The sequence below is a fragment of the Gobius niger genome (genome assembly GCF_951799975.1).
Source record: "Gobius niger genome assembly, chromosome: 12".
Taxonomy (NCBI): Eukaryota; Metazoa; Chordata; class Actinopteri; order Gobiiformes; family Gobiidae; genus Gobius; species Gobius niger.
The window spans coordinates 12,818,914-12,959,615 of record NC_136863.1 but is presented as its reverse complement, the minus strand read 5'-3'; the positions used below and the strand labels follow the sequence as shown (position 1 = coordinate 12,959,615).

Genomic DNA, 140,702 nt, shown 5'->3' with positions numbered 1-140,702 from the left:
CTGCCCAACATTTCTTCATTAGTTTGCTGCTTCACTGAAATAAAATGATAGTTATTACTTACAACAGATGTTATCCATCTACAGTCTGGTCCATAAATATTGGCTCTATAAACCACAACAAAAGATTTGAAATGAAACAACCAAGGTGTGCTTAAACGACAGACTTTCAGCTTTAATTTGAGGGTATTTACATGCAAATCAGATGAATAGTGTAGGAATTACAACCGTTTGTTAGTGTGGCTATCGCCAGACAAAATATCACAAGTTATATTTAGTTATTTTGGTTTACGATTGTCCATAGCCGTTTATTGGGCGATACGAATGTCTATCATATGCGTCTGAACGTAGCCATAGCCAATCGTATCATCGTATCAGATGACATTTGACTGTAAACTTTTGAGCTAAACTATTAGGAACACGGTCTAAAGCTTGATCAAGGCAAGGCAAGTTTATTTGTAGAGCACAATTCATACACAAGGCAATTCAAAGTGCTTCACAGTTGAAAAAAAAATTACAAGAAAACAGATAAAATCAATAAAAACATCTGCATAAAATTAATCAATTGTAGTAAAAAGTAAGAGTGCAGATAAAATACTCTCAGTCATATGCATGGGCAAAAAGAACTGTTTTCAGCCTGGATTTGAACATTGTCAGAGTTGAGGCCTGTCTCATGTCCTCATGAAGACTGTTCCAGATTTTAGCTGCATGAAACTGAAACACAGCCTCACCGTGTTTATTATTGACTCTGGGAACCACCAGGAGACCCCTCCCTGAAGTTCTCAGGGCCTGAGATGGTTCATATGGCTCTTAACATGTCAGAGATGTACTTCTGCGCTAATCCATGAAAAGACTTATACATAAGCAGATGTTTTAAATTATATTCTCTGAGTGACAGGAAGCCAGTGCAGAGACCGGAGCACTGGACTAATATGGTTGTATTTCCTGGTTCTTGTCAGGACTCGAGCAGCAGCGTTCTAGATGTACTGCAGCTGTCTGACAGCTTGTTTAGAGAGGCCAGTGAGCAGCCGTTACAGTAGTCTAGCCTGCTGGATAAGTCTCTCTAAGTCTGGTTTTGACACTATTCCTCTGATTTTAGCAATGATTTTTTTGGTTTTAGAGAGAGAGACTCAAGGTGACTGATAACACTTGTGTCTGTGGGCTAAAAACAATTATCTCAGTTTTGTCTGAGTTTAGTTGATCAGTTCACAAACTGATCTGTTGGATGCAGTGACAGAGTGTATCTACACTACAGGCCCATGTTCACCAGCCGTCAGTGACACATAGATTTGACTGTCATCTGCATAGTTGTGGTACGACACATTGTTGCTGTTTATTAGCTGACCCAATGGAAGCATGTACAAGTTGAATAAGAGGGGCCCCAAGATTGACCCCTTGGGGACTCCACAGGTCATGGCAATTAAAAGATGGAGTCGCTGCTGTCACGTTGGATCTGTAAATAAACTTTTTTTTTTTTTTAATCCGTAAACAAACTGCATGCGTCATCGTCTTGCCGTCCCTATTTGTTCTGTGATTGGTTCCCAAATCCATGCAAAAATATCGGCCATGGTCCCCAGGCTGTTGTGCAGTTCGAAATTATTCGAGCGCACACAGCAGGATGGGTTTACCCAGGCTAACCGTTTATATGTGTGCCTCCCACTTTTGAAGGGGCCAAAGGTATTGGGACAAAGTACAATTTATAAATCCAACTTTTTTCTTTTTCATATTTGATTGCAAATCCTTTGCAGTCAATTACAGCCTGAAGTCTAGAAGGCATAGACGGCACCAGATGCTGGGTTTCATCCCTGGTGATGCTCTCCCAGGCCTCTACTGCAAATGCCTTCAGTTCCTGCTTGTTCTTGGAACAAGCAACTAGCAACTAATCAATGGAGCGTTCTACTTATGTTGTGAAGAGCCGTATAATAAACAGTTTTAATGCACACCAGTTAGCATTAGAATGTCCATAAAAATAGGAATTGAGTCCTATTTTTATGGACCTGACTGTATTTTCAAAAGCATTAAAACCTGTCATCTGCACCTTAAGTCCTGCTGAGTTACTAACATATGGTTTCTTTGTGTTTATTTGTAGGTCTCCTAACGGGGATGGCCTGGTGCACTGGCCACAGTATGGAAAAGAAGAGAACTACCTGTTTATTAACAAGGAGCAGGTGGTCCGTCAGCAGCTGAGGAAGGAGCGCTTTGTGTTCATGACAGAGACGCTCCCAAAGATGCTGCAAGAGACTGAGAAGAAAGAACACATAGAATTATAGGATAATTCAGGAGAATAATTATTAAAGTGTTCTTCGGACCTCACTTTCTTGTTTGTCTCACTCACTGTTGGTTGAATTGTCCTGTTTGATTTTTTTACAGCATAATCATGTATATCAGCGGTAAGCAACGTCAGGCCCGGGGGACAAAACCGGCCCCCCTTCATAGAACCTCTGGTCCTCAAGATGACTTTGAGGAATATTATTACACCACCAGAGATGAAGAAGAATGAATGTTTATTCGGTTACAAAAATATAAAACAAAAAGTACAGTATGTACTGCAAATTCGTCACAGACAAGGCGGGTAACCGAAAAGGTGTAGGCTGAAGCCGTGGCTTATTTTTCCTACCCTGTTTACAAAACAACAAAACAACATCTACCCATCAAAGACGTTACAAAAAAAAACACATGTATACAATATATTATATATATATACATTCACACATATACAGTACACATTTTTTTTCTTTACTAAAATAATAATATGGTAAATTGTAAATACAAATGCTTGTTTGTTTCTCTATTCCAATTTATGCACAACAGTAATGCATGAGCTTAACTTAACCACATTTTCTTAGGCATTTTTTATATATTTCTCAAAAATTAAGGTTTTAAACTGTTTTTTGAAATAATGAATGGAATTGCTTTTGTTTGTGCGTGTTGTTTTTTGCGAGAACAACCTTATTACATTTGCCTAATAAGGTCAGAGGAGAGAGAGTGAGAGTCTCCCTCCGTGTCTTTAACACGGCTCATCAAAAACTCCTTCAGTATCTTCTGTCTATGCAGCAGAGAGAAGGAGTGATGCAGAGGGTGGGGGCGTCTTCAGTGATGAGGGTGTGATATCGATAGGCTATTGAAACTGAAAAAGCTGAGTCAGCACATCTTCTCCCTTTAGGAGAGAATATTGGAGTAGTTTAATAGTTTATTTTAGTGTCACCCGCCACTACACTGTACTTGCACTTCAATAGCATGCAGAGGCGTATACAGTTACATTTACTCAAGTACTTCATTAACTTTTTGAAGTCATTGTATTTCGTAGAGTAGTTTTATCATATTCTTTTCACCTCTACTGGACTAATATGATAATGAAGTATCTGAACTATTCAATCTTTAAGTGTCAAAAGCTTCATGTGATACATAAAATAGATGTAGTTTGCATCTTTTTGTATATTTTTTGGCATCTCCTTTGGAATATTTGTTTTTTTACATCATTGCATACCTTCTTTCCTCAAATTTTGTAAATCAGACTTTTATGCTCAGTTTCTCAGTACTCACAATAAAGTAGCATTTTCAAAGGTACTTTACTTTACTCTTCTTTGGTCAATACTTTTAAAGTAAAGTTACTCTTACTTGAGTAAATGTTTTAGCTACTCCATCACTTCTGATTACATTTATTGTGTCTTTTCAGCTCCTGTTGTTCAAACAACACTGGGCAGCTTGAAAGGCACCTATGTCCCTGTGAAGGGCAAAGAAACTGGTGCACACGCCTTTTTGGGCGTTCCATTCGCCAAGCCGCCTGTAGCCGCTCTGCGCCTCGCTCCACCTCAGCCTGTTGAAAGATGGGATGGAGAGAAGAATGCCACTCAGCAGCCGCCAATGTAATCCATCTTTTATCTGCAAGTTGATTAATCACGTTTCTACAGTAAATCATTCTTATTCCAGGTGCATTCAAAATAAAGCAATTTCAGAAGAATTTTACTCTAAACTTGGACTGGAAGTAGAAATCCCAGATGTTTCCGAGGACTGCCTTTACCTCAATATTTACACTCCTGCAAACAGAGCTCCTGATGCCAAGCTCCCAGTAAGAACCAGCTCCATAGTCTGATGTAAATACATGCATTAGACAAAGTGCATTGAATAAAACATTGTGTTGTTCTTCACAGGTTATGGTTTGGATCCATGGAGGGGGGCTTGTTTATGGCTCTGCTTCTACCTATGACGGCTCTGCAATGGCTGCTTATGAGGATGTAGTTGTGGTGTTGATACAGTATCGCTTAGGGCTTCTGGGATTTTTCAGGTGAAAATAAACTAGGTCTCTTTGTTTCCTTTTTGGAATCAACATCCTGTATAACAAAAGAATATAACAGACATTTGGAAATCATATACAACCTTTTTCCAACTGAACTCTACATGTCAAACTAATGTGCATGTTTTGAATAATGAAAGTCCTGTAATTATAAATTAATTTCAGCACCGGTGAGCCGGACATGGCTGGAAACTTTGGCTTTTTGGATCAGGTTGAGGCTTTGAAGTGGGTGCAGCAGCACATCCATAATTTTGGTGGGAACCCAGATCTAGTCACTATATTCGGGGAATCAGCAGGAGGATGGAGTGTGTCCTACCTGGTAGGTAACACAAAGCAGTTGATACCTTTAACTCGACATACTACAGTACTTCCAAATCTCTGTTTAATGTTACAGCATCTTTCGCCTTTGTCCAACGGTCTGTTCCATCGTGGCATTGCACAGAGTGGTACAGCTGCAACTGAATTTATACAAAAGGACCCTCTTCCAGTTGCACATGTAAGTGTCTGAAATACAAACTGCATCCATGTGATACAGTATTTGTATCAGGGATGCACCGATTCTGATCGATACAAGAAAAATATTACTGGTATGTATTTCTTTTTTTTTTTTCAATCCTCAATCGATATCTGTTTTTGGTTCCATTGTTTGCAAAACAACTACTTTAGTGATTTAATCTTGGTGCATAGGACATATGCACATGGGTGGGTCTAACTACAAATATACAGTGATTATGAAACTTTAAAAAGGGTAAGAACATAAATAATATAACTAAAACGAAACATAAAATAAAGGAAAAGAAAAAGAAAAGAGAAACCTTGGGGAGGAAATTTAGTTTAGTTTGGAAGAGTCCTCTTGTCTTTGTAGAATGTTTTCACTCTCTGCAAACCAAATTCCTATGTGAGAAACAAATTGTATGCTACTTTTAAGGAAGTTCTTCTGGAATAGGCTTGAACATCGACAGAGACCTCTCAAATCGGTATCAAAACAATAAAATCTGGACCGGTGCATCTTCAATTAGTCCAGTTCCTCACACTTATGAATTGTTCCATAGGTAGTTGCTAACATGTCTGGCTGCAGCACTGAAAGCACTGACATGATTCGAGACTGTGTGAAAAACCTTGATCTTCAAAAAATAGTGGAACTCGCTCAGGTCTGTTTATTTATTTGTTTATTTATTTATTATCGTGTTTGCTGTCTCATCCTCATACTTTTTCTCACTATCCCAATACAGATAAAAGAACTGATGTATCCAGTACCTGTCGATGGACTTTTCTTGACCAAATCTGTGGATGAATTGTACCGTAATCATGAGATTATAAAGGTTCCTTTCATGACGGGTGTAACAAGTGACGAAGGCGGCTGGTTACTGGCCGGAGTAAGTAATAAGTATTTAGACCCACTTCACACACACATATTTGATTTTTCTGCTACTCGCTCAGCTTTTTTCACCACCAAACTGGACCGAGGGAATGACTCGGGAGGAGGTTAAGAGCAGCTTGTCCCTGTTATACCCTGATGTAAGATTTGCATTCTGGGTACAGCTTCATTCTATTTTATATTGGTCTAACTAAAAGTGTGTTTTTGTTTTAAGCCTCTAGATGTAGCATTAAATTTAATAATAGATGAATACACCGGAAAAAGTGAAGACCCCCAAAAGCTTCGGAAGGCCTTTACTGATTTGATCGGAGATTTTATATTCAACTTCCCTGCACAGAAAACCATCAATGCCCATACAGGTTTGACATAGCACTACAATTGGCAAAACATTCAGAAAATCTGAAAGGTATAACAAAGAGAGCAGTATACTGAACTGGTCATTTGTATTCGCTCTAGATTCTGGGGCTCCTGTGTATTTTTACGAGTACAACTTTGTCCCTCAAATGCTAAAGAGAACGAGGCCCGATTTTGTGGGAGCGGACCATACAGATGATATCTTCACTGTGTTTGGATTCTGCTTCACAACTACACATGTTAAATTGAATGGTAGGTGCACATGTGTTACATTTTTATATAACCCTCTTTCGACTCACCCTAAATCTAGATATTTGACACACATTTATTTTCATTCTATTTTCAGAGGAATGCTCCAAAGAGGAGAAAGACCTCACCAAAACTGTTATGAAATACTGGGCAAACTTTGCTCGCACTGGGTACATACCATCAGTTAAGATATCATTGTACAAGTATTACTGCTTAGTTAGTGATGCATTGTTACTGCTTGTGCTAAAGGTCTCCTAACGGGGATGGACTGGTGCACTGGCCAGAGTATGGACAAGAAGAGAACTACCTGGTTATTGACACGGAGCAGGTGGTCCGTCAGCAGCTGAGGAAAGAGCGCTTTGAGTTCATGACTCAGACGCTCCCAAAGATGCTGCAAGAGATTGGGAAGAAAAACCACATGGAAAATTAGGACAATTCAGGAGGAAATTTCCCCCCAAAAAATTGCCACGCAAGGGGTATGGCATAAGGGGGTAAGCAATGTCAAAATCGGCCCTCCATCATAGAACTTCCGGCCCTCAAGTTGATTTTGAGGAATATTATTACACAATCACAGATCAAATGCCTGTTAAAGCACTCTAGAAATATAAAAAATACTTTCAATTCCTTTAAAGTTTCTTAGCACCCATTTAGGCGTACGGCATGATGTACGGCAGTGGCATTTGTAGAAAGTGATGTTTTACTTCGGCCTAAACCGGAGGGTCCGGACCTTGATCTGTTGACGTAGAGAACCGGCTCTCCACCAAGCAAACTCGCCAACCCTGATATATCATATATCATTGATCATGTATGTGTCATTTAGTGATGATTAACATTTTGTATTTTTTATCAAACAGTCCTTTTTCTTTACATAAAACATGTATACAGACAGAAAATGTTGCTGCATAATACAAATGTGGAGAAACAATAAATACATATATATACATCATGTACACATTTTTAAACTCTGTCTAGTCCCTTTAAATCACTGGCTTCTTTTGAAGCAATAACTGCTTTCTTGTAGTTGCAGATTAGACGCTCACAACGATCCGAATCTTGGATCATTTTTCTTTACAAAACTGTTGCAGTTCAGCAAGATTCCTGGCTTACTTTTTCCTCCCTGTCCTGTGAATGTTTACATTTTATGGCCAATAGAAATATGATCAAATGTAAATGTTTGGGTGGTATTAGTTTAAGCATTCTTCAGATCAGATCCGACCACATCTTATTTAAGCAGAAATGTGACAAAATTCCAAAGTGTTCACATACATTTTCCTCCCACTGTGCATTTTACCTCTTAATCCCTGCATTATCCATTTTCTCCACGTTTTGTCCAGTTGGGCTGTACCCAAATCTAAAAGCTTCTCGACTGGAGAACTATAGGCCAGAGAAACACCTCATTTGAAAGCTAAGACGATATAAATTGATCTTTTTCCTCACGTTGTTGCCATGTCATCGCTTTTTTGCCACTCTTCCATCACGCTCTTTTTGGTCGTTTTTTTCATTGCTTTCTTTGTCACTTTTTTGTTGCTCATTTTATAGTCTTTTTGTCATATTTTTGCCACTTTCTAGTTGCTTTTTTGGCCCTTTTCCGTCGCTTTTTGGTTACATTTTTGTCGCTGCTTTGTGGCTTTTTTGTTGTGTTTCTATCATATACAGTACATCATATCATCTATCATATAGAAATGTTCCTAACATGTCACTTTTTAGTGATGAGATATGTTTCACAACTTTCAGGGAGCAATACTCTCACGGTGATGTAACAAAACTAGCAGTCCATAAAAAGGCTGTGTACAAATGCATTGCTTTTACTGAAAGACAAAAGTAATTTATTCAACGACCCCACACACAAACACATGTATGGGGCCTTTAACTCTAGTCTATATTAAAGCCATAAGGTGTAGTAAAATCCAATAAGAGCATGCTGCATGTGCACTAAAAAAAAGAGGCAAGATAATAAGGCAATTACGCCTACAAACAAATTGCCCAGTCTTGATAACCATTCACACACTGAGTCTGAGCATTGGCCAAGAGTGGACAAGTGTCTGTGGGATAAAGGTCTAAACCAGGTCCAAACCACTCCCACATGTAAAAGAATAACCACTTTCAAAAGAGGTGGCGTTGGGTCCCCCGGGTGGATCTGCGGTTTTCCTGGTTCGGTTTGGGTCGCGGGATCGCGCTATGTCGTCGTTCCGCGCAAATCTCTTCATATCTCTAACTTTGGGTCTGTTTTTCTCTGTGCATGCAAACGGCGACCGCGCAGAACATTATGGTAAGTATGGTCACGCTCTTGCGCAATATCTGTGCACAGTGAGCTTGCATTCATACGAGTATTATTATTTAATTGTTTATCGACTACGTTGTTGATTTGAAGTAGCTGATGATAGGCTATTTTAAAAATCTGTTTGTTTTGTTTGTGCGTGTTGTTGTTGCTTTTTGCACGAATTATTTGGCCTACTTTTGCACCCGTATAAACCAAATAGAGAGAGAGAACAGCGGACAGGAGAGCCGAGCGCAAAAGTGACAGAGGGAGAACAAGTGTCCGTGAGAAACATTTGCCTAATATGGTCAGAAGAGAGAGAGAGAGAGAGAGAGAGAGAGAGAGAGATAGAGAGTGAATATAACTTTATTGTTTGTTCAAAAGAGCCGAAATTTGTGTTTCAACACGGCTCAATCAGTAAAAATACACACATGAAATAATCCATCCATCCATCCATTTTCTTCCGCTTCATCCGGGGCCGGGTCGCGGGGGCAGCAGTCTTAGCAGAGATGCCCAAACTTCCCGATCCACACACACCTCCTCCAGCTGTTCTGGGGGAACCCCGAGGCGACACCAGGCCAGCTCGGAGACATAGTCCCACCAGCGTGTCCTGGGTCTTCCACGAGGCCTTGTCCCACTAGGACATGCCTGGAACACCTCCCGCGGGAGGCGACCAGAAGGCATCCGAAACAGATGACCTAGCCACCTCAGCTGGCTCCTTTCGACGTGAAGGAGCAGCGACTCTACTCCGAGCTCCTCCCGGGTAACTGAGCTCCTCACCCGATCTCGAAGGGTGCGCCCAGCCACCCTGCGAAGGAAACTCATTTCGGCCGCTTGTATTCGCGATCTTGTCCTTTCGATCATTACCCAAATCTCATGACCATAGTTGAGGGTGGGAACGTAGATCGATCGGTAAATTGAGAGCTTTGCGGATGGAGCGTGAGATCCACATGAAATAATAACACAGGAAAAAATATCAACATAGAGTGCAGTGCTACCGGGCGCTATTTAGGACAGTGACTGCAGATGGAATGAATTGAATGAGATTTAAATGTTTGTTTTTTTTCTTGAAAGTTTGATAGTAAGTTTCCGTTTGTTTTAGCTATCAATTGGATACTGACCAGTAGACCTTCAGTTTTGAGTTTGGTGTGGCTACATCGAAACTGGAAAACCTGAGTCAGCGCATCTTCTGCCTTTAGGAAAGATGAATGTAGTAGTTTAATAGTTTGTTTGAGTAAAAAAAAAAGTATCTCAGTGATTCAATCTTTAAGTGGCAAAAGCTTCATGTGATACATAAAATAGATATAGTTTGTTTCTTTTAGCATATTTTTCTGGCATGTCCTTTGGGAATATTTGTATTATTACATAATTTTATCCTTTCTTTCCTCAAATTTTGTCACTACTGACTCGTAAATCAGACTTTTATGCTCAAACAGTTTCTCAGTACTAACAATAAAGTAGCATTTTCGCAGGTACTTCTTTACTACTTTTTGCCTGTTCCTGAGTAAAAGTTTTTAAAAGTAAAGTTACTCTTAGCCTACTATTTTAGCTACTCCATCACCTCTGATTACATGTTCATATCATGTCTTTGCAGCTCCTGTTGTTCAGACAACACTGGGCAGCTTGAAAGGCACCTATGTCCCTGTGAAGGACAAAGAAACTGGTGCACACGCCTTTTTGGGCGTTCCGTTCGCCAAGCCGCCTGTAGCCGCTCTGCGCCTCGCTCCACCTCAGGCTGTAGAAGGATGGAACGGAGAGAAGGATGCCACTCAGCAGCCGCCAATGTAATTCATCGTTTATCTACAAGTTGATTAATAACATTTCTACTGTTAAACATTCTTATTCCAGATGCATTCAGAATAAAGCAATTTCAGAAGAATTTTACTCTATACTTGGAATGGAAGTAGAAATCCCAGACATTTCCGAGGACTGCCTTTACCTCAATATTTACACTCCTGCAAACAGAGCTCCTGATGTCAAACTCCCAGTAAGAACCAGCTCCATAGTCTGATGTAAATATATGCTTTAGACAAAGTGCATTGAATAAAACATTGTTCTTTACAGGTTATGGTTTGGATCCATGGAGGGGGGCTTGTTTTAGGCTCTGCTTCTTTCTATGACGGCTCTGCAATGGCTGCTTATGAGGATGTAGTTGTGGTGTTGATACAGTATCGCTTAGGACTTCTGGGATTTTTCAGGTGAAAATAAACTAGGTCTCTTTGTTTACTTTTTGGAATCAACATGATGATTTGGAAATCATATACAACCTTTTTCCAACTGAACTCTACATGTCAAACTAATGTGCATATTTTGAATAATGAAAGTCCTGTATTTATTAATTTCAGCACCGGTGAGCCGGACATGGCTGGAAACTTTGGCTTTTTGGATCAGGTTGAGGCTCTGAAGTGGGTGCAGCAGCACATCCACAATTTTGGTGGGAACCCAGATCTTGTCACTATATTCGGGGAATCAGCGGGAGGATCGAGTGTGTCCTACCTGGTAGGTAACACAAAGCAGTTGATACTTTAACTCGACATACTACAGTACTTCTAAATGTTCTAATGTTACAGCATCTTTCGCCTTTGTCCAACGGTCTGTTCCATCGTGGCATTGCACAGAGTGGTACAGCTGCAGTTGAATTTACACAAACGGACCCTCTTCCAGTTGCACATGTAAGTGTCTGACTCATAAAGTATTCATATAAGATACACAAATGTGTTTTAGCATTAGGGATGCGCCAATTCTGATCGATCCAAGAAAAATATTACTAGTATCTATTTCAATTTTTTAAATATTGAATCGATATCTGATTTTGGTTCCACTGTTGAAAAAGATTACTTTAATGATTTAATCTTGGTGCATCGGACACAATGCGCATGGCAGGGTAGTCCAATTCAGGTCGACCGTAGACCTGTTTTTTAGACCTGTTTTAATGCGAAAGATAATGGAAAAATTAACTTCCCTTCCCTCAAAAAAGTGCAATCAAAGAAGAACAAGATAATGTGCAAACAAGACATAGTAGTAAAACTAAGGTGTCTTATGTACAATGAATAATGAAACTTTTAAAAGGGTAAAAATACAAATAATCTGGAGGTTTAAATAGTGCGGCTGCTGACACCGCACTATTTAAACCTCCTGTAAACCTCCTGTATCGGTCTGTCGTGGTGAAGAGGGAGCTCAGTCTGGGGGCAAAGCTCTCGATTTGCCGATCGATCTATGTTCCCACCCTCACCTATGGTCATGAGATTTGGGTCATGACCGAAAGGACAAGATCGTAGATACAAGCCGCCGAAATGAGTTTCCTTGGCAGGGTGGCTGGGCGCACCCTTCGAGATCGGGTGAGGAGCTCAGTTACCCGGGAGGAGCTCGGAGTAGAGTCGCTGCTCCTTCATGTCGAAAGGATCCACCACCTGTGGATAAACATCTTTATAGTTATCAGTCTTTGTAGTTCTACGTCCTAACGACCTAACTCACACCTGAATTTCAGTGTGAACGGCCCTACTCTCAGATGATAATAATATAATAATGCATCGGTTTTATATTGTGCTCTTCTGGACACTCAAAGATGCTTTACATTGATATTATTCATTCACTCCATACTTGGTGGTGGTAAGCTACTATTGCCACAGCTGCCCTGCGGTAGACTGACAGAAGCGAGGCAACCAGTCTGCGCCATCGGCCCTCCGTCCACCACTAACCACTCACTCACTCACCATTCCCTGCCTAGCTTCCAAGGTCTGACAGGATCTGGCATAGCAAAGGCAGCATGGCCACTGCTTACCTGCCTATTGATCTGTCCTGGGCTGAGTCTCAGCCTCCTTAACATGACAGATCTCTCCAGGCCTGGCACGAAGGAGATTGTTGTGCAATGGGGATGCCATTCCTGTTCATGGAGAGGATCTCTTTCTGTACAAAGATTACAGCCTCTTCTGTAACACTTTGAAGGAAATTCTTCAGGAATAGGCTTACGTTGGGTATCAGCAGATACTCAAGCCATGGAAATCTATATCAAAACGATCTAACCTGGATTGGTGCGTCTCCAATCACTCCGGTTCCTAACACTTATGAATTGTTCCATAGATGGTTGCAAACATGTCTGGCTGCAGCACTGAAAGCACTGACATTATTCGAGACTGTGTGAGAAACCTTGATCTTCAAAAAATAGTGGAACTCGCTCAGGTGTTGTTTATTTTGTATTATTTATTATCGTGTTTGCTGTCTCATCCTCTTACCTTTTCTCACTATTCCATAACAGACAAACAAAGTGATGTCTCCAGTACCTGTCGATGGACTTTTCTTGACCAAATCTGTGGATGAGGCGTTCCGTAATCATGAGATTATAAAGGTTCCTTTCATGACGGGTGTAACAAGTGACGAAGGCGGCTGGTTACTGGCCGGAGTAAGTAATAAGTATTTAGACACACTTCACACACACATATTTGATTTTTCTGCTTCTCGCTCAGTTTTTTTCACCACCAAACTGGACCGAGGGAATGACTCGGGAGGAGGTTAAGAGCAGCTTGTCCCTGTTATATTCTGATGTAAGATTTGCATTCTGGGTACAGCTTCATTCTATTTGAGATTTTATATTGGTCTAACTATAAGTGTGTTTTTGTTTTAAGCCTTTAGATGTAGCATTAAATTTAATAATAGATGAATACACCGGAAAAAGTGAAGACCCCCAAAAGCTTCGGAAGGCCTTTACTGATTTGGTCGGGGATTTCATATTCAACTTCCCTGCACAGAAAACCATCAATGCCCATACAGGTTTGACATAGCACTACAATTGGCAAAACATACAGAAGATCTGTAATGAAACATATACCACAGAGAGCAGTGTACTGAAGTCCTGATTATTTGTATTCGCTCTAGATTCTGGGGCTCCTGTGTATTTTTACGAGTACAACTTTGTCCCTCAAATGCTGAAGAAAACAAGGCCCGATTTCGTGGGAGCGGACCATGCAGATGATCTCTTCACTGTGTTTGGATTCTGCTTCACAACTACACATGTGAAATTGAATGGTAGGTGCATGGTTTAATTTTTATTTGACCCTCTTTAGACTTACCCTTACCCTAAATCTAGATATTCAACACTCATTTATTCAATCAATTCTCAAGAGGAGTGCTCCAAAGAGGAGAAAGACGTCTCCAAAACTGTTATGAAATACTGGGCAAACTTTGCTCGCACTGGGTAAGTACCACCATTTAAGATATGATTGTACAAGTATTACTACTTAGTTAGTGATGCATTGTTACTGCTTGTGCTAAAGGTCTCCTAATGGGGATGGACTGGTGCACTGGCCGGAGTATGGACAGGAAGAGAACTACCTGGTTATTGACACGGAGCAGGTGGTCCGTCAGCAGCTGAGGAAAGAGCGCTTTGAGTTCATGACTCAGACGCTCCCAAAGATCTCTGGTACAAAGTGTCTGTAGGCTCTCAGTCGTTGTCCATTTTCAGTGAAGGTTCTTGAGTCATCTTCTGTACTCTGTAGTTGAAGTGCCGAACGTTTCGCCTCTCATCCAAAAGGCTTCGTCAGCGCACTTAGGTTCAGCTCAGTCCGCAGCCCAGATATAGACCACAGGGAGGAGTTCAGCTTGACCAATGGGCGAGGAATGTGCTTCTCTATGGTCCTCATGGCGGGGAGCTGACATTGCTGTAACACCACCCCCTTCTGGCCAGCGGCAACTCCAAAAGACATTTGGTAGACAGGATTTTAATGGGACTTCAGACCTTCCTAGAACGGCTTAAAAGCCTGGCTCCAAAAGGTTTTTCTTTTTCTAAAATTTACTATGACCCATGACAACGCTGGGGTAGGTGAAATATTTTTAACCACTTGGGACCTTTACTATGAATGGGGCTGAATAGGTAATCATCTAGCTCTAATTATTATATCTATGAGCTTGGCTTAATTGGCTTAAAGCAAAGCTGAACTCCTCCCTTTTGGATGAGAAGCGAAACGTTCGACACATCAACTACTGAGTACAGAAGATGACTCAAGAACTTTCATTGTCTGGTACAAAGTGCATGAGCTATCAGTTCTCTTTCTGATGGACTGCACAAAATATTGTCTGATTCTGATTATGCTCTTTAGTATTTGATGGATTGCTAAATCACCAATTACATGTTCATATTGTGTCTTTACAGCTCCTGTTGTTGAAACAACTCTGGGCAGCCTTAAAGGCACCTATGTGACTGTGAAGGGCAAAGAGACTGGTACACACGTCTTTTTGGGCGTTCCGTTCGCCAAGCCGCCTGTTGCTGCTCTGCGATTAGCCCCACCTCAGGCTGTTGAAGGATGGGATGGAGAGAAAGATGCCACTCAGCAGCCGCCAATGTAAAGCACCTTATAGAAGCAAGTAGCATTAGTAGAAGTACAATATCCATAATCATTTTTCCCTCAGGTGCATTCAAAATAAACCATTTGTAGAACTGCTTTTCTCTGAACTTGGACTGAAGGCAGAAATCCCAGATATTTCAGAGGACTGCCTTTACCTCAATATTTACTCTCCTGCAAACAGAGCTCCTGATGCAAAGCTCCCAGTAAGAACCAGGTCCTAGCTCAGATGTGAATACACACAGTAGACAAAGTACTATTCAGTATTATTCAGTAATAAAACATTGTGATGTCCTTTATAGGTCATGGTTTGGATCCATGGAGGGGGGCTTTTTTTTGGTGCTGCTTCTTCCTATGATGGCTCTGCAATGGCTGCTTATGAGGATGTAGTTGTGGTGTTGATACAGTATCGCTTAGGACTTCTGGGATTTTTCAGGTAAAAATGAACTGGGTGTCATTGTTTCCAATTGGAATCAACATCCTGTATAACAAAAGAATATAACAAACCTTTGCAACAACTATTTTCAAACTAAACTCCACATGTCAAACTAATGTGCATATTTTGAATAATGAAAGTCCTCCAATTATGAATTAATTTCAGCACCGGTGAGCCGGACATGGCTGGAAACTTTGGATTTTTGGACCAGGTTGAGGCTCTGAAGTGGGTGCAGCAGCACATCCACAATTTTGGTGGGAACCCAGATCTCGTCACTATATACGGGGAGTCAGCGGGAGCAATCAGTGTGTCTTTCCTGGTAGGTAATACAAAGCAGTAGATACTTTAACTTGACATAATACAGTACTTCCAAATCTTTTTTTCATGTTACAGCATCTTTCGCCTTTGTCCAACGGTCTGTTTCATCGTGGCATTGCACAGAGTGGTACTGCTGCAATTGGAATTTTGCTAACAGACCCTCTTCCAGTTGCACAGGTTGGTGTCTGAAATACAAAACTGACCCATAAAGCATCCATCCAAGTGATACAATATTTGTATCAGGGATGCACCGATTCTGATGATCGGATCTGCCGATCCAAGACCAAAAATATGTTTATTTTTTTATATATTGAATCGATACTGGTTTTGGTTCCACTGCTTAAAATAAATACTATTTACTTGACTTAATCTTTGTGCATATGGACATATGCACATGGCTAGGTCTATTGATGTAATAAAAGCCCTTTAGCCACTGTAAAAGATCTCAACATTTGCATTTTAGTTAATGGAGTCACTGATATAACAATGCAATGCACAGTTTCAATAATAATAATAATAAAAACTGTCAGTGGTGATATAGGCTCTCGCCCCCGCACGCAACTACATCCTGCACGACCAGCCCTGCTTGCTCTCACTCTGGCCTCACTCCCACCCCGGCCTCAGTTGTCCCGGAATCACCCAATGCCTCTGACGCGCAGGCTCTCATCCGTCCCTAGCCTCACAAACCTCACTGGCCGCTGCGACAGTCATCCACAAGAAGTTCATTGCAGGAGATATAGGTACCAAAAGTAGTAACCCAAATAATACACAAGTAAAAGTAAAATACGAAAAATGCTGAGTAATTGTTTGAGCGTGAAATTCACATTCATGTTTCAGATAAACAAAACTTGTAATAATGTGAAAATCCCAGTATTAAAAAAAAAAAAAAGTACAGTTTCTTCAAAAAGTTACTCAAGTACTTGTACTTGAGTAAATGTAACTGAGTATTACCCTCCTCTCCGTAGAATCAGCAGCCCTGTACATGACGTAACATAGCGTTTTTGATTAGTGGGGTCTGAAGAATATTTGTGCCAAATATGGTGTAATTGCATAATTTGCAATAACAAATAACATTTTGATCTTATGTTTCCATTGTACTCAGCCATTGTTTTCCATTGTATTGTTGTATTGTATTGTTTGTAACAGTATAAACAAACTAGTAGGTATGGATAAGATTTGATAATCACTGTCAACAATTCCTCTTATTCCTGTGTCCATCTTCTCCATCCTGCAAACCCAATTCCCATGTGAGCAACAAATTGTATTTTTTTTAAGGACATTTTTCAACCATCGCATGTGTTGGGTATCGGCACATACTCAAACCACTCAAATCGGTACCAAAACTATCAAATCTGGACCGGTGCATCTCCAGTTAGTCCAGTTCCTAACACTTATTAATTGTTCCATAGATGGTTGCAAACATGTCTGGCTGCAGCACTGAAAGCACTGAGATGATTCGAGACTGTATGAAAAACCTTGATCTTCAAAAAATTGTGGAACTCGCTCAGGTTTGTTTATTTTATTTATCTATCATAGTGTTAGTTGTCCCATGCTCTTACTTTTGCTTACCATTGTAATACAGATTGTAGAATTGAGGTATCCATTAACTATTGACGGACTTTTCTTGACCAAATCTGTGGATGAGGTGTTCCGTAATCATGAAATTATAAACGTTCCGTTCATGACGGGTGTAAATAGGGATGAAGGCGGCTGGTTTCTGGCCAAGGTAAGTAAAAGTATTTTGACACACCTCACACACACATATACTGTAAATACCTTTTTTTTTTCTGCTACTCCCTCAGTTCTATTCACCACCAAACTGGACCGAAGGAATGACTCTGGAGGAGGTTAAGAGCAGCTTGTCCCTGTTATACCCTGATGTGAGATTTGCATTCTGGGTACAGCTTCATTCTATTTGTGATTTAATATTGGTCTAACTATATGTGTGTTTTTGTTTTAAGCCGTTAGATGTAGCATTAAATTTAATAATAGATGAATACACGGGAAAAAGTGAAGACCCCCATAAGCTTCGGAAGGCCTACACTGATTTGCTCGGAGATTTCCTATTCAACTTCCCTGTACAGAAAAGCATAAATGCCCATAAAGGTTTGACATAGCACTACAATTGGAAAAACATACAGAAGCTCTACAATGAAACGTATAACAAAGAGAGCAGTATACTGAAGTCCTGGTTGTTTGTATTCGCTCTAGATTCTGGGGCTCCTGTGTATTTTTACGAGTACAACTTTGTCCCTCAAATGCTAAAAGAAACAAGGCCAGATTTCGTGGGAGCGGACCATGCAGATGATCTCTTCACTGTGTTTGGATTCTGCTTCACTACACATGTGAAATTGAATGGTAGGTGCATGGTTTAATTTTTATTTGACCCTCTTTAGTCTTACCCTAACCCTGAATCTAGATATTTGACACATTTATTTTCATTTTATTTTCAGAGGAGTGCTCCAAAGATGAGAAAGACCTCACCAAAACTGTTATGAAATACTGGGCAAACTTTGCTCGCACTGGGTAAGTCCCATCAGTTAAGATATCATTGTACAAGTATTACTGCGTAGTTAGTGATGCATTGTTACTGCTTGTGCTAAAGGTCTCCTAACGGGGATGGACTGGTGCACTGGCCAGAGTATGGACAAGAAGAGAACTACCTGGTTATTGACACGGAGCAGGTGGTCCGTCAGCAGCTGAGGAAAGAGCGCTTTGAGTTTATGACTCAGACGCTCCCAAAGATCTCTGGTACAAAGTGCATGAGCTATCAGTTGTCTTTGTTGATGGACTGCACAAATATTGTCTGATTCTGATTATGCTCTTCAGTATTTCATAGATCGCTGAATCACTGATTATATGTTAATATCATGTCTTTCAGCTCCTGTTGTTCAAACAACTCTGGGCAGCCTGAAAGGCACCTATGTCCCTGTGAAGGGCAAAGAAACTGGTGCACACGTCTTTTTGGGTGTTCCGTTCGCCAAGCCGCCTGTTGCTGCTCTGCGATTAGCCCCACCTCAGGCTGTTGAAGGATGGGATGGAGAGAAAGATGCCACTCTGCAGCCGCCAATGTAAAACACCTTTTAGAAGCAAGGCGCATCAGTAGAAGGACAATTTCCATAATCATTTTTCCCTTAGGTGCATTCAAAGTAGGCCAGCTGTAGAACAATTTTTCTCTAAAATTGGACTGAAGGCAGAAATCCCAGATGTTTCCGAGGACTGCCTTTACCTCAATATTTACTCTCCTGCAAACAGAGCTCCTGATACAAAGCTCCCAGTAAGAACCAGCTCCTAGCTTTGATGTAAATACACACAGTAGAAAATAAAATATTATCATGTTCGTTGCAGGTTATGGTTTGGATCCATGGAGGGTCGCTTCTTTTTGGCGCGGCTTCTTCCTATGACGGCTCTGCAATGGCTGTTTATGAGGATGTGGTTGTGGTGTTGATACAGTATCGTTTAGGACTTCTGGGATTTTTCAGGTAAAAATGAGCTGGTTCTATTGTTTTCAGTCTCTTTGTTCCCTTTTCTGTCTAAGCATCCTGTATAACAAAAAATGTACCAACTTTATTGAGTACTATTTTTATGCATATGTGCATTTACAAAATTCACAATTATTGATTGTTTACACATTTCAGCACCGGTGAGCCAGACATGGCTGGAAACTTTGGCTTTTTGGATCAGGTTGAGGCTCTGAAGTGGGTGCAGCAGCACATCCACAATTTTGGTGGGAACCCAGATCTAGTCACTATATTCGGGGAGTCAGCGGGAGGATGGAGTGTGTCTTTCCTGGTCGGTAACACAAAGAAGTTGATTCTTAAACTCGCCATACTACAGTACTTCCAAATCTCTGTTTCATGTCACAGCATCTTTCGCCTTTGTCCAACGGTCTGTTTCATCGTGGCATTGCACAGAGTGGTGCAGCTGCAATCGGATTTATGCAAACGGACCCTCTTCCAGTTGCACAGGTTAGTGGCTGAAATGCAAAACTGGGATGGTGGCTCAGTGGTTAGTGCTTGTGCTTCACATCTAGAATGTCCTAGGTTCACTTTTGAGCCAGAGGAGGCCTCTGTGTAGAGCCTCTTTCCTCCGTGTTTCTCCTACCACTAAAAACATGTACAATAGGCCAGGACTAGGGTGTATTTGAGAGTGCGAGTGTGGGACAATGATTTGAAATTAGCTCATGGCTTACATGGTTTAAGTGCTACACAAAACGTGTGCATTTAAAAAAAAAAAAAAGTTTTTAATCTGTAAAGCACATTACATTGTGTGTTGCACTCATGTGTGAAAAGTGTTTTATAAGTAAACTTTGATTGATTAATCCATTGAGTCAAAAAAAATGAAGCAATGCATTAGCACATTGTATTACTCCTAATACTATTGAATTGTTCTGTAGACGGTTGCAAACATGTCTGGTTGCAGCACTGAAAGCACTGACATTATTCGAGACTGTGTGAGAAACCTTGATCTTCAAAAAATTTTGGAAATCGCTGAGGTTTGTTTCATTCTTTCTTTCTGTTTTAGCATTACTCTCGGCCACTTACTTTTGCTTACCACTCTCATGCAGATAATGGAGCTGTCATATCCAATAACTGTCGATGGACTTTTCTTGACCAAATCTGTGGATGAATTGTACCGTAATCATGAGATTATAAAGGTTCCTTTCATGACGGGTGTAACAAGTGATGAAGGCGGCTGGTTACTGGCTGGAGTAAGTAATAAGTATTTCGACACACCTCACATACACATATCTGATTTTTCTGCTACTCGCTCAGACTATGGCACCACCAAACTGGACCGAGGGAATGACTCGGGAAGAAGTTAAAAGCATATTATCCTTCTTCTACCCTGATGTGAGATTTGCATTTCAGTTAATTATTATTCTTGTTTACATTTTTCATCACTAACTATATATTGTCTTTGTTTTCAGCCTAAAGGTGTTGCATTAAATTTAATAATAGATGAATACACTGGTAAAAGTGAAGACCCCCAAAAACTCCGCAAGGCCTTAACTGATTTTCTTGGAGATTTTATATTCAACGTCCCAGCACGGAAAACCACAAACGCTCATAAAGGTTTGACACAGCACTGCAATTGTACACATATGTTGCAAAATAGACCTTTATAGACCTTTTACTGAGAAATGTGTGTCATTAAACGGAACAATGTATTAAGTCCTGGTTGTTTTATGTTGTTTTAGATGCTGGGGCTCCTGTTTATTTTTACCAGTTCAACTTTGCCCCTCAAATGCTGAAGAAAATGAGGCCAGATTTCGTGGGAGTGGACCATGCAGACGATCTCTTCACTGTGTTTGGATTCTGCTTCACAACTACACATATTAAAATAATTGGTATGTGTTACAATTCAATTTAAAGTCCATCATTTAGACTCAACTTGATTTATTTGTGCTGCTGTTCTCTCTTTTGAACTAGATTTTTGGCTAGGGTGTATTCTATTTATTATATTATATTTTGTTTGTAGAGGAATGCTCCAAAGATGAGGAAAACGTAAGCAAACACGTTATGAAATACTGGGCAAACTTTGCTCGCACTGGGTAAGTACTAGGAAATAACGATACACTTATTGATTAATGTTTAAGTACTGCTTAAATTACTGATACGTGGTTTCTTTGTGTTTATTTGTAGGTCTCCTAATGGGGATGGACTGGTGCACTGGCCAGAGTATGGACAAGAAGAGAACTACCTGGTTATTGACACAGAGCAGGTGGTCCGTCAGCAGCTGTGGAAGGAGCGCTTTGTGTTCATGACAGAGACGCTCCCAAAGATGCTGCAAGAGCTCGAGGGGAAAGAGCACACAGAGCTCTAAAGCAACTGCAGCCTGGTTTCTCTCACGAACATGCAGATCATACATTTACCATCAAACAACAAAAAAGCAACTATGATAATAATAAAAGTGTCCATTGAATGTGGCACAATAGTGTCAGGCTGCAGCACATACAGTATGGGTTATTCTCTTGACTCCAACTGTTTACTTATTGTCTCTTGTGGGTAAAAACACGCACAGGTCAGAGTCAGTGTCAAAAAAGCAGGAATAATAAAGAAATGAAAGAACTGGCTTTAAATCTGAATTAGTTGAAAAAAATATGACTTTGCTCAACAATTTTCCTGCATAAGTTCATCAAAATTATGGCCTAAAACATATTCAGTTGCAGTTTGGGCTGAAATTTTCACATTTTTGGCAAAAAAAACCTTGTCTTTCCTTTAATGAAATGTTTGCAATATGCTCGGATTTGATTTTTTTAGCGTTTGTTGCATTACAATGTAGTATTTGATGTGACTCGCTTCTGCCTGTATAAACCCTGATAACAAATTTTCTATCAGCTGTAAGTGAAGGTAATTGTAAAACATCCAGCCAGATTAATTATTCAGTCTGCACACAATCATGCCTCCATCTTGTGGGAGCTACACAATCACCATACCAGCCTTGAAGAATCTGCTTTGTTAAGGGCAGTAAACTTCATGGAACTTCTCTGCAAAGCATTCCTGAACCAAAGATTTGAGATTAGTTTTACCATTGAATCTATTATGTGGCTCTAATGTTTAACTTTTTTACTGCAATGTTTACTGCCATGTTATTTTCATAGGACATTAAGACCCACGTCTCTCAATGTTTCATATCAATGCGTGTGACTTTTGTGCTGCTCTGTGTTGATTATAGTCCTGTTTATGTATCGTGGTGCTGCTTCTCTATTCACAAGTGGTAAGGATTAGTTCTGTTTTATGCACTATGAACTGTCATTCACTGTAGTATCGTCACTGATTTCCCCCCTATTTACCATATAAGCACAAAAGCTAAAGCACTGAAAGGAGTATGAATAAAATGAAACGTGATTTATTGATTTTTTATTGTTTTTATTTCATTTACTGAGAATAGCGCTTAAGCTCAAAATCTCCCTGAAGTCTGACGTGAGCAGTTCAATAGATAGACCGAATGAAGCCTAGTGGCATAAAAAGCAGAATACTCGAACAAGACAGAGGCAAATATTCTGAAAGCTGAACATTCACATAAGTCAACACAGAAAACACAAGAAAAAAACAATTTAAAAAGTGAATAAATTAAGAAAAACAGAACACTTAAGCAGACAGATTTTTTTGCCCAAGTTAGTAAAGCTGTAGTCAGTTTACAAGTGCAGGCCTGTGGTTCTGAATGGATTTACCGCCCAGAAAAGTGCACTTGGAGAAGGTAAAAAGCTACTGGACCTTACCATCAGGCCGTGGTGCGACGTACAGACTATTACTACATACTTGGTGATGCACTGTTATTGGTTGTAGAATAATAAATAATTAATTGTTTTGCAGTAAAACACAAACATTATGTCAGCCAAGTTTCAAACAAACACCTAATACATTATTATAATTTTTTTTTTTTTAAGATAAGACACCGTGTCAAAAGCACAAATTGTATATTTCCATACAATAAATAAATACAGCTTATGTCTAGGCTATACTAAACTGCGGTACATTTCTGACCCGTGCAATGTGTCGGGCGTGGTAGAAGTGTCGTTAAACGAATGTCAAGTATTATATCTCACTAGAGAAGGGTCCAAAGATCAATATTATACCATTCTGAGAAAGCGGATCTGCAGCCAAGAAAATCTCAGTAATCAGAAAGTCCACTTTACATGACTACTGGACAATTGTACAATAGTAGAAAAGTATACTTCTACTTTATACTCTATTTACATATTTTGTTTTTCGACGACTTGCGGATAAGAAAATAAAAAGACGAATACAGTGTGTTAACCATAGCTTTAAGTAATGGATGATTATAGGGACAGACATAATCCCATATGAATAATACGCAACATGCAAAATATCAGAAAGAGTGGGGCACTGAAATAAGTGTAATACTATATTGTACAGAATACATTAGAGGCCTTCAAGCACTATCAAGTACAGACATGATTGTATAGTCAGAGGCACATACTCTCCGATCTAAGTGTTGCTCGTTCACTATCTTTGGGTAGGGAATAAATAAATTAGACAAACTCATTGTGACCTGATCATGCTGCTTGGGTTCATACTGAGGTGAGGTGATAACTGTTGAGGAAAGACCATTCAAAAGTGCTATCCGCGGGACACGGCTGCGGTGACATAAGCTTAATTATATAATAAGGCCTTGTCCGGGGTTTGATGGAGCTAATAGAGATAGAACCAATGGAGTTCAGGTTAGCAGCTAATGTGGTCGTAACATTGTCAGGCAAAGGACAGAGGCGGTGGTTACGTGCATGCACAGGGCTAAAAACGCACGTCACTGTCGACTTAAAGCTCGTGCATCAGGATGTCCAGGACTGCATGTTGCGCAGCATGGCCTCAAAGCGCTCCGTGTTCGGGGCCTGAGCGTGGCCGAGGTGGTCCGTGAGGCGGCTGTACAAGCTGAAGGATTTGAGCTCCAGCCAAATGAAACCGAACCGGTCTTGGTCAAAGAGCACAAAGAGCCCGGGGGTGCGCTCGGGGCTCGTGAACCCATGCCCAGCGATGAGGCCTGTGCCGTAGAAGCTGAAACACAGACAACAAAAAACACCAGTAAACAGCAAGAAACATTAACAACATGGTGATTCATTAGTTACAAACAAAGTAATGAAGGATATCCAGGCTCCATATACATTTTGGATCGTCAGGTATGACTAAATATGAGGAAGAAAGGCAATATTCGATGACGATCTTGAACTGCAATTATATCATAGATTTTTTTTTTTTTTTTTTTTTTTTACAAAATCTTTTAATAAACATAGAACATTATGTTCAATTTAAAGGAACAAGCCACTGTTTTCCCACACTGAGATATGTTCTTACCTGAGCTTAGACGAGTTGTTGCGTACTTTTTGCGTGCGCTCAGTCACGCAAAAACACAACAGATTACAGTTAGCATATAGCCTCTCCTCAATGGGGCCAAATGAGGGTGAAGTTAGAAGCGACCAAGCTCTTCTATGTTTTCCCTATTTAAACTACTATATTGTAAGGCGTATATAATAACTCCTTAGGAGCACTTCGACTTCCGTGCACTAGTAATATCTTTCACTTCACTGCGTTAATTACGCCTTTTTATCCGCTTATAAAATCTAATGTAATTTTGTGTAACTATACTTAGTAACTCTTCACGTAACCGTATTTAAATATGGGAAACGTGGAAGAGCTTGGTTGCTTTTAACTTCACCCCTGTTTGGCCCCATAGAGGAGAGGATGAGAGGCTAAATGCTAACAACTTTGATCTTTTTACGTGACTAAGCGCACCCAAAAAGACCAGACAGGTACACATCAACTCGTCTAAGCTCAGGTGAGAACATATCTCAGTGTGGAAAAACAGTGGCCTGTTCCTTTAAACAAAAATTGTCAGCAGAACTATTAGCAGGTCAGAGCAATGAGACGACTAACTACTCCCAAATAGCACCTTGTACATTCAAACTTGTGTCAAGGTTTACTCACCACTTCCTGCAGGTGCGGGGGTACACTTCATTGCGGGCCATCACCCCTAGGGGCAGAACGAAGGGCTGGGCTTCAGGTATGCTAGTGTTGCCACTCAACTCAGGCAGGCGGTTTTCTGAGCACGTGCTTTGGTCCTCTGGCTCTCTTTCCCCGCCACCACCACACGCACCCTCCTCTGCGCTGATACAGGCTGCAGCAGAGGCTCCTTTGGCCTGCTGTTCCTGCTCTCTCTGCACCTCCGCATGCACACCCAAGACAAGACGAGACAGCTCCTCGATATTACGCTGCTGCTCCAGGTCCGGAAGAATCACAGGCCGGCTTAAGTCGACATCTAGCGTCAGCTGCCCTGCTGGAACATTGGGGTCTCCCTGTGGAACAAGAAACACCTGCATTAATAGGAAATGGCTCAAGATACTGACATGGCTGATCTTGGTATGTCCCATTGTAGAAGCGCTTTACAAAGTCCTGAAATGGGCTTGCTGTTTGAGTTATGGATGCTTCGCCTCTGAGAAGAGAGGCAAATTCAAACACCCTTACACAGTTACAAAGTATAGAAAAGTGAATGCATCACCGGGACCAAATTTTTGAGGACAGGTGGTCTTCAAGGATGAGGAACCAACTTTAAAATTTAAAAGACCTGTATTAGGTAAACATGGACACGCCAAGGTGTTACAATACGTTATTTACTATTCAAGACCACCTTGCGCCTTTTTTTAATCTCTTGAATGCCCTGAAGACCAGACTCCATGTTGAAACATGGCGTGTGCATGTTTACCTAATAAAGAACTTTAAATGTAAGTCAGAGCTCCTCGGATCCTCTCCCAGTTAATGACTTTGAAGTTCCTAAACTATTACAATATATTAATTTTGGTGATCTTTTACATCAAATGACACAAATACATGATATTTGTCATGTATTGCAGTGACTTGATCTATACTGAATATTTTCGATGAGAGAAACAAGAAAATGCTCATGTAATACAATGTAATACATTGAATATTAAGCTAAATGTTTCCTCTTTAATCAATTGTGATATTCAAGAAATGTTTCCACTAAAAAGTAATGAACATATTGTACCGTGAGCTTTGTGGCTCGTGCCGATGTCCCATGAAAACTGAGCATAACAATCTCCAGTCCGTGGCTGCCATAGGTGCCCTTGAAGAGGCCTGGCTGAAGCAGGGCTGAAGGCAGTGGAGGCGGGAGATATATGCGCCGGTATGTTAGACAGTTACTATTGAACACAAGAGCAGTGAATATAAATATACTGTGATATAGTTTTATTGTAATGTAGAGTGTATAATAAAGGATGAAGATACATACTCATATTGACTTGTATAAATAAATTTCATTAAAATGAGCTCCTGCATGTGCTCATGAAAGATTTCTTCCAGTGTTCGACCCCATTCTTCCTCCAGCCATGTTCTAAACTCCTATGAAGAAACATATACAAAGAGTCTTTTGTAAAGCTAGCTCATTAGAATATACTATAAATAATCTTCTTGAATGACCCACCTCTTGTCTTCCTCCAGGCATGCGGTGATGATCTGTCTGATTACATTTTGTGGAGAACTCGTCCTTCTTGACAGTCTAATAATAGTGACACAAATTTGAGAGGGACCTAGTTCTGTGTATCACGAAACCCGATGCGTGAGTCTGCCCCATTACCTGGATGTCTCCTTTATGTGGACCTTTGTGCCCATACATACACTCCACTGTAGCTTTTTTACTTTCCCACAGGTGAATCCGGAAGAGTGGCCGTCTTCTCATCGGGTCCTCCACTCGGGGGTCATGAGGTGGTAAGTACATCCAGCCAATGATAAACAGTCCGTCCACCTGGGGACAAATAGAGTAGAGATAGGTTTTATAAAACATACATTATACTCTGCAATTACATTAGCAATACCTGCTGTTTGTTTGGGTGTGATATTGATGATTTTACAATTTCATATCTTTGCTCTTTGTTGTAGTACCTGTTACTTACATTAGTTGTTTTAATATTTGCAGGTTTTTATTACAATCTGCCCTATTGTGTGTTATGAGTTGCTAAAACAAGTCAATGTTATTCTGTGACTCAGCCGTCATTTCTGAGCAAGTGCAAAACACATGGACTCATCCCTGGAGCCACAGGTGAGAGTGAAACAGTTTAAATCAAGCTATAAACTAAATATGCCAGCCATTAGCAAGAAATGCTTGGTAGTGTAGGTTAACTGAGAGCTAAAATGATCAGACCGAGTCCAGTGAAGCTGTCTGGACTTTAAAAACACAGAGGAGAATCACTACACACAGTAACACCAGCAGGTGGATGTACTTTTGAGCTTTTGAGAGGGAAACATGCAGGTTCAACATCCGACGTGTTCACGTACCACAACATTGAGGAGTCCTCCATATGGACCAATGTCAGGCTGCCAGATGCCCAAAATATGCCTGTATGGATAAAGCACTGGAACAAGAAGAACACATAGATAACTTTGTGCAGTGTAATAACATACGCTTTGTGAATGGTTAATGGAACAAATGGATTCTGCTAATATCCATTCTGTAAACCATTCCAAACAACAAACCAGCAAAGCATTTTTCTGTAGCTTTACACAGCATACTTAAAAAGGGTGAGCGCGTGTTTGCTATTTATCTTGGCTACATTTCCCATCACTCTAAAATGCACAAAAGCCCCACACACAGAACCCTCACACTGCATCAATCCAAGGCTTTGCTCAAGTACATACAGTGTGAGTACACATCTTTATAGTCCATGTGCTCGTAGTCCGGGAGGAGCTTCATAAAGCGCCCAGACTTCACCCTCGGGTTGATACCTGGACAGGTACAACACAGCCATGTGTACAGTATGACCCAACTGTGGACACCCTTTGACGTGTAAGCTTCGAGGGGGAAATGATTTTTGTTGGAACCACATTGCTTCCCATGAGTAAAGGGGACTACAAAATAAGATGCAGATTATACTGGTATGACCATTTATACTATATTTTTGCAACTTATTATCATAAACCTACAAAACTATATTGATTAAACATAACTCTTTAAAGCTTACAGAAGAAATAAGTGGCATAATTCTCCCAAATTCATTTCAAATATTAAAGGTGCATTATGCAACATTTTATGCGGAAAAGTTAATAATTGTGGGCATTTGACCTTTTACTGACCCATTGGCTGCATAAGCGGTCAGCATGGCGCCTTTACTTTTGACCACAGTGGTCTCTACAAAGCTCCAGCATAATTTGTGTGTAGGTTTTCTGGTGGGAGGCTCCGTCAGCAGTGAAAACCTCTTTAACAATCGATCCGGGAGCACTGTAGAGACCGCCGTGATCAAAAGTAAAGATGCCACGACGACCACTCGCACAGCCGCTGGGTTGCTACAAGGTCAAATACGCACCAATGTAATTTTTTTTGGTCACAGAAAAAGTTGCATAATGCACCTTTAAAATTAGAACTGCCCGTGCCCTCATAATAATCTCAATCCTACGCAATCTCAAATCCTACGCAACCGAAAAAATGTGCAACTTACGTTTTACATAGAGATCTCTGCTGGACACTGCTCCCACTTCCATTTTTCGCAGATCCTCCTTCATTCCAAACTCTGTAATAAAGCACGTGCAAAGCAAAGCAGGATTATAAATGTAACTTTGACAGTAGCAAAACACAATACAAAAACAACTCATTTGTGACACTGTATCCACTCGAGTATAGCTGTTAAAACTTTCATAATAGCAGTAGTTGATCAAGGCACTGTAAACTACTTATTATGTCTTGCAACTACAAAAACGACATTATTTCCAGTTCACTTTTGTCCTAGTTCTGGATGAGGTTCCAAAAGTAAGTCCACGCGTCCTCATTATGGCAGTGGGTGGGGCTACAATGGCAGGCAATTGTTATCAAAGTGCTCAAGGCCTACACAAGTGCAAGTGTAGTTGTTGGCCCTACATCAACATTCTTAGCTGCAGAAATGGCTGGCCTGTTCGCGTGCCACAGTGGTCTCCCGTTTATTTTTACCGTGCGATCAATCCAGTAGTGACTTTCGGTGTATAATTCACTTTCGCCTTCAGTAAAGATCAATAAAGGGCTTTCAAGTAGCCCACACATTTTCAAGGAGACGGCTGAGATAAGGGAAACCTTCCTCTTCTCCTGTTACATGAGCGCTATGACAGACGCCGTGTCTCACCGTCAATCCAAACACATTATCGCCGTATTTACCTTCCACGCAGCGCCGTCTCCAAATGGTTTCTGTGTTGAGAATCTGTCTGAATTTTTTGCAAACGAGGGCGACATTTGGTAACGCTGTCCCGGGTAGCAGAGAGAATATTTCCACCAAAAGTTCCGGCGGTAATTCGGAGAGAGCCTGTGGGTGTAGAGGTCGTGCGTGGTCTCCTGTGTTGACATGACCGCTGCCATGTTCACCAGCGGCGGCGGCGGCACTGGGCCCTGCGCTCTCCGGGCCTCCGCTCACGTCGCTCTGCTTCGGCGCCACGATCCGCTCCTCTTCCTCCTCGTCCATGTCCGAGTCACTGCACTGGTCCTGCTGGTGGTGCCGCTGTCGCCTCCGGCACCTCCGCGACTGTCCCACTCCGCAGAGCCTGGCACAAACAGCCATCCGTAGTCACCGTGCAGGCAGCATTACATCATTTGGACAAATGTATCAGCTGCAGTCAGGAGATCCACTCCTCCTGTCCGTGTGAGCATGGGCAGAAACCGCCGTCTCCACGTCACGTGAAGAAAGCACGTCTGCTGGAGCGTAGACTGTTTTGTTAAGAGCAAGACCCGTGTAGTGTGCAGGTCGCTGTTCCCTTCCTTTGATGAAAAACCCTTACGCAAAAAGAGGGAAAATAGTCCATAGGCCTAGTTGTCTGAATTCTGCATATGGGATGTTTGCTTTATGGAGTTACATGGACCCCTTGAATGATACAATGCACTCATTGATTCTCAAACAATAGTTCAACTCGCTATATTTACATTGCATCTTTATTACAATTGTAATAGGCATACTTTGAGTAATACAGAAGAATTGGCTCTTTATGCTTTGAGCAAGCACAACCTGCCACTGCGAACGAGAAGGCAGTGGAAAGTCATCTGACAAAGAAAGAAAGAAAAGAAGAAAAAAAGACACACAAAAACACTTGTTAAAGAGGGAAAAGATTTCGAGCCAGCCAGGAGTCGAACCTAGAATCTTCTGATCCGTAGTCAGACGCGTTATCCATTGCGCCACTGGCCCGATTCGATTAATACTGTCTGCCCATTCATATTTATACGTTACTACGCGAACGTAGTAGAGCTACCGCGAGTAAACCAGTTGTCATTAAGAAACAAACGACCAAATCAACCGAATGCCCAAATGACAAAGTACAGTGCAACCAGCAGGCAACACAGACGAAGAAATGAGAGTATTATTATGTCTGCATGGAGGTAACTTGGCGGTCGATCCATGTGTTCGATTCACTGGCCCGAGACGATTACTAATGTCTGCCCGTTTATATGCGTGTATTTACTGCACTATATACCTATACTATTACTGGAGTAGTGTCATAACCAGAACAAGCTTTAACTAAATTATAATAAAGAGGGAAAATACCGTGCTCAAATTGTTGCTATTACTGACGCCAGTTTTGATTAGGGGCAATTCAGCACGTGTTTAGTTTTTTAGACTATAATGTTTAATAAACGTCCCATTGTGTATTGATATATTTCTAGAATAGATGTGTACGGAGTGTAGGACTTAAATGTAGCACAAGTTCGAAGTTTTGATGTTTAGGGGAAGATATACATATCTGGCAACCCGGACAGACAGGAAGCGCGTTCGTCTGGCGGGTAATTCACAGCTGCATAATCGCGGATGTTTTGGTTACGTGTTCAACCCTGGCTCGCAGTTGGATGTGAGTTTTTGACAAATTACAGGTTGACGCTGTCTTATAACTAATGTGAATTCTTAAAACGAGCTTTACACTGTCTTTTTTTTAATGCAAATTCCTGGTCACAATTGCAGCATTAAGCGTTCAGAATCAACATGAAGGCTGACGTGGATAAAATCGTTTCACTGTCGGATAAAGACAGTGTTCCTGAACTTCAGAAGTATCTTTCTTCGCTCATGGATGACCAGGTAAACATTTAATTTAAGGGCAGCTCACCTACACACGTGTCCCAAAAGGAAACTCACAATCACAGTTGTCCATTTGGTCATTTGTTGTATTCTTTACTCTCCTCTTTAGTTAGTTTCAGTCATTACCAACAGTGCTGTCAAGGGCAAGATGGTTGGAGCTATGATTAAAAGCATTTTTAAAGGTGAGAAACCTGCATTATTTTTTTCTCATTTTTTTTTTTTTGAAAGCAATGTTGTGACTGTATGTACTTCTATTTTTAAGGCTCTCCCCCAACCTCAAATGAAGGGTCCAAACGCAGACTTCTCCTTTACCAACAGTGCATAACCCTGTGTGAGTCAGGGGACCTCCAGACTGATGTGGCAGCGGACATAATAGGACTGCTCATGTTAGAGGTAATGTGTCTTGTGGAATGTAAAATCATGAATATCTGTATTGGACATACACACTCCCTGGCCTAATACACACTCCAAGTTGAGCAACATTACGTGGCCAAAGAATGAGTCAAAAGGAGGTATGACTATCTATGAACGCCCAGTTATCCCATCAATGGACTGTTTTCTTCCCTGATGGCACAAGTTGGGCATATTCAAGATGACAGTGCTTGGATTTTTCAGGTTAGAATTGTGAAAGCGTGGATTTTTTTTTTTTGATACTCTTGTACATCTTTGCTTTTCATGGAGTTTTGCTGGATTTGTTTATTTTGAGAGTCCAAAATGCTCCTACAGAAAGCAGCTCTTTAAAGGTAAACAGAAGCTAGTTTATCAGCTAAACCCATTTAGACCTATAAATATCTTCTGAAGAGGCACCAAGAACCCCCACACCTGCAACACATGAGGAGCTACAGGAAACGAAAAAGGGACAAACGAGGAGATGGTGAAAGACTGCTGTGGAGCGGAGTGAGCTGCAGGACAAAGGTGGAGCCAGAGGAACTGACCAATGCAGGACACCACGCTCTGAGACGGGGGACGGACCGTTTTAGAGGATCAACGGAGACAGATGGCAGCCAGGTTTCTTCCGAGTGTTACAGTTTCCCCGTCCTCCAAGGTCATGCTGGTCAGGTTGACACACAGTGGCAGCCCAGGACTGACACACTATTTGACAATGACAATAAAGCACTTACTTATGAGGCGTTTTGGTGGCCACTAAGGCAAGGTATTGTACTTCCAACTGACTTTTTTTGTCCATTATACACAGACACATTTGCTGCCCGGTCCCACTCTCACCCAACTCGCTAATCACTTTGTTGACGCCATTAAAGAGGGAAAGATGGGCAGTGGGAAGTCTCTGGAGCTTTTCCCTACTGTGCTCACGGCCCTCGCAAGCTGTGAAGCTGTCGCGTACGGTAAAGGTCAGTCGCATTTTAAAATCAGGACAAGATAATGGAGCACAGTATAAGAAGAAGTGTTGATGTATGTTCTCTCACAGGTGAGCTAAGTGGCGAAGGATACAAAAAACAACTGATCAACAGCCTTTGTTCAAGCAGGTACGTACAGCTGCACAATACTGTAAAAATGTATGTAGAATTATATATAGTTTGTGATATTTGCATTTCCATACAGATGGGACCCAAAGTGTGTTATTCACTTGACAACCATGTTCAGGTAAAGTCAACTGCACTATCACCACTGTTGCTGTAATATGTTTATGCATTGTAACTTAACCTCACCGAAAGTTCTGCCCCTTTCTAGAGACGTGCCATTGTCACCTGAAGAACTGCAGTTTGTGGTGGAGAAAGTATTGAGAATGTTCAGCAAACTCGATCTACAAGAGGTCCCTCCACTTGTTTACCAACTGCTCTTGTTATCTGCAAAGGTTTGTGTGGCTTTTTTTTTTTTTTTGCTGTTGAAAACGTATCATAATACTTGATATGATACTCTTTGTATTCATTCATTCAAGGGGTGTAAGAAACAGATCCTGGATGGAGTTGTGAGCTATTTTAAAGAACAAGACTTTAGCCTTGAGGAAGAGCAGAGACGCGGCCAGTGAGTTGTCTTAACCGAAGTTTATTGAGCAACCCGTTTTTATTTATTTATTGAATTAAATGTCTATTTGTTTTTCAGGAGTCTTGACCTAGAGTTCGAGTCGGTTCCGCATGACCAGTTAAGGCACGTGGAGGGCACTGTCATTCTCCACATTGTCTTTGCTCTACGGCTCGACCATGAACTAGGGAGAGAATTTCTGAAAACCTATAAAGTAAGCCAAGCCTTAAAGCAGCTTTAATAATGTGTATTTTGATATGAACAACATGCTTTCTCTCACAGACGTCCTACACAGACTTATGTCCTTTCAGTGTGGCTCTGTTATTGTCAGTTGCTCGTATCCAACGCTACGAGGAACAGGTTTGTTACATTAGTGAGGAGAAAGACTGTGATTTTAATAATTGTGCTTCTATCATTAGAATGTTGTCTGTTTAGGTGTTTGACCTTTTAAAAGGCGCAGTTATCAAAAGTTTTAAAGATGAACAGTTGCAGCAAGGGTCAAAGATACTACAGGATCTTTTGCCTCAACATCAGAGTGTGTCTCAGATGATACTAGACACTGTCAAAAACAGGTCAGTGTTGTGTCCTATCACAAATGCGTGGCCATGTTTTGGATTTCAGTAAATGTTATGTGCATGTGCAGTGTGTTTGGCTGGGATCATGTAACCCAGGGCTTGGTTCAGCTGGGTTTCTTTCTCATGGACAACTTTGGACCAAAGCCTGGGCCATTTGGCAAAGCCGCGGAGAGTTCTTCTGCCGTTGCCAGGACACCCAATCAGCAAGCGTGCAAGTTAGGGGGGCAGGTTCTTCTGCTGGGATTCAAGGTAGTAGCGTCAACATGCTTCATTTCCTAAACACATTTTTAAAGTTAGATGTTGGTCTGTAATTATTTTGTCAATGCATTCTGTGTTTCTTTACTAACAGATGCATGAGCCTCTAAGAAGTGACATACTTGAGCAGGTTCTCAATCGACTGGTTACAAAAACGGCATCACCTATAACCCATTACTTGGGTAACGTATTTGTAACAATTTAAACTCTAAACAGTAGGTGATACATAATATATGTTTTGTTTCTGTTTTGGCAGATCTTTTTACTGACATTGTGATGTCTGCTCCTATGATCCTCCTGGAGTCATCTTCTAAAGTGATTGAGACATTTGACCAGCTTTCCTATTTACCCTTGGCCACAGTGCAGGGTCTTTTGAAAGCTGTGCAGGTGAGTATGATAGCTTTATGACCCGTAAAGCCTATGGAGAAATGTGTCTAATGTATCTGTTTTTATTTCTAGCCTTTGCTCAAAGTCAGTATGTCCTTAAAAGATGCATTGATTTTGGTTCTTCGCAAAGCAATGTTTTCCAGGTATACATTTCTTAAGTGATGCAAAAACTATTGCAATGTAATGCAAACATACTTTATTATTAATATTGTATCATAAAAATGTATTGTTGTAAGATGAATATCACATTTTACTAACCATTTTAGATGTTTTTCTTTCTATTTTTTGACAGTCAAATCGATGGCAGGAAGTCGGCAGTAACCGGTTTCCTACTGTTGTTAAAGAATTTTAAGGTGTTGGGCAGCTTGGCTTCAAGTCAGTGCAGCCAGAGTCTCTCATCCAGTCAGGTAAAGCTATTGTTTTGTATTGTATTGTGACAAAAACAAAATTACTTGGAATTGTGTTTTTTTCTTTTGTATATTAACTTGGTGATTTCCTCTCTAAATGTAGATCCAGGTGGATGTTCATTCACGCTACAACTCTGCAGCTAATGAAGCCTTCTGCTTGGAAATTCTCAGCAGCTTGCGTCGCTGTCTGGGTCAGCAGGCTGATGTGCGCCTTATGCTCTATGAGGTCTGACATTTCATGTGTTGCATATATTCGTGCCACACAATATTTCGGTCTTCATTGCCTTTACTGAAACAATCATTTTGTATTTCAGGGATTTTATGATGTTCTTCGGCGTAACTCCCAGCTGGCGAGCTCCATCATGCAGACACTCTCGTCACAAGTACTGTGTTTTTACATGTCGTTTTTTATGTCATAACAATACTATTAACATAAAAACAATGTGATTTGTAGCTAAAGCGATATTACGAGCCAGAACAAGACCTTCTGCCTCCAGTTAAATTGGAGCCTTGCATTACTGCTCATGGAGACCAGGTTTACCTTCAGGAGCCTCTGGTACTTGACACAGTGTTCTGTGGCTTTGTATGAACAGAACATTGTGTGATCTGATTCTGTTTGATCTGCATAGGCTCATCTGGTGAGCTGTACAGTCCATTGTTTGCTATGGCTCCAAAACATGCACAAAGCAGCCACTGGTGATGACAGCGATGAGGAAGAGGAGGAGGAAGGGTACCAGTCTGAACTTCTCACCATAGTGGAGAGTATGACGAGACGGATGATCAAGTGTGAGCTGGAGGACTTTGAACTGGTATATCCCTTTTCTTCATGTCTTGTTAAATGAAGAGGCACGGTGTTAGTGATGCGCTCTTTTGTACTTTTCGCAGGACAAATCCGCAGAGTTTTCTATGGGATCTAGTGTCGGTGTGAGGAACAACATCTTTGCTGTTTTGGTGATGGGAGTTTATGAGATCCTCATTGAGTATAACTTCAATAAGGCCAATTACAAGTTTGTTCATGTTATTCCATCTCATTTTTCTCCTCTGATTTGTTTGGGCACCATGTAGCTATAAGTATTTTCTTTAACTTGCAGTAAAACATGCTTTGAAGGCATCATAGAGTTATTCAGTCGTTATCACAAAATATCTGACATCCTGAAGGAGAAAGCAGGAAAAGGCAAAGTGTCTTCAAACAAGACACCACGAAGTTTACTCTCTATGGGGTTCATCTCAACTATTCTCCCTGCACTTTTCAGGTCAGTTTAGGCAAACATTGTAAGTTACATACTGATTTCTGAACCATGTTGAGTATCTTGTTATGTGCTTTGGATACATGCAGAGACAGCACTCAGAGCAGAGAGGAAGCCCTCTCAGTTTTGCGAGCCAATGGAGAATTTGTAAGATATACATTGAGTGTGGCGATACAGAAAATCCAACAGCTGGAGGAAACTGGACACACAGACGGTCCAGATGGAACAACCGCGGACAAAACCTTCAGATTCCTGTGTGACATGACCAGGTTAGATATTGTTTCGCCCAAGAGCAGGCAGAGTGTATCTTTGTAATATTGTGGCAAAACCTTTAATCGTTTATTTTGCACAGTGTACTAATGTGGCGTTACACGAATATCCCAAGTGTGGTAGAGGACGCTGGCAAAAAAGAGAAACGAACAACATTGTCTCAGTTGTGTCTGGAAGGTCTTCTCAGGATCTTCACCACCTGCCAGCAGCGTCACCCAGAGAAAATGGGTCAACTCCTCTCTGCCATGGGTTGGTTTGACTTGAAAATGAATTTATCATTCTAAGTGTATTGTATGTTTTGACCTTTGTTTGTTTGTTTGTATGTAGAGACAGAAGATGACTTGGATGAAGGAAACGTTACTCAGATAAACTTCTTCTACATTCGACAGTTTCAGGTGCAACTCATACACAGATTTTTTTGTCCCTGCAATCCATGATAAATAAAAGTGCAATCATATATAATTTTGTAAATAACATGTAACCACCAGAGGGTGCTGTTTGCTCAACTAAGTGGAGAGGAGGACGAATTCAACAGCAAAGAGGCTCAATTGATTGTCAGCATTTTGAGTGTGCTTTCCCGACAGCTCAAGTCATCCTCCCAAGAGGTTTGGACAGTACCAGGAATGTTTAATAAACTGAAACATTAATTTACCAATTGTATGCATTTTACAGTTTGTTCAGATGATCACATGGACAGTAAAAGTCTGCAAAGAGACAAGTTTTGGTTAGTATTAAACCTGTAATGTAAGGATGTTACAGTATGAAGACACATGGTCTGCAGTAATTACTGTATTCTTTTTACCTACAGAGGATTCCCCTTTTGCCAAAGGACTGCTGTCTCTTCTCTTTAGCCTTCATGTTCTCTACAAAAGTCCTGTTGGTCTTTTATTGGAACTCTGTCAAGACATCCACAGCCATCTCGGAGATATTGATCAGGTAAATTAATGCAGTTTTCCATCTATGTTATGTTGTAGCAAAGCACCATTTGTTACTTTCCTTATTCTACCTGTAATAAGGATGTGGAGGTAGAAAGCCAGTCCCACTTTGCCATTGTCAATACGAAGACAGCTACAACTGTGGCAGTAAGCATTCCTTTAGTTTTTTTTGTAGTGTTTTTGACTGATTTAATTAATTTGAATACTGCAATTATTTCAATTTCACAGATGCTTGTGCTGTCTCAAGTTGACCGAGTGCTTGATGAAGTGGACTGGCTCATTGCCAGAAAGAAAAGCCAAACCACATTTGAAAAGGCAGGCGATGGTAAGAACCGCTGTGCTTGAAATCAAGAGATATAGATGTGACGAAACATTTGAACCCAACAGGTGACCCCACACAAAATGCAGCTCAGCAGGACCCAATTGAGAAAAACGTGACATTGCAGCTCGGGACACTTTTAACAGCACTCAATGAGCTGGTCCAGACGCTACTTCCACCTGGTACAAGCACCATTACACTGTTACGAGCAATGAGCCGGACGTACACCATCCTCACCACGCTGGTCAAATATGTGAGTGAACATCTGCACCATCTGTATCTGTGGGTTGCTTAGTCTAATCTTCATTGTCTTTTGCTTTAGTATATTCATGTCTGTTCAAATCATGGGACGCTGCCTTCACGGTTTGAGAAGTTGGTAAGTATCTTATATCAGGATGTCAAGTGTTTATGTGAAATACAATTCTATTTTGTTCTTCCTTCAGGTGAAGTTGTCCGGGTCCCACCTGACTCCACAGTGTTACAATTTCATTACATATGCACAGGTACACTCAGGTTTTAGTTGTTTTAATATATACATGATGTACATATATACAACTGGAGGCTGGAAGTCACATAACAATCAATATTTGTCATGTCAGAGTGGTGAAACAAGTGGCGGAAATGCAGATGACAAGAAGAAAAAGAGAAAGAATGAAACAAACACAGCCGCCTCTGTAAGCTATTCTTCCTCAGTACTTGTATGTGCTGATGTATTTATCACTTAAGAACCCTTTGTCTTTTTGTCATTGCAGGCCAAACTTTTACGTGAGGCAAAAGCCATTCCTGATTTAATCTTCAACATTGAACAGTATGAGAAGTTCCTCATCACACTTTCCAAGAAATCAAAGGTTGAATGACACCAGAAAAAACAAACTGGCGAATAATAAGGTAAACTGGACCTTGTGTGATATAACTATGTAATATTGTGAGTGCAGGTGAACCTGATGCAGTACATGAAACTAAGCACCTCAAGAGATTTCCGCATCAACGCTGCAACTTTGGAAGCTGCTCTGCAGGATCAGGACAGTAGTCAGCAGGTCAGCACCTGGCCCATCTGTTAAATATAAGCGCTTGAATGGTTTGTAATTGTGCTGTTGCTTTGACACTCCTTGATGCTGTAGACGACAGCCTCGCAGGAACAAGAAGAGGAACCACAAGAGCCCAAAGAGAAGAAGAGGAAAAAGTAAGCGCTGTAGCCTTTCCCTCTTTTCTCGTCGACTTGCCTTGGAATGTCCCACTGGCCTCAGATTTCACCAGTGTCATTGAGAGTCTGTTGAGTATTGCATTTTTTATTTAATGTTATCTTCCTTTAGCCAGAGAGCCCTTTGTAATCCCAATTATTTCATAGATGTCCACAGCTTCACCTGTTCAAGAATGTAAAAGCAAATGTTAAAAGCTGGTGTATTTTCTTATTCTGACAATAAATACAAAAATATCAGCATTATGTGTGTATTTTAATGAAAGACCGTACAAGCTCACCTTGAGCCAGGTTGTATCTTCGTTCCAGACCAGTGGGATTGGAAGGAGTCACACAGTCCATAATGACCTCTTTTCTCAAACACTGGTCAATGTCAACTGCACTGAAGAAGGCCACTGACTGGGGAAGGTCCTGCATGCCCAGGGCATGAGCAAAGACGCTTCTAAATATCAAATGCCAAAAAAATTAAACACCGAAGACCATGTTAACGTATAGAACGCTATAAATTAAATCAGACCTTGTGAGCAGATTGGTTATCTGCAACGCCAGTGCTGCACGGTACCGATCTTCACTGCAAACCAGGTACCGCACTTCATCGTGAATACTGATGCAAAAACGCCCGTCAATGTCATGCTCCTCAAAGAGCCACTTCATCGCTACGAGCATGAGGTGAAGGTAATCCACTGCTGAACTCTGTACCACCCAGTTGATTCTGCTAGTGATAAACTGCAGAAATAGAAATGTAAAAGATGAAAATCTCACAGCAGCACTAAATCGTTCAGAATGATCAGAGTTGCCCACCTCATCTTTCACGACCCTTGGCTCCAGCGCTCTGCTGATTCTGCAGCCCAGAACTGGAGTGGCTGAGAGAGGGGAATGTGCTATTCTCTCCAGCTTATTGAACATATCGGACTCTGTTCCTCCAGACCACACACGTTTGTCAACTATATCCCATTTCTTCCGTCGAGACCTTAAGTGGACAGGATCATTAAATGAGAAGAATGTATGTTTTGATCATTTTTGATGCTTATCTGGATCTGCTCACATCTGTGAGGCAACTCTGGTAATCCTGCGTAGCTCCTGCAAAGACACACTTCCATCTTCCTCTCTCTCCACCTCCATATCTAGTTCTTTTACCAACCATTCGCCCTCTTCTGATAGATGATATCTGCATAGATGTGTTATCATCACAAAAGGAATATTATCCCTGGTAAACTTCATTATGATACAAATTATGAACAGAATTGATTGTCAGTACCTGCGAATTCCTTTTGTAAGGGCATACATCTGTTTGGCCTTGCTGGAAGCTTCTGTTTGACTAAGACGGTGGTTGAATTGCATAAGCAGTCTTTCTGCAAATGGCTGTCCTGCTCCATAAATGCGGCCATAGTTAAAAACTTTGGCGTGCTCCCGGCTTATGCCCACAGCATCAGCAGTGCGACTGTGCAGGTCAGTGCCTTGACTTTTCTTGCCTTGCAGAGTCATCCAGCCAAACGCAGTAGAACCTAAAGTCAGGAGCAAAAAAGTGCCAATATTTTTGAAAAATGTATTTTGCGTTTAACATTCTCTCACCATGTATTCCTGCAAAGTGTGCTTCCCCAAGAACAGCAGCAATCCACAACTCCTGAGAGTCCACATCAGCCCCAACCAAGTGGTAGCCAGGAGGCACCTGAACCATGGCTTTCAGCTCGCTGCCCACACGGTCCCTCTGTGGAAGACAGACAAAACAGTACAGGCCTACTTATGCTAAAAACAGACAGGGTTTCTGCGCATTGCACTTACCCTTGCATTGCTAGCAGTCAGCCATGTTGGTTCTACAGCTCTGCGCGTCACTGTTCCTGCTGTGATGACTTTGGGTAAAATGGCTCCATACAGACCTTCATCATCAAAGTCTTTGTGTCTTAAAAAGGATAAGAACTGTGAAGAGTTGTCTAAAACATAAAATAACATACTGTGCAACCAACCTGCTGACGCTGCGAGGAAGCTCTCCTTTACGCAGCAACACAACCATCTGAGAGCTTAAAACATATCGCGCCATGGTCAATACAGCAGCTTTGAGTACGAATCTAAAAATGATAGTACCTGATACGTTTATGAGCGTTCCTCCAGAAGGACATCATTTTATTGATCTCCAAAGCACGTGTAGCGTTGGTGCCACCGCTTTCAGCCCTCAGAGTTCCATCTTCCATTTTAGACAAAAAGTCTTTTGAAAACGGACTTCCCACATTGTTATGATTACCGTCCTGAACAAAATGTTTTAGATTTGTCAATACAAATACAGCCTTGTAACAACTATACACAAAAATACAGCATCATTTAACCTTGTGAGGTAATTTAAAAAACCAACAGCCTGGGATGTCCACATCATTGTAGGGACCATTTCCAGTGTGATAGTGGCATTGAGCGTCATTCAGAGCATTTTGCTGTCGCTGAAACAAATGGCAGACGTTCATCAAACTGCCTAACATGGACAAAACATTCAGCAAATACTGTCTTTACTACCTTTCCATTTAGACTACTTTTCATCCTTTCTGGCGCACCATTTTCTTCTGTTAAACGTTCAAGAGAGCTAATTTCCTCCACCTAAAATATAGTAATAACAGCAGTGCTATTGATAATTGATCCAATGTTTTGCTAAAATCTGGTTAACACGTTTTTTACCTTAGCCCACACTGATGTGTCCGTCAACATAAGGTCTTCTGAGAGGCTATCGGACTCGAACACAGGTCCCTCCTTTTTGCTACGTTCCAAGTACTCGCTGTAAATTCTTTCAATAGCTCTGTATCACACAGTACGATACAATGGGTCATTAAGTCTGATACTGAAAATGTAGAGAAAGAGACTCATTGGATTGTAATATCAGACTGCTACATAACAAAATACAATAATAAAAGTTGTCTTAGTTCTTTTAATAGCTGTTTGATCAATTCTGACAGTCGAACGTACATACCTGTGTGGGCAAACAGGTTCTGCACAGTCTTCTGGAGATCTCAAGTTATCTGTGCGCCCAGGAACCAGGTAGCCCCACCCATGTTTCTCCGTATAGTGCAGGGGGAATCCATCCCACGTCAGGCCCATCAGCTTTGGAGTCACTCTCATCTGAAGGCTGATCAGACTGGCCCCAGGCGACCAACCATCCACAGACATCTTTTCACACAGCTTACGATACCAACTGCCAACAAAAAAAACATGTACAATGACGAATAAGTTCCAAATCTTCAGATGAACAGTAAATTGCAATTCAATCAAAAATGTCGAAGTACCCTGGGTGTCCTGGTAGATGCTGTCTCCTTTTGGGAAGACGATCTACTATGCCCTTTATATTCTCTAGAGCTTGTTTACTGGGGTTTGGAAAATTCTCCTCTTCTTCAGACGGTGGGCCTTCTGTCATGATGAGAAAACATACAATATACAGGCTTTAAGTAATACTGACACTTTTTTTGTTTTTAAAAGTGTCTTACCTTCATCCCAGTTTGCAGAAGTAGCAGCAGGAGCAGTAGTGTTTCTGGCCTGTTTCTTTTTTGTCGTTACTTTCTTCTGTTTGAATTCCTGGACATCCCACTCAAGATCCCAAAGCCATGGATCTTCCTTGTATCTTTAACATTTACAAATTTAAGTCCATAAATATTTGAGCAGTTACCCAAGTTTTGTTTCTTTTAACTGTTTATCAAAAGTTTTTCACACAACTTTTATATATTGATATGGGCTTAAAGTTCAGACTCTCCCTGTGGCCTAAAATGAAACGCTCTTGTTCAAGGACTCAAAAGTAATCATGATATATAGTTAGCCTTTTTCTTCAGCACTTTTGTCAATAGCAGTTGTTTTATACATGCTACAGAAATAAAGCTCGACCTCTCTTGTTCAGAAGTGCATGAAAGCCATAGCCCTGCACCACTGAAGAAGCAGGACTTGGTGAAGTCCATGAGTTCCAGACATCAGGCTGTCACAGCGTGTGTATAAAACCAGGGGTGGCTGGTCGCTCTTAGTTTTCAAACACACGAAAATAGTAAAGGGCGCCCTTGGAAAAAAAGGGAAAAGATATTGAGAAAATAGACTACTACAAACCTTCAAAATAAAAGCCTTTCAATTACTTCCTCGTGCCACACATATTCATTGGAGAGCCTGAATTTGTTTCTTTCTGCAATTTTTTTTTATTGTACAGTAGGACAGTGACTTTTTCTGATCTTGGCCCTGATTTTACAACTGCTTGAATAACTTAAATTGGGTCCCTGAATGAATCTAAATATATATATTTACACTACCGTTCAAAGGTTTGGGGTCACCTGACAATTTTATGTTTTCCATGAAGTCTCATAAGGAACAGCCTTAATTACTCAGAACAAGAATAAACTGTAAACCTCTGGTCATTTTGCGAGTATAATAAATGATGATCCATAACTTAAAGAAGGACCAGTTTTCCAGCTTCTTTAATCAACACAACAGTTATGAGCTGCACTAACATCATTGCACAAGGGTTTACTACTCATTGATTAGCCTTTAACATGATTGGAGTGATGGCTGCTGGAAATGCGCCTCTGTGCCCCTCTGCAGGTATTCCTTTAAACATCACCAGTTTTGAGCTCGAAAAGTCCTCAATTTACTTCATTAATGTCTAGACCAGTGTTTCCCAACCAGGGGTACGGGGACTTAGTAGGGGGTACTTGAAACTATTTCAGATGGAAAAAGTAAGGGTAGGTATCTGAATGCTAGTTTGAAAGGAAAAGCTTTTTGGTTGCAGTAAAATGTATAGTTTTAAGAGTATTAAAAGTTTATTTTGAACAAAACATTGTCTTTTTACTAACAAATTGTGCTTTTAAGTGAATACTTAATAAACTGCGACAATTCTTGAGGTAGGGGGTACACAGAGAACCACTGAAGGGTTTAAGGCAGGGGTGTCCAAACTTATTTCATGGGGGGGCCGCATTTTGAAGCGTATAGGGGGTCAGTGAATCGAAACCTGCGATTATGTGTAATTAGCAGAGGTTTAAATAGTGCCCCACACCTTTATTTATGGTTAAAACCTTAATGCGTGCTCTGTCTCACAATAAAATGTTAGTTGTTACGTTAGAATTGTGTTTTATTATTAAACTTGAAATAAAAAGGATCATCTCTGGTGATGTTGGGTGATTCAACAACAAGCCTGAGGGCCACCAAAAATTGGCCTGAGGGCCGCATTTGGCTCCGGGGCCTCACTCCGACAAAAAAGGTTGGGAACCACTCGTCTATATTTCGGATTAATTTTATCCTCATTGAAAAAAAAAAAAGCTTTTCTCAGGCTTCCCCAGCCTAAGCATTTGTCTGTCTACAAACAGCCGTTCAATATTATAATTTTCCTATTCAGACCTTTCATCCTGTAAGAGTTGGCACGCATCATCTGCTAAAGCCATCAGAGACTTCTTCATCTCTCTCTCGAGTTCTTCATACGTGTCCTGAGAATCCTCCAGATACCGCCCCCAGTTCTGATTGACGGGAAGGTAGCTCACACCCATCTCCAACATCCCAGCTAAGGTCACGGGATGTGGACACCTATGAAAAATAAGCCATACATTTACAGAATTAAACATAGTGTAAAATAGCTTACCAATACTGAAATAAAGATAATAGAAAATAATGACCTTTCCATAAACAGTGGTAATTGTTCACTGAAAACTTCATGAGTAGCCTGGACATCAAAGGCGCAATACTGCATCAATTCCTGCAGGTGTCAGTAGAGGCATAAAAACCGTCAATGCCAACTCAAGGGAAACCTCACAGACCAATCATTTTAATTGACAAACCTGAAAGTTGCTTCTCACATCACTCATGCTTCCCTTCACAAAAATTTCTCTGGCTTCTTTTTCAAGAGGCGGCCCACCCACGTAAAGAGCGTGGACGTCAGCCAGATTGTTAATGCTACTAATATTCACCCATTCCCAGGAGCCAATCTGTGTAAGAGACATGTTATTCCTAAAGGTTCTCATTGGAATCCAAGCTTAAGATTTGACGAGTTACCATTGGACCATTTCTCTTCTGCCCAGATTTCTTCATATGTTCTTTAACTTCTTGGAGGCCCCTTCGTTTGCCCAGTTTATTGGCCATCCACAGAGTTCGCTGGAAGCCAGTCAGCCCGGAAATGGCCATGTGGAGACTCATAGTGTCCATGAATCGTGCCTTAGAGCCCTTTGAAAAGAACAGTCTCTAAATGAATCCAAAGCAAATCTTAAAATCAACCAACAATATACAAAGGAGCATTATTTAGATCATGTTTTGCCCAAACCAGTCCAATAACTCAGTACAGCTGGGCATGTTTTTATTCAGATGACCAAAAACTGAATTTTGCTTCTAAGAGACAAAATTGACTGGATAGAATTGTATTTTTTTTTTATTCTTTTCATTTTTATATAATGTAAGTTATAGTTTAGGCTTTGAGATGAAATATGTTACTTAATACTGTAAGAATTTGAGACTGAGCCTACTAGCTACATACCTTTAATAAGTACTGCTCCTTGATGAAGGACCGGTCAAAGCTGACATTATGGCCCACTACAAGTCTCTCCTTCCACTGTCCACCAGGAGGTCTTGCGGAGTTGATGGGTGTCTCAAGTGGAATAAGGTCAGCTAATGTCAGCTGATTTGACCAGGAGTAGCGTTCTTCAACCAGGCGTTTACTGCACCATGAGTACCTAGAAAAACAGAGGACTCCTGGACATTAAAGTATCTGTACATTAGTTAGCACAAATTCAATATTCATGTTCACTGACCATTTAGTATTTGATACAGCAACAGCAAGAGTAGGACACTGTCCTTCTGATGTGCAAACCTCCACATCAAACACCAGTGCAGACTCCTCTGGGAAATCAACCTTCACGCTTTCGCCATCGGGTTCATAACATGTCCAGCCAACTGCCCAGGTCCATTCCTTTGGCATAGGAGGCAGCTGGGCCTGCTGCAGTTTGAGTGCCCCCTCAAGGTAAGGGAGGCTTTGTTTCTGTGCAAGAATACGAAAGTGCTCATCTATATTGTCGCCATACATCTGGGGGAGCTTCAGCTCCACGTCAGGCAGCTGAGAAGTTTCCTTGCCCCACAGCTGATGCTTCTGCAGGTGCTTAATGCTCCGCTCCACATCATCAGGCTTGTACTCGAGCTCTACACCTCGAAATATCTGTGCATGTAGATTTTTTGAAAGCATCTGGATATTAAGGGGGTTCATGCGAGTCTGCGTGTCCTCTTCCCCCCGAGGAGAGGGAGACTGTGTGGAGTATTGTGAGAGCAGATGAAGCCATGGTAGACGGACAGAACGTGTCCGCTGTGATCCACGAAGAGCAGCATGCAGCATCCCCTCATCAGGACTCACCAAACACACGAAAAGTTTGAGCTGGTACAACAAAGCCTACCTTCACTTAAATTAGGATACTGGTGACTCTCACCCGACGAAAATTGTTGAATAAACTGAGCTCACTGCATATTTCAAAGCAACAACAACCACTTTGTTTTACATGTCCTCAACATTTGTTTACCATGCTCCTCTACAGTATGTGAGACTGTGAGCACATGGGCGCCGCCTGGTGGTGCGGATGACCACGGCCGAAGCATCTGTTTCTTTCACAGTAAAATCGAAAAACAAGCAAAAGCTGCCAAGTTCTATGTCTTTTTCTTATAGTTTTTCAGTCTGTTGAGTTGAGTTATTAACAGCAACACATTTATACGTCCACCGTTTTGTTAGATGAGAAATATAATGTATGTTTCCCATGAGCTTTCATACCGGCCGCGTGGCCTAATGGATAAGGCGTCTGACTTCGGATCAGAAGATTGCAGGTTCGAGTCCTGCCGCGGTCGCTCTTTTTTTGTGTTACTTCCAGTAAGAAATATCAGTCACATATACGATTAGATATAATTTTAGAATTAGCACCACTTCGAATAGGCTATGAACATGGCTGGCTTTAGGGCATGGACTGAAACATCGATTAGCCTAAACAGAATTCTTCAACGTTCTGCGCTGCACACTGCTATGACATCATCTGCAAAATCCCTATGGGCCATGATTCTGTGAAACTTTACAAATTCTGTGTATTGATTACATCAGATATAGGCTACATTATAATTTGTTTTGTTTACATCTACAAATGCTAAACTATGCTCATCTTTTGACCCACTGCATAAACCTTGCTGCTCAGATGGTTTCAAAAGTGCCAGGTTACAATAGTGCTGTAATTCTACTATACTCAGATTCATGTTGTTGTATGTGACAGGATTGGCTCTCATATAAAGTTGATATGAAGTTGAACATTTATGAATGGTTTATCTGTTGATCTGTTTGGAAAGCTTGCCCTCCTTGGAATTTAACAGCCTGGGTTTATCTTGTGATACATATGTTTAGAACCTCAGATTTTTTTTAAATTATATAAAATCCTAGTCCTAGTTGTAGTAGTAGTAGTTGTAGTAGTAGCAGTGGTAGTAGTAGTAGTAAACTAATTGAGGAATTGCCTTTTATTTATTTATTTGTTTTAAATACTTTTCAGTCGGCAATAAGACAAAAAATAGGCTTATTCACAAACTTTTGTCAAAAAACTTTATTATTTCAAATGTTCCCATTAAAATAGGTCATGTTTTTTCCTCATAAGGGAGATTTGATCACATAACTAAAACATTGGGCTATAACTTGTTGGCCCTGACTCAAAGATTAACGATGCAAAGCAGAGCCATCAAAGGAATATCAGTTCACCCCAAATGGGCCAATTGATTTGATTTTCCAAAGAGAAGGCTGCATTACAGAAGGGAATATTTATTTTAATTTGGGCCTAAAAAAAGATGGTCTTTTTATACCCACATGCACCTTAACTTGCAGCCTGGTCTACAGTTGCACTCAGCTAAGACTGTTTGGTCAGAGTTAATTGATGAACCTGGGCAAGCACAACGGCTTTATCTTTGCAATGCGCCACTTTTTGTGACCAATTTATCCTACAGTTTATCCGGTAATAAATTACATTTACAGCTATCCACAATTAACCAAAAGCGACCTACAGTACCCGTAAAATGCCCATCAGTCCTTTTTAATGTAATTCGTCGGAAGAAGTTATGGGCTAATGTTGCTGCTGATATTGTAGGCCTATGTGAGGATTATCGTAAGAAAAGAGAGTTGTCTGTGAACTTGGATAGCTGTGAAGGCGCGCTCTGATTGGTCAGCTGCCTGTAGTGCGTCAGTGCGCGCTGAGTGAGGAAGCGGCGCGGAGCACGAGCTCGAGCAGATGCTGAGGACTGTGGTCCAGACCAGGTCCAGACCAGATCCACTCTGCACCGTCTGCAGGACTCACATCAACGAGGGCCCGGCCCGTGGATCACATTTAGGATCAATTTCATTAGGCTATACTTCAACTGGAGCCATGATTTCCGCCCTCCAAGGTAAGCACATCTTTTAATTTAGCCTGCAAAACGCGATGTAAATCACAGCATTAGCATGCACCCTTTCGGGTCTATTCGACAGAAACTATGCACACAAAAAAAGAAATAAAAGACAAGAAAAAGGAATTCTATATTTTTAGACCTCAGTAGGATTTATTGCACAACTGTGGACTTTATACGATATATTTTTCAAAGCTTAAAGCTTTTTCTTTATTCAGATAAATCTGAAATCTTTGAACACACCGGCTCACAAGTAAGCAATAGCCTGGATATTAAATCAGTTTTGTGAAAGTATACATTTGATTTGATAATCTAGTTTATATAAACTATTAAGCCACAAAGGAGTCCAGTCTGAGAAGAAGCAGGCCAAACATAACTCCCATTAAAAGTATAGCTGTGTATTAGGCATTTAGTCCCTGCTGCCGAGTGTGGATCATGACAGGCTCACAGGCCGCTCCAGTTTAGTATCAATTCAATTATCGTAGAAATATCTTTATCTGTTTTTATCTATTGCAACCTAAAACTGTGGGATGTTGATCAGACAGATCTGCAATATCTGCAATAAGAAATATGAGATTGACCTTCAGGGGGGGGAAATGCTTTGAAATTAGATTAAATAGAAATTCATACAAATGTTACTGTCTACTGCAGTTTAATGCATGGTTATCTATTGAGGCCCAGACTTAATGCTAGCTAGGCCTAATTAACAGTTCATGACAGCATACACTGTACTAAAATGATCTTACAACCACATATCTGTCTGATTCTTTCAAAAGAGGCCTTACAATCTTACTAATAGGCCTGATAAAAAACAAACGTATAACAAATGGTTATATTTATCAATTACAGCTTTAGACTGTGAATGTGGAGCAGGCCTCAGTCCAAACCTAATAAACAACAAGCCTTCTTTTCTTCCTCTGTATGATAAACGTATCTACATTTTAAACATTGTTAAATGATCTTTTTTTAGAATACACCAGCATCATGCCTGTTTGGAAGAAAAACAGTGAGGTCTGTTTCTGTCTTTGGTTATCTAGCTGTATGAGTCTAAATCACTGTCATAAAGCTAGATAACCGAATGTAGAAATGACTTTAGCTTTTACTGCGTGTGCTCAAGACATTTCAAGAACATAAAGGTAAGAGTATTTTTTCCCAAAATAAAATGCAGAATATTTGAGAAAATGCACGCTGTATTTATTGATTTATTTCATATTCTATATTGCTGTCTAATGAGCCTGCCTCGTGAGTGTTAATCAGTTGATGAAGAGAAAGACTTTCGATATCTTATGACTAATATGGTTCATATTAAATTTAGCAATATATCTATTACACTGTCATTGTCTTTGAGATAATTGCAGATCTGGAGTGGAAAAGGGAAATCGTGAGACTCAAAGTAAAAAAAACAAACAAAAAAACAACAACATTGTGCTCCTAAATAAATTTGCAGTGAATTCTGGACCTATTGAAACGCATAGTGTCTCTCCTCAATAAGAAGGGCATGGTCCTCCTGTAGACAAGAGCTGAACTTTTCAACTTGGTCCTTGAGTGCTATGCATTGCCCACTCTTATCCTGGAGAATGCCTCAAAAGCCTAAAGAGCACCAAAGTGAGATGAGTTTCCTTTCACTCTGCTAACTACTTACTGCAGCGGAGCTTGCTGTCAAACTAGGCTAATTGCTTCGTTTCACAGGGACATAGTGGATATGTGAAAAGGCCAAGGTCCTACTTTCATTCTTGTTACATACTGTAGGTGTAGGTAACTGAAGACTGTGATGTGTCCACCTTGCTTAATCAAATACTGTATTATTTTAGTGTTTTACTTTCATTGTGAATATTTTTCTCGATTTATTTTTCAGACTCGTCAAGCAAAGTTTGGAAGAAGAGTGTCTAGTTGCCATCTTTCTTTCCTGCCTCCTTTAATGCCATCTGCAGTGCCAGCATCATGTGCCAAGAGGCGGACAAAGACCCAGCCAACGCTTGAGTTTGGGTGCGCAGAGGAGCCATCTTGGGAGACTTTGCTGCGACATTTAAAATGGCTGGATTGGCATGAGGTGAGCTTGATCATGGGTTGCGGGTACCAGAGGTTAAGGTGTTGGTCTGTCAGCAGGGCGCAGGGGTGGGGGAGGGAGCGGAGGAGGAAGACAGACGAGAGGAGAGTTTCCCATTTCCTCCACAGTTACACATGGCCTCTCCTTGTCCCCTCTATCTTCTGCTGCTGCTAATTAGCAGTTAAAGGCTGATGTGAGAGGGTGCTGGAGAGGGGGCTGGGAGCAAACAAAATTAATGAGCTGGCACCAGTTGAAGGAAAGCTGCCATCCCCTCGTCATGGGGCTTCTATACACCACACCAGGCGTGTAAAACCTTTTGCACCTGATAATTTATAGACCTTTTTTTTTTTTTTAGATAGATTTATTTATTTTTAACACATTACAGTAATTTTTTTCCCTCATTATACTGTAATGTGCATTCATACATTTTGTGAACTATCACTTGAACTTGAACTATTAACTGTCATCATTGAAAGCCATCAACTACAGGAACAGTATTTAAATGCTTATATTATGAAATATTTAAAATCAGTTGAGAGGCGGTTGAACTTGGAGCTCCCGTCATGATTACTTTTTTCTTATTAAGCAGACAGGATGCCTGTATGCTTGTTGTGAAGGCGTAAGGCTGGCCTGTCCCCCACTGCTCTGGCAGCAACCTGATGCAGAGCCAGAGCCACGTGAGCGTGTGTGTGGAGGCCGCCATGTGCAGCTGCAGCGCTTGTGTGTTAATGAACAGCACGGTGCATTTTCACATTATCATTCAGCCCCACTCGCCCTCACTCTCTCCCATCAATAGCTATTTAGTCTCCTCCCTCCTCCCTCCACCGCCTCGCTAAAAAGCCTGCTTTCCCACCATTGTGGAGCTGGTGCGGTAGCGGGCCTGAGTTGGGGGCAGGGTGGGAAAGACCATCCAGACCAGACATGAGCAGATGCCTGAGACATTAGACTGTGTGGCGGAGCACTGAGGTCGGGTGAGCTGCGTGTTTTAATGTGTATGCATGTTTGAAATGTGCGTGATGAGGGGTCCAGTCCAGGCCCTAAAGTGCCACCTGACTGTTCATTAGTCTATTCAGCTCCTTTGCATGTCTGAAAGGCAAAGCTAAGCAAGGACCTTTTACTTGCAATAGAGATGCTCGCATTAATGAAATGCATGGTGAAAGAGGTACTCAAATAAAATTTGAACATTACCACATTGTACCACATTGGACAAGAAATCTGCACACAATTCAACAGGAAAAATTAAACATTATGTCTTGATATCTTGGCTGTCATGGCAAGGTCTGTCCACCTGCCTTTGCCCTGCACATTCACCGACAGAAGAGAAATGTGTACATGTGCATGTACAGTACTCTGTGCTGTGGTGCAAAGGACATGAGAATGACTCAGCTTATGGGTGTTCTTAACATGCTGAATGATGTCTATGAATAATGATTATTAAAGAGGCTCGTACTGTGCTGTATGCAGTATACGTGCACACAACAGTAATGCACAGACACATTTGTAAGGCATGTGCAGCTCACACGTCAAAAGATTATTCATTCCCTTTATTCATGTAAAGGAGTCTCAGCTGTCTCTGTAATTGCATTTGCACTGTTCATGTGTGATATACAGTCTGTTGCTGCTGGCAGATTTAACACTAGAAAGAAGGTGAAGTGAGGGATTAACGTCGCAAATCTCTATTCTGAGGAAAAAGAAATAGCAAGTATGAAAAAATAAAAAACAAACGAAGATGCTAAATATTCAGATCAGAATACCAGTCTGTGCCGTAGCTCATGAACTCTCTGTTTTACTGTTGGAGGAAGTTGCTTTGTCAGTGTTTAAATCAGCCTGTCTTTCAGTGGATGTCCGACAAAAACACAAGAATGTAGCGACTCATCCGAAGAACAGATTAAAGATTGATAGTGGGGTGATCTTTAGCAGCTTATTCGGTCTTTAATCTGAGACAAAGACTAGAATCTCAATCTAGAATGATCAATCTGTCTGAGACCCGTGGCCCGGGAGGTCAGGAGACACAGACGGATTTGGGAACTACTGCTTCTTAGCTTTAAGTGCACGGACCTCTCTCCACCAGTCCCATTCACTCGTACATTAAAGCCTGACGTACAGAATATATTTCCCTCAAAGAACGGGCTTGGATATAGATGATTGCATTTCCTCACCTTCTTTCAGTGTCCTTAAGTCGTTCATTATTTAGCATGGATTGATTTTACCGAGTGGATTGAAATTGTATTGAGTGACTCGATGAAGTGAGAGTGTAGCCCACACTTGCTCTCCATTCTTTAAGGGCGCCTGGTCATGATAAAATGTTAATACCTCACAGCTCCTGGGTTACCTCTTTGGATTCCCCTCACAAACGTGGACCCACATTTATGTTTTAGCGCCTCGGCTGTGATATAGAAAACCCAAGCTCAGACTGGGATGGGGGTCCAATGTGGGTCAAGCGAGGCTCATCGTCAGGCCTCTTTAATGCAACTTTGGCCTAGACTAATCGAGCACAAAGCCCAGTGTTAAGTATCTTAGAGGAAGATGGAGAAGTTTCTACACTCTCGGCTTTTCAGATTAGGTTTGGGGGCTGAGGCGACCCTGAGTAGGGGTCCTGCACGCTCTGATGAGAAAAGAGGAGAATTACGTAGCTGAGCCTTTAATACAGTCACCCCCTGTAATCATATCAGGACAGGAGGAGAGTATTGGGGGAATCCTTCGGGCAATCTCATTTGTCTTTTTGTTTAGCGATCATTTTTCAATGCCTGCACAATCAATCAGAAAACAGATTTTTTTTTTTAGAATCTTAAAAGTACAGTCTACAAACAAGGGCTGCACAAAATATTTCAAATTATTTTTAGCACAATGTTAGGCAAGAAAACCACAATATATTGCAAAATCAAGTCTCCCATCTGACTGAGTTTTTGCTAAGACAAAAAAAAGATGGTAATAGTTTTTGATTTCACAGATGTAATTCAGTTTTAGACTTGTTTTGGTCTTGAGGGGGGAAAAAAGATTACTCACAATTTCTGATTACATTTAATAGAGTAGAAATGGTTGAGTCAAATAAGACAGTTGTCGATTATCGCATGTTGTGCAGCCTTACACACTCTCAATTAGCTAAATAGTTAATGCTGTAGAAGAAGAAGGTCTTACTAAAAAATAATGACTAGTGGAACTTTGGAGTGAGAAGCTAAATTCACTTGCACTTAGTGTATAAATGACCTTTGCATTTTCCCCAGTAAAACAATAAAATGCTGAGCTTCCAATGAAAAGCCAGTAAAGTCTACAGAAAAATTAACGACAAAGTACTTTTATCCCTTCAGACAGTTTGTCACTCCATCAGTGTCAGACACAGAGTCAAGTTCAAGTTCATGGGTGCACACGCTCGTCTGCAGCCGGTCGCAGAGTTGAGAGTGTCTGTGGCCACCCCCGCGCTTCAGAGTAGAAGAATGATGTGGCGTTGGGGGGGTTACACAGCCTTTGACCCCAGTAGGTTGCTATGGGAAGGAGGCCGACCGGCTCAGTAATGTACAAGTGAAAGACTGAGCTGTCAGAGCTGTCCAGCCGTCGCCCCCACCGTCCCCCCCCCACACACAATCTAAACCCACTCACATATGGCGCAGGTCAGCGAGGGAATGTTTGCTGCCAAAAGTACCGTAAAACTGTTATAAATGATGCTATAAGTGTTAATCTGCTAAAATAAAAACTAAATGGGTAGGGGTAATGGGGTAAGATACCTGTGCTCTAAAACAAAATTAAAATGTAAAATAACCACTTGTCATTATGCAAAATAAAAAGGGTAACTCTATCATAAGGCTTAAAGTATTTACAAACATGAGTTAATCACTAACTGACACAAAACTGAATTAATTATAAATAAATGTTTATCTGCAAAGACTTAATGCTATAGACTTTCAGTTGCATATAATTTATACTCAACAATTTGATTTCAAGATAAAGTAACATTTAAGTAAGTACAAACTAGTGAAAAGGAAAACTCAAATATCTAGATTTAATAACACAAGTTAATAAGGAGCTAATAAATTATCATGATTGTTAGTGCCACAATGAAATGGAAAAAAAAAGTACTTATATTGTTATCTATTTTAATGTGTTTTATGTTGAGATGAATATGCAAAACATGCTTACCGGTATATTATTTTTAAATAAATCATTCAATTCCATTTATTTATGCTTGACCTGTATCTATAATGTTCGTTAAGACACATTGACACAAATAAAGACAGAAAACATGACAAATATATAATTGTGCAATTATTTGTTTGGTTTTATTAAATAAAAAAAAGAAATTGTAAATTGTATTCAGGTTGATAAAACATTAACAACTATGGATATGGATATTGGACCATTTAGACTAATTGACTGGTTTAGACTTGAATAGTTAGGCAATAGTAGGCAAATACATTTAATAAATGATTAGTATTATTAACAAATATGTAGCAAAGTGATATTTGTTGATTTAAATCTAGAAAACAAATAGTTGCCCAATAATGTGTTTAGATTTTCACCTATTTGAGACGCTGGTCATGGTGTAGGTTACTGTGCTGCACCACACACTTGAACTAGCTAAAGATGTATTTCTAGCTGGAATCTGATCATTCTCTAATACTCAGTCTGTCGCATGATGCTTGGGTGACCATGTGTCAGAGTGAGCATGCAAATCCAGTGATTGTAAAATGTTTCCGTGCGTGCGAACCCCCCCCCCCTCCCACTCTGTAACTGTGAGCGAGTGTGGCCTCATTTACGGATGCATTCATTCAGGGGAGGGGTCTGCTGAATAAAAGAGCCTGTATTTGCATACGCTGCATGCTGTCTGCAGAGAGGGAGCAGTCAAAAAAAAAAAAAAAAAAAGATATCAGAGGTGGACAAAGAGAACGAGGACAAATCCGTCATTGTGGGCCTGGCTGCAGAAAGGGCTCGTCTGAAATGGGGAGTGGGTGAAAATTGACAGAGAAAGAGTTGGGGTTGGTTCCCTGTGGGGATAAAAGCCTTAACATCCCTCCATGCATACATACAGAAAATGGGAGAAAGGCACAACACGCAGAGCACAGAGGCCTACTTTACGGCACATAAAAAGCAAGTTTGTTTTTCCTCAAAGACTCACAATTTTACATAAAAGACAAAGCATCTCCCAGCAAACAATCTCGGTGAAAATAACGGTATACCTTCCTGGGTTGTTTTTTATTCTGGAAATCATGCGATATCTGGTGATTGTTATGTTTCGTTTTTTTAAGTGTGGTTATTTTGCACTAAATGATCTGTGTTGTTTTTCTTCAGATTTCGCTGTGTGCTCCAAGAACACTGGACAACTCCCACGGGACTAAATGAAGGGCATTGGGAAGTTCAAGATCAGCCATAAAGAAAACTGTGCCCAATAATGTTATGGGCAAAAATCTATAGGCTATCATTTGTTTACTGCATAATGTCTATTGAAGTGGATTTTGTGTTTAATTGTAACCCTAATGTAAAAGCTACAATAGCTTCAATATTATTGCATTGTTAAACTTTTTTATTATTATTTTACTATTTTGCCTGTATGTGCAGATTTTCAATATCCTGCAAATGGTGATGTTTGCTGACGATTGTATGGGCTCATAATACAGAGCTGATACGTAACGTAACAAATAACTTGGTTCCTCCTTGTTCCTCTATTTGTCAATGTTTGAAACCCTTGAATATGTCTTCCTGCACTGCATAATGTGTGAATAAAAGTAATTAGACCGCAACGCTGTCGTGTGATATCAAGAGAAATACTGCAGGGATATTTGGAAAGGTTAGCGCGCATGAGGCCGGGCGAGGGAAGCTGAGTGACCCGCATTAAGTTTTAATTAGGAGCAGACAAAGGGACGTGTGTTGAATCTGCGATGATGGGAAGAAAGTTCATCAGCCGCAGGCCCGCCCGACCTCATAAATAGATAATAACAGACGTTAAGAAAATCTGAGTTTGTAGCTAAAAAGATGGTAGGCCTCGATTGCGTAAAAAAAAAAAAGCGTTTGTCGAAAGCGCGCAGTACAGCCTAAATGTACGCCACATTTCATAAACCTAAAGGAGGCTAACAAATATAGCCAAAACGGGTTGGGAGGGGAAAAAAACAACAACCTACAACTATTTTTGTGGCGGTCAAGCTTTTGAGATTACCGGCTGTGCTCGGTGACCGGCGGATGCGTGTCCGCAGTCAAACAACAGATGCACACGCGCGTGGGGTCAACGGAGGATTAATGTCGTCTCCTCAGGCCAGGCGAAAATCTGATGGAAAACAAGTAAAAGGGTTTCAAGGGGAGCAGCTACAACTTGATACAGCAAATGACGGTCTAGAGAGAATATTTTAGGATTTTGCAGTTATTGTAGTCTCATAAACGTAATGCGTAACCAGCAAGAAACGCGCCAAGTCAGTTTCGATCATCAATGTTCCTAATAAAAAAATAAGCTGTTGTAAAAAGCAATAGACTCAATACAAACAGTGGGGCCCATCTTACGGGGATTTTACGTTTGCTGCCTTTTTATTTTTTTTACTTCCACAATATGGAATTCTGAAGCAGCCTACAATATCTAGGCCTATATAGAAATATATATATAGAAAAATATTTCCTCCCCAAAATATATCTTCAGGTCTAGCCTATTTATTCCAGAGTCAAAATACACAAAATAGTAGATAGACATCCATCAGATATCCTAGGCCTATATAAAAAAAAAGAAAAAGAAAAAAGAACTGTAGGCTAAACTTTGTATATTGACTTGCATAGACCAATATAGAAAATGTCCCAATCCCTAAACCATCCCAGTCTTTTTAATCCAAAGCAAATTACATATTAGGCTAATGCAATATCAAATAACCATGTATAAAGCCGAATGTCTCACAAAAATCTACACAGGTTCACATAAAATAGCTACACAACTTTGACATTAAGATTCCCATCATAAAAATCAGCAACTTCCCCATTTGTCACAACACACCAGCTGCATTTTAGTGATTAGTTCTCCTCTCTGCTTGAATGCAAACCAATTAATGAAATCAGCCTGTGCACAGCCTGCATGAACCATAGCCCGAAATGCTACTACACATTTAGCCTGTATGTCAGTCTGTCTTTTGTGTGTGCATGTGTGTGTATGTTCTTCCCTTATGTCTGGGTGACACTCAATTATTTTCATTTAATTCTCATAATTCTTGCGATCTTATTGTATAAACGTTCACTAAATAGACATAGACCAACCCTGGACTAAGCTCAGTGCGATATTCTTCTGGACTCACTGGCTTCTGAGGCGATAAATGTATTGCTTTTATGTGTGTCTTTTTTAACATGAACCATCATTCTAGTGTCCAGAATAAAGTCAATAATAATAATAGTTTTTAAAAATTCCCCTAATTTTGACAGTAAGGTGTTTAATCATTGCACTGACAGTTTCTCCATAGATTTTAAATTGTAACTTCAAGGCCCATTTCCTCAAAATAATATTTTCATCACCGGCTTTTGAAATAGCACCAAATTGTCCAGTATTGTACTTAACAAGATTTATTTTTATGGATTTGTTTCCCACTAATAGCGATGTCTTATTAAATAAACAAAACAAGATTTAAAACTCCTTGGAAAAATTTGTAATCAGATTTTGCTGTTGAAAATATCGGCAATTTGAGCACAAAAAGGTTTTATTTTTCCAAATTAAAACATCAGATAGAAGAAAATATGCGACACCTTTTGGCTCATAGTAATGCCAGTAATTCACCTGCAGTGTCTCGCTTATGGTGTTCGATGAACCTGCTTGTAAGGTCCCTGAGCAGTCGGGTTCAGAGGTCATGATTTGGACAGTCCCTCAGAGGACAATAAAGAGGCTAAAGAGAAGCCCAGGTCAGGAGCCGGTCTAAAGCTCGGGCCAAGGGTCAAGTGCAGCCAATTAAGTGGCCATTTCCTTGTATTCCCCAGTGACCGCTGCCCTGTGGATGGACAGGGACGAAGGGCAGTGGACAGGAAGTCAATAAAATGACAGTACAAACCAATTAACAGCTGCTATGTGTTAAGGACGCTTTAAAAAGAGCACACAAAAGACAGTCATTTAAAGGATGTAGTGTCCTGAGACAGAGACGAAATAGACAGATCATTAAATTAAATGTTATTGATTGACTGTCAATACATCAATGAATTTATGGTCTTTCTTCACTGCGGTTTTTATATCTGTCTTAGACCTGACAATTCAATCAAGTTAATGCAGTATAACATTGCTTTATTTTCACCCAACTATTTTATTCAGTCTTTTTTTTTTGCCTTTCAAGGATTTGAAAAAATTATAATAATAATAATCCCTGTTATTGGTACTCTATTGCTGTTCGTAAGATTACTATTATTGACCTACTGTGACAAGGCAATTCCCCTTGTGGATGAATATTGTTTAAGTCAATGATGTAAAGGCAATGGAAATTGATTGACTTTATTGATCCCACAATGGAAAAGTTAACTTAAGCTCTTAATACATGTAAAGTGCACAGAAGGTGTTGTAAAAAATAAAATAAAGGTAAACATGAAGTAAAGACAATGATGAGAATAAAGATGTCCTAAGGAATAATAACTTTAAAAATGAGGGGGGAAATAGAAATGTAAAAAAAATGTAATATATGAAAATAAATGGTGCAAAGACACAATGCAGTGAAGCAGATTATGTGTATTGATTGTGGAGGAAGGTGAAAACAGTCACAATAGCTTCTTATATTTTTGGAGGCATTACAATTGAAGTTGTGCAAGTACACATGAAATTCCTCACATTTTGGAGGGAAAGCGCGGAGCAGCTTATGCGTTTTGTGCCGTTGAATGAGTGGATGTGTGTATGACCCTTTTGCATAAGAATAGTGATGGGGCCTGTGAACTCCTCTGACTCTGACCTTTCTCCAGGATGTGAATGGTTCGGCTGCCTTTCAGTCGGACCTGAGCCTTGGCCTTGCCTAAACTCCTAATCACACTGATTTAATGTATCCCAAGTCCTCTGTTTACTGCAGAGATATTCAGCTCTGCCTCTGGGCCCCTGCACTTTGGCAAGTTCACAGAAGCTGCTCTGAAACAACAGGGGGCCCCTGCTCCAGAGCAAACTCCCAGATCCTGCCTATAATCAGTTAGTTCCTCTCACCTCCATGAAATGTACTTTAACGTAATTTATGAAAGAGGTCTATAAATAACTTATTTATGGTTAACATGTGTAGACTAACCAGCTGTAATGTAATATAACAGAAAGTTAATAGAATAGATACAAGTTACACCATCAGACTCACAGAGACCTTTGGTTTGCCTCAATACTTTGCAGCTTTATAATTCCGCAAATGCTAAATATGTAAAGACATCATTGATAAAGTAGTGATTATTAGCAAGTGTCCCTTTCTTTGGCTGTTTTCAGGCTGTTCTAAACCTGCAATTAAACCTTACTGAAATAAGTACATAGTTGTGTCTCAATAAAGTCAGGACAATATTGTCAAACATCATGCACAGATTTTTACAGAAGACCAGTCCAGCAAGGTTTCACTGCAAAAAGTCATCTAGAAATAAGTAACATTTCCTTGAAAGAAGCCATTTTCAACAATTCGGTTCATGGGTCAAGTTTTTTACACTTAGATTAAAATTAAATATAATATTATTATAATTTACGATTCTAATGTACGATTGCTATGTGTGCTTTTTTATTTAAGTGTAAAAAACGACTCATGGACATGTGAGATCAATACAGGATTATCGTATCTTATCTCAGTTCTGAAATAAGTTGCTCCAATCAAGACCAAATTTACTTAACGAAATAGGTACTTATTGCTACATTACTTCTTGCTGTGTTCAAACATGTATTTTATGCATGTTTTATTTTTACTTTATTTTTTAAATAGGTTTACCACACTCAAAAAAAAGAAACCTGGTATTTACATAACAATGTTGTTTCAAGTGGTTACAAACAACAGCCTTAAGTAATTGCTAAGGAATGTAACTGAATAAAACCTACATAAACACTACTAGTAATTCTTAATAAATCTCATTACATAACATCTACTCAACTTATTTCAGTCGACATTAAGAAAATACTTTTATTAAGAATTACTTGAGTAAGTTGGGTAATTCCTATTGAATATTTCTACATAAAAAGTACTTAACGAGGTTATGTAAAGAATAATAAACTGCTCCTCATAAGAATTACTTAATCTAGTTCACTAATGTCTATTGAACAAACCTATGTAAACGTAACTTAACTAGATTGAATAGATATTAATAAACTACATACACTAGTATTTTGTTAAAAGTGTTGTGTGTAACCACTTGAAATAACAGAGTCAAGTGTTTTCTAAGTAACATGGCTTAATAATTCTAGCACAAACAAAAAAAGTACCATAAAAGATTTTCGAACAGAATATGCACTTTTTATTACAATTAATCAGATTACAACCAGTGCACTTTAGATAATGGAAGGTGTTTTTTTAAACAGAATGGGCACATAAAAGCCTTTTCGGAACATGCGCACGTCCAAAGACATCTTGGCATTTATCTGGCACATATCTTGATTGATTTCTGGTTTATATTTATGAGCAAACAATGTACACTTGAACAAATATCACCCAAACATTATTGGTCAAAACATGTAAACATTCACAGGTGAGAGAGGAAAACATAGGTCTGACTGAACCCCCTCACACTGTAGTTTGAACAGACCAACATCTATGGCTCTGAACTGTTTGTTGCACCAAAAACTGTTCATCACCACAAACACCATTTTCATATGTAAACTATTCCTATTTGTAACAATCTGCCCTTTACTTCTTATCCCTCACACCTTGACCCAGAACTTTTTTTGATCAAGTTCAGTTTTAACCAAATCTAAAAGCTTCTCGACTAGATCAATTGTGTTGACAGGCTCCAAACCTTTTTTTTACATTGTCGCCGGATTTTTGTAACATTATTGTGAAATGTATGTTTGTTTGTTTTTTGCCATGTTTTTGAGGGTTTTTTAATGCTTTTTAATAATCATTTTTTTCTTCATTTAAAAAAAAAAAATGTCACTTTTTTTTAATCACATTTTTGATATGCATTTTCACTGCTTTTGTGTCACTATTTCGTAGCCTTTTCATATGTTTATGGCGCTTTTTTCAGTTCATTCTCAGCATTCAGAAAGTCATTGTTAAGAAAATATAGACCATCTCGATACGATCTGTAACCTTTTTCATTTGCAGACCGGTATTCCTCATGGCTATCTATTACTTTTTTGAATATAGTCTTCTGCTCAAGAAGTTGCTGTAATGATTTAAGGATGGAAACGTATTGGAATGACTGCTTACTTTGAGGGTCAAGTATATATTCCACTGGTTCAATGACTCTAAAATGTGTTTTGTAGAACTGTTTGCGTTTATAAGAGGTAGAAAGTGGACCTTCTTTTGCTATAGCCTTTAAGACAGGATGTGAGGACAAAGCGTGAGTCAATTCTTCAATGATGGTCTGGTCTAAACAAATACTGTGTTTCTCAAGAGATTCAGTAATGTTCTTGTTTAACAAAGGCACTGATGCAGAGCTATTCAAGTAATGCAATTCAGAAAGCAGTTCATCAATTGCTACACTTGGAACATGGAAATAGTTTTCAAGTTTTAATAAGACAGATGCAAATTTTAACTGTATTGAGTGTCACTATTTTGTAGCCTTTTCATATGTTTATGGCGATTTTTTAAATTGAGGTAATTTGGCTTTACCTAAATCTACTCGGGGTGTGGGGGGAAGCATCAAAAATGGCAAAAATAAAGAAAAAGCCACAAAAAGCAACGAAACAGTTACAAGAAAAGGATGAAAGTGCAAGAAAAAATAATGACAAAAATGTGACAAAAACTGAAGGGAAAAGTGGCAAAAGAAACCAACAAAAAGTGTCAAAATGTAACGAAAAATTAAGAAAATGCAACCACCAAAAAAGTGGTGAAAGTACAACAAAAACAGACAAAAATCTGAAGAAAGAAGTGACAAAAACCCTTTAGACTTCTTCCTCTTACCTAACTTTTAGATAGTGGTATACTTGCTTTTCTAGTGCGTTGTTTTTTTGTTGTTTTTTTTTCTTTTCTTTTTGTTACGTTTTTTTCTTTTTAAGAAGCATTTAGATTCGGGTAAAGAAAAAAAGCTGTTCAGGTGCGGTTAAGAGACCAAAAGATATGGCTATTCTTGGAATCAGTATTAACAGGGCAAAGAACTAATTTAACAATGTCAATCATGTAAAAACAAACAAACAAAAAAAATCTTGATCTTCAAGTAAGCTTCAACACAAATCTTAGTCTTATGGTTTGAAAAAAAAAACAAGTAAAAATTGTAAAAATGTCAAGTTTAGCTACAACTGGTTAATAATAATTAAAAAATAAATATTTTAAATTGTATTTTTCAATTCAAGAAAATCTCTTTTTTTTTTTTTTTTTTGAAAAATCCCTGTAAATTAATATGTAAGGCTATATATAGTGCTACAGAACAGGCTCTTAAAAACACTTAAAACAAAATATGTCTCATATTACTTAGGAGAGCATTTTGAACACATTACGCCTCAGAACAACTGCTCACATAGCCATAGATCACCTCTATAGGCCATCTCACTCATAGAGTCACTCAAAAAGTTTGTTTTTCAGGACTTGCACTTTCTTTGAAAGCTTCCTCGTATCAAGTTCCATCAGAACTTTCTGATAAAATTCAAAACTGTACTTGAGGTCAGGTGGGTAGTTAAGGTTGAGCACGTAGATGAGACCAAACAGCAGCGAGAAGGCGGTGGCAACATCTCTGAGGTCCTTCATCACTGTGACACCTTCGATGATGATGCCCACATCTTCTGGTGATTCCTGTTCTCCACCATCATGCATGATGACGTAGATCCCAATGACGGTCTTCTCCATCTGGCTCTGGGCATCACGGAACTCCACATCCTAAAATGAAGACACACAAATGAGCAAAATATGTAAAAAAATATACAAGGATTTAACATTTTCCAGTTATTGCATCCTTGTTTTAAAGTGGGCATGTTACAATTTATAATATATGGCATCTGTAAAAAATAATGCTGTAAATGAGTTACAGGTGAAGGAGCCGGAAAAGGTCTTGACTGAAGCTCTTCCTGCTGATTTTTAAATGTTCAGAAGTTACATAATGTTCGTTTTCAGACTGATTTTGGGTAAAAAAAAGAGACCTCAATTTAACAGCTTTCCCCCAAGATTACTCCAAACAGCATGCATTTAGTGAAAGACTACTCCAGGCCTATCTTTAAGTAAATTATGCATATGTCTACTTAAAGGACTGTAGTGATGTGTGTACTAATCAATTACAATTGCAATAAAATATTAAATAGTTCATCAAGTTGAACATTTTTACAATTAGCAATGTATGAATGTCTGAACAATTATGAAATTTATCCAAAGCCGGAGTAAAATCATAATGAATATAACATGTACAATGCACTGAGTTGCATCCAGGACTGTTTTAAGTAAATGTAAATATTAGCAGTTAAAACTTACCACATATTGCCTAATGAGATTGTTAGGATCTTCGTTGAAATACACCGAGAGTGCCTTCAGGATGCAAGATCTCCTCACTTCAATTGTGTTGTTCTGTAAACAACACAAATAAAAAGAAGAAAAATGATTTCAGCAACCTGCATTTAAGAATATGATATTTCATCAGATAATTAAATGAAAAAGTATACCAATTGCTTAATGGACTGTGATTAAATATGGATAAAATAAAATAAAAATTATATTTGTGCATATATATGCGCTTTGACCCAGCGGTGGCTGTATGCGTGGGAAGTATGTAGCTTGGAAAAATCCAGACTCATGACTGTATCAGCGAGTGAGTCTGGTCATAGCAGGAGTTTGCTGTGGATGCAAAGATTTTAGCGTTTTTATGTTTCTCTCTTGCACGCACTTTGTATTTTGGCGTGAGGAGACTTTCACATCCCACGAGTGACGCTCATTGTAAACAAAAAGCGACGCAAATAATCAAATCTGATTAGACAGATTTAAAAAGATTTTTCAAACGCGGCCACCGGGGAAACGGTGTCCAGACGAAGCATCCTCGGTATAAAAATATAGTCTATGTCTGTGTATATTTCCTCCGGTTTCCCCTACCACTAAAAACTAGGGATGTAACGATTCACTCAAGCCCCGATTCGATTCGATTTTCGATTTTAAGTACCCAATTTCGATTTTTTTTTTTACTTTTAGAAAATAAATGACTAATTTGATCCATCTACATGTCCTTATAATAAGCAAATACATTTTTATTTATTTTTATTTAGCCAGTAGTGGTAGTCGTGAACATTTGCCCTGCTCCTCCTTCTCCTCACCCCACTCCTGCACAAGCTGCACTGAGGTTGGATTCAATAAATTATAAAAATCTCTTTAATCATTTTCTATATGTAGCAAAGTAAACATTTTGAGACTTATATTTTGCTTATATTTAATATTTACTAAACTTTTTTTTGGAACAAAAATATAACATTTAGAACAAATTTTACAGTGCAGAGTTTTTTTCCCCACACCCCTCGAACGCCTCACAGTCTCGGTGCCTGTTGTTTATCGTAAAGAGGAAACACCTGAAGCTCTCTGTAAATAGTGGATTATTTGACAAACGAACATTTGATGAAGATTTCAGCAGATTCAGAGCAGGTCAGATGTTTATCAGTTCATGATCTTTGCTAAACTTCTGTCATGAGGCTAAACTCTGCGTTAGCGCTAACGTAAAATCGATTTTCAAAGAATCGTTACATCCTTACTAAAAACACATACAATAGGTAAGAATGATAGTGTGTTTGAGAGTGCACATGGGTGTGGCTTGTTTAAATGCATGAGACCCATGTATGTTCATTAACATGTACTGTACCGACCAAACAAACCAACAAATAAAATAAGCAAGAGCGAGACACTGTTTACACAAACATTATGCCTGTAAATTTTAGGGAGCAATTACAAACCTCCTCAGTGGCTGCCATAATTTGAACAATCTTTTGCCCAAGCGCTCCTCCCTTCTTCCTGAATATTTTCACCATCTTGGAAGCATGCTGGTCCAGTTGAAACATGAACTTTGAAGTAAGTGCCATTGTGGTGATCCTTTTGAATTCTGCATTTATCTAGAAAACATAAATGATAGTGTTTTAGTGTTAAATTGATTAATCAACAACTACTCGATTATTGAAATAATCAATGACTTAATCTCATACGCTCAAAGTCTCAGACTGACCCGCGCAAAACGGAGACACAGACACACGAACCATACAACTTGCTTATATTGTCGTAATGACTTCTGTAAGCTAGCCGCACCGCGTGGTGATAAGGATGACGCAGATCTGAATCGCGCTAGTGTATTTTTCACTGACCTGATCTCACATGCGCATCCGTCTGATTGTCTAAGAGAGGTAGAGGCAAACCGCCTCCGAAAAATGAAAAGGATTTGATAAGAGTGCAATGGTTTAGCGAATGGTTTTCAGCTCTCTGCGCGCGAGCACGTCTCATAAGTGCACGCGCTGCCTTTCCTTCGTTTCGCTGTGCGCGTGGCCGTGAATGTGAACAACATTCTGCTCTTAATCACCTCCGTGTATCTGGCCCCATTATACTCAAATTTATACAAAAAATATGTCAATCGTTTGTGTTACGTTTGTGCTGTAGAAATCTTCGTTTGTGCGGTTATAGTTCTCTGCTCACCATCTCCACTCCAACAGCTAGCGCGCTTAAATTCTACTTGGATGTTAAGGAACTCCATCTAGAAGCGTGTAAATCGACATAAACTGTCTTCAAAACTATGTGTCCATCATTTACATATCCGCAAGGTAAGAGATAACTTGTAAGAAAAGCCTCGTGCGCAATTTTACAACAAATTTCAAAGAAAAACGCACGTCTTTTCACATCGTACTTACAACATATTGACGGTTGCAGTTCGTTCACAATTCAACATGCAAATCTAAATGCTGACAATCTAATTAGTAATATAAAATTAGGAAAGAATTACCTGTTTAGTCCGGAGAAACAACGGCTCGATAAGTCAAATTCAGAATACTTCCTGCGCATGCGTGTTGCACTCACTTGGGGCGCGCAGCAGCTATGGCATCCTCGGAGGGACAAAACTCACATTGTCTATGCAACCATCCAACGTAAATACTATGTAATAGCCTTGAGTAAGTGTAATACTTGACCGCATTAAATTAAAAATAGACAAAGGGCTTGAGTAATATGTCAAAAACTAAAGTGTGTGCATAAATATAGTAAAATTGACCTATTTAAAAGTAAAGGTTGTGAAAGTACATTTCTTTGAGTGCAGGTGACAGAGCAGAGCTAAGAGGAAGATGGAGAATGAGCCCACATGAGGCATGTGCTGCGCATGCTCACCGTGCATGTGCAAAGGCCTCTGTGCAGGTCGGCATTTCTTGCAGCTGCCGCGTGATTAAAAAGCCCTTCCCTCCTCTCTCAGATCTGTTACAACATCCGGTTCGCTGAGCTGGGATTGGCAGGGTGAGCTATGGATAAAAGGAGGAAAAAAGAACAATGTGTAGACCCAGGATCATCAAACTATACGGTACTGAGCCATGTGCAGGAGATCCCAGGGAAAAATATAGAATAAGATAGATAGAATAGTATATAATAACCGGGCTCCAGAATGCAGTTATTGCAACTAAATATTTTCGTTGGTTGAACTGGTGTGATCAATAAGATCCTTATTGTAGACACAGACGAAAATGGGCCATCAAGGCTCGCCTTAGTGTTTTTACAGACAGGAGCTTTGTCAGTTTTAAAGTCATATCCTTAAGACATTTAATAGTACTCAAAATGCTCTTCCACTTGGTTCTAATTGATAGACATTATGATCCTTCTTTCAACAAACTTTACATAAATCTCCTGTATTGGCTGAACCACATCCTCTTCTCTGTCCCTGCAGGAATTTAAAGGCACATTCCAACAGGCGGCTGATTCGGGCTGATTTATCACAGAGCGCAGGGAGTCACGGCTCGTCTGATGTGTGGCTGCTGTGTTAGCCTCTGACCCCGGACTGTGCGGAGGGTCGCCCCGACACAGAGTCAAGGTCAAGGGGAAGAAGGGGGATGGCGGGCGGCCCGTCTGGGAGAGGAGAAGCCAGACAGTCCCAGAGCAGGAGACAGTGATGTGAGTGCACCCCTCACAACGCAGTGCTGTCCCATGTCTCCTCACATGCACCTCTGGGCCTCCGTCGTATTCAGGGGACCAATCATGTCTAGGAATAGTCTGGGAGAAGGTTCCCAGAGTCTGATATCACACATTTAAATAATGCAAATTGACGGCTTTAAATGCTAATATTGATTTACCATTCACAGTCCTTTCTGAAGAAATTAGACGTATGTTTGTCGCCTGCCGCGGAAAACACTTTGATTAGATTACCTTTTAAACTGCTCTAAACTTTTTAAACTTTTCTTTTGTACAATAATTAGAACATTCATGATATTTTTAGGTTTTGCCTAGTTTCTGCATTGATTTGTATAGATGCTAAATGAAAAATAATTGTAAGTTGTAAGTTGTAAATATTTTATATAAGAACCAGTTAAGTTATTATTTATTACAGTCTGTTCTCACTGTATATATAATGATGATGATCCGACCATTTTTTAATGCAAATAGATTTTAAATATTGTATATTTTATATTAGAAAGTTTTGCTTTCAACAGAGTAAGTTGTTAGATGGAAATCTAGGATAATGGATGAGGAAAGAGTAAATGAGTTGAGACAAGTTGAGAGTGCCCTCCTGGTGCTCTCCTTGGCACTGAGCCACTGATCTACAGTACCTCATGCAAACTGTTGTAGCACAAGGCACATAAGAAAAACATCAACACAATGAATTAACTTAAAGTCAGTCTAAACTCAAGTGTTCAAAAATGTCCATGTGGTGATCTCCTGTAGCGAACGTGTACCAAGGCAAAGTTTGTTTCTGGGCATAGTTTCCCATCTTTCACTCATCCCTTTCACTTTGAATAGTAATCTATATTACAGATATGTGTGTGTCTTTTATGAGTAGTGCATTTCCCCGATTGGCATTTAAAAAGTGACCATCGTTTTACAAACAAAACAGGTGCAGCTCCCCTTGGTTACAGTCATACTACTAAAGACCCACAGGAATCATGCCCTGGACCCCCACTGTTCTCCCTGCCATCAACCACAACCTGGCATTGAAATCCACACACTTATGCATATAAACGCTCGCACATTGACTGAAAGGGCCTGGGCCTAGGACCTCCCGGGCTGGCGAGCCGCACTGGAGCGTGTAGCCACCTGTCAATCACCACATCTCACCCGTCTTAAGAGAGACATTTCGTCTGGGACAACAGCGGGCCCCGTCCCTCCCCATACATTCTGCCTCCCCTAGCAACCGTCCCTGGATGACTGAGAGGCTTTGTCCCTTCACAACAGGAGTTCACCATTGAGCCTGGAGCCCCATAGCAACCAGAATTAGAGGGTGCCAAAGGGGTCTTTTCTTTGAACGAGGTGTAAGTTCTGTTCACGTCCGTACGTCTGGGATTCATATCACGGCCCTGAAAGGCGTCCCCTCCTCCTGGTAAATGCCGGTGTAACAGAGCGTATGAAGGGGCGAGCGGGAACGGATAGGATCATGCCTAATCTGCTGTTCCTCGCTGCTGTGGTCCGAATGCGACACTTAAAGCGGGCCTCAGTGGACAGTTAGCGGCGCGAGGAGGACGTATGAGGATGTATGAGCTGGGATGTTGCATGGATTGGAAAGCGTTGGCATTGGGCTACTGATAAAAACTCACCATCTATGAAGGTCAAGTTCAAAGTTATACTGATATAAGCAAACTTAAGGTGTGGGTTTAAACACACCATTAAAGTTCTCGAAGTTTTCACATCAAGTACCACTGTCTCACTGCACTACTACAACCCTGTTTAAGTTCAGTTGCATTGTATGTTGTATATTGCATTAATTCCACTTAGAAATGGAAGATCAATGAGACTCATGGACTGACAGGAATATGGCTTTAGACTGAAAGGCTCACACTTGTTCATGAACAGTTTTGTAGGCTTGGATGCTGTCAGTAAAACCTTTTATTGCCCTCTTTAAAAGTCTGAACATGGCGCAATGAAAACCCCTGCGCTAACTCATGCCCCTTTCCTTGACTAGCATAAGGAACTTGAATAGAATCGTTCATAATATGGCACCACAATGGCACCAAAAAGTCGGCCCTGACCTCCCACGTCGCATTTTAGAACAATCCCCATTTTGTACATTGCAATATGAAGATTACAAGCTAATCTCAGGGTAGAAACAACATCTCCGGCATGCAGAGAAAACATGCTATTTGTGGCATGTTCTTTATGGTTTTATCAATGAGCGTCTCCCACGGGCCCCTGTGTGGAACAGTGCTTTGTGCTGCATCTATTCTGCTGCACCCACGTTCCCACCCTCGGCTTTTCCTGTGACTGTCAATCACACGTCATGATTGAGCCGCAATAGCCGTCATCAGCAGTGAACGTGAGGCCTCATTCTGTGCCTGCTCAGCCCCGTATTCATGGACTTTTGGATCCTTGAGTTTTTCAATTTTGCCCCCTCCCCCCAACTTATATGAAACTCCAACTTGCAAGGAAAACTGTATGAAATAGAATAGCACAAGTCAGATATAATCAGACAAACTAGTGTAAAAATCTTTGAGCCTATAGTTACGTAAATCCCAGTAATAATAAGTGGGACAAGACACTCTTGACACATAAAGCTTTTGAAAATATCCATTGGTATAATGTACTTTATAAGGGACTGAAACAAATATTGAATACATTACAACAAGCATGTGGCAAATTGAATGTAATTGTGAATTTTGGTTGAAAGTAAGCAACTAAGTTTAGAAGACGTTTCACACTCAATATTTGATACACACACCCCTGACCATTCACAAAAATACCCTAAAGAACTGTAACGTTTTAAGGTGCATTTGATGCGGTTTAAAAAGGGCCAAGCGTCGGCTCTCGAAAGGTCTGATGAATAAACATGAGTACAGTGGAAAGCGGGAACGTCCATGAGAAGGGGGTATCAGGGGCCAGGGGCAGGCTTTCTTCCCAGCGGGGCAGCATCTCCTTTAATTGGAGCACTTGTGGCACCATTACCTCCTTTACTCAAACACGTTACTGATGACAAAAGAAAACAGCGCTAAGCCACCTTTTGTTCCGGAGCTGGAGGAGGAGGAGAGAGGAGGTGTGCTCCTCCAGGAAACGAATGTGTGGGAATCAGGAGGAATCCCGCCATTAGGTGCTGTCAAATGAAGAGACCAAGGCTTGCAAAAGCACTTGGAAATATAGAAAAAAAGGAAGAAGAAATGGGAAAGTGCCCATTTTTCCCTTAACAATGTACTTTCAATGCAACTATAAATTGTATGACTTGTAGTTGAATGTGAAAAGAGGTAGGCTACTTTGTGTAAACATTTTACACAATGTACTATAGGTCTATAAGTTGTCTATAAGTAGGTCTAAAAGCAATGCTGGGCTTCAGATATCACTCCACTCTTTTCACTAATCTTCTTTAAAGGAACAGGCCACTGTTTTTTCCCATACTGAGATGTATGTTCTTACCTGAGCTTAGACAAGTTGATGCGTACCTGTCTGGTCTTTACACGTGCGCTCAGTCACGCAAAAACACAGAACATGTTGCTAGCATTTAGCCCCTCCCAGCATTATTCCTATGGACCCAAACAGGGGTGAAGTTAGAAGTGACCGAGCTTGTCCACGTGTTCCCTATATAAATACGGTTACGTAAGTGGTTACACGATCCAGGTATAGTTACACAAAATTAAACATATCTTCACTCCTAAAGAAGATATCACTGCGCAGACATCGAAGTGCTCCTAAGGTGTTATTACGCCTTACAATATAGTCCCCCTTTTTATCCACTTAGAAAATCGACATGTAGCTATACTTGGATCATGTATCTACTCACTTAACTGTATTTAAATAGAGAAATTCTAACAACATCTTTGGTCTTTTTGACTGAGGGCACGGACAAAGACCAGACAGGTACGCATCAGCTCTTCTAGCTCAGTGAAGAACATATCTCACTATGGAAAAATGGTGGCCTGTTCCTTTAATGGAGAAGGGAGGCAAGTAAAATGTGTTAATGTGCTTATTTTTGTGGCAAGATAGCGAGTTCAAGTGGGAGGATTATTCTTTTGATTATTTCTACAGGCATTTCTAGTATATGCCTGTAGTGTTTATAAACTGTAGTGTACGTCAACATAAAAGATCATTATGTAACGATGAGTCCGTGCTTTAGCTTTGGGCTGAAGGTGTCGTTTGTTGTCATTGACCACAGTGTCTTGTTAAAGAAATAGGGGTGTGACCTCTACCCCCGGCACGACCTCGCGTCAAAGGACAAACTCATATAAGGCCAACACATGGGCAGAGATTTGGTTCACTTTGTGTTTATTAAGATATTAACAACATCTAAAGCAACATTTACCAAATAACATCCATAAATAATGACAACATTTAGCCCACCACTAGAATGTTAGCAATACAATGAAAAGTAATGAAAAACATTGACAGCATTATCTAATTCCAGCAAACTTACATATCCCTCACTACGACTGGCAAAATAACAACATGCATTTCTTTATGACACAATAACTTGCTTGTATGTAACTATTTTTGCATCCCAAGAAAACAACAGGCAAAGAATGATGACTAGAATTTACAGAGTCAGATGAACGAAAATATAAAGTGCTAAACAACCCAAACAACTTGTGTGTGTGTGGTCACAGTCAGAATATACATTATGAATCTATCATTTGATCAAATCATATATATATATATTTTTGTACCTTTATTTTTCCAAAAAATTCCAGACATTTGCGTAAATACTGTATTCACTTACAGTTGGATTTTATTTGTCAGTGCTGCTCCATACTAAAATTTGACTCCACACTGTAAAAACAAATCATGAAAATTAGACAAATCTAATAGAAATAAGAAACCCAGTAAGCACATGTGTTAAAATTTGATACCAAAAATCCAAAACATTGAACTACTGTTATCAAAACTGTCTTCCTCATTGAATCCATTATTTCCTCTTTGGTAAAACAAGAGTTCATGTTGAAGGTCACTTTGAACATTGTTTTGCCCAAACCCCCATCAACAAACACGATGAAGAGGCTTCACTTTGCAGAATAGGAGTTTCAAATTCCCCGACATGTACAGCAACAGAAGCAGTTAAGTAATTACATGTTGTATTCTCTGACAAAAGCTTGGAACAATGACAAAAAATAAATAAAAAATGCACACGTGGTGTCTGCACAGTTTAGGATCTGCTGCCCCCATGAGGATATTAAGAGGCACAACATCTTTTAAATGAGATTTTCAACAGTTTGAGGCTGAAGTACTGCACGCACAAAATGCAGAGAATCTCTAAAAGTATAAAACTGAAAATTATTTTGTTACATAGTGAAATATACTGCTACTTTACTTATACTACTACTACTACGACTGCCATTATGACATCCTGAGTACACCAGACCTTCCTAAATAATACTACTATTATTTTTTGCCACTTTTCAAATGAGCTGAATAAATACTTACACATCCTTGTTCCGCATGTGGTTGTTGTACTGTAAGACGGGTGGAATACTTTCTTCATCTTCTGGCAGCTGTCAGCACCAAATGAAATAACAATTAAAAAAATCAATCAGGCTTTAAAGGCTTTTCTTAGTCAGATAAACTAATAGAGTGACGGGTCATGTATCACCGAGATCTCTTACCTCCCAGTACGGCTCGTCATCAAAGCAGTTGTCATCAGCGGGATCTCCCCAGATGGGTAAACGCAGGATACACCCTAAACCAGATCATGGTCATTACTGTGTACATTGTGCTGAGGCATATGAGTTTATCTATGTAATGCATGACAGTCCTTACCAACGATGATGCCACCTCCGATGCCAAAACACACAGCCACACAGATGCCTGCAGCTTGATGTCCTCCCTGTTTGGTGGGCACCATGTTTTTAAAATCACCCTCAAAGTCAAAGGTGTTAATCAGCCTAGGGCAGAAATAGGAACATAAAATTATTGCTCATTTGCAGTTTTGGACTTGGGTTGTTTGCAAAACCACAACTATTGTAAACTCAACAAGAGATCCCCTCTCACCCTTCATGGCCATACACAGGTTCAGACGCTGCAGCAGCTGTGATTGCTCCCACAATTCCACCAATGAGTCCAGGCATTGCGTGAAGGTTATGGATTCCACATGTATCTTGGATTTTGAGGTACTTCTCCATGAATGGCTGAAAAAGTAGAAATACAAATTAAGGCTCAGTTATGAGTCGGGTCAATCTGATGTTGTTGATGCCTCATTAGTGGAAAAAAAAACATCAAAATCATCCACATTTTGACAAAATGACAAATTGTACCATAGAGAAAACTTGCCCGTCTTCCCCCTAAATATTAATCTCCAGAGCTTGGGTCGTTAAAACGAAAGATTTCTGTGATTCTTTGCACATTGCACAATAATAAACCAGGAAGATGCCTCTGTGTAGTGGCTGTATTTACCAGACAAAGTTGTTTTGCGGCACTGATCTCTATTTTATATTGTTTGTTCTTTTGTTTTTGTGTTTTTTATTAGCTCTGCTGGATCTACAAGAGTGCAAATGAGTGCATAACACCCTATTTTTAAACAGTTTGCAGCATCAGTTTTAGTTGCATTACAATGTACCGTAACGATGTTGTTCCCGGGACATCAGCAACACACAGGATTCATACTAACCAAAGAGGTGAAGGGAAAGCTGAGTAATAGAGTGACATACAGTGAGGTAGATATAGCCCAGCGTAGAGATGATCCCACAGCAGAATCCAACGATCAGTGAGCCATAGGGCATCAGCATGAACTCAGCGGCCGTTCCCACTGCCACGCCACCCGCAAGTGTGGAGTTTTGGATGTGAACCTGAAGAACATGAACCCATCGTTAACCTTAAAGAAACTCCTGTACTGAAATTTGAGTTTAATTCTATTTTACCATGTCCAATTTTCCATGCTTTTGGAAAAGGCTGGAGATAGCCACAGTTGTGAGGACAGTAGAGGCCAAAGCCAAATACGTGTTGATGGCTGCTCTGTGTTGACCGTCTCCGTGGTCGGTGATGGCCGAGTTAAAGCTTGGCCAGAACATCCACAAGAAAAGAGTTCCTGGAATACAGAGGTTTGTGTAGCGTGTTCAAACAGGTCAGTTTTGGCTTTTTAAATGATTAAAAGACATAAAAGTAAAAGCATTATTGCAATATTTAAATACATTTTAACATAATAATTCAATACGTTTTGCATAGTGGCAAAGAGCTAAATATAGTGGTGAAATAGTTCCTGGACCAACAGTATTAAGGGCTAAAATGACAGTGGACTTCGCTGTGAGAATAAAACATACCAATCATGGCAAAGACATCGGAGTGATAGACTGAGCCCTGCAGACGACTGCTCTGGTCCAGGTTTGGTCGGTAGAGCATCCACGAAATGGAAAGTCCATAATAAGCTCCAAAAGTGTGAATGACCATGGAGCCTCCTGCATCTCTGGCCTGAATGAAGCAACAAGTGACATTGTTGTTAGTGTGTTATCATAAAAATCTTTAAAATCACAGGAGTTTTAAAATTGGAAATACCAATCACTGTTTTCTGTTTATAACAATCAGAGCCACAGTTGTGGTTAGACTTACATGAATGAGATTGAGGATGATGTATTCTTCAACAGCAAACAGAGTGATTCCAAATAAAGTGAGCACCATGAGCTGGACTGGACTGACTTTTCCAAGAACGGCTCCATAAGCAATCAGACACCCAGCAACACAAAAGTCTGCATTGATCAGACTGCAACAGGAAACACGTGCAAGTTACCGTAATATAAAGTCAACATATCTATATACTCCCTTTATACTAAGTCTATTGTTCCTAAACCACAGACTTGGCAGCCATTCAGTGGTTTCATTTCACAGGAGGATGACTTTCTGTTTACTCTACAAACTGTCTCCCAACAATAATTGTGGTCCCTAACAGAACAGTGAATGTCAGACTGGTTTGTCCACCTTCACGCTCTTTTTCCTTTGGAAACAAATGCAGGTGGAAACACTTTCCGATCAAACAGTTTTCTTCTTAAGTGGGAAAACAATAGGAATCACTTTATTTGGCCAAGAAGTAATGATGAGCTTCTTGACTTGACTTCTTGGTACTGCATGAATGTACAGATACACAGTGGGTTTAGAAAGTATTTCTACCCATTATTCCTATGTTATTATGCTGGAGAAGAATGGAATTCATCACAGATCTTTAACATTTATAAATGTAAAAATAAAAACATAAAACAGCACAATGGGAGCAAGGGGTCTGCTTTTAGTTTTTATTTTAATCCTCTAAAGTTCTAATTCTGTTTTCATTATGGCAGGGTAGTGGAGTAGAATCTTTACCAACACAATTTAACTTGATATGACTTTAGTATCAACGAGCTATTCCACTTTTTTTTAAGTGTTTCTGTCACCACCTTATCTATGATAGTAAATAATACTTGGTATTATTGACAAATAATACTGATGACAATTGACATATATTCTCAAAAAAAGGGACACTCACCTCTCTACCCCAATTTTGATCTTGCCGTCTGTGTAGTCCAAGGAGTGGAACCAGCCCTGCATGAGAAGGGCCCACTGAAGCCCGAAAGCAGCGATGAGGAAGTTAAAACCCACAGCACCAAAACTGTAGCGCTTTAGAAACGTCATCAAAAAACCAAAGCCTACAAAGATCATCACATGGACATCCTGGAAACCTGGAGAGAAGAGTGTCAATGATGAGGGCCTCAAACTGCATTGCTTTATTTTATTTATCACATTATTGCCATGTCTTTTTTTACTGTGCTGTGAAGATAAGCGTAACCAACTTGTCACGTTATCTATCGCACATCAGCGATCACACAAGTTTGTCAAAAGGAAGTTGAGAATGAGGGTAGTCTAGATCTGCAGGGAACAATGTATTTTTTGGTACCCGCAGGTGTCACTGATACAGTATGTTATGATGACACACATGATATCGAAATACCAAGATGTGCACCACCCCTGAGTGCAAAAGCAATTACAGTAAATCATAATAAATATAATAAATTCCATCACCGCCTTCTTACACAGGTGACAGGTAACATCTCAATTTGGCAGTATTCACAAAATTTGATGCAAGGGCAGGACAAAAACAAAATCGCAAATTAGTCGAAATTATAATCGTAATGGTTGAAATTAGCAAAGGTCAAAGCTTGCACATACGTATTTAGGTAAAATGTGTAAAACAATCAGTCTCTGTTAGGATTTCACACGCAAAACTTGCTAACACTGTTATTTAGACCTCTTCAAATATATTCTGAAATGCAAAGGATTCTTGGATTAGTTCGGCAGTTCAGAATTTAGTCTGTTCTCGAATGTAATGCTCTCGGATGCCTAAAATGTTCTAGAGGTGGTGTATGCATTTCTTGTGATTTTGGTGATATTTAGAGATACGATAGATATGGTATGGCCCTGTGGGGATATGAAACACATTAATAACAGAGTTTAATAGTTGAATAGTGCTTATTCATGCTCCACAATTTAACACAATGCAGTTCTCAATTTCTCTGCATTTAAACGTTGGCTTGTCTCACCATATGTTAGGACAACAGCTGCACACATTCCTATCTATTGTATTGGGAGGATAAAAGACCTAGTAACTTTAGCACAAGCTCATACACACTTTGCCTCAGACAACAGTCCATGTCAGGACAAACATCTATCATCGGACATCCAACACCATAACTGAGATGGCTTCTTGATAGCGCTGTCACTGACACCACAAGATGGGCTTCTGCAGTACAGAACCACACCCATGCCACACATCTAAAAACAATTAGCAGGTTTGAGACAGAAAAGTGGAGATGATGATTATGAAATGAATGTTAAAGTGGTGTGTATTTTGGTTCGGCAATCATGGAGTGGAACTAAGTCAAACAAGTCCTGAGGGAAAAGAGAGATGCATCTGCAGATCTTAGTCAGCAACCCGCGCAACTTGTCGTGTAATTACTTCACTACAAAGCACAACATAGTGGGTTTGTGGATAGGACAATATTGTAAAGCAGAAGGTTCCTTGTTTAAAAGTGGACAGAATGGCAACCCCAATACCTTTCTCCAACCCTGACAAACATGTAGTTCAAGAAAAAGTAATGTCATTTCTATAGATTTGAATTATGTTAAAGATATTATGGAGAAACAATGAAAAATAAACACAGTAACATGTGATTCCCTTCCATCACAGTTCGTGTAGCAAATTTTTAATCACTTCAATGTCATTTAAATCTACAAATATGTATTTCATCATAGAGTAGATAAATATAGGCAGCCTGGTATCTGGGTGCTTAATGAATGAATTAATAATATTACATTTTCAACCATCACAAAGACACATCTTGAAGCACAAAAAGGAGGACTTACTCGGATATCTGAAGTAGAAGTCATTCTCAATGTCACTTGAAATGTTCTTGGCTTTCCTGTGCTCTATCCAGTGCGTATCAGACTCCTCGTCATATCGTATAAAAACTCCAAAAAGAATAATCATCGCTATTTGCCATACAAAACAAACTGCGGGGAGACTAATTCGCACATTTGTGTTTTTAGGGCGATCGCACAAATCCCTAAAGCTCTGAATACAACCCATTTTTACAAAAAATATAAATTCCTGAACTACTTCAGATGGAAGAAGCAACTATAGTCTGGAACAGTGCTGTTACTCCTGAAGTGAGGATGAGCTTTGGTGGTTAGGTGGTTAGGTGGTTGCTTTGCTGTGACACTCCCCAAGACACACCTCCGAGACAGTTACTTAATAGTTGATTTGACTCTAAGGGTGAAGAAGTGGACATACACTGGAGCACTTTACGGTATAGCACAATAACAGTGTGGTAATAGGATGGAAATATCATGGTACCTGAATATTTAGTCATCGCAACAAGGTAATTATGGAAATTCAAATTCAAATCATAAGCCTTACCTGATCCATAGCCTAATAAGGACTGTAAAATACATTATCCGCTGCTATTCCCTGTACCCACGCTATTTCCATTCATTTACCATGTTATTACTGTACTGCAAGTGCGGATAGTTGAATTAAACAAAAATAAATAAATAATAAAAACATGAACAGTGCTTGTCTAACTGACATTTCCACTCAGTCCTCTACACACTAGTTGTGATAAGTTACAATGCGCTCCTCACTAGTATTTTGTTACAAAGTTGACAGTGAGGATTGACTGACAATGTCCAGTGTATCACATGACACTACAAAATGACATTTCCAGTTTGGTGTAATTCTCTCACAGGCTTTGCTCTGTTTGCCCCGAGGCGAGTGAGAATAAATGGATGAGCGATGTGTGCGCGGACAGTGTAAACAGTAAAGAGTCTTTTCTACACGCCCTTTGCCACCACAACACTCGCATGTGGGAAAAAAAATGTAAATGTCTCCTTTTTGACACCGGAGTGGCTACTTATTCATCTATTTTACTGTGTATTTCACCTTTTGGGGGAATCTGGGACATCACTGATCTATACCAAAGATCTGGAAAGTTAATAGCACACTGGTTTGTTTGTGAGTGCAGCAGGTGGACATAAAAGGGTTTTGTATTGGTCCGATGATTCCCAATGGAGCGCTTCATTAAAAAGAATGAACAGATATTGCGTACTCGCCTGCCTTGCCCAGGTTATCGCTGCCCAGGTGACGTCAGTCTGCCAGATAATGTGCCATTCAGCTGCGATGTCGTTTCAGACTGTAAGAAGAACCTTTAAAATACTTACAGAAGACATACGTACAGATGGTGTCCAATATTGTACCTATGGATCGGACAAATATACGTTCATCTATAAAATGCCTTGTCATATCACATTCGTTAATCTTGAACAGTAATCAACTTTGGTAATTGCCTGTTCATTTATGGTCAGTTTTCTTATGTGTGTGTATAAACACTGGTTTGCCTTTGTCACATGTGTCATTGCAGGCTCTCACCCTCAGTTAAACATGTGAACTTTGCTGTGTGAGTGCTGCAGTCCATTTAGTGCACCCTCCTGTTAAACATGCTGGGGGGAGGAATTGTTTACAGTAACTACCAGTGTTACATTTACCACTTTTGTTGAGAAAACTAAGCATATGATTCAGCAAATATTTGGGAAAGCGAGAAATACTGGTTATATTTTTACTGCTTATCTGTAATGTAGCCCATAAACACACAAACTATGAATCAAAAATACACATTAGAGCTGCACATAAAAAGTCCTGTCTAAAATGTAACTTTTGCACATGTTTAAAGGAACAGGCCAGCATTTTGTCATACTGAGATATGTTCTTACCTGAGCTTAAACGAGTTGATGTGTACCCGGCTGGTCTTTGTGCGTGCCCTCAGTCACGCAAAACAACCAAAGATGTTGTTAGCATTTGGCCTCTCCCAATGTATTCCTATAGCTCCAAACGGGGGTGAAGTGTGTCTAAGCTCAGGTAAAAACATAACACTGTATGAAAAAATGGTGGCCTGTTCCTTTAAGCTCCATGTATGTTTTTTGTTTCTTTTTTCCGTGATATGGTCATTGCATCGACTAATATTGCGATTTATTAATAATTTGGCAACATATTGTGCCACCCTAATGCACATACATGACTATATAATGAGTGTTGATTGTAGTAAAATAATTCTGTTCACATGAGTAATGAAACATAATGCATTTGTAGAACAGGTTTATTTAAATTTAAGCAGCGACAAGTCTATGATATTTTTGGCAATCAAACTGTGAAGGTCAAAGACAGGCGTTAACCCCTTACGCCCCACTTTAACCGAGTGCATATTCTCCAGTTTGACTTTACCCAAATCTAAAAGCTTCTCGACTGGAGTTCACAACCTGAAGGCCAGAGTAACGCCACATTTGAAAGCTAAGGCCTGCAAAACTGATCTAAACAGATCCTTGCATTGTTGCTGTGTTGTTGTCACTTTTTATATTACTTTTATAGCTCTTTTGTTGCGCTTTCACCCTTGTTTTTGTCACATTTTTGTCGCTATTTTGTTTTCCTCCGAAAATGTGCTTGGTTCAGGTGGGGGTTAAGAGGTTAATGTGTAAATCATTACTTACTGGAACATTACACACTACTCAGAAATCTCAGAATATTTTTTGCAGACCCTTCAAAACCACTTAATGTAACTTAGAACAATTTAAAAGTTGATTACTCTATGACTTTATGAAGTGCTCCATAAGCTGCCGCTCTAAACTTAGAAACTCTTCCATAGTGAGAAGATACTTGTTTATAATTTCTATGACATCTTCTTCCGTTGCCTTCTCATAGTCTGTCTTGTTTTTGAATGGTAAATGTCCCGCCAGCTCACAGAGGGCGACATTAAAAGCCGACTCCTCTTTGGCCCCGAAGCTGGATTTTCTGGGCCACACAATAATGCGAACGCCCTTCCTCGAGCTGCTTTCTCTTCCCCTGGGTTTGCACTCACTGGGTGGACATCCTCTAGTGAGAAACAAATTATGAGCTATATTACGCTCCACGAGAAAGTCTGTTACTTTGCAGATGCTTTCGGCCACTTTCCCCACGGTCTTTGTTTCGGCGTAAAACAAAAAGCCAGCATGGTAGTTAATTAGGCGATAGAAGTCTTTTTCAGGAACCAAAGGCTTGACTTCAGTGGATTCCAGAGCCAGTTCATGGTCAAGGTAATAGCCGTGAAGGTGGAGGTGATTCACCGAGGCGAAAGCTCCGAGACTGTTAAAACCCATCCGAAAACCAGGACTGGAGCTAAGGAAAATGGTTTCGACGCCAACTTCAACAGCAAACTTTGTGAGGACTTGCGGATAACATCGTAAAGGATCAGGAACAAAAAGACAGTGACCAAACTCCAGCGGGCTAACATTGACGAGGACTAACATTTTGCTTGGGGAACTGTGGTGCTCATTCAGAACGGTGCTCGATTCCCCACACTGCACCATCTCGCATATAATTTCCTCTGGATTGATTTTGTTGAAATTAAACTGCTTTCCGTTGAACTCTTGTTGAATACTTAGAATCTCTTGTGGCTTGCGTCGCTCTACACCTCTCTGTACGTTCAGCTGAGCCACATAGCCGCGGTGGCCGGGCAGGTGGCGTGTTTGCAGGTCACCCAGTCGGTATCGGAACAGGCCCTTGTCCATTCTCACGGTCCACCCATCTTGAATAACGGTGTCAAACGGTGATGGTGGCTGTGCAGATTTGGTGACGCCTTGGTGCACGTTGGTGAGGAAGTCATCAGGGCTGTAGACAAGCTGGAGGGCCATGGCAGGATCTGTTGATAAAAAAAAAAAGAATAACAATTTACCAGGCCTTTACATGGTAACGTTGGCTAACTGAAGGCTAATTGAAGTTTAATGCTAGCATTTCAGGTGTAATGCATGTCTTTTTTTTACAAATCTGAATGAATAAAGGAGCAAAAAAAAACAACTGTATTGCTATTTTATAAGGTTTTAACATAAACCATCAACTTGTTTTATTCTATGCCAGGGGTGTCAAACTCATTTTGGGTCGCGGGCCGAAATTCAGCTCCCACGGCGGGTCGCGGGCCACATATAATAGAGAAAATGTTTCCAATAAATGAATAATAATAAGCTGTGATTTGATCAAAGCCCCAACTTGACTGTAGCTTCATCAATGACAACGGCTTACACTTGTATTGCACTTTACAAGCCTGTGTCACAAGTTCCTGAAAGTGCAGTAGTCATTATTCATTCACTTGGTGGTGGTAAACTTTTATTGAAGCCACAGCCGCCCTGGGGCAGACTGTCCATTTACCACATGGCTATATAATGTGTTGTTCATATCCTGAGCTCTTATTATGTCAGTGCCCTCTGCTGGACACGTATCCTTTTTTTTAATTTAATGCCCCCTAGTGGCTAGAATGAGCATTCTGGTTATTCTTTAAAAATTCATAACTCCGCACAGGAATGGGCTAGAGACTTACTTTTTTTTTTTACATACTCTGGAATTTATGCTCTACGGGGCAGGGGCCGGATTAAATCATCTCCCGTATGTTTGACACCCCTGTTCTATGCTATCACCAGCAGAGGGATAAAGTTGGCTATGGTAGTCCACCTGTGCGCTGTGCAGGGAAAGAAACGTGTGAAGCCAACGTTAAAGTACAGTTTCCACGTTAGATAAGACACATTATCGGCTTGATATTAAGAATTCTATTGTAAGTATCACCGAAAACACAGACAATCTAAGGCAATTTATGATGTAAAGTGTCAGATCGATGTGTAACGTGCTCACCGGCTCCACGTCGGTCATTTATTGTTATGTTTCCGGGTGGGGTTTTTCAAAATAAAACTATCGTGTTTTTATTTTTTATTTTTATTTTTTTTAAGAATCGTGTTGTTATTTTTTTTAAGAATCGTGAATTTATTAAAATAAATAAGTAAATTCACTGTAAAACACAATTTATCATTATTTTAATCACTGTTAGTTTTTTTAACAGTGAATCGTGTTATTTTTTTTAAGAATCGTGAATTTTAATTATTTATTAAAATAAATAAGTAAATTCACTGTAAAACACAATTTATTATTATTTTAATCACTGTTAGTTGTTTGTTTATTTGAGTGAATTTATACTTTTCAGCACACCAGGAAAAAAATGAATAAATCAAGTACAAAGTTATTTATTATTATATATAACGTAAAAAAAAAAAAAAAAAAGCTTTTATTCATAACAAACAGGCTTGGTTATTTTCTTTTTGGAGTTTTTGCAGTTTTAATCCTGCAAAGACTGTTTTGGCCTGAGCAGCTGTCCCATGTATCTAGAGCTAACCAATCAGGGGTCAGTGTTATTTCTGTCTTTGCATGCCTTTGGTGATACAACAGGGGGTGACTGGCAGACCTATCTGTGCTACAGCTTCAGGCAACAGTCACAGACTTTGACACAAAAGTTAACGCGGAAATTATAAGGTAAGAACTAAACAGTCATCTTCTGATTTTAGCCTATTTTTGACTGAATTGACTGAATTTCACTGTATTTAAGTTGTTGTTGTTATTATAATTCCCTTTAAACACTGCTGCACTGAGGGTCAATAATATGTTTTTTGTTTTGTTTTTTAGTTCAGGCTTGTGTTGATTAACCATTATGTTGTATAATTATAACTTATGATACGCTTACATGTTTTGTGTCTATTTTTCTATAAGCAGCAAGAGAGCTGGTGGTAGCCTTCTCCAAATACAACCATGGCATCAGAGGCTAAAACAAAGGGTGCACACTCATCCTCTAAATCTGCAGCCCAAGGTATGTCTCTGACTCACTGGGGTTCTATTTTGATAGTTTGATAAGCTTGAATGATATGATTATGGCACTTCTGTAATACCATATGATATCAGCTGCACAAAAATTGCCCTTCGGGAAGCTCATAAAATATTGAATTGATATGGAAAATTCAAGAAGTGATTGTCTGGATTGATGATTTAAACATGTCGGTGTAACTAAGTAAAAACAAAAACTAATGAATGGCTACACTGTTGCAAATTCCCACTATGACCGCCAGGCATGATTGATTTCAAAATGTGTCAATGGGTTATAATGTAACAGCAATTTATCTACTGTACAGTAGTTGAAACATTAAATTGAACAATTAATATGAAATTGTGTAATTTTTCTACTGAACCTTTGTAAATAATCTTACTTTCAAATCTATCTTTATAACAGGTCAATCTGGGTCTAATGCAGCTGAAGAAAATGCCACCAAGCCATCGCTCCAGATTCTATTCAACACATTTTCGGTGAAAAATGGAGAAGACATTAAAATAGAGATTCCTGTGGGTGGACATCCAGCACCAAAGATTGAATGGAGAAAGGGTGAGCAGGCAGTCAAAGAAACATCCAGACTGATGATTCTAAACAAGCCTACAATGACACTTCTTCATATAAGACATGCAGCCAGAGAACACTCGGGACGGTACTCAATAGAAGTCAGTAACATCGCCGGGAAACATGTCGGAGAAATCAGTTTAGTTGTTCTAGAAAAGCCTGACCCGCCAATCGGACCAGTGAAGATCGATGAAGTTAGCTCAGACTACGTTGCAATCTCATGGGGGCCACCCGAATACACAGGGGGATGTCAGCTTGACAATTATATTGTGGAAAAACGTGAATCTACAAGTATGGATTGGCAAACTGTGTCTGCAACCACAGTTCGAACAACAATTAAAGTCACCAAGCTGAAAACAGGCAGCGAATACCAGTTCAGAGTGTTTGCTGAAAATAGATATGGTAAAAGTACTTCAATTTCCTCTCCTATTGTAATGGCACAATTCCCTTTCAGTGTGCCCTCTGCTCCGGACCCCCCTTATGCCACCACTGTTTCTAAGTACAACATGGTGATCGAATGGAAGCCACCAAACAAAGATGGAGGCAGCCCAATCACTGGCTATCACATCGAGCGCAAGGAAAAGAATAGCATATTATGGACTAAACTTAACAAGCTTATCCTTACTGACACTCGCTTCAAAACAACTGGACTTGAAGAGGGCATCGAGTATGAATTCCGAGTGTATGCGGAAAATATTGCCGGACAGAGCCCACCAAGCAAAGTGTCTGAAAGTTTTGTTGCGAGGGACCGTTGCGACCCACCAGGCAAACCAGAAGCGGTTGTTGTTACTAGAGAGCATATCACACTGAAGTGGGCTAAGCCTAATTATGATGGTGGAAGCACTATCACTGGCTTTGTTGTTGAAAAGAAAGAGCTCCCAGATGGTAGATGGATGAAGGCAAACTTTACCAACGTTATTGAAAATGAGTTCACAATCACAGAGTTAACAGGAGGGCAGAGCTACGAATTCAGGGTAACTGCCAAAAATGCAGCTGGTGTTTGGAGCGCGCCCTCAGAAAGCATCACCATCATGGCTCAGGACGTAATTGAAGCACCCACAGCAATCATAGACCCAAAATTCAAAACCACCACTGTTTTTCCAGCTGGAGAGACATTCATTATTGAAGCTGATTACTTTGGTAAACCACTTCCTGAAGTTGCGTGGCTCAAAGAGGGCAAAGAAATTGACAAGAGTACGGCAAGAATGGAGGTCAAAACTACTCTTACACACACTAGTCTGGTTGTTAGGGACTGCGTACGATCGGATGGTGGCCACTTCATGTTGAATCTGAGTAACTTTGGAGGCACAACAACTGTCCCTGTCAATGTGAAAGTATTGGACAAGCCAGGCCCTCCAGATGGCTCTATAAAGGTCAAAGTTATTAGCGCAGAGAAGTGCAATCTGCATTGGAATCCCCCAGTAAATGATGGAGGTGCAACAGTAACTCACTATGTAATTGAGAAAAGAGAGACAAGCCGCGTGACCTGGACTGGAGTTGACTCACAAGTTGAAGCTGTAAGTTACAAAGTGTCAAAACTAGTGCCTGGTAAAGAATATATATTCAGAATTGCTGCTGTGAATAAATATGGCATTGGCGACTTCCTTGAAACAGAGCCGTTTATTGCACAAAATCCATACACTCCTCCAAGTGCTCCCTCCATCCCTGTTGCCAGTGCTGTGGCTGGAGATTCCATCGTCCTGACCTGGGAGAGACCTACAAGTGATGGGGGATCAGAAATAGATGGCTATATACTTGAAAAACGTGACAAAGATGGTGTCAGATGGACAAAATGCAACAAAAGGAGGCTTAGTGATTTGCGTTTTCGGTGCACAGGACTCACAGAAGGACACTACTACCAGTTCAGAGTGTGTGCAGAAAATGCAGCTGGTCTGGGTACACCAAGTGAACCCAGTGACTATATCAAGGTATGTGATGCAACATATCCTCCTGGACCTCCAACAAATCTCAAAAGCCCAGGTCATTCCAGGAGTACAGTTTCTCTATCTTGGTCAAAGCCAATTTATGATGGTGGATCAGCCATTACAGGTTTTGTAGTTGAAATGAAGGAAGCGGGAGAAGAGGAATGGACTGAATGCCAAACAAGCACCGGCATTGTAGACACAAACTACACAGTTAAAAGACTCAGAGAGAATGCAGAGTACAACTTCAGAGTGTGTGCAGTTAATGCGGCTGGTGCAGGGGAATTTGCAGATCTTCCAGAATCGGTTGTGGCAACTGAAAAACTCGAGCCACCTGAAATTGAGTTGGACCAGTCTTTAAGAAAGATTGTGAATGTCCGATCCTGTTCTACTTTGCACCTTTGTGTGAACATAAGAGGAAACCCAGAGCCTGAGGTGAAGTGGTCCAAGGAAGGCGGCTCTCTCAGTGAACGTGCCCAAATTGAGGTAACCCCTTCCTACACCGAGCTAATGATCGAGAACGTCAACAGAAACGACACTGGAAAGTACGTGTTAATAGCTGAAAATTGCGCTGGCTCTAAATCCGCCTTCATCAATGTCAGAGTTCTGGACTCCCCCAGTGCGCCAACACAGCTGCAGGTGAAGGATGTGAAAAGAGATTCTGTATCCATCTCCTGGGAGCCACCTGTTATTGATGGTGGGTCAAAGATAACTCATTACATAGTGGAAAAACGAGAGGAGGCTAGAAAGGCCTTCGCAAGCGTGTGTAGTGACTGTGTGAGGAACTCATACAAGATTGAAAATCTCCAGGAGGGATCTTTCTACTTCTTCCGTGTTCTAGCTGTCAATGAATTTGGGTGTGGGTTGCCTGTAGAAACCACTGATGCAGTCAAAGTTGCTGAGGTTCCCCTGTCTCCTGGAAAAATCACACTTGTGGATGTTACAGCCACCAGTGCTAAATTAACATGGGAAAAACCTGACCATGATGGAGGGAGTAAAATAACATCGTATATAGTGGAAATGCAAACAGAAGATGAGGATTTGTGGACAATATGCTCAGAAAGTCGGGCGCTTGAAGCTACCATTGAAGGGTTACAAGGAAATAAGTATTTTTTTAGAGTGAGTGCAGTGAATGAGAAGGGAAGAAGTGAACCAAAGTTATTGCCAGCTCCAGTTATTGTAAAGGACAACAGCACAAGGCCAGTTATAAATCTGCTGTGTAACTCATTCAGTGTCAAAACAGGGAATGATTTGAAGATTGATGTTCTATTCAAGGGAACCCCCCAACCAATGGTGGAATGGAGAAAAGATGGCATCGAGCTCAAAGAGACAAGCAGAGTAAATGTGCAGACAACTGAAACGTCCTCTCAAATAACTATCAAAGATGCAACAAAGTTAGATGTTGGATCTTATAAGGTTCTTGTGAGCAATTCAGTTGGCACTACATCTGCAGAAATTATAGTCAATGTTTTTGAAAGACCTGGACCACCATCTGACCTCAAGATTGACGAAGTGAGCGTTGACTTTGTGTCCCTATCATGGGAGGCACCAACTTATACCGGTGGATGTCAAATCAGTAATTATGTGGTGGAAAAGAGAGATACAAGTAGCACCTTTTGGCAAAGTGTATCTGGTACTGTTGCGAGAACATCCATTAAGATTTCTCGACTCACTCAGGGCGTCGAGTATCAGTTCCGGGTTGCTGCAGAGAATCGCTATGGCAAAAGTTCACATGTTGAGTCCGACCCAGTTATTGCACAGTATCCTTTCAATCCACCTGGTCCTCCGATTGATCTTCATGTTGTTACAGCTTCAAAAAATGCTATTGCGATTTTATGGGGGAAGCCAGAAACAGATGGTGGAGATCCTATTCTTGGCTATCATATTGAATGCAAAGATCAAAGCAGCATTCTGTGGACAAAGTTAAACAGAAACCTAGTGAATGAAACTCAGTTCAAAGTGACAAGTGTCGAAGAGGGTCTTGTTTACGAATTCCGGGTGTCTGCTGAGAATATGGCTGGCATTGGACCTTGCAGTAGGCCATCTGATCCTGTCACAGCAAGAGACAGATGTGAACCCCCAAGGAACCTCACTATCCATAATATAACCAATGATTCAGTTTCTCTCTCATGGGATAAGCCAGTATATGATGGAGGAGCCAAAATTACCGGTTACATCGTAGAGCGAAAAGAGTTCCCAGACAGTTGCTGGCTAAAGTGTAACTTTACCAACCTCCTGGACACTTTTCTGGAAGTGACTGGGCTTACAGAAGGGGAACAGTATGATTTCAGAGTCATCGCAAGGAACGCAGCAGACCTCTTTAGCGCTCCCTCAGAAAACACTGGACCCATTACCATACAGCATGACGTAGAGCCACCTAAAATTGTCATGGATGATATATTTAGACAGGTGGTGGTGGTCAAATCAGGGGACCTCTTAAAAATAGACGCTGATATATCCGGCCGCCCCAACCCCACAGTGATTTGGCAGAAAAATGGACGAATCATTGGGGCTAAAGGAAGAGTTGAGATACAAATAACAAAGATGCATACATCATTAATCATTCGAGAATGTGTAAGGAAAGACTCTGGACAATACACACTTACCTTACAAAATGCAGGTAGTGCCACATCAAGGACAATTACATGTAAAGTTCTTGATCGACCAGGCCCACCCGCTGGACCGTTAAAGGTCTCTGGCATCTCAGCCGAGAAATGCTGTTTATCATGGGAACCACCAATGGAAGATGGTGGAGCTGAAATTATGCACTATATAGTTGAAAAATGTGAAACGAGTCGTGTATCTTGGACACTTCTGTATGATGACATGATGGCGACGACCTGCAAAATAACAAAGCTGGTCAAAGGAAATGAGTACTTGTTTAGAGTTAAAGCGGTAAATAAATATGGAGATGGTGAGACTTTGGAGAGTGATCCAGTTAAAGCTCTTGATCCGTACACAAGCGCGTCTGCTCCAACTGATGTTGAGGTCACCAGCGCCAGTGCCGACTCTATGACAGTGTGCTGGAAGAGGCCCGAGTCCGATGGTGGAAGTCGTATCAGTGGTTATGTTATTGAAAAGAGAGAAAAGCAAGGTGTGCGATGGGTGCGTGTGAACAAAAAGCCTGTTTATGATCTTCGAGTCAAAGCTACTTGCTTACATGAAGGGTGTGAGTATGAATTTAGGGTTTTTGCCGAGAATGCTGCTGGACTAAGTGAACCAAGTGCCCCATGCCCCTTAACGATGGCGGAAGATCCAACGTTTCTACCTTCCCCACCTGCAAAGCCCATTATTGTTGATTCAAGTAAGTCCTCTATAATGCTATCCTGGAATAAACCGCTCTTTGATGGTGGTGCTGCAGTGACTGGCTATAGAGTTGAATTCAGAAAAACATCTGAAGGAGAATGGTCTACTGGAGTTTATAACACTGACACAACTAAATTTACTGTAATGGGACTCAGTAGTGGCGCAGCTTATGTCTTTGTTGTAAGGTCTATAAACAAGATTGGTGTAAGCGAACCCAGTCCTGAATCAGACCCTCAAATAGCAATGGAACGAGAGGAAGAACCTAGGTTTGATGTTGGACCTGAAATGCGCAAAACTCTGCTGGTTAAAGATAGAGCGTCCTTCACTTTGACTGTGCCATACTCTGGTAGACCCACTCCCAGTGTAATTTGGGACAAAGTTGATGTAGACCTAAGAGTGCGGGGATTGATAAACACCACAAGTTCAGTCAGCTCGCTAACAGTGGAACAAGCCACAAGAGATGACTCTGGCAAGTACGTTGTTAAACTTCAAAATCCTGCCGGAAGTGCCTCTTTGACCTTGAGTGTGAGGGTTTTGGATTCACCTGGGCCACCAACAAGATTATCAGTTAAGGATGTCACCAAGAATTCAGCTACTGTCACTTGGGACATACCAGAGAATGAGGGGGGAGCAGCAGTGAAGAATTACATTGTGGAAATAAGAGACATCAGCCGAATGGGATGGACAAGGCTCACTGACAAATGCCACAGATTATCGCACAGTGTGTCAGACCTGGAGGAGGGAGGAATCTACTTCTTCAGAATCACTGGAGAAAATGAGTATGGGATTGGAGTGCCAGCAGAAACCAAGGAGGGAGTAAAATTGACAGGTAAGAAGAAAAAAAAAAACACATAAAGGCATTCTGATAGGCTTTACTAAAACATGTAATATTAACGTGTTTTTTGTTCACTTTATTTGCAGATCCAGACTGGGATGCAAATTCGGGAGCATAGTGGACTCATTATTTTTCTAAAATCACCAATATTATGTAAATCGTCAATACCTACCTACCTATAAGTGGGAGGAAAATGTATGTAAACGCTTAGGAATTACTCACATTTCTGCCTAAATTGGTCATAAAATGTTGTCTGATCTTCCTCAAAATTATAAGAATGAGTAAACAGTGTTTGCTTAATCTAATAACACCCAAACAATGACATGTTATCATATTTTTAATGGCCATAACATGTAAACATTCACAGGACAGGGAGGAAAATGTAAGCGAGGAATCTCGCTGAACTGCAAAACGTTTTGTAAAGAGGAATAGTCCAAGATTCATCCTGATCATTGGGCACGTCTAGTCTGCAACTACAGAAAAGCAGTTATTGCTGCAAAAGAAGGGTCAGCCAGCTATTAAATACAAGGGTTCACTTACTTACTCCACACTGTTGTGAATGTCTCAGGTTTTTGTGCTAAATATCTTGATGGACTCCATTGATGATAGCAAAGCACCCCCATTTTGATGTTCCTCCCATACTATTCAACTTGCTTGATAAAGAGCACTTGGAAAATATAATTGGGACTGATCTATCTATCTATCTATCTATCTATCTATCTATCTATCTATCTATCTATCTATCTATCTATCTATCTATCTATCTATCTATCTATCTATCTATCTATCTATCTATCTATCTATCTATCTATCTATCTCCCATGTTTTACCGTGTCTTTAATATATCTGGTATGGTGGAGTGGTAACTGTGGGATTAAGACATTTTGTTGGGTTGTTCTAAAACAGTATTGCATTTATATATTAGACCTATGTTGTTGGTGTTGTTGTTTTTTAAGTTATCACAATTTATTAGTCATGCAAAAAAGTGACCTCACTACCTTTTTGTTATCTTTTTTCTAATTCTCTGTAGATAATGCCAATTATTAAAACGCCACGTGGTTGTAAAACTTTGTGCAAATAAATGTGTTCTATCTATACACAACAATTTCTTTAATACATTTACACAAAGGAGTGTGGGGGGAAAGCACGGAAAGAACCACGTGATCATTTACAGAAAGGGGGGTGGCCGAGTAATGAGAAACCGGAAGTAAGAGATGCGCTTCGATGAGTTCAGTTGTTTTCCGCAGAAGCTGAGGACGAAACAACAACAAAAGTACAGTCTGAACTGATCATTTCAGCAATGGGTACGACAGCAAGCCAACTCGGAAAGGAACTGTTGTCAGAATATCAAGTAAGTTTATGAAACTTGTTGTTTGGTACTTTGAAGCCGTATGAAGCGTGCGCAGTTAGTACGCCCTGAAGTTACTGTAATAACCTTGCCAATGCCGTAATAACGCGAAAGTCTTTACGAATTTATGTTAATTTATTCAGGAACGATGGCAACTTGTTTTTTTTTAATCCAAACACTTGTTTTTCCTTTGATAGGAGCTGACATTCCTGACAAAACAAGAAATTCTTCTGTATGTAACTATAACTTTTTTATTATTGTTGTTTTTATTTAATCTAATAAATGCCATTATCTGTTTTGCAGCGCTCATAAAAGATTTTCCGAACTTCTCACCAAAGATGAAAAAGACATGCAAAATGTCAGAGTACCAATGGAGAGAATTCTTACTCTTCCTGAACTCAAAGTAATGAGTTAATACTGTTTTTGTAAAAATGCATTTCACATGAATGGCACTTTCTGACCTTTGCAATTGTCACAGTCCAACCCTTTTAGGAAACGAATTTGCCTTGTCTTTTCCACCTCTGAACACAAAGATGGAAGCCTTACATTTGAAGATTTTTTGGATCTTTTGAGTGCCTTCAGTGATTCAGCTACAATGGAAATCAAATCCCACTACGCTTTTCGTATATTTGGTACATACCCTCACAAAACCCCCACAAAAACAAGCACTTTCTGATGCATAAAGCTTAACTTTATTTTTTTTCCTCCTTCCAGACTTTGATGATGATGGGACTCTGGATTCTGATGACTTGCAGCAGTTGGTTAACTGCTTGACAGGAGAAACAGAAGACACAAGACTTACACAAGATGAAATGAGACAACTTATCGCCAATGTAAGTAACCGATATTTATTCATAGCAGTGTACCAGGTTGTAAATCATGTTTTCACTGTACATTAAAGATTCTTGAAGAATCGGACATTGACAAAGATGGAACAGTGAACCTCTCAGAGTTTCAGCATGTCATTTCGAGGTCACCAGATTTTGTCAGGTAAAGCAGAAATTTTAATTTAATCACGTTTTAACTTATATTGTACATACGCAGTTGATTAACAAATTCACATTTTGTCCACAGTTCTTTCAAGATTGTTCTGTGAAGACTTACAAATCACAGAAATGTTTAATCATTATATAGCTTACCGTAGTATTAACTTATACACACCTGTGGACCTTCTACTTACCCTTAATGCTGCCTTACAGATTTTAAAATATTTGTATTTTTACATATCTACGTATCATAAAATTAAACATATTTGTCAAATGTATTTACTGTTACGTTTTGTTTATACAAGGCTTTATGCAATATCTTATTATCCAAGTACTTCCTTGTATGCTGTTCAAAGTCCTTGTAACAGGGGAGATTTCTCTCTCTCTTCCTGCTTGACCACAGCAGCAAACGTGTTCCACACCCCACAGACAACGTCACTTACACACAGCTGGTGTTCTCTAAAAAACTCAACACACTGAGGCTCATCTGAACTTAACACATTTTGGTGGCCAAGTTGTCCATATTGTCCTAAGAAAGAAGGAGGCAAGGCAAGACAATAAACATTACTCACTTTTAAGAGTCAAATATTATGGAATTAATAACAGCTGGGGAAACTTACCCCAACCCCATGTATATAGGTTCCCTTCAGCTAAAACGATACATATTATTAGCCCAAAATAAATAAAATACCATTTAATATTTGACTTGTACTTGTATTACACAAAGGGTCCTCACTTGTGATTGCTGCTGTATGTCTTGAGCCGCAACTTACGGCCTTTATTTCACACGGTGGATTCAGATCAAGGAGAGCTGGGAATGCCTGGATTGAAATGAAAATCTCTTTTTCCTCCTCTTTGTGTGTTAGTCCATCATCAGGCAGTACATCAGCATCTTGGCATTGTGCAGCTGTACATAACAAAGTGCATTACCTCATATGCCAAGGTTACTTAATATTTACTTTAGCTGATACCTGCAGTGCTTTAATTAAAATAAGAATATTTCACCTTGACACACAATACATGTATTTCACTTCCTACTAAGTCAGGCTTTCCCAAAATCATAGGAAACTTCATCTCTATTCAGCAAGGATTCTTGACAATGGGTCAGTAGTAGTAGAAAGTATGTTTTTAAAATGTGTATTAAAAGGCCCCTATTTCTGTTCTTAAACAAGAAATCTTTCAAACTCTCCTAATGCATTTGTAACATCAATATTCCTTAGGGATTATTCAGGGAGCAATGCAACCACGGTAATGTACAACAACCACAAATTGCCTGCTTATTCACTTAGGGTTTTAAAAGTAGATGCACGATAGTCTCTTCATTAATGTCTGCTTTCACAATTTACTCAAGAACAGTACACATTTTATTTTAAAAATGAGGTAGTATATTAATAAAACTTGGCTACCTTTGCCACAGATGTTCTCTTCCTGTCCTTTTCTTACACCTCGTGAGGGAAGTCCAAGCTGGCCACTTTCATTCCAGCCCCACACATAAAGATCAGCGGCCTCTGAGTAAAAGATTTATGTTTGAATTAATGCAGGTTTAGTACTCAAGTGATCGTCAAGAACTTACCGCTGATACAACAACAGTGCCAACCTCCTGCGGCTACAGCTTTCATAGGTACGCCCCAGAGAGCCTCAACTGCCCTGGGCTCCTCTTCTGAAGTAAGGCTGCCATGACCCAGCTGCCCATGACTGTGGACACACACACGCTCAAGATCATGTATCATTCTGCTGCTCGGATAACCTGTGCAGTGAAAGATGTTTACCTGCCCAGTCCCCAGGTGTACACCGCTCCAGTGGCACCGAGTAGAATCGCATGCGCTGGTCCCAGGGCGAGAGTCTTGGCTTTTAGATGTGGGGATAAGGGGCGATAGAAGGGCGGCTTTAATGCAATGTATCCCTCAGACACCAGTGGCAGCTGCAGAGGGGGGTCTAAAAAGAAGTCAAAGCTAATTTGCCTTTGCTAATTCCTTTACAACATCAAGAAAATAAACAATTTGAGGTAAAGGTAGGCTGAAATCAGTTGTGCATTGAGTCGTTTGATTGAATGTTATTTTGCACTCTTCGCTTTCAATTTATGTTAGAAATTATGTTTGCAGTGGCAGCTGGTGATGTGAACTCTATGTTGGTGTGTATTTGTTACAATAACATCTGATTAAACGCATTAACTGCTGCTTGTCAAAATAAAAAGCCACATGTCAATATAACAGAGCCAATGCTAAGATTCTGGGAGCTCCTCAGACTCCACTTTCTGACCTGTATTCTGGACAGGTGACGCGGAAGGCTCTGAGTATTCTGGCTAATGATGCTCATCCTCTTCATTGTGAATTCTGCTACTTGCCTTCTGGTTCGAGGCTTAGGGCTCCATTGGTGGGGAAAAACAGATGCGAATATTCCTTCATACCTGTAGCCATCTCCAGTCTAAACGCTGAGTATAAAAGGAGTATACAGGCACCAAATTCAGTGTGAGGGAAAAAAGTTGTTGTATTCTCTTGTTCTGTTGTTGTACAAAAAATGCCAAGTTTTCGTAAGGTTTTGCACTTCGGCATCTTGTTGAACTGGTGAATTAATGGATTTTTATTGTTCTTGTCTGTTTTTCTGCATCTATTTTTATGTATCTTGTGCTGCAAAACTAATTGCCCCATCGGGGACATGTAATAAAGTGAAGTGAAGTGAATGTTATGGCACCCTATACTGGCAGATCAATGTAATAATCATCCTATCACTGTCACGTTACCAGAGTTGTCTAAAGAAGGCTCTACATCCATGCTCCATACTACCGGACCGCTCTCCTTCTGTACATCCCATATGTCAATTCTGTCCTGAAAGGCGAGGGCCATCAGGGAACCATTCATGTTAAAAGCATCTTTGCAGCCGCGGCTCTGCTCAATATAACCACAGCACTTAGAGCCGAGTCTCCTGAACCCATCCAAGAAAGCACCACTGCTGTCATCTAAAAAAACATAAAAAAACATTTAGTAGCCTTTAGAAAATGCTTATCATATTAAAATATTATATTCGTCACCATACCTGTCGAGTGTAAAGATAGCCTTGTGCTCCAGCTTGTTCTGACTTGAAGGATCTCCCTGGGAACCTTGCATCTGCATTTAGTCACTCTTGTAACTTCTGTGGGATGAACGACTTTCACCTCGTTTGCAGCATCACTTCTATCCTGTTCACGACCAACTATCTGTCCAAATTCGTTAAAGCCGAAGCCAAACCAGCGCATTGAAAGTGCTTTTACCAGCCCTGGAGACGCACAAGGTCAAATATGTGCAGCGCAGTTGTCGTCATTTCGTAAATACACTTTCTGGATACATTCACGGTGACCGGTGCACGCGTTTCGTTTCCGCTGCCTATTTTGATCTGTCACGTGACCTCAAAATTGTCAAAGGGTTGCCAGATTGGCCTTTATTCCCCTCAAGTAAGAAAAAATACAAAATAATTTTGCTGCCGGAAACAAGCATAATTTGCTTGTTCAGATAGTTTATGACAGTCAATCAGTGAGGGACAAACTGAACATAATTTGTTGATAAATATTTTATTAATTGAAATATTTTTTTTGATATAATAAAAAAACATACATAAAGGAATGATGATAGTGGAAATTGTGTTTAAGAACAGACAATATGAAAAACATAAACATGGTAAAGAGGTAATAATGTAGTGAATAAAAACAATCAGTGACGAGACCTACAGTATGTCAGCCTATATGCATTTGTGTTATACTCGAAGTCAGTGAGTTTTGGTGAAATGCATGTTGGACAAATCTATTTAACACATTTGGTCTCCACTCAAACTCTGCTGTATATAATGTATCTATTCGTTCTCTCTATTTTTTATTATGCCATACTCAATAGCTTTGTCCAGACAGTTCTGAGCAATCTTAGACACTTTGCTGTTTGCACCTTCTTCTCCTTTGGCTAAAACTGTAAGAATTTCTAAAACCTCACTTTCTATTAATTTTTCAGTCAAAGTCTTGTCTGCGAGAATCATGTTCTGAACGATAACTGCACCTCGATGCCGCAGATCCACAATTTCACAAAGGAGTAGAGCCTGGAAGATCTCCAGCCAGTGAGAGGTCTAGAAAGAAAAGGAAAGACTGTCAGAATAATGATTTACTTAATTACCAGTACACTTTTGACCCCTGTAGAAATCAAAATCACTAATTTATTTTGCACATTATTGTTACTGCAATAAATGTTTTATTAATTTTATTGAACCTAAATCATGTTACATGACAAGAGCATAATTCCGTATGCAGTTCTAAATTACTGAATGTTATCGAAAGTGGACTGTATTGCCTTTGATAAATGAATGTTTCTCGGCCAATAAGCAAGAAAGCAAAATATTGAATATATGGGCCGGTCGTTGACAACTTACAACTCCAGGAATGCGTGCACACAGCTCTGGCTGCTCAGCTGTAAGCATGGCCAGTGTCCCTGAGGCAGCTTTACGAAGTCTCTCATCCTCCTCTCCACTGTAGAGAACCAACAGCTTAAGACGATCGTTTCCTGTTGCCAAGTAAAGCTTTTGTACCTAAAAATACAGAAAAAAACATACATACTCATATATACTAATTCAATACATATACTACTCATTAATTTCATTGAGAGGAGATCCCTTACCTCTTCACTCAGTACCAGATTACACATACACTCAGTGGCAGCTGCTCTGACAAGGTTATGCTCCTCAAACATGTAGCCTTCAATTTTTGGTATTGTCTTCTCTTTTATAATTTTTTGCCTACCAAAGAATACATGTGTCTATTAATAAAAATGTTCAAATCAATATCTATAAAATGTATTTGTGTGGATTTTTTCAAACTAAACATTACTTTTAATTTTAAACTGAAAAACTATAAAGAAACAAAATAAGTTGACAAAGATCTCCCCCTTGTGGCCAACCTGAGTCTTTCACTGATGCCAGCCAAATTGGTCAGCCCCATGAGTGCCTCAAAGTTCTGTAGCATGGTGCATTCCAGGCTCAAAAGATTGACAAGAGGACGGACTACTTCATAGACCTGTCAACAAAAACAAGGGTATTTAAGAATACATTGATTCACTGGATAAAGTATAAAGCTCTTACCCTTTCTCCAGGAAAAGCGATTTCAGGGTTTGATGTGATAGTTATTTTGGCTAAGGCTTGAGCTGCCTTTATCTTGCCCATGTCTGTGTTCTCTGTAGCCAGTGGAATAAGAGCCTGTAAATTGAACAAAAAGTGTAATGATAATATTCTATAACCTTATTACAGTCAATTAGTCACAGCAAATTGTTTACCTTTCCTCCACCCTGTGCAACTACCATGCCTCTGTCCTCCTGACGTTCTACCAAAGCCAAAAACACCCTGAGCGGGAAACGTCACAAGTTGTTAACAGTGCACTGACATTTTAAACAGAGAAGCTGAATGTGTAGTAATAGTGGTGCTTACCTGGCAATAGATTCTTTACAGGCCTCAGTAAGAACAGGACTCTCATGTTTGACCATACACACCAAGGCCGTCACGACACCAGCGTCAAGCAGCTTCATCAGTCTCTTCTCCACAAAGGACTGAGCATCCTAGTAAATAAATTGACAGACATAATGTTACAAATACCATTACTTTTCCTTTACATGCTAAAAAGAATGTTTTTTTTTTTTTTTTTTTACTTTAGGATGTTCTTCGGGTACATGCTGTTTTGCATACTTGGCCAGCTCCACCATTTGAGGGTCTGGTTTCTCCACCTCATAGCTGTTGGTGCAGTTAACTAAAGTAGAGCCCACAGCGAAGAGGACGGTCTTATCATCAGACTGCAGGGAAAAGGAAAATGTTTTTCACGCCGCTACTTTCCAAGTGGTTGCAATTTAGACGTTTTCCATTCGGTTGTAATTTGTCTGTAAAATTGTGAGCCAGCCATCCTAATCTGTTTCTATGACGTAATCTGGCCTGTGGATTTTGTTTATCCCTGGCGCTAAACTGCAGTATCCATATCGCAAGAAGGGAACAGAATCTTATTTGTATAGTGCTTTTACATGACACAAGTCACCCAAAGTGCTTCGCAAAACCACAGTGGGAATCAGATGCATTTTTTTCCTCACTGTCTGACATGAAACCAGAATTAACTTTTACTTTTCTAGGTCAATTAGAATTTTCATTTTCATCTTTTAGAAATGTTTTTGTTTTCTCAGTGAAGTTTACATACACTGAGATTACTATACCTTTAAACATTTTGGGAAAGCCTTGGAAGCATGCACAAGTCTGGTTCATCCTTAGGTGCAATTTCAAGTCACTTGAAGGTGCCAGGTTCATTGGTTCAAACAATGATGGAAATGACCAGTCACCATACAAATCAGAAAGAAGGCGGGTTCTGTGTCCCAGAGATAAACGTGCTGTGGTCTGAAATGTGAATATCAACCCGGGAACAAATGCAAAAGACCTGGTGAAGATGCTGGCTGAAACTGGTAAGAGTTTGTCATTATCCACAGTGAAACAAGTACTGTACCGACATGTGCTGAGAGTATGTAAAGACACAACACAAGCTCTGTTGAAGTTGAAGTCAGACTCTTCATGTCCTGGCTTTAACTGAAACATTTACTGACCTTTGCTAGTTCAAACATAGCCTGGAGAGCATTCTTGTCTTCAGCCAAATCTTCCTTTACATCTGCATCAAATGTGAGGTATGCGAGCCCTTCCACAGACCAGCGTCGGGATGTTGGAGGTAAAGTTTTATTACACAGCCACCTGCAGAGATTTATCTTTTGTTAATTTGTTTGTAATAGAAACTAAATTGAGCCCTTTGATAAAATTTACTTTCTGCACTGTTTTGCAAGCTTCAGTGTAGATCCCTCTGCAAACTGCTTCATGCTGAAATCTGTCCCTCCAGCTGAGCCAAGCTTGCACAAACCCTTTATGAGAACAATTGGAAAGTTGATTGACATTAAAAGACTGGTATTTATAGTCAAAGTTTGGAAGTTGGATTTGGAACACTCACCACCAGAGCTCGCACACGTATCCTGTCATTTTCACTTTTCTTATAGAGGTCCTTTAGAAGTGCCACGCCATTGGCTGTAATAAAGGACGCTCTCTTGGCTTTACCAGCAGCGTGGATAAGAGCCTCGACGGCCACCTGCTGGTGAATTACATCTTCGGATGCACACAGCGCAATCACAGCATCCATCATCCCTGACATTTCCAAAGATCTGTTGCCAACCTCACTTGGTCCTTGAAGAAGCACCGACACCGTGTGAATGGCACGAAGCTTAGCGTCCAGCACAGACAGATTAAAGTGTTGCCTGTAAGACAGAACAGTTACAATAGCAGTTTTCTTTAAATTGGGTTGAGGATTTTAGTAAACACCAAGCAAATCACCAAGCAAATATCTTTTACTCACTGAACATATTCTTCACATAGTTTGTTAAAGTTCTCCCTTTCGTTGTCACTTTTCAGGTCATCATACAATTTGGAAAGTAGGACAGAACAACTCATATGAGAGTTGTCTGTCAGAGGCGGCCCTTTTGAAAGCTCTGCAACAGTTCCTGCTACTTCCAAAATCTGCTTCAGCCCTATAGAAATAGATGTGACATTTCAAATTATTTTGGAAGTGAAACAAATCTGCGGACAAATGCATAATAATAAACCAGAAGGTGAAAATAACTATTTGATGCCAATGCAAACAATTGCAAACAGTACAAACATACCCTGATCTATCACCCATAATGTGAGAGAGTTGTCTGGGTTTTTCCAAGACTTCCTAGGGACCTGTTTCACCAAGAGGTTGATAGCGTTATCTCTGCCAGGACCAGTCACATTTACTGCAGGCATCATATCTAAAAGATGGCGCAGCATTGAGCGTAGCTCTTTCGAGGGTTCTGCAGCAAACATCAAGTATTATTTCAACAAAATACGTGAAATACACGAGTTGAAAAACTGTGAAATACTTCCATCAACTCACCAGGAAGTATAGCATCCTCTTTCCCTCTGATGTCCCTCTTCATGCCGTCAGTTAGAGCCTCAAACATTACCTGCAGCAGATGGCAGGCAGCGAGAGAAACAGTGGAGCTACCGGATCCCATTACAGCACAGAGTTGATGCATGCCCAACTCATTCACTATTGCCATTGTCTGTAAACATAACACATCAGAGAACACCATAAAACGACATGCACATCAATTGTCGGCAAAATAATGCAAGCTACCAATGCTTACACGAGATTGATGGCCAGTGCATAGCCCAACGAGTGTCCTCAGACCAGAAAGGACAATATCTTCTTGTTTTGCCATCAGAAGTCTCTCAATTAACTTCACTCCATCATTACGAAAGATCTGCTCAGCTCCTGCATCCTCTCGTGACAGCACCACTAGATTCTGAGCAGCCTGTAGTTAACAGATTAAAGATGCATTATGGAACTTTTTATGCAAACAAAACAAAACAACACTTTTATTAGTGAGTATTTGACCTTTTAGTGAACCAGCAGCTGTAAAGGTGGTTAGCATTTAATGCCTTTAATTTAACAAGGATAGATTTTTCGAGTTTCTGGTAGTTTTTCACTGCTAATGGACTCTCTCACCAGAAAACCAACAAATGAATTGATCCTTGAGCGTAACAGAGGCCACCGTAATTGAAAGTAAAGGCGACATGTTAATAAGGGTCACAAAAAGGTAAATTAGGCACAAATAAAGTTTTTTTTCACCCACATAAAAAGTTCAGTAATGCACCTTTAAAGAGACTTGTTTGATTGTGTACAAAAAAATTGGTCGGTGAAGCCATTTCTCAAATAATACCTTCTGCCGATCAGCCTCTTTTGCAGCTCCATCCGTCAGAAGGGTGAACATTTGCTGCACTTTGGCATCTGTGGAGTTAATCTGTGCAGACTGATAAAGACAGAAAGGCATTGGAAATTAATTATTTTCCAAATTTAGTAAACATACAATGTTTGGGTATCACCTTTTGTTGAATTTGTGCCCCCAACTGTCGGAGTAGATCCTGAAAGGCTTTGTTTTTGGGCTCCAGTTGGGCACATTTCTGTGTGTCTAAAAAGGATTGATCCAATCGTCCAAGTTTCTGATAAGCCTGAGCTCTACGAAACCTTGCTTTTACATCAGATGGATCAGCATCAAGAGCTGGAAAAAGGCAAGTAAGGGTTAAGAATATATTGTTGCATTCAAGATCAAATTCCTGGTTTATTGCAAGCTTATTACAACACCTGAAGTGAGTCTCACCTTTAGTAGCATCCGCCTCTGCCTTGCTGTAGTCTTCTAGTTTCAGATAGCAGGCACAGCGGTTCCGATACAAAACTGCACAGTCTGCTTTGTTTTCAGATAGCTTTAAGGCTTTGGTGTAACAAGACAAAGCTGCATCTATGTTTCCCGACTTGAAATGGGTGTTTCCTTCTTCTTTTAAGGCAGCAGGGTCCTATCGTGTGAAATCAACATTGTGGAGAACATGAGAAGTTCACAGAGAAAACAGTTACTTTACAAGCTACAGGAAATGTGGACACACAAGAGGGAAAAACGTACCTTTTCCTCTTCACCCATTTTTAAGAGTTGTTGATGTTTAGAAAAGAAATACAGCAATGCTAATAAACTGTTTGTTACGCCTGAAAATGATAAACGTCCAATAAAACCCTAAACACCATACATTTTTGTTACACTTCCGGGTTTCGGAGGCAGCACAGTGACGTGTGCGAAGTAGCCCCGCCCCTTTTGAGTGAGCCGCATGCCCATAAGAGGAAGAGAGGGTCTTCTCGGGGCTTCTCCAACTTTCTCGACTTTATTTGGTTATTTTTTGGCCAGTGAAGTCTGCACAACATTTGAGAAGGCTACTCCTCGGGTTATTCAGGCTTGCATAGAAAACAGACGTGGAATGTGAGCAAAGACAACCGGCTTTTTATTGTCCAAGCACTAGTCTCCCATGGGGCTACTCAATTACACCTGAAAACAGCCTTAGGAACTCAAGTGAACTCTTTCAGACTAACCTAAAACGAAATGTGATAGTACAGGTGCTCGTCATATATTTATAATATCATGAAAAAATGCATTTACTTATGTTATTCAACTTTAACTGATAAACTAATGACTACAGACTCATTACATATTATGTAGATGTACATGTAGATATGTAGATTTTATTTGTTATTTTGATTATTATGGCTCAGACCTCGTAAACATCCCAAATCCCAAAATCTCAGAAAATTAGAATATTTTGAAAATGGACTGTAAGCCATAATCATCAAAATAACAACAAATAAAAGCGTGACATATGTCACTTTGCATGTAATGAGCCTATATCATATGTTAGTTTCACATTTTAATTTGAATAACAGAAGTAAATGCACTTTTTTATGATATTCTAATCATCTGATCAGTGTTGGGGAGTAACTAAATACATGTATGTAGAATACGTATTTAGAATACTCATAATGTATTCTGATACAATTACACTTTTATTTGAGCGTATTTAGAATACAGTTACTTTCCAAATATCAAGGAAATACATCCCAATACTCATTAAATGTTATTACATCGCACAACATAATTAAGAAATAACTTTTAATGTTGACCTGTTTTTCCTCCTAAAATAAAATAAAGATTTAAAACTGCTTGTGCCACAGTTCATACAAACACTGCACATGTGTCACATGATGCTGAATCTGCTGCTCCATTTTCCGAGTTAAAGAGTTCCTAATTATTGGTAAATTCAGTCCATAACAGGTGTTCCAACAATGTTAGTCCTTATTTTTGTAATTATACGTCATATTTATACAGAAATATAATGACAACCAATGCAAAAGTATTCTAAAAGTTTTCAAAGTATTCAGAATACAGAATACATTACAAAATACATTTTGAAAACAGTATAAAAAGTGGAGAAAAAAAAGCCGTGGAACAACTCCGTTAGCTGCCGAGTTACTGCTGGTAAATACATCTAACTCCCTGTGGTGTCCAAGTGTTTTAATTTGAACAATTACTCCAGTATTTTAACTTTTAAAATCTCCATTAGTTTACAATTGCTGCTAATCCCATAATGCTTAGCGATTTAACACCACATTACCGAACTCTATTATGTTTATGGGTGAGTTATTTACTCATTAAACTATCAATAGGTGTAGTTTTTTTTCTACTTTTAAAGATTTAACAAACTACAGGTGTTGGCCAATCATAAACGGATGCGCAGCCTTACGCTCTTCCCATGAGCCTTTGCAGCAGCTCCTCTCGTCAGTCTGGTCTGAGCCTCTCGGTGGTGCTAGCCCCCGGTGCTAACGAACTGACAGTAATCTGCCAGCCTACAGCTTAATGCACACCTACCCCCGTGCTGCTGCTGCTGGTGAACACTCTTTTGTGGTTCGTCTGGGTGAGTAATTCACACATTTTCATCCCAAAAACATTTGTAATCGATTTGCTCTTTAGCCAAGGCTGCAAGGAAAGAGAACGCTTAGCCAGGAAGTGTCTATCGTGTATTGTCTTAATAATATTGAACATTTCCTGCCATCGTTTTATACATGTAGACAATTGTTTTCGGTCTATGAACGTGCAATGCTCCTTATAGATATACGACCTGTCTATGGCTCATTTAAGCTCATGTTTATCCATAGGCGATTAGCTATATCTTGCAGCCTCCTTATTTTTTAAGAAACTACTGAATACATGCTGGAATGTCTCATTTGGTAGCTAGCTCGTTTAGCCACAGCTACAGCTTTTTTTTTTTAAGGCCAATTTAAAACTTGGAGAACAGACGCTATCAGAAAACGGAGAACATTTATTTCCTTTAGTGTTATGGACGTGGCATCAGATCTTATTAGTCGGGATATCCGCTGTGACTTTGTAAGCACTTGGCAGCTTTATTGATAGTCAATTATTTGCAGAAGGTACAGTTCAAATGTACTGTGTTTTTAAGCTCTGAGTAATGACATGGTCAGATTATGAAGTAAAATGTGCACTAGTGTGTGTGTGTGTGCTAATTCAACCTTGTAGGAATAGTAGTCAGCGGATTAGAATACTGTGGGATTTGCGCAACAATACCTACTTAATTAAAGCACTCCATAAGTATTTGAGAAAATCTCTGCAATTTATGTCCGTATAAGCAACATGCAACACAAAATAAATTCCACCAGACTGATGTGAAAGTTGATTGCACCTAAGAGCTGGTTTTACACTAACCAAAACTCGTTTTTCACAGCCAAGGAAGACTTCAACATGTGACAGAGGACAGATGGACTGGCCATGATGTTAATGGGCTGCTGAAATGATTTAATCCGTGAAGCTGCTTTGGACAGAGATTTTTTTTAAAGACTTTTTTATATATATATATAACGGGAGATAGTTTTGGAAATCTGCGTCTGTCTTGTGTGTGGTCTTCGAGACACTGCTTTTGAGAGTGAAGCGAGCACCCGTAGAGAGGCCCAGAGGGATCCACGTCTTGTCGGTGGGACACTAGGCTTCCTGTTTAAATCCCCCTCTGTAGGGTGCTTGTGTGTTGTTGTGTTTTTTTTTCTTCTCCTGCATTTTTTTTAGTCTCTGTGGTTGAGCACAAGGGCTACTTTGAGGATGTCTACCAGTGGCTGTGGTCTCGCCAATGCTGACCAAGTGCTTGCCAGCCACCGCTGATTTAGCACCCTGGCTCATGGTTCTTCTCACTGTAGCTTCGTCACTGTGATGCCCAGGATGATGAGCACAACCTGGAGACGACCTTGCTTCAGAACTGGTCTATTAGGGTGTGCATCATTTTCAACATTGTGACCAGACTGGACTGCATTATTTTTTCAAGGACATCTGGTGGTTCAGAAGTAAAACGTTTTAACTCGGGACTGTATAATGAAGCTGAGGAAGCAGGTGACGGTGTGTGGAGGGGCCATTTTCTGTGTGGCTGTGTTCTCACTATATCTGATGTTGGATCGGGTCCAGCATGACCCTGCAAGGAGACAGAGTGGTGGAAACTTTCCAAGGGTAAGAATAACCTGTTATCAAGAATATCAAATGCTGAAACCCTGTCATGCCTATACAATTTTATTTAAAATGTATCTCTGTATTGTTTGACACTTGTCTGCAAAGCTTTTTTTTCCTGTAGTATTATGTAGGAGTGCCACAAAAAACATGCCTCATCCCAACACTCACACTGATCTCTATGATCTTGTTGTAGAGCCAGATCTCAGTGCTACAGAACAGGATAGAGCAGTTGGAACAGCTGCTTGAGGAAAATCATCAAATCATTAGTCACATAAAAGATTCTGTGATGGAGCTCACAGACACAGGAGCCGTGTCTCCCAGTGGACACCTGCCTTTCAGGAGCGCCAATGGCTCTTGGGTTTTACCCTTTGATGGCCGACCCACATTCCTTGCTATTAAGCCCCAGGATTGCCAGTTTTCAGGAGCCCGTCGTGACCATACTGATGTGCAGGTGTGTTTGATACACAAGCTTTCTCTTATTGATGCCATTTATGTTAAATATACAAAACTCTTCTCTAATGTTTCTTTTTAGATGCTGGATGTGTACTCCCTGTTAAAGTTTGACAACCCTGACGGCGGTGTTTGGAAACAAGGCTTCGACATTACGTATGAACCTGATGAGTGGGATAATGAACCACTGCAAGTGTTTGTGATCCCTCATTCACATAATGACCCTGGTGAGTTGAATTGCATTAGCTACAAAATAATAATCAAATGTTGCAAAACAAATGCATTTGACATGGCTTTTACATTGATTGGAGCTGGTTTAATTTTTGATTGCCTTTAATCATTAAATATGTTGTTTATCCAGTGGCTTCACGTAAACTTTAAGCTTTGCTTACGTGACAATTATTGAAATGTTGACAGGCCAGACCACATTTTACCTGGAAAAACAGAAATATTGATAAATATTGAAATTGGTTTACTTTTTCTGAATGTTGTTATTCTGTTTAGCTAAAATGACTGTACAAACAACAGCAGACGTGTCACCAATACAGTCAGCATTGTGTTGTATTGTGAGCAGTGTGAAGGCACTTATTAGGTTTTAGCTCCATAGTTTGCCTCACTGGCACTGTTTAGACCAACAAAATGAACAAATAATAAAGGATATATACCTGGTCACAAATAAAAAATTCACAGTTTTCATGCTCTACTTCACCTAATAGCTTTCTGCAGGGGACTTAAATAAAATATTGTGCTATTTTCAAGCGGTCTTCCAAGGCAGTTTTTTCTGCTGTCCTTTTAATTCATTCAAGCTACATTGCTATAAACTGTTTTGAACTGTTAACATATATTTCTTTTTTTTCCTTCTTTTTCAATAGGATGGATTAAAACATTTGACAAGTACTTCGCAGACCAAACCCAGCACATACTGAACAACATGGTTGTGAAACTGGCAGAGGATTCCCGCAGGAAGTTTATCTGGTCTGAAATTTCGTTTTTCTCAAAATGGTGGGAAGCTGCGGATGCACAGAAGCAGGAAGCTACACGCAAGTAAGTTGGCTCCAAAAAACTCCCTAGGCCATGTTCTTTGCCCATTGTAGTTTATTCTCCCTTTTCTATTGTTGAAATGTGTGAAATATGAATTCACTACAGGTCTTCAGATTACATTAGCCTTGCAATACAGCTATTGGAAAAGCTAAATCTACTGCAGTGGAAATGAAGAATAAGTGCTATTTTATTCGGCCTCTCTTTGAGCAGTACTGTAGTATTTTCAAATACTTCAATGCATCGGGAAAAAATAATAATTTGCCTGCAGTGTCATATTTTTTAAAAATTGCTTTAGTATTCTGTACATAAGGACGTTGGCTGACAATGTAAGAACAAAGGCCCACGAACATAGCGCAGCATCTGTATTGAGTAGATCAGTTATCTAAAATTAGCTTGTTGTCCCGTGAATGTCTTTTTCTTTAAAGCCGGCTTATCTTCACCGTTCTTACTTAAGCCTCTCTTCAACAGACTGATCCTTGGGGGACAGCTTGAGATTGTGACAGGAGGTTGGGTGATGACGGATGAAGCCAACGTTCACTACTTTGCGATGATCGACCAGCTTATTGAAGGCCATCAGTGGCTGGAAAGAAACATAGGTATAAGACTAATGTTTTAAAAGCTGTATTTGAGAAGCTTTTACAATTACAATGTAGTATGTCGCAAAACTATTTTAACACAGTCATTTCCATTGGACTATATTGTAAGGAATCTTAAATAATGTCAAAATAAGACTTGTGTTTTGATTTATATGTGAGAAAGTACTAACCTTACGAGAAAACATTTATAGATTATTTTATATACTATGTAAAACAGAAATCATATATTACTTACAGACTGCAGCTTCACGATCATACATTTAAACAGTTTTAGATTTGTTAAACTATTATATCGGAGATCTAGAAAACATGCAAAACTGCCTTGAATTTTGTGATAATAATACTGTGATATTTTCAATTCCATTTCATCAAATGTATTGTATTTATATGGTCTATATTATATTTATATGGAAAAAAGGCTTGAAAGCAGATGATGAATATGCATCAAAACAAGGATAAAATGGAAGGAAAACATTTGCACATTTTAATTAACCATGCGCTTTTGCTTTAAAAACAGTACGCTCATATGAAACCCCATTCTAAAGAAACATTGTTCTTACTTAGCAATTTGTGTGTACTGCCTCTGCTTGCCCAGGTATAACGCCACGTAGCGGGTGGGCAGTAGACCCTTTCGGGCACAGTGCTACCATGTCCTACCTGCTAAAAAAGGCCAACCTGACCAGCATGCTCATCCAGAGGGTCCACTACACCATCAAAAAACACTTTGCCTCCACACGCAGCCTGGAGTTCATGTGGAGGCAGGCGTGGGGTAAGTAGCACATCCAGCTCGGTCCTCCAACTCTCACATTTGTTCAACTAGTCATCTGTGACGAGTTAATTTCAGAATGAGTCATGCTACTCGTCATGGCAAACTTTTTTGGAAGGACAGTTTATGCAATGTGGCTGTTGGTTTGTCAGTGAATGATCTTCTTTTCTATAGTGGTATGCATTATGTTTTTTACACAGTGTTGGTGATATAGTTTTGGGGGAAAAGTTTGACTTTCTGTGCTTTTGTTTCTGCTAATGATAAATCTTTAAGGTTGTCGAAAGCATAGTTTTGTTTATGTCTTGATTTCTTACGACAAAGCTTATTCTCATGAGTGAAACCATAGACAAGAAATTGCTGGGGGCTATGGCAGTCCTGACCCCTTTTGTTAATGGGGAAAATAAGTCTAAATAGGCCACAAGCTGGTGTGTTAACAAGTGTTCTATTTGGCTTCATGAGATGGAGATAAAACATCCTCCACTTAATAAACCCTGTCCAGTTGACGATATGTGAAAATCTCAACTACCAGGAAGTGGTGTTGGGCAAGTGACTGTAAATTTGTAGTACATTACTAGTTACAGCTTAAAAAATGTCACGTTTGTTACGTCTAAAACGTGTCACTGAGTTACACTACTTTGTTACTTATAGGCTGTTGATTTGCCAAAAGTATGTGACAGCATTCTAAAAAAATACCTAACTGATCAACACAAAAACCCTCAATATTATATTTAACTTCAAGTCACCAGTTCTCTTTAATTTGCTTAGTGGACAACAAATGCTTTTCACTGAAGTGTATATTAATTTATTTAGGGTAATTATATAGCTATACATTTTTTATGTAATTGATCAGTTTTCTGTCTTGTTGCCCCTGCAACGCTGAGATTCGGGCTATGAGCCTGAGCCTGACTGCACTGAGCAGAGAGAAAGCACTGACCAACGTGGCTAGATCAGCTCTGCACCTCGTGTAGGGCAAAAGAAAGAGGGAAGGAGAGATGAACTAAAGTTTAGTAAATTTGCGACGGCGTTGTAAAGACTGTCGTGATTTATGCAAATTAGGCATTTGGTCTCTTCAGTTTTGTTTTATGTGCGAAAAAAAACTAGGCAAAGCTGCCTTCATTTGTTATTGCAATAATATTTAAAACAGTGAGAGCGTGTGGGGCATGATCTTTGCCCCTGATCTATCATGTTTAACCTATGGCTCTGCTGCCGATGTGCGGTGTGTCGGCGCTGGGTGAGAGATGCTGGACCCTTCACTTGTGTTCAGGAGAGGAAATGTGAAGTTTGTGCTGGTATCACGTAGACTACACCACTGATAGCAAACCATATAAATGTTCTTGTAACTCGCATTACTAAAATTGTTTGATATATTGCCGTGTTTTTTTTTGGTAATGTTTATATTCCTCCGTTACTGAAAAAAGTACCGTAATTTATTTTTTGTTATGCATTACCCCAACACTGCTAAGAAGAACATTGCTTCAGTAACAGTCATGAACCTGTTCCCTCTTTGACAGACACTGGAGCCAACACAGACATGTTCTGCCACATGATGCCGTTCTACAGCTACGACGTGCCTCACACATGTGGACCAGACCCAAAGATTTGCTGCCAATTTGACTTCAAAAGATTACCAGGTGGCCGCATAAACTGCCCTTGGAAAGTGCCTCCCAAATCCATTGTGGAGGCTAATGTAGCAGAAAGGTGAGGAGCTTTAAGGGTATTGTCCAAGATGAGAGCACCCATATTATGCCACTCCAGTGCTCTCTCAACTGGTGGGTGGGAAAAACTAGATTTGTTTTTGGTTTTTTGAAGGTGCACTCTGAAAAATACACACTGATATCAACTTTTGTTTTTACATAAAAAGTTGCAGTGACCCAGCTGTATGAGTGGTTAGTTTGGCGCCTTCGCTTTCCATCCTGGTGGCTATTATGATGCTTCAGGGTCCATTTCATTTCTGGCTTTTTAGGATTTCTGAGTGGAATGTATAAAACTATGTGACCATGGATACAGTTCAATCAGTGGTGAAAATTTAAAAACAATTCATCCTGAAGCGTCAAGGCGCTATGCAAACCACTCGCATTCGCAGGGTCACTGAGGGTCAAATACTTATTAATATAAAAAAAACTTTACACATTGTATAGTGCACCTTTTACAATATATATATATTTTTGGGTCATTCATTGAAGGTGTTTTTTGAAGCTACTACAGTTGAAAACAACTATGCGAAATCATTTATTTACTCATCATAATGTTATATCCTCAACTTGTCCGTAGTTGCACTTAATTTGACTCCCACATGTTTGAGTAATCCTGCATAATCGGTCTCCTTCTCATGGACTCAAAACACTCCCACCCACTGATGTGAGGAAAATAGCCTCCACTACAGACAATCAGCTGCTCATAGCTGGCATCTACCTCTATAAAGGCCTATGTGTTTTAGCTTTGGCTTAATTTAAAGGGACTAGATGCAAGTTAGCTATTTTATACTCACTACTGCCACCTCAGGTCATGCGTGTAACTGCACCTTCTATATTAAGCTTGTGCATGATGGCACTTCGACCCAAATTAACACCTTTTTGAGTGACAGTGCAGGATTTTAGAGGCAGTTGTGGTAGACAACATCAAATACCAATTCCAAACTTTCCAACAGCAAAAAAGTTAGAATAAAGCATAATATGTGACCTAGCGGACGGTGCTGAGGTCTGTAATGTGAAGATTGTAAATGGTGATGGCAATGCCTGTGCCAAATGCTTTAACGTCTGATCTTTTCTAAATTTAGTGTTGACATAATAAAGTATTTTGTAATTCAAATCAGTATGTCTAAATCTATTACGTCAAATAACTAGAATGAATATAACTGTAGATTTAACTGTAGGAGTCCTCAGTCATTCGCATCAATGTTTTTGAGTTTGTGACCTTACTCTAGCCTATTACAAATAAACTCAAGTTGACTCCATGCCAATCCTAACAGACTTGGAGGCCACCATCCGATAAATAAATAGAAACTGTCACACAATAGTGCGTTGCTTCATCGACCCCATTTTAAGTACACATAAGACTGGTTCATAAAAAGCTTGACTGTATCTTTTTTCTTTATTTAATAGGGCACAGCTGCTCTTGGACCAGTACAGGAAAAAGTCCAAGCTTTATCGCAGCAAGGTGCTTCTAGTCCCTCTGGGAGATGACTTCCGCTATGACAAAGCCCTGGAGTGGGACCAGCAGTACAGTAACTATCAGAAACTCTTCGACTACATGAATTCACACCCGGAGATGCATGTGCAGGTAAACCATCTGTCTAAATTGGTTGTGGTGACAAAGCGTAATATTGAGGTGAAGGACAGGCCAGAATGTGATAATAAATTTAGCTTTTAGCGTCAAATTACAGATGTTTTTAAACAAATTTATGCATTACTGGGCCAATCCAGGTGAAACCGAAAGTGGCATACAATTCAGTGTTTTATTTATACATATCTTGTGGCTTAAAATCCTTTCAAATGACAACTGCTTCTGTTAAAGTTGTGGATCCAATACAATCCATAATGCTTGGTTAAGTTTCTGAAATATAACCAAACTGTGGCCCCTTTTCTTCATCTATAAATCAGATATCACCTTTTAGAATTTGTTTTAGTGCATTTCAGCCTTTTACAATGCAGAATTTCTTTAGTTATTTTTTTTTGTTTTTTTTTGCCACAGCTTTTAAAAAGCTTTTTGAAGTATTAATGTCCATGTGTGTGTCTGTTGGCTGCTTCAGGCTCAGTTTGGGACGCTCTCCGACTACTTTTCCGCTGTGTACAAAGCTAATGCAGTGCCGGAAGGAGCCAGACCCGCAGACTTCCCTGTTCTGAGTGGAGATTTCTTTGCCTATGCCGATCGTGAAGACCACTACTGGACTGGCTATTTCACTTCAAGACCTTTCTATAAAAGTTTGGATCGTGTGTTAGAGTCACACCTCAGGTAGGTCCTAACAATATCGACATTTGTTACTGTCTTCTTGTGTTTGGTTATGGTTATTATGTCAGTTGTTTCTTTTTTTTTTTTTTCTTATTTGTCCTTATTTGTCTGCTCTGTTATTTGTTTTTTATGGATGTCTAATGTCTGTGTTCGTGTCTGCGGTGATGACAGTATTGACATTTCCTGTGCTAAGAGCTACAGTGGTTTTACCGGTCTGTGCTGTGAGCTTTTATTCATCCTTTTTTCAGAGGAGCGGAGATACTTTACAGCCTAGCAGTTTCAAACGCGCGGCATGCTGGCATGGAGGGGCGCTATCCGGTGTCAGACTACGCCCTTTTGGTTGATGCAAGGCGCTCCGTTGGCCTCTTTCAGCACCACGATGCCATCACTGGGACAGCGAAGGAAAATGTTGTCATTGACTATGGCACAAAGTAAGTGCTTGGAATAAATGGCGGTGAATATAATGACCTTCCTGCCAACTCAAAAATCAAATCTAAGAACTATGCCTCTTTTCCACCCTTTGTCCTTGCTCAACTGTTGCCATTCAATTCTGAGGTGACTGCTGCAGTGAAGAATTGATTGTTGTTTGTCCCCTGCAGATTACTGCGCGCGCTCATCGGCCTGAAGAGAGTAATCATCAATGCTGCTCATTTCCTGGTGATGAAGAACAAAGAGTTTTATCGCTTCTACCACACCGAGCCCTTCCTAGAGACGGTAAAAGGACGCAAAGAACACCAGAGCCAACAAAAATGAACAAAGGATATCTTTGCAACATTGACAGTCCTTTGTTTTTATTACCTTGTGCAGGACGACAGGCGGGCTACCCAGGACTCTCTGCCTCAGCGCACTCTAATCGAGCTGGACCCAGCAGGGCCAAGGTATTATTTGCATCCCTGAGTTTGATTTACCCACCTTCCTCATTGTCTGCTCTGGCTGATATTTTCTCTTGTTATCAGGTACGTGGTTCTGTTCAACCCAGTGGAGCAGGAGCGCCTGTGTGCAGTGACTGTGCTGGTGAACACAGTCAGGGTGCGGGTGCTCACAGAGGACGGCCAGACGGTCCCTGTGCAGCTGAGCGCTCAGTGGAGTTCTGCAAGTCAAATGAGCGCGGAGGTATTTGAGGTAAGGCTAGAAGGCACAATGCCTCTGTTTGTCTTCGTTATCTACACTGGCTGCAGTGCAGTTAGGCAGTTTGTCCTCCCACTCTCTGCACACAGTGCAATGTACAGGCCAAGGGGAAAGAAGCAATTTTTTATTTATATTGCACCGCAGTAATTGGACTATTTTTCAATGAATAAAAATACGGATACACTTTCAGCCTGTATTATTGGTGCATCTCTCTCAGCAGAAATAGCACAGAATGTTTGAGTTAGTTATATACTGTTCCCTCCAGTGAAACCCACTGTCTTTGTGTTTTATTCACCAGTCCCAGAAAATTAAAAAAAGGCAAGGGAACTGTTCTTCATTCATATATTTCAGTATGTTCAGATTATTTTAACTCTCGAGACAAAAAACCCCTTCCAGCTGATAGGTTGCTCTAGCGAGCCATGACAGGCCATAAAGAGCCTATGGTTTAATCTTACTGTGGACAGTCAACAGACTTGTCAGTTGACCTAAATAATTTATTTTAAAAAGAATAAAATGTACAATGTAATACAGGCCCTTCTGCTCTGTCTGATATTACAGTGCATTTACAAACCTCTTTTCAGGCGACCTTTATGGCGCGCCTTCCTCCGCTGGGCCTCGCCGTGTTTCACCTGTATGACTCTGCCGACTCTCCCATGACAATGCGATCGGACACCCTGCTCCGGCTGCCGGGGCATGGGGTAACCGCCCGCGCCGAAGACCCCCTCCCCATACGCTCCCTACAGGCCGATGGTCAGACCTTCTACATCAGCAGCCAGGCCGTCACCCTGGGATTCTCAGGAACCACTGGGCTCCTGGAGGTTTGTGTCCTTTCTAAAGTTCAGAGTTGGGCTGCATGATTTAACCATTGTGGTTGGATTTTCAGTGAGTGTTTTAACACCGTCAGACCATGAGTTTTATTCGAATGGACATTCTGTATCTAAAACAATGAAAAAATACCAATGTACCAAATTATTTGACTCAAGTCACATTGATCATTAGGCAAAACTCATAGGGACGGGTTATTTTATAGTTTTCAGAAGACTGTATTTTGCTAGTATTAAAATTTAAAATGGATATTTTGATTTTGAGCTCATCGTGCAGCTGTAATTCAATATCTTTATTGACCCACCGGTGGAACTGCACCATTTTAGGGATTTGATTTGGTTTCTTGGAGCGTTAAACCTTAGAGCTTGTTATTCCTGATCAAAGTTCTATCATTTTCTATTTATAGGAATTTTCTTTGTTTTTCTTGTTTCTTACTGCCAGAGTATCCGGCGAAGAGACGATCCTCAAGAAGTGAAAGTTCAGATGCAATTTATGCTCTACGGCACCCGCCCATCGAAGGACAAGAGTGGAGCATACCTGTTTTTACCAGATGGAAAAGCGAAGGTATTTTCTTGAATGTTATTCTATAAATAGTGTTGTAGAGCGGGTTAAGCGAGAATTATGCTTTTTTCCAAACCATCTTACTTTGTGTTCGTGAGAAAATGATTGATCTAAAATGGATTATTCAAAAGTTTCCCTTGGCCTGAGGCTGCTGCATGACAAAAGCTCTTTAAGAAACTCCACCCTTTGCTTCTCCTCTAAACAAACTGTGCTGCCTTTACTTGAGTTTGTAACATACTAGTAATCTTGAAGTCAATTTTCCTCTAAAAGCATTTCACTCCGTTCTTCAAACATGCATTTTGTGGCTGCTTCGATTTCTTCTTTGTCTGTCTAGTCTTTTTAGCCAATGTCGATTTTTCTCTCTTCAGCCTTACAGTCAGAAAGAGTCTCCTGTGGTTCGTGTGGTGGAGGGTCCACTCTTTTCTGAAGTGGTGGCCCATTACCAGCACTTCGAGCAGACCATACGGATTCACAACGTGCCCGGTGAGAAACGTAGGATTTTAAATAAAGAGAGCAGAGGTTTTTGTGGTTTGTGTAATGCAGCAGATGGGCTAGTGCGAGGGCCATTATGAACAAAGCACTGTCTTTTCTTTGACCTCCCTGGTGCTGTATTTAGGAGTGGACGGCTTATCTATGGAGATCAAAACGACGGTGGACATAAGAGATCTGACCAATAAGGAGCTGGCCATGCGCCTGGACACTGACATCGAGAGTGGAGACATCTTCTACACAGATTTAAATGGCTTCCAGGTCAGTCAAGCAAACAGTGTGTCCTATATACTGTACTGTTTTATTATTATTTAACATGTTGGATCATCGTTTTAGATTCAGCCTCGTCGTCGCCACCCAAAGCTCCCCCTTCAAGCCAACTTCTACCCTATGCCCAGCCAAGCATACATCCAGGACAGCCACTACCGCCTCACCCTGCACACAGCTCAGTCTCTGGGAGTCACTAGCTTGGAAAATGGTATGCATTTCTGTTGATGTTCAATATTCATCAGAAATGAACTAAAAGGCATTCACATCCGTGTGACAAATCTTATAATTACAGCAAACGTGAAATGTGCATTTCTGGAAAACAAATGTATCCTCATTGAAGCACATTGCGATTTAACTTTTTTTCTTTTTTTTTTTAGCAAATACTTACCACTTTAAACTGAAATGTTTCAATTTAACATAGGGAGGTAGAAGATTGCTTGCAGCGTTTTATTTTCACCAAAAACTCAAAAGTTAAATGTTTTAGAGAAAGCACTCTTTTTTTTTTTTTTCATGTAGTGTTTGTTTAGAAGATTCTATGTGTGGCATGGCAAATTGCCTCACAGCCAGAAGTCCCAGGTTCCATCCCTGGTTTGGGTGGGGCCTTTCTGTTTTTCCGTTTGCATGTTCTCCCCTTGTCTGTGTAGGTTTCCCAGAGGTGCCTGACACTCCTGAAAATGAGATCCTGAAATCTCATGTTATATTTGAATGAAAGCTTAATTGTTCCTCTTTATGCCTCAGGCCAGCTCGAGGTGATTCTGGACCGGCGGCTGATGCAGGATGATAACCGAGGGCTGGGCCAGGGCCTGAAGGACAACAAGAAGACGGTGAATCGCTTCAGACTGCTGCTGGAGCGTCGAGGCTTGGGCAACAAGGTCAGAAATATGAGAGTTGCTCCTTCAGACACACTGCCTAATCAGTCTGTTTCGACATAAGCAAAGATGTTCATTTCCAGTGATGGTCCTTCCTCTGTGGCCATTACCACCTGTGTGGTTCACTTTTCTATTCTCATTTACATCACCATCTGTCTTTCTGTCATCATCTCCTCTGTTTAATTGTTTTTTTTTTTTTCATTTCCTTTTTTCTCTCCACACCATTATACTTTTTCAGCATGATGGCTTTTTCAGAAAATTCTCCTCAATATTCCGTAGTTTCTCTCAGATTTTGAGTGATGAAGTTCAAGAGGTAATGTTGCCTTAGCAACAAGCGGATGCTTATTAGTGCGCATCAGTCTGTGTGATCGTAGCTGCTGTGCTTCCTGTTCTGTTGTTCCCTTTCACCTGTAGATGTCACAGTAGTGTGTGTATATATATATATATATATATATATATATAAATATATAGTCATTGTCTTTGAAATAGTAGTTTTATTAAATATATCTGTGAGGTAAATTACTCAATTAAACTTTCAATGCAAAAAAGCCTTTGAATTTTTACTGGATAGCTTTTATTCTATGCTCAATTGAACACGACATATTTGCTTTCAGTAGGTAAATATGCTTAACCTTGTGCCTTTCATATAATCTTAAGTATCTTTGTAGCAGCTTTATAGTCACTTTACTGCCTGTAGTGTAAATTATACTGTCAATGCTAGGGTATAAAGAAGTGAGTCCTGTATGTTACTCTTTTCTCTCTCACAGATGATGGACACTGGTGTGACAAGCTTCCCCTCTATACTAAGTCACATGACCAATTCCATCTTAAATCATGAAGTTTTGGTGCTGCCTGTTCTGCCCAAACGCAGAGGCATCCCTTCTCTGCAAACCTTTGCCCCTCTCAAGTCGTCCCTCCCCTGTGACATGCACCTGGTGAACCTGCGCAGCATCCAGAATCAAGTACGGAAAACAAATGATATAATAATGTTGTTTGCTGGAGGTGGTTAATCATATGTGGTTGTCGTTTGTGAGCAGCAGGACGCCCAGACCCCATCCCCGCACACAGCTTTCATCATTCATCGACTGGGCCTGGACTGTGAACTGGAGGCACAAAATCTGGCCTTCAACTGCACCACCACTCAAGGACAGGTGCGGCCCACACATACGCAACACTACCCAAGAGACGAATTAGTTGTTAGCGAGCCGTATTCAGAAGTTAAGAGAGTTCTTGAGATCTCCATGGTAGATCCAGAAGGGAAAATTTATAGTAATTAACACATTGTTACCTCGCTTCTTTCTCTAATAATGCAGTCTTCATTTGTTATTGTAACAGAATTGCCCTGTTCCCTTTTTTTGCAGCTTAATATTTCCGGACTCTTCAAGAATCTGGACGTCCAGCTGCTGCAGCCCATGTCTCTGACTCTCATGCACTCGGGCACTCCGCTGGCCAACGACTCCTCCATCAGCTTGGAGCCCATGGAGATCTCTGCCTTCAAACTCAAGCTGCGCTAAAACAGCTGTCACAACAAACCGCGCCAGGGCTCACACTGGTCAGGAACAAAACAGCAGCGAGACCTGAGCTGGACTCGGATTAACTCTTGCTCCGCTGTCGAGTGTTCATTCAGAGGAAAGACAAAGAACTTGGCAAAAATGTCTGTACTGAGCGTGAATGGACAGCAGGGGGCAGGCTGTAGCTGTTTTACTGTGGCCCTGTGGGGAGCCGAGACAAAGACTTGTAACTTTAGAGCCTTCTAGAATGAGGTGTTTCTGAAACACTGTTGAATTTAGTTCTAATTTGTAAGAACTCACTTTTTCTATCTTTTGGTCAATCTTGGACTGGAATATTGAATGTTAATATCCACAAGGCCTGGACTTGTGCAATTTACAAAGCTTTATTTGATGTAGGGGAATGATTTTTTCTTTTTAATTTGCAGCTTGTTTTGTACCGCTCAGTCACTTCAGCCCAGACTGCAGTTCTGTTTTTTTTTAGCAGCAAAGAATGTGTGGTCTCATCTGCTCAGAACTCGCCAGGAGACCAACCTGCAGCTGTGGCGAATCTAAGTCCAAGAGTTCACCATGGGCTGCTTTGTGATAAAATGTGACCATTAATCATATCGTGCGTTGTAATGGATGACTGTTGTGTCCATTGTTGTAGATACAGGACTTTCTCTCCTCCTCTTCCCACTCCCCTTTTGTCACTGATGAGAAAAATGTGCAAAGGTCCGGAGGGAATAGAGCAGCTCTCTTCGCGCCCCGGTTCTGTCATTCCGATGCTGATCTTACGCTGCTGAGTGGCTGGTTTTTGTACTGGACTGTATGCAGTAGGAGCCGAGACAAAGATTTTACCTCTTATACACCATATGGCAGATTTATCCATGAGTCTGTGTGGAGTCTTGTGTTTGAGGCTTTTCCTTCAAACGCTTATGAGATGAAGCATTTCTTTGTAGCCTGGCCATCCAGAACATCACTCTAGTCTGTTGCTGTGATCTAAATTAGGAAAAACAATGCAAACAAAAGAGGGATTATTTGTATTCGCTCTTAACGGGCGAGACTCATGTTTAATGAATGAATCTCTAGCCAATACTATCGATACTCAGACTTGGATATAAATCAATGTGTCAAGACGAAATCTTTTATTTTCACTGCCATATCTTTGAGGAGGTAGATTTTGTATGTTTTTGCTTCTTCATTTATGTAAAATCAAATCCACCAGGCCTTTTCAGTATAAACGGTGAGGAGTTGTGATGGCTGCCCAGGCTACTTTCTGTGTACACTTTCAGGGACCATACGCTGTACTGTTAGGCAGTCTGGCTATTCATGTTGAAGCCTTGCAGACTATATAAAAGGACCTTTTTCGAGATGTTTACTTTCCACATATTTCCGCATCAGCAAGAAAAAAAAAAAAAAAGTTTCCCCGAGATTGAATCATAGTGTATAGAAAGCGGTTCAAAAAAGCATCTTGACATCTCTCCAATTGTAAGAGGTAAACTCGCAATCATTTCCTGGCAACAAAGTGGAATTGGCGATGCATACGTCCGATTTATTCTTTCCACTTGACAGAGCCTTGTCAAAGGAGGCACTTGCTATGCATTACACCCGGCATCAATGCTGTGAGAAATAGTTTACTACTTTTAAATGCAAAGTCGCTGTGACATTCTCGAGGCCATTTAGCTGGCGCACAACGGAATAAAGATTCACCTCCATCTCACCTCTACGTGTGCGTGACCACAACAAACACAATAAAAAAAAGCATTTCTTCTAATAAATGCACTCTAGTTTTCAGGCAGTTTCTGGATTTGTCCGTTTGCCATTGTGTGTGTGTGTCAAATCTCCTCGTGTGTCATACTTGAGTCCCGCATCACCGTCTTCATAAAGGGCCTGTAGTGTGACTTAATTTTCCGCTTCTGACGTCAATCCAATCCTGTTTCCTGATCAGTATCCATGTAACATTTCTGAGACCGGACGACTTGCACTTGTGTGGTATGTCAGTTTCACTGTTTGTAATGTGAGTCTATCAATGTTTAATTCCTTTTTTTTTTAATGTGATTTTGTAGCACTGTTTTTGAATCAGAGATAATATATGAAAGCTCCTCTGTATCGGGCTGTAATGAAGTGAAAAGGCTGTGCAGAGGAAATGTGGGGTAAATAAAGAATATTCAATACTAGCAGAAATGCGCTCCTTTTTCTCACATTCAAATGAACTACGTTTTGCTGAATTGTCCTCAAGACCAATAGGAGGCAGTGTTAAGCCACAGATACGCCAGATGCTGTCAGTCGCTGATAAGTTTGTGCTTCCTCTTCCCCTTGGAAAAGCCTTCAAGGAGAGGTCTCACCAGTGCAGAACTCGCATGTAGTTCAGAGCTTCACTTTTTCAGTTTTGTAAAGTCTAGTTGTTGGAAGACTTGAAATGCATCTTTTATAGATGAAGCAAAAATAGAGCAGTCCTGGTTTAGTGCACATAGCCCCTGGGACTGATTATGGGGCAATGCTTGCATTGAGGACATGTGATCATATATTATATTCAAACATTCTCAGCTGTAACCTTGATTTGGTGAAGAGAACACTATTGGATCTGCTTTACTGCATACAGTTCTCCAGCAGCCTCCACTTCATAGTGTTCTATTAAAACACCAGGTAGAGTAGTGTTAAGTTTAGGCCTATAAACAGATGAAATCAACTAATGGGAGCTGATTTCTTCAACTTTGTTGTAATTAAACAAATAATTCCCGTTGCCGGCTGTAATTAGTACAAACCACATTATAGTACACGACAGCTAATTATTATGAGCCAAAGGCTGCAGAGTCAAGAACTGATGCGTGCAGAATGCCGTGTAACAAGGATGTGGCCAAAAGTCATCTCCTTTAACAAGTACAAGCACATTTACTTCATAGAAAGTCCATTGAAAATGCAAAACATGACACATGCACAGGCTCTTCTGTGCAGAGACCTCTCCCAGCAGATCTAATTACAGACCGCACAATGAATGTACCCTCATCCCTGAACCCTGCTACATTTGTTATGGACAAACCACCAATTATTATTGTCCTCCCACCTGCACACAAACAACTGCAGTTTGTTTTCATTTAAAAACCTGGCTGTGAACACGATCTTGAGATTTTCGTTTTCTTTTTATTTGCAATGTGGTTTTGTCATGAGACGGGCTGATGTTTTTGTCCTCAGCACTCTGAGTCAAGGAAACAGTTTCTATCATTGATTCATGGCCATAAAAAGTGATAGACATATCTGCTCCCCTGAAAGCCTGTGAGTGGCAGGTGCAGACACAAACATTTGTTAAAGCTGAGAACTTTTAATGCCTTGTGGTAAAGGCAATGTCACCATGTGGGGGGGAAAAAGCCACATTTAGATTTACAATATACACCAAGCAACAGTTTTATTGGTTAACATGGTGTTGAACAGATGCTTCAGATAAATTAACTGCTTTAAACCAGTGGTAGACTCATTCAGGGAGCTACAGGAACGCTTAGCTCTAGCTACATGTTCTGAATAGAGCTCTGTGTCTCAGTTAAAGCAGTCCTGTCACTGTGGCCTTCCACGTCCACGCTGTGTGATTCAGGTGATCACTCATCGCTCCATATGGTGTGGATCCCCCTGTAGCAGGTCTTTCTTCTGTGTTTCTTCTGTGGTGTAAATGTGCTACAGAAGTTTGTTTTGACTGTGTGTGCTGGCTGTACACACATATATTCAGTGGATCCAGGAACAATAGTCGGTAATTCTGAGATTAGAAGAACCTAAAGTGCTGTGTAGACTCGTCCATTAAGCAGTTGTCGACGTCGTGGCTCCTTTCAGAAAGGAAGAGTTGAAGCCCTCCTTCTGGCCCCTCATGTCCCACAGTCTAACGTGACATATTGAGACTTTGCATATTCATGATGCATAAGCAGATGCACAAGAGGCTTGTAGTTATGCATCCTTGTTTAACCTGCCGCCAGTAAGACAATTGAAACGTGCATTTACTGATATTTGTTCTTACCAAAACAGACATTAAGCATCAAAAGTCTTGCCGCTGTTGTTTCAGGGCTGCAGGTTTACAACACGAGGTCCAGTTCCCCGAAGGATGAGTGTGAACTGACTCAACACACCTGGAGTAAGAGAGAGAGAAGTGGAAAATAATGTCAATTTAGCTCCTCTTCACACAGAAGTGCTACAGAGAGCTGTGGATGTGTCTGGGGGTGGATAGAGCAGTGAGGACTGAACTGGCAGCAACAGAAGCAGCGGAAGAGAGAGATGTTTCAGTTTCTGGCTTCTCACAGTAAACAACAGCCAAGACTATCATTGGAATATTGCAGTCCTGTTAAGAATCTACTGTGTACAAGATTGACAAAATCAATCTAAAAAAAAGAGATGTAACACTCAATTAGTGAATACCAATTCCTTCTCCAACTGACAGAAAACGTATGTTCACTAAACTGTACGTTAATTGGTATCTTTGTCCTCTGATGAGAAGTTAAGGGTCTAGAAAAAGAGCAAGGAAAGAAGACAAAAAAATCCTATTTTCTATGGGGTCAGCACTTGTGAGAGTGTGCACAAGTTATCTTTGAGGGGGAAAAAAACATTGTTGCTACCTTGACATTTAGAGACGGCCAAGGGTTGACCTTAGTTCCAGGAACGGAGGTTGTGAGGGCAGATTAGCAGCCTCCATTCAGTCTATTCCAGGGCAGCTGTGGCTCTATTTACCAGCAGTGAGTGTGGGGAGTGAATTTCATTCATTTCATTTCCATCAATTTTAGGCAGCAGCATATAGAATAAGATAACAGTATGTAAACATAATAATTTCTACCTGAAAGGGAGTGGGAAGAAGATCATTTACTTAATCCCACCCCAATCCTCAGTTTGTAATTGACATTTTGAGCTTCACTGTTACTTTGTCCCGAGATTTATATACAGGTGGCGTCACCACAGGCAACAAATAGTTAGTACATTGTAACAATGGTAAAGAAACAACAAGCACGTGTGGCCATTAATTTTGCACTCTTTCAAGACCCTAATGTCAAAAAATGTACACTCCAAAAAAGAGCCTTAAAATAACCATACATTCATAATTTTTTTCCTGCTTCTTTTTACAAAAATCTTCAGTGGCTTTTGATAGGCCGCGGGCTCCAGTGGCTTTCGGGTTAAAATGACCAAAGGCCCCACAAGGGGACTATATGTAGTTAAAAAAAAAAATCATGGATTTTCTTCCCCCTACATGTTTTGGCGCTGTCCTAAGATGTAGAATGAGCGCAGACCTATTCACCACAACTGTCTCTAAAATCCTGCACTGTCACTCAAAAAGCTGCTACTTCAGGTCCGAAGTGCCATCATGCACGAGCTTAACATAGAAGCTGGAGTTACACATATGACCAGAGGTGGCAGCAGTGAGTATAAAATGACCAACTTGCATCCAGTCCCTTTAACACTATGAGTACAACAGACCCTGTTATTTACTGGACGCTTTGTTTTGTTTGCATTTTTTTGTTGCAGGATCTACTCATGTTTTGTAGAAGTATATATACTGTATATGAAGAGAATACATTTTATAATGTTATATAAAGCCACACATGCCTTCTATTGTTCTGGACGTTCACTGGTGAATGAAACACTGCTACGCTCTTCCCAGAAGATGGTGAAAGACAGTAGGAGGAAGAGGAAGGAGGAGCTGACCAGGTGGAGCTGACCAGTGCAGGACACCACGCCCTGAAACAGGGACAACCCCAGGAGGCGCTGCACCGTTTCAGAGGATCAGAGTAGACTGAAGGCAGCCAGCCAGATTTCCTCCAGGTGCAACGGTTTCCTCTACTTCCAAAAACATGCGGGTCAGGTTGACCCACAGTGGCGGCGCGACTCAGGACCAGCGCCTGAACACTATTTTGCTGTATGCTTGTACAATGACAAATAAAGCACTTACTTACTTACTTCTTATAGAAATCTTATAATGTCTGCGTCAAGCATTATGGCTGCCATTATTACCAATGTCTGTGCTGTCAATACCACTGCCACCTCTGCAGTTGTCATTATCAACTGCTAAGTAATAAATAAAATAATGAGGCAGGCCTTTCAAACAGTGTTCTGCCCATTAAATGATTTCATCAACGTGGTCCCAGTCGGATCAACCAACTGCTGTGTTATTATCGCTGTCTGTCAGGAGAGATATTCTGGGTAACGTTTGGGGAAAGTAAGAGATAGTCAGAACGGTGACAATTTCCTGCTTGGACAGTGAAGAATGGGATTTACACCCGCTGAGACAAAGTGGAGAATTAATGAGGAAAATGATGATACTTGTGCACACATAGTGGGCGAATATACTGTACATATGAAGTTAAGACTTGGAAAGCTGTATTATCATGTTGCAAACTGAACTGAGCAGTGAGTAACAAAGCAGACTCCTAGACAGTGTTGGGGAGTAACTAAATTCATGCATTTAGAAGATTGATTTTAAGGAACTGTATTCTGGTCAAGTTACACTATCATTTGAGAATATTTACAAAACAGTTACTTTCCAAATATCAAGCAAATTCGTCTCAGTACTCAATTTTTCAATTTTAGCTCCATACATGATTAAGAAATAACTTTTAATGTTGAGTTGTTTTTTCCTCTTTAAAATGTCTTATGTCACAGTTCATGCCAACACAGCACATGTGTCACATGATGCTGTATCTGATGCTCCTGTGCCTTTGCCAAGAGAGTTTAAGTGAGTTTATAACAGGTGTTCCAACAGTCTTCATTTTTGTAATTATATGTCATATTTATATATAAACATTATAGTATTGCGATACAGTAAGTAATATGTTTACCTTAAAATGTGTTAAAAGAAAACGGTCATGTGTCTAAGATTTATAAACCCATTGCCACTTGACAGTTATTGAAGTGTTTAGATCGAAAATTAAACACAAAATGTTTGCTACTGAAAAACAAAGGAGTACGGGATTAAAATGCCTCACAAGTACACAAGTATTGAAAGTACTGCGATACTTGGTATTGAAGCACAAAGTATTGCGATCCAAATCCAATCCGATATTTTGTCCCAGCCCTAATACTAGTACCTAAATGTCTTTTTTCCCCATGAATTATGCATTAATTAATGTACCCTCTCATTATCAAACATTACCAAGTCCTTTTTTCTGTCTGGAACTGGAAAAGCCTTTCAATGCCATGGCTGAAATAACACTGTTATATTATTACTGCTGCAGTGTTTTTTTTAAAAGGCTTTAAATGCTGGACTATGTTTGAAAAAGGCCTAATTCTGTAATGTATTTCTTATTTATCTCTCTGTGTTGAGCTGGTCATTAGGAGCATGTTTAGTATTGATGGCAACAGTATAGTCCAAGATGTTGAAGAAAGTATTTGGAAACTATATGGGTCAGTCAAAGCCCAAATTCATGAAGTTTGTATCTTTACAAACAAAAATGATATTACTATAAATATAGATTAAATCCTATAAACACATCTTCAAGACAAAAATACATTTGTTCATGCTATACCTGTTTTTGATCATGTAGAGCAGAGTCTGTTTATACACTTTTATCCACCAATATTTCATTTATTACTTTTGAGTCGTGTTGGTAGAAATCATTTGACACATTTGAAACACTTTTATTTAGCTTTTACGCATTACATAGTATAATGTAGTTCATCAAAATGTATTGGGGCCTATTCAGTCTTGTGCCTTTTTATGTAGCAGCAGAAATAGCCAACAGAAAAAAAGCCAAAATAGCTAAATATACTCCCATCCTATTTGGTACATTACAGAAATATGAGTTTAGACTAATTCCTTTAACAATGACAAGAGAAACATTTATTGATATTTTGGAAATACATTGTTTGTCAAAATCCTTTAAAACAAAACAAAAGAAGAACATCTTAGACAAAATGTGTAAGGGTCAATTGTGTAATGTTTGGTCTCGCACAGTATCAGAGGCACCACAGGCACCAAAGTTTGTTTCCACAACACATTGAAAAAAAACTAACATTTTAAAAAGAAAAATACATTTATTTGCTAAACTTTACAACTTAAAACCAGTTTAAAGCCAATAGTCATTGCTAGATGTTGATTTTAATGTAATTTTAGAAGTAAGATAATAACAAATTCCTTTGAATCGAGTAAATTATCACTGTTGAACGGCACATTTTTGCGTCGTTAAAGTGCAATCTCTTTGAATGCTGCCCTATAGAGTTATAGCATTATGTTTTATTTAGCTCATCTTGAAACGTCATGTTGTCTTATATTTAGCAGAGAACCACGGCAAACAATCAAAACTTCACATTAATTAAACAAGTTTCAATAGAACTATACTTAAAGGGACTGATTAGAGTTTAAAAATGCTAAAATGCATTTTCCTCCCCCTTCCAGCCATAATGTGTAGAATGTGCTCAGATGCACGAGCTTAAAGGGACTATACGAAGTTTAAAAATGTTAAAACTAAGTATTTTCCTCCGCCTACATGTTCCAGCCATAATGTGTAGAATGAGCCTAGACCTGTTCACCACAACTGCCTCTAAAATCCTGCACTGTCACTCAAAAAGGTGTTAATTCGGTCCGAAGTGCCGTCATGCACGAGCTTATTATAGAAGCTGCAGTTACGCATACGACCAGAGGTGGCAGTAGTGAGTATAAAATGAATAACTTGCATCTAGCCCCTTTACTATAGAAGATGCAGTTACACATATGACCTGAGGTGGCAGTAGTGAGCATAAAACTGGCCAACTTGCCCCTTTAATGTAGCTACCATGGTGACCGTTGATATGATGTCACTATGTTCTAGAATGCCGTTTTGATTGGTTGGAACTTCACTGGGATGTTCACATGTTCCAAACTTACCTCTGACATCGCTCAGTCCGTAAAAACATTTGCCTTGAGAGACACACGTGCCTTTGCTCTTGACAAAAATTGTTTGTTTTTACTCCAGGAAGGTTTTTTTTCACAAAACGACAAAGACCTTTCATCTCGTGAGAAGGATGGCGACTATGGAGGCTAGTGGTGAGTATCTTTTTGTGGAAAACTTACTTACACACAACTGGTTTTGTGCTTAACCTTGTGTTAATCTTTCACCATCCTGTGATTTCAAAGCAAAAAGATGTCAAATATGATCTAATTTGTTATTAAATGGTAATTTTACAAGGTAGTTAGGTTCTAAATGTTGTTTTGAGTTTTGATACTGCTGTATTTGCTCCTATGGGCTGCACGATATGAGGAAAATGTTGATGTTTGATGACTGTCAAAAGTATTATGACATTGATATTGTGATATTGTAGTCAACCATTTCACCCAGAACGTTCAGCTACATAAAAAATCTAAACAAAGGTTTGTTCGTAAAATGTATTGTGTCAAAACAAGAAAATATGACCAAGACGAGGCAAAAGTCGAACCAAATTAGGAAAATGTGTTAAATTACTTCAGTTTTAGTGTCAGGTTGTAAGTGCAAGAAGTATTTGACCATATATTGTGGCTTTTCATGATGTTGTGTCATCTAACATCACATCGATGTCCTTCTACCTTTCTAAATACTTTTGTTTTTGTTCTCATTGCAGATGTAACCGTGGGCCAAATGCTCCGCGGACACAATGCCACGTACTCTGTGGTGAGGTCTCTTGGTGAGGGCTGTTTCGGCAAGGTGGTGGAGGGCCTGAACACGGACACGATGGAGCGAGTGGCTGTTAAAATAATGAAGAATCCTGCAGCCATCAGAGAGGCGGAGGACGAGGTATGATCACACTTGTTTTCCATGATTATGTGAACCAGCGTTGATGTTAACAAATATCTTAACCTCTTAGGTCAGTACTGATGGTCTCAGCTTTCAAATGAGTTGTTACACTGGCCTGTAAGCTGTAGATTTGGTTAAAGCTGAATGTGCTTGGTTAAGGCGGGGGTTAAGAGGTTAATTTAGCTGCCGCTGACTGCGGCAAAAATGTCACTGAGTGTCAGTCAAGGTTCAGTCAATTCTTTCAACAAAAATATCTGGAGATTTTATTCATAGTTTTAGTTAGGGATGCACCGATCCGATGCTGGTATCGGATATCTGAGCCGATACTGGAAAAAATACAATATTGGGTAGGCCTACAAATATCGGAGACTGAACTGACACCAGTTTTGGCTCTCACTGCTTTAAAACACAACTGCTGTATGTCATTTTGAAGGGAAGAGCCTGGAGAATTCAGTCGATGTGTTAGTTTTAATCTCCGCAAATGTATATGTGATCGCTGTGCAAAAATGCACAGTGTGTTAGTTATTTAAATTCAGCAAAAGTGTTACTTTGACCAGAATTATAACAGAATATTCTGGGTAAAATTAACACAGGTTTAAATTACACGCTAATGAATACTGAACATGTCTAACTGTGTTTTGTTGTTGCAGGTGCGAATGCTGGAGAGGATCGGTGAACTGGACACTGACCGCTGTAACGTGGTCAGCTTCAAAGAGCGCTTCGATCACATGGGCCTCACCTGCCTCGTCTTTGAGATGCTGGACATCAGTCTGTGGGACCTCGTCATGGACCATCAGTGCGTGCTGTCTCCCAGTGAGATCCGGCCTATAGCGCAGCAGCTCTTGGTGGCCTTCGATGCCCTGAAAGACGTCAATGTGATCCACTCCGACCTAAAGCCAGATAACGTGATGATGACCAACAGGAAGCTGGAGCCTTTCAGGGTCAAACTAATCGACTTTGGCCTGGCGCGACCTATCGCGGAGGTTCGACAGGGGCAGAAGAAGCAGCCCGCTGGATACAGGGCTCCAGAGGTGACTATGGGCTGCGAGTTTGGTGTTCCCATCGACATGTTTGGCCTGGGCTGCACATTGGCCTTACCACTTCTAGAGCAGCACCTGTTTCCTGCCTCTGGATATCAATCCATGAAGATGATGGTGGACCTGCTGGGAATGCCTCCTGACGACATGATTCGTGACGGACTGTTCTCTAAGTACTATTTCACAGAGGAAGAAGATGACCAGGGGAGATCAACTTGGAGACTAATGACGCCTGAAGAATTCAGCCGTGTTACCCGTGTAGACCCAGGGCAACCATCTGAACTACAGAAGCACATGAGGACTTTCGACGATTTGATCGATGTGAGTGTTCAAATCCATGACATTTACTTGACTCAACAAGTATAATAATATATTATTATTGTTATTATTATTATAGTAATTATTGTATTGTAAATACATAAAGTAGTAGCATCAGCAGTATTTACAGAATGATTTTAAATCAATGTGTGGCTGAAAATCTAACTCCCGTCTTTTTGTTTTTCCGTTGTAGATATTTATAGTGAACGACCCAGAGCAACTTGAAGACCTCCGAGTGTTTGTGGACTTCCTCAAAGGGCTGCTGACCGTGGACCCCAGACTCAGGCTGACCCCAAAGCAGGCGCTGCAGCACCCATTCATCACCATGACCCACCTGACAGAGGACAGCGAATAGTAAGTGTCACGCTTCAATAATCCTTTCAATAAAGTCTTATCTTATCTTATCTTATCTTATCTTATCTTATCTTATCTTATCTTATCAAACGTTACTTCAGTTTTAAAGCAACACTGCCTTAAAGTCAGTTTAGTTCAAATCTGTATTTTTTCCTCATTTTTTAATTTCAGGTTTTAATTTAGTTGCCAAATCATTTAAATTTTTCCATTTAATATAATCTGCTAATATAATTTACCAGACAGGTATATCAGACAGAAAAGACTGTGTAACCGAGTTTAGTGGATGTAAACTACAAAGCTCAAGAATATTTAGAAGTATTGCCTTAAAATAATATAATATTTCTGGTTATTTTGTGCAAGATATTTATTTCTATATTCTTTGTTTTTCAGCTCAAAGATTTGTAAACTCACGATGCAGCGTTTTATTTCCACTGAGTCTGACGTCCACCACAGAGGACAACCAACGGCGTCTCCAGACAGCGCCCAACGCAAAGGTTCGAGTGAGGATTCCTCGTCTTCTGCCACTGCGTCGTCTGAAGGGATTTTAGACAGAGCTGTGGAGGCATTCGCTCTGGACTTGGGATTATGTGAAGATGAGCGTTCTTCCAGCTCAGAAGAACTGACCAGTCTCTCTACTGATCATTCTTCTTCACTGCCAGAGGAGGTCTACCCGGTCCACATCAATAAGCATTTTGATGAGGAAATTGTGACCAGTTCCTCTGAAGGAACCCATGAAGACAGTTCAAGTTACGATGGAGCTCAATCAGGTTCAAGTCAGTGGATCACGAAGAAAGAAGATGGTGTAGAAATTCTTTTAAGGATTTCAGAAGGGGAAATCTCAGATACTGATGACATATCCCAGAAAGATAGCTACAGAACGGAACAATCAGAAAATACTGTCCCTCAAGAGGTTTACCCCGTCCACATCAACCAACATTTTGATGAGGAAATTGTGACCAGTTCCTCTGAAGGAGAACTGTCTTCTGACGCCCATGAAGACAGTTCAAGTGACGATGGAGCTCAGTCAGGTTCAAGTCAGTGGATCACGAAGAAAGAAGATGGTGTAGAAATTATTTTAAGGATTTCAGAAGGGAAGCGCTCAGATACAGACGACATATCCCAGAATGATAGCTACAGATCAGCACCATCTGACTCCTCTGACGACTCTCTTGTGATACGGGTGTTTTCACAGCCTGATGACGTCTATGTGGCCAGTCCCTGTGAGCCCCTGCACATCCAGCAAAATGTGGAGGAAAAGACGACGCGTCTAGAGGTTTCTGGTGAGTAACATTTGTGAAAAGTAGCATTGCTTCTAATCAAATTAATCAATTTTGTTTATGGAGCATGTTAAACATTCCCAGTTTATAACTAACTAACTAACAAAAAAATATATTGCATTTTTAAAGTAAAAACATTTAAAATTTGCTATTTCCTGTTTGAAGTTGAATTTGATGAAACAGCCAGGTTTTAAATCTTACTTTAGATAGTACTGTGGTTTTGCCTGTGTGTTCAAAGTTATTTTAGTTGCTAACTCTTTTTTTCTCATTGCAGATGTAACCGTGGGTCAGATGCTCCGTGGACACAATGCCACATACTCTGTGGTGAGGTTTCTTGGTGAGGGCTCTTTCGGCATGGTGGTGGAGGGCCTGAACGTGGACACGACGGAGAGAGTTGCTGTGAAAATAGTCAGAGTGGCGGAGAACGAGGTGAGATCGAAATTCTTTTTCCATTATTTACTCTGAACCGGTGTTAATTTTGACATACATTAATCTGGCTTGAGTTTGAGTCTTTTGACAAAAATATTTTTAGATTTAATAAAACAATTTGTTTTAGTGTATGAAAAATTAAAGTAAAGTTTGTAAAGTAAGTTTGTAAAGTTTGTAAAGTAAAGGTCTAAACCCAATACCTACTTTAGTTTAACTCGTCCTCACCAAGACACATGTTTCAACTCGAAAGTTACCTAAAACTGTGACTCAAAGACAAGACGTGTTCTTGAAGTTACAGCAATAATGTAGCTTTCATTCAAGTACAAAGTGAAACTGTAAAAATAGAGAAGCAAAATGCTAGATGATGAACCTGAAGTGAACTGTCACAAATAGAAATGGCTGCTAATATAAATGTTGTTCACTACAAAATTCTAAAATTCCCCAAAGAGGCTTATATAAGCTAATATAGTTTACATCAAGCAACTAAATATATTATTATAGCCGTCTCTCTTACAAATGAGCAGATTTCTAGCTACGACTGTCATCTCATGTTCATTGAGCACTGTAATAACTTCACAAAACTCCTCTAAACTATTTTTATAATTATATTTCAGCACATCCACATTGGTGTGTGACCCGCCAAAGTAAGAGCAGCAGTTTCACAATAAGAGTCTTTATATTGAAACTATAAAAGCAGAACTCAACTTTTAAAGACATTTTCATCTTTATTGTTCAACAAAAAATAACTGGAGATTAAGATCATTAAACATTTTCACATGAGTTTTAGTTTAATTTAGTCACCATAAAAAAACTTTTTTGTTTTGTTGTTGCAGGTGCGATTGCTGGAGAGGATCAGTGAACTGGACAGTGACCACTGTAACGTGGTCAGCTTCAAAGAGCGCTTCGATCACATGGGCCTCACCTGCCTCGTCTTTGAGATGCTGGACATCAGTCTGTGGGACCTCGAACAACCAGTTCAGCAAAGACGGGAGCCTCTGCACAGCCAGAAACATTTTGATAAGGAAATTGTAATCAGTTCTTCTGAAGGAGAACTACCTCCTTCAGAGGCATATGTGGATTGTTCAGATAATGATGAAACTGTTCCTGTCCCGCCTGTAAGCCATACCACCAGGTCCTTGGGTGGAGATGAAGACTTAGATGTCTCATGTGGTGAAAAGCCACTTACCAAAGCGTTGAGGGACATAGCTAAATCACACTTTGTCAAATCCTACACTGCAACCAGTTCATTTGACAAGGCATTCATACTTTCAACTCTTGAGGGCTTTAGAGAAAGTACTGCAGTATTTAAAGCAAAGAAACTAATGAATGACTTTTCCTACGGCGAGGAAATCCTCCTTACTTCAGCTCATGTTGTTGCAAGCGGTGGTTTCTGGGGAGTATATTATGAGATGGACAAAACAAATGCAGCTGGTCCAAATGGTTTAAGTGTTTTAAGTTTGATTTGTATCACCTTAACTTATAATAGCTATATTTCCTGGCATATGGATGTAGTGACAGGTGAAAAGGAGGAAACAGATGAAAGATTAGATAAGTTAGAGGCTGTATTATTACACAGTTCAGACAGTGGAATAGCGTTATACTACAAAGCTCCACATATAGTCCCAATGTTCAGCCCTCAGAGTCAGGATCAAAAGAGGAGCAGAATAGTAGATTTTGAGTGTCTATTAGTTCACACAGTTGTTAATGGCGGTGAATTGGACTTGGCTGTGATATTTGTGAGGTTTAACTTATCATGGCTTCAGTCTGGAGTTGTTGCTGGAGTCTTCATCATCCTCGTCTGGGACCCAGGAGGATAAGGGCGCGTCTTAGGGGGCGTTCACACTTGGTTCATTTGAAGCAAACCCTGATGTACTTCCCAGGAAGATTCTGCTTCTTTTGAGCAGGTCATTCCCAGGAAGTGCAGCAGGACTCACTTCAGATGGACCAAGTGTGAACGCCACAGAACAAAGTCACACCTCCACACAGGTGACTGTTGCATCGAGGTCCCCGACTTTCACATGGAGAAGATAGCCAGCTGCTTGTGTCAAAGCAGAATGGCATTTGTCTGATCCATCGTGCGGTCAGGGGTTTCAAAGATGTGGCATACACCTGTCTCAAGTGAGGCTTTGTTCTGGACTTCGATTTGCTTCTCTCCGTGCGTTGGCTTGGACAGTGATGGTCGAAGCATCATTTTCTCTGGTCATTTCTTCAGACTAGGGCTGGTCATCGGTTTGGGGAGAAAACTCTTATTCTAAGATAGGAGTAACAGCACCTACATAGCCAAATCATTTCAGACCAAACCAATACAAACACATACGGGTAAATTAATTGGAGCAACAGGGACCAAACATGTGAACTCACCCTAAAAACAGAGTCACACCTGATCCACAGGTGACTGTTGCATTGAGGCCCTGACTTTCACACGAGAGGACAGCTAGCTGCTCAAAGCAGAATAGCATTTGCCTGATCTGTCGTGAGGTCAGAGGTTTAAAGATGTGACATGCATCTGTCTCAGGTGAGGCTTTGTTTTGGGGGGAATCCATGTTTTACGATTTCTAAGATACGGGTAACATACACTAGATACATAGTCCTGGGTAGAAAACTACAAAACTACACAACTACACAGCCAAGTCAGTTCAGACCAAACCAATACAAAAACATATACTTTTAAATTTACTCGAGCAGTCGTTCTCCAGCTGTAGTATTTCAACCACTGATGGTACCTGGGCTTCTTCAGGTGGTATTCAGGTCATCTGTTTAGTAGTTAGGTGTTTGATTTGAAACCAGTTACGCATGATTTTGTCTATTTTAGGTCTAAATATAGGTTTAGACCTTTTTTAATGTGGTTAAGTCCTGATTTGATCTTGATCAGTTGCCTGGTGGTACTTGGCAGGGCAAATTATCTAATAATACAAATATTTTAAAAATGTAATAATATATTGAAGTAACAGGGACCAAAAGTTCAGCTTGGTTTAAGTAAGCCCGCATCTATCAGACTTGGTAAGTTGGTATGGATGTGCGAGTGGACCAGACCACAAATGAAATTCCCTCAATAGAAAAATAAAGTTCTTCGAATTGAATTTCTTATTTATTTATTTATTTTTATTTGGTTGGGACTGTGCATGTTAATGAACATACATGGGTCTCTTGCATATAAACATGCCACACCAGATTGTAGCCTTGGGCTAATTTCTCCTGTCGTCCCCCACTCGCACTCTCAAACACACTCTCATTCATCCTGGCCTATTGTACATGTTTTTAGTGGTAGGGGAAACCGGAGTTCCCGGAGGAAACCTACGTAGGCACAGGGAAAACATGCAAACTCCACAGTAAGGCCCGGTCCCTGGTGGGAATCAAACCAGGGACCTTCGAGCTGTGAAGCATGAGCACTAACCAATGTACTACCGTGCCGTGAAGTCAGTTCTGTCCCTTAATAATGATTTTTAAAGATGATTTAACTGTAGGGGTCTAGGTCTGATTGTCTCACATCCTGCTTCTTCTGCTGCAGTTTTTATTTCCCCAATAACTTTAAAGTGAAGAGATGATTTGTTTATGTTGTGTTTTTGTTTTTAAAGCCTGTAGAGACATGGCATAGACTTATTTACAATATTACTTTTATCTGTAGTCTGTTCATTACTATTCACATAGTGTCTCCTGTCCCACTCCCCCTCGGGAGTGCCTGTCTAGATCGAACGGAGGAACCCTACCTACTGGACTTGGACACCAAGTACTGGACAGTCTGCGATCTTGGCCCATCTGCTGAGGTACTCCCTTCGGCCCTGGGTCAATAGCCTGTCCGAGTGTCCGTCCATGGGAGTGGATCTCTCCTTCTGTGGTTCTCCCCAAGGTTTTGTCGTTTTTCCACCTTTTTTTTGTTTTTGTTTTTCCTTGCAGTGCTGGAGAGTCTTATTTGGATTTTATGTTTGCCTGGATACTTCATTCGCCTGAACTTTACATTGTCATATTTACTGCTGTGTTTTCGTAGGAAGAGGTGTGTGTTTCTGTTTTGTGTTTACAGAGAAACATGGAGCCCCAACGCTACATGATCACTGCTCCAGAGGGACGTGGGCTGGATACATGTGAGTGACGCTTCTGAGTCTTGTCCAAATGAATAAATGGCTAATTTTCACACTTCTGTTCACAGACACTGGAGGTGAGGTGGGTGAAGTGTCTGTTCTAGTTCTAGTGGTCTAGTGGTTGGAAAGTGTTCTAAAAGTATTCAGAATACAGTATTTAGACAAAGAATACGTTAAAAAACACATTTTAAGGCAAGTAATAATATACAAAGTATTCTCCCCAACACTGAGAAGAGATCTTATAAATCAAATAATTTTCTTGTCTTTAAGTTTTCCTGTGGCATTTATTAGACAGGACAGTTCAGGATGAAAACTAAAGAGAGAGATAAAGCAACGTGAGATCACATCCAATAGAAGATCTCTCTTTTCACATGAGGCTGCCACACATACAATACAAGCCTGACAAATCTGTACAGCAGTAATACAAAGGAAATATTTTCAGCCCCACCTGCATCTTTCATTTTGAATGGAAAACAGTCTTTAAAATGGCATCCATAACAGGAAAGATTCATGTGACTGAAACCCATCTATACTGCTGTGTCTGCAATACAAAACGTGTGATTAAAAACACCAGTTTTACATTGCAGTCACACACTTAGTTCTCGTACGTTGCCTTGGCCCTTCAGGTGCTGCATGTGTCTGTGTGGGCTAGAGATGCTGATTTGTTTCGCTAATTATCTGATTATCAAAAGCCTAATTTGCTGAGAAGAGAATTTCCAGGCTGGGACCGAGGCCAGTATGAGTCTGAACACATCTTCAGACGCATCCCGGAAGAGCTCAGCCAGCAGTATGCAATTAGATTTACAATTAAATTAAGAATAATCATAAAAGCTGTGGACTATAACTCTCCACAGCGCTCATTCATCACATTATGAACAATGGTTATTCTGCAGATTCTGGGTGATCATCAGGGAAACACTAATTTCTATGAAGAAATAGATCAACTTTCTGTAGTTATTCAAGTTATGATCTATATTCAGTGGGAATTAGTAACTTCAAAACCCTTCATTTTGTTACATTGTCATCCATGAAGATGGTAAATGTTCTCCATTTGTCACCTGCAGTACATTAGGCTCTTAAAGAGCTTTTCAAGGACCCCACAGCCATGCACACTCTTATAAACACCAGTGTGCCGCAGGCAATGGAGGTAAGGGATGAGTGAAATAAATGTCTTGCTCAAGGAAACATCTGAGCCAATGAGCCACCTCACTCTACACTGACTGAGGAAGTATAACTGTTCAACAACATTTTGCACTGTAGGCCTATCACCAAATATTAGCAAATTTGGGGAAATGTTCATAAATAAAATCTATAAAACATATTAATCTTAATATTTAAGCGTTTATTTATTTGTGATGCATAATATGTCTGTGCCTTGTCTCTCCTCTGGCACATCAGATTCCAACAGTGTGTTTACGTCAGGTTAGATATCAGCTCCGTACACTTTGGCCCAGGGGGAGGATGATCCCAAAATGGAGCCAGGTCTGACAGACTGGCTTCAAGGTGAACTGTTACAAAACAGGGATGTGGTCCATGTACCTCTGTGTCATGCAGGTGATGACAGTCAGTGTTAAGGAAAAAATCTGTACAAAAGAAAGACAGACCACTGTGTGGCGTATGCAGGGCCTCAACTTTGACCTCAGCATATTGGCTGAGTTCAAACTGTGTGTGTGTTGTGGAAGGCGAGTGTGTCCTTGTGACTCACTTGGCCTCCAGTGTTAGTACGAAGATCTATGCAGCGAACTGAGGTGTCGCGGTGTGAGATGTGCATCAGGTCTGTGGTCACTGTGGAGACCAGAGGACACACAAGAGAGGACACAAAAGAAACATAACAATTCTGTTAGCTTAAAATGGTCTGTGGAGCCCAAGCAATGGGTCAAACAGTGGGCACTAAATGTCAGCCAAGTGGAGGAGCCAGCCATATGCTAACACAGAGAGACACTGAGGGCAGAAAGCTAATCAATTGTCTGGGTCACAATGAAACCATGATACGAATGACAAGAGCCCACAGGGCAAAGGAGCAGGAGAAAGTCTAGTGTAGACGTATGTGTAGTAGAGTGGACTGCAGGTTAAACTTAAATTTAACATGTAGAAAAAGGCAACACAGATTCGTAAAATCGGCAGGACAGAGGCATTCATTTACAAAAAAAAGGATTTTTTATTAGTTACATGTTTTGATAAAATTGTCCATTTTTTTTTCTTCACGTGAACGTTCATTTCAGACAGTGTCCATATTAAACAGCACATCACAGTCTGCAATAAAAAGACGGACGACCCTGGCGATACAGGTGTAGAAGAAGAGGAGGTGTGTAACGCTGACAGGACCCTAAGAATGGGAAATCTACATTAGAACACATACAGATGTGTGGGCAGAAGTAACTATGAGGCCATTGACCTACCAGGGCGACGATGCATGGCACTCCCCAAACGACCCGTACTGAGACCCCGAACATGTTACTTGTCCAGCTATGCAGTAGCCTTTGGCCGGAGCGCCAGCATGCTAAAAACACATAGCATCGTAGCATAAGGGCTAGTGAGCCTATAGTCTGCATGAATGTAAACTGGTCAACACGCTTACCAGCGAGACGGTGGTGTGTACATATAGTTGCTGGCTTGACGCCTCGAGCTGCTGGCTTGACGCCTCCTGAACGACCACAAACAACTCGCAACTTCACCAACTTTCACGCTGTGCCCCGCTACAGCAGCAGCGTGTGACGTCAGAGGGAGGAGAGGTCATGCCAGGTGCATAACCCCCCGTATTTATAGTGCGCACCCGCGATCTGATTGGCTCAATGTAAGGGCAATATAGGCTACCCCACTACATTCGCACAGCAGAGACTGTCTTTCCTCATAAACTATATAGTCGATTATGATGATACTCTACACAGGCTGCTGTTTCACAAACCACAAAGGTATAATCCAGCTACTTACAGCTGCTGCCAATATTCCAATAAATAAAAACAATAAAGCAATCAAAACTTACCAAAATACACAACAGGTCAAAAGTTCACCCACATTTTCTATTTGAAAATTAGTATAGTCACCGGTCACTGGTTTAAAAAAAACAACAACCAGAGCATAAACAATGCTGATGGCAGATTAACCTCATTGGATCATTTGAATTACCTGTAGAAGTAATTGAAAAGAAAAAAGAAAAACACCTTTATTAATTGCTTAAACAGAAGCTACTGAATTATGGGCTATTTTATTTGACCCATGTTATTCCACAGACACAAAATATGTTGCAGTCTCTTTAGAGCACAACAAAGCAATCAAAGCTATTAAGGCTTGAAATGAAGAATTCAATTTAGGCGTGAAGAGGGTGTCTGCCTGCAGCATCCCTCAAGTGGATTCTGGCGCCAATGCTACATTTACATTGTGTCATGTTGATTTGTGAGCCTGAGGCAAATCTTTATTTCAGCTACAAGTGCCTTGTAAGGAGTTGTTTGTGAACATGACCCACTGCACCGTAATTGCTCTGATTATTACTACTGAACCTGTGGTTTGGAATAAAATGAATTGGTAAGTGTGAGCAACATTAAAAGTAAAATTTTAAAAGCTGACTGAGTTTGCAAACATCTGTCGAAGATTGTTTAACTGAAATCACCCCATAGTTTCAAAAGAAATTCACTTGAATACAGTTTAAGACAATGACGAAAAGATTTACTGGTTACAGCAATAAAAATGCTCTGAAGTCTAGTCTTGACTACATCTGCTTACACAGCAAAACAGAGCAGCAGTGTTCCCAGATATTCTGTAGCATATGGCTATTTTGCATTCTAAAATGTCGACAACAAATCTAATTAGCAGCAAAATGTTCTTCCTGCTGTTCCACCCGAGGTGGAAAAAGTAATGGCTGCACTTTACCTCTTGGATTACCAGTAAAAAGAATGACATTATCTTCTCATTACGTGTAATATGAAATCTGATCTACCGCATATGCCTTCAGAGTTGTTTAAAGGACATTTCTTTTGGATAAAATAGAGAAAAGACAAGCTTGTGTGAACATACACGAGATCCCTTATTTGCGTAGCAGAGACCTTTGATTAAAACTCTTTTGTAACACATTGCCCAGACTGTTTGTGTGATAGCCACACTCCGCATCTGTTTGCCCAGGCAGTAAAAGTAATTGCATTGATATGACTCGCCCACACAGTGCTATGCCAGGCTAAAAAGTCTATAAGAAAGACATGACCTGTGTGCAGAAACATTACTTTGTTCATGGTTGACCGGGCGTGTTCGGTGAATAAAATTCCAAATGCGTTTTTCGCTGTTGCTTGAACTCTGGTTCAGTATGATTGTTTTGTACAGAATGATGCTAATATGGTCACCACCTCTGCTCTCTGCTGCTCCGGACACCTGCAGTCAAACAGTTTGAGACAGTTGAAGCTATTTGAGAGGAACAGACAAAGCTGACCTCTCCTGCTGTTGAGCTTTTTTTTCGTTCTATACGTTTTATTTTTGTGGCTAAACTGCTACAGACTGTCCCTGATGACTTAATACTCAGACATGAGGACATGAGGGAATGTGCTGCCTACCTGTTCTTAGAAACACTGTCTATTCAACAGATTGAATTGGAGTCTGTCTCTTTACACTCTCTGTGTGGGTTTTTCTATTTCCGACAATGAGACATATGTCTGCAATATTGTGACAGATACAATCAACAAATCCATTTTATATCAACCAATTCACTTTCATAGTGCTGTCTCAGGCCAAGCATTAAAAACAAGCATTCTTACTTTCTCTTTGGTGCCAAGTGCCATTTTTTCCTGACACCATACTGGCACCATTAAACAATAAACAACTCTGGATATATCAAACCAAAACATACCAAAATCATTTGGAAATACAAAGAGCAGGAAGTGACACTCTTCAGGGTAGACTGCCGTTTAAGCAAATAATATGCACCAGAAGAGCATTTGAGCAGCGATGCAGAAACTAAACAACATCAATTTGTTCTTTCAGCGTTGACCCACACAAAGTCGCCTAAATCAATATAATATCTTCTTCGGATTTAATATTTTAAAACAAAGTCTGTAAATACATTAGTGCTGCATTCTTGAAAATTAACTGGAAAGTAATGAAAAAAGTGTAACATGTCAAAATGTAAGAACCTTTAAAAGTGCAGACAGAAACAGATCCACATTCACCACCTTTCCATTCTCCTCCCACATCGATTAAACGCACCAAATAACACTGTGTTCTGTCAGACTTTTAGACAACTGTGTGTTTGTTTTGTTGTCGTTCCTTTTGTTAAAGGGTTTCCAGGCTGTCTGTTCTGCGTCCGGCTCACCTCAGCCAAACCTGTCACATCATCAGCTCGGCTATGATTTCTGCTATTTGTGTATTCACAAAGCCAATGCACCTACATTAACAGACATACATTATCAGACTTTTATTTAAGCAAACACTTTTCTTATCATCATGACTATTGAGGATATTAATTAAGTTGATACAGTATATCCCTAATTTGTCATCTATTACCTCACTTGAAACATGCTCACAAACTGTTAAACAATCTTCATGTTTTTACTGGTATGTCCTGAGGTAAAATTGTATTGTTGTCGCACTTACCCTTCCTTGTTATTTTTTATTTAGGCAAACCTACAAATGTATATCCTCACTCCCACAAATTCATTGTTACACATAGAACATTAACATGCAAGAATGACAAAAGTGAATGCCTTAAATCAGGGGTGTCCAATGTG

The 140,702-nt window shown here is 40.2% G+C and overlaps 14 protein-coding genes and 1 long non-coding RNA gene across 17 annotated transcripts in view; 8 read left to right on the top strand and 7 right to left on the bottom strand.

Moving 5' to 3' along the window:
• LOC306971261 (cocaine esterase-like) overlaps positions 1-6,795 on the top strand; it is a 12,750-nt gene extending 5,955 nt beyond the window's left edge. The window contains exons 2-13 of the mRNA XM_079567483.1: positions 3,674-3,863; positions 3,928-4,066; positions 4,149-4,282; positions 4,457-4,610; positions 4,686-4,787; positions 5,344-5,442; positions 5,524-5,667; positions 5,732-5,809; positions 5,884-6,028; positions 6,126-6,275; positions 6,370-6,442; positions 6,522-6,795. Of these exons, the coding sequence (XP_079423609.1) occupies positions 3,674-3,863; positions 3,928-4,066; positions 4,149-4,282; positions 4,457-4,610; positions 4,686-4,787; positions 5,344-5,442; positions 5,524-5,667; positions 5,732-5,809; positions 5,884-6,028; positions 6,126-6,275; positions 6,370-6,442; positions 6,522-6,702 (1,589 nt within the window). The 3' untranslated portion in view covers positions 6,703-6,795. The remainder of the gene's footprint in view (positions 1-3,673; positions 3,864-3,927; positions 4,067-4,148; positions 4,283-4,456; positions 4,611-4,685; positions 4,788-5,343; positions 5,443-5,523; positions 5,668-5,731; positions 5,810-5,883; positions 6,029-6,125; positions 6,276-6,369; positions 6,443-6,521) is intronic.
• A 1,612-nt stretch (positions 6,796-8,407) lies between these two features.
• Positions 8,408-21,444, top strand: LOC306971259 (uncharacterized protein; the record flags this gene model as incomplete). Its single annotated transcript, XM_079567481.1, has 25 exons — positions 8,408-8,541; positions 10,124-10,313; positions 10,378-10,516; positions 10,594-10,727; positions 10,875-11,028; positions 11,100-11,201; positions 12,610-12,708; positions 12,785-12,928; positions 12,993-13,070; positions 13,152-13,296; positions 13,402-13,551; positions 18,072-18,144; positions 18,224-18,369; positions 18,500-18,689; positions 18,757-18,895; positions 18,967-19,100; positions 19,257-19,410; positions 19,485-19,586; positions 20,015-20,113; positions 20,186-20,329; positions 20,394-20,471; positions 20,549-20,693; positions 20,819-20,968; positions 21,100-21,172; positions 21,264-21,444. Exons 1-25 carry the CDS (start codon positions 8,451-8,453, stop codon positions 21,442-21,444), a joined length of 3,234 nt encoding a protein of 1,077 aa, XP_079423607.1. The 5' UTR covers positions 8,408-8,450.
• Positions 16,935-17,993, top strand: LOC306971934 (pyrethroid hydrolase Ces2e-like; the record flags this gene model as incomplete). The annotated part of the gene is made up of 5 exons (XM_079568373.1): positions 16,935-17,126; positions 17,201-17,344; positions 17,421-17,498; positions 17,580-17,724; positions 17,830-17,993. The coding sequence occupies exons 1-5, from the start codon at positions 17,028-17,030 to the stop codon at positions 17,991-17,993; spliced, it is 630 nt and encodes a 209-aa protein (XP_079424499.1). The 5' UTR covers positions 16,935-17,027.
• Positions 21,445-22,512: 1,068 nt separating the features above from the next.
• Positions 22,513-29,784, bottom strand: fbxo31 (F-box protein 31). The gene is made up of 9 exons (XM_079568039.1): positions 29,272-29,784; positions 28,586-28,657; positions 27,429-27,505; positions 26,731-26,898; positions 26,578-26,652; positions 26,386-26,495; positions 26,143-26,296; positions 25,065-25,432; positions 22,513-24,137 (listed from the first exon to the last, which is right to left on the bottom strand). Exons 1-9 carry the CDS (start codon positions 29,666-29,668, stop codon positions 23,915-23,917), a joined length of 1,644 nt encoding a protein of 547 aa, XP_079424165.1. The 5' UTR covers positions 29,669-29,784; the 3' UTR covers positions 22,513-23,914.
• A 1,259-nt stretch (positions 29,785-31,043) lies between these two features.
• On the top strand, positions 31,044-38,791 carry fanci (FA complementation group I). The gene is made up of 37 exons (XM_079567653.1): positions 31,044-31,168; positions 31,278-31,350; positions 31,431-31,561; positions 32,364-32,517; positions 32,595-32,652; positions 32,729-32,770; positions 32,858-32,981; positions 33,066-33,151; positions 33,230-33,362; positions 33,431-33,508; positions 33,584-33,720; positions 33,792-33,972; positions 34,073-34,160; positions 34,235-34,365; positions 34,438-34,508; positions 34,658-34,772; positions 34,876-34,998; positions 35,087-35,155; positions 35,227-35,328; positions 35,402-35,581; positions 35,658-35,779; positions 35,864-36,025; positions 36,109-36,288; positions 36,372-36,538; positions 36,617-36,684; positions 36,778-36,894; positions 36,962-37,013; positions 37,098-37,225; positions 37,306-37,371; positions 37,453-37,549; positions 37,612-37,796; positions 37,866-37,919; positions 37,987-38,046; positions 38,143-38,217; positions 38,296-38,391; positions 38,479-38,580; positions 38,665-38,791. The coding sequence occupies exons 1-37, from the start codon at positions 31,076-31,078 to the stop codon at positions 38,728-38,730; spliced, it is 3,966 nt and encodes a 1,321-aa protein (XP_079423779.1). The 5' UTR covers positions 31,044-31,075; the 3' UTR covers positions 38,731-38,791.
• Positions 38,774-46,341, bottom strand: polg (polymerase (DNA directed), gamma). The gene is given in 22 exon segments (XM_079567654.1): positions 38,774-38,907; positions 39,023-39,183; positions 39,259-39,467; positions 39,543-39,711; positions 39,787-39,909; positions 40,000-40,246; positions 40,314-40,449; positions 40,524-40,641; positions 40,706-40,759; positions 40,824-40,984; positions 41,063-41,164; positions 41,241-41,324; positions 41,403-41,520; positions 41,692-41,913; positions 42,005-42,159; positions 42,162-42,336; positions 44,085-44,267; positions 44,357-44,436; positions 44,519-44,665; positions 44,733-44,900; positions 45,208-45,403; positions 45,482-46,341. Coding segments are annotated over 22 exon segments (3,648 nt in total). The 5' UTR covers positions 46,057-46,341; the 3' UTR covers positions 38,774-38,842.
• A 1,637-nt stretch (positions 46,342-47,978) lies between these two features.
• Positions 47,979-55,549, top strand: LOC306971122. Of its 2 annotated transcripts, XR_013793443.1 has the most exons (4): positions 47,979-48,119; positions 49,090-49,255; positions 49,975-50,169; positions 55,450-55,549. It is a non-coding gene; the product is annotated as an uncharacterized lncRNA (long non-coding RNA). The 2 variants fall into 2 exon arrangements; XR_013793442.1 differs by lacking the exon at positions 49,090-49,255.
• Positions 55,550-62,753: 7,204 nt separating this feature from the next.
• LOC306972010 (uncharacterized protein) lies at positions 62,754-65,254 on the bottom strand (the record flags this gene model as incomplete). The annotated part of the gene is made up of 3 exons (XM_079568454.1): positions 65,111-65,254; positions 63,654-63,746; positions 62,754-63,068 (listed from the first exon to the last, which is right to left on the bottom strand). The coding sequence occupies exons 1-3, from the start codon at positions 65,234-65,236 to the stop codon at positions 62,754-62,756; spliced, it is 534 nt and encodes a 177-aa protein (XP_079424580.1). The 5' UTR covers positions 65,237-65,254.
• A 6,717-nt stretch (positions 65,255-71,971) lies between these two features.
• rhcgb (Rh family, C glycoprotein b) lies at positions 71,972-77,857 on the bottom strand. The gene is made up of 11 exons (XM_079568523.1): positions 77,622-77,857; positions 75,748-75,940; positions 74,841-74,991; positions 74,555-74,702; positions 74,156-74,322; positions 73,946-74,083; positions 73,290-73,426; positions 73,059-73,183; positions 72,905-72,978; positions 72,726-72,793; positions 71,972-72,074 (listed from the first exon to the last, which is right to left on the bottom strand). The coding sequence occupies exons 1-11, from the start codon at positions 77,842-77,844 to the stop codon at positions 72,041-72,043; spliced, it is 1,458 nt and encodes a 485-aa protein (XP_079424649.1). The 5' UTR covers positions 77,845-77,857; the 3' UTR covers positions 71,972-72,040.
• Positions 77,858-78,690: 833 nt separating this feature from the next.
• gdpgp1 (GDP-D-glucose phosphorylase 1) lies at positions 78,691-82,469 on the bottom strand. Its single transcript, XM_079568532.1, has 3 exons — positions 82,462-82,469; positions 80,461-81,481; positions 78,691-78,946 (listed from the first exon to the last, which is right to left on the bottom strand). Exons 2-3 carry the CDS (start codon positions 81,471-81,473, stop codon positions 78,925-78,927), a joined length of 1,035 nt encoding a protein of 344 aa, XP_079424658.1. The 5' UTR covers positions 81,474-81,481; positions 82,462-82,469; the 3' UTR covers positions 78,691-78,924.
• A 6,277-nt stretch (positions 82,470-88,746) lies between these two features.
• On the top strand, positions 88,747-90,296 carry LOC306971463 (myosin-binding protein C, fast-type-like). Its single transcript, XM_079567743.1, has 2 exons — positions 88,747-90,100; positions 90,193-90,296. The coding sequence occupies exons 1-2, from the start codon at positions 88,792-88,794 to the stop codon at positions 90,222-90,224; spliced, it is 1,341 nt and encodes a 446-aa protein (XP_079423869.1). The 5' UTR covers positions 88,747-88,791; the 3' UTR covers positions 90,225-90,296.
• A 999-nt stretch (positions 90,297-91,295) lies between these two features.
• Positions 91,296-92,688, top strand: cib1 (calcium and integrin binding 1 (calmyrin)). Its single transcript, XM_079568019.1, has 7 exons — positions 91,296-91,457; positions 91,652-91,686; positions 91,758-91,857; positions 91,933-92,086; positions 92,169-92,287; positions 92,356-92,444; positions 92,529-92,688. Exons 1-7 carry the CDS (start codon positions 91,407-91,409, stop codon positions 92,548-92,550), a joined length of 570 nt encoding a protein of 189 aa, XP_079424145.1. The 5' UTR covers positions 91,296-91,406; the 3' UTR covers positions 92,551-92,688.
• Positions 92,689-92,786: 98 nt separating this feature from the next.
• On the bottom strand, positions 92,787-95,805 carry rccd1 (RCC1 domain containing 1). Of its 2 annotated transcripts, XM_079568018.1 has the most exons (8): positions 95,474-95,805; positions 95,181-95,396; positions 94,210-94,375; positions 94,014-94,135; positions 93,847-93,948; positions 93,177-93,347; positions 93,061-93,090; positions 92,787-92,969 (listed from the first exon to the last, which is right to left on the bottom strand). In XM_079568018.1, the coding sequence occupies exons 1-8, from the start codon at positions 95,670-95,672 to the stop codon at positions 92,791-92,793; spliced, it is 1,185 nt and encodes a 394-aa protein (XP_079424144.1). In that variant the 5' UTR covers positions 95,673-95,805; the 3' UTR covers positions 92,787-92,790. The 2 variants fall into 2 exon arrangements, with proteins under 2 accessions (XP_079424144.1, XP_079424143.1); XM_079568017.1 differs by lacking the exon at positions 93,061-93,090 and having other exon boundaries at positions 93,147-93,347.
• Positions 95,806-96,180: 375 nt separating this feature from the next.
• unc45a (unc-45 myosin chaperone A) lies at positions 96,181-102,078 on the bottom strand. The gene is made up of 19 exons (XM_079567992.1): positions 101,938-102,078; positions 101,641-101,833; positions 101,366-101,541; positions 101,203-101,292; positions 100,627-100,794; positions 100,374-100,542; positions 100,120-100,290; positions 99,813-99,984; positions 99,414-99,714; positions 99,233-99,327; positions 99,022-99,163; positions 98,092-98,232; positions 97,874-98,001; positions 97,723-97,789; positions 97,532-97,645; positions 97,351-97,466; positions 97,072-97,189; positions 96,827-96,982; positions 96,181-96,526 (listed from the first exon to the last, which is right to left on the bottom strand). The coding sequence occupies exons 1-19, from the start codon at positions 101,953-101,955 to the stop codon at positions 96,263-96,265; spliced, it is 2,799 nt and encodes a 932-aa protein (XP_079424118.1). The 5' UTR covers positions 101,956-102,078; the 3' UTR covers positions 96,181-96,262.
• A 1,560-nt stretch (positions 102,079-103,638) lies between these two features.
• Positions 103,639-118,764, top strand: man2a2 (mannosidase, alpha, class 2A, member 2). The gene is made up of 23 exons (XM_079568509.1): positions 103,639-103,771; positions 104,597-105,363; positions 105,557-105,814; positions 105,896-106,040; positions 106,686-106,857; positions 107,323-107,450; positions 108,046-108,219; positions 109,728-109,914; positions 111,318-111,495; positions 111,965-112,167; positions 112,413-112,595; positions 112,764-112,878; positions 112,972-113,042; positions 113,121-113,286; positions 113,874-114,110; positions 114,559-114,681; positions 115,047-115,161; positions 115,295-115,428; positions 115,504-115,645; positions 116,176-116,309; positions 117,074-117,268; positions 117,344-117,457; positions 117,668-118,764. Exons 2-23 carry the CDS (start codon positions 105,232-105,234, stop codon positions 117,818-117,820), a joined length of 3,459 nt encoding a protein of 1,152 aa, XP_079424635.1. The 5' UTR covers positions 103,639-103,771; positions 104,597-105,231; the 3' UTR covers positions 117,821-118,764.
• Positions 118,765-140,702: the final 21,938 nt, after the last annotated feature.

Coding starts and splice junctions, on each gene's coding strand:
- fbxo31 (XM_079568039.1), bottom strand. CDS start 29,668: ATGGCTGTTTGTGCCAGGCTCTGCGGAGTGGGACAGTCGCGGAGGTGC. Junction 26,899..27,428: donor GAGGACTCCTCAATGTTGTG/GTACGTGAACAC, acceptor ATTTGTCCCCAG/GTGGACGGACTGTTTATCAT. Junction 26,297..26,385: donor ATTTATACAAGTCAATATGA/GTATGTATCTTC, acceptor TGTGTTCAATAG/TAACTGTCTAACATACCGGC.
- fanci (XM_079567653.1), top strand. CDS start 31,076: ATGAAGGCTGACGTGGATAAAATCGTTTCACTGTCGGATAAAGACAGT. Junction 36,026..36,108: donor ATTCTCCCTGCACTTTTCAG/GTCAGTTTAGGC, acceptor GGATACATGCAG/AGACAGCACTCAGAGCAGAG. Junction 37,550..37,611: donor ATTTGAAAAGGCAGGCGATG/GTAAGAACCGCT, acceptor TGAACCCAACAG/GTGACCCCACACAAAATGCA.
- rhcgb (XM_079568523.1), bottom strand. CDS start 77,844: ATGGGTTGTATTCAGAGCTTTAGGGATTTGTGCGATCGCCCTAAAAAC. Junction 74,992..75,747: donor ATCAAAATTGGGGTAGAGAG/GTGAGTGTCCCT, acceptor TTCCTGTTGCAG/TCTGATCAATGCAGACTTTT. Junction 73,184..73,289: donor CCTGTGTATGGCCATGAAGG/GTGAGAGGGGAT, acceptor TTTCTGCCCTAG/GCTGATTAACACCTTTGACT.
- gdpgp1 (XM_079568532.1), bottom strand. CDS start 81,473: ATGGCCCTCCAGCTTGTCTACAGCCCTGATGACTTCCTCACCAACGTG. Junction 78,947..80,460: donor GTCATAGAAATTATAAACAA/GTATCTTCTCAC, acceptor TTCTTCTTACAG/TCTGAAACGACATCGCAGCT.
- LOC306971463 (XM_079567743.1), top strand. CDS start 88,792: ATGATGGCGACGACCTGCAAAATAACAAAGCTGGTCAAAGGAAATGAG. Junction 90,101..90,192: donor GGAGGGAGTAAAATTGACAG/GTAAGAAGAAAA, acceptor CTTTATTTGCAG/ATCCAGACTGGGATGCAAAT.
- cib1 (XM_079568019.1), top strand. CDS start 91,407: ATGGGTACGACAGCAAGCCAACTCGGAAAGGAACTGTTGTCAGAATAT. Junction 91,687..91,757: donor ACAAAACAAGAAATTCTTCT/GTATGTAACTAT, acceptor TCTGTTTTGCAG/CGCTCATAAAAGATTTTCCG. Junction 92,087..92,168: donor CTACGCTTTTCGTATATTTG/GTACATACCCTC, acceptor TCCTCCTTCCAG/ACTTTGATGATGATGGGACT.
- rccd1 (XM_079568017.1), bottom strand. CDS start 95,672: ATGCGCTGGTTTGGCTTCGGCTTTAACGAATTTGGACAGATAGTTGGT. Junction 94,376..95,180: donor GCCTTCTTTAGACAACTCTG/GTAACGTGACAG, acceptor ACTTCTTTTTAG/ACCCCCCTCTGCAGCTGCCA. Junction 93,949..94,013: donor GCACTGTTGTTGTATCAGCG/GTAAGTTCTTGA, acceptor TCTTTTACTCAG/AGGCCGCTGATCTTTATGTG.
- unc45a (XM_079567992.1), bottom strand. Junction 101,293..101,365: donor GGGCACAAATTCAACAAAAG/GTGATACCCAAA, acceptor TGTCTTTATCAG/TCTGCACAGATTAACTCCAC. Junction 97,190..97,350: donor GGCATCAGTGAAAGACTCAG/GTTGGCCACAAG, acceptor ATTCTTTGGTAG/GCAAAAAATTATAAAAGAGA.
- man2a2 (XM_079568509.1), top strand. CDS start 105,232: ATGAAGCTGAGGAAGCAGGTGACGGTGTGTGGAGGGGCCATTTTCTGT. Junction 105,815..105,895: donor GTGACCATACTGATGTGCAG/GTGTGTTTGATA, acceptor GTTTCTTTTTAG/ATGCTGGATGTGTACTCCCT. Junction 117,269..117,343: donor TGCGCAGCATCCAGAATCAA/GTACGGAAAACA, acceptor GTTTGTGAGCAG/CAGGACGCCCAGACCCCATC.